At 43.3% G+C, this 125,771-nt stretch overlaps 1 protein-coding gene across 1 annotated transcript; it reads left to right on the forward strand.

The window, feature by feature from the left end:
• Positions 1 to 9,828: 9,828 nt before the first annotated feature.
• PNCK (pregnancy up-regulated nonubiquitous CaM kinase) lies at positions 9,829 to 105,566 on the forward strand. Its single transcript, XM_056540263.1, has 12 exons — positions 9,829 to 9,985; positions 28,888 to 28,990; positions 58,107 to 58,238; positions 78,692 to 78,766; positions 83,287 to 83,425; positions 87,557 to 87,680; positions 89,507 to 89,582; positions 90,763 to 90,875; positions 93,459 to 93,537; positions 101,221 to 101,308; positions 103,436 to 103,558; positions 104,380 to 105,566. The coding sequence occupies exons 2-11, from the start codon at positions 28,914 to 28,916 to the stop codon at positions 103,550 to 103,552; spliced, it is 1,020 nt and encodes a 339-aa protein (XP_056396238.1). The 5' UTR covers positions 9,829 to 9,985; positions 28,888 to 28,913; the 3' UTR covers positions 103,553 to 103,558; positions 104,380 to 105,566.
• Positions 105,567 to 125,771: the final 20,205 nt, after the last annotated feature.

Below are 125,771 nucleotides of genomic sequence, written 5' to 3' on the forward strand. Positions count from 1 at the left end.
ATTCCTTTATTACTAAAACACTATTTAAAATACATACATGACACAGAGGAACTTCTGACAAGGACGTCTCCTGGCAAAAGTGCATAGGAGTGCTATAATGGCAAAATGCCAAATACTAAATATATATACAGTATATGTGGTGGGTATATGCATACAAAATCAAAAGGAGAAAAAATTATATACAGTGATCCCTCAACTTACAATGGCCTCAACATACAAAAGTTTCAACATACAATTGTCTTTTCTGGACCATTGTAAGTTGAAACCAGACTCAACATACAATGTACAGACAGTCCAGATCTGTGAAATGTGTCAATGGCTGGAAGAACCGACCAATCAGAATGGGCATTTTACTGGTAAAACACCTGTATTACTGAAGCGTATGCACTGACTGATGTCTGGTAGCGCCCCCTACAGTACAGGGAGGTATTACATGTTCTGTACACTTTACCTGTACCAGGGTTACCTGCTCTTCTGGACACCAGTTAAGGGCGACTCCATATAACTTTTTTAGGACACTACGTGTACTGGACAGGACCCTGAAGAAGCTCCTGTCCTCTACATGGACCAGTGTTTCCCAAGCAGGGTGCCCCCAGCTGTTACAAAACTACAACTCCCAGCATGCCCGGACAGCCTTTGGCTGTCCGGGCATGCTGGGAGTTGTAGTTTTGCAACAGCTGGAGGCTCCCTGCTTGGAAAACACTGACATAGACAGTGATTTACAGCTCCCAGCAGATCTTTCTTACTTTTGTATATAAGGATTTGCTTTATCTATATTAGTGATCTACTTATTTTTCTTTTATTCTCACTTTTTCCTATTTTTGGATGACATTTTGGAGCTTTAGAACCAATTACCAGGTTTCTATAGAGTTCTGGTCTCAACATACAATGGTTTCAACATACACTGGTCGTCCCAGAACCAATTAATATTGTAACTATATTGTAACTATATCTATATATATATAGATATAGCAGCAATATGTAAAGGTGTGATACACATCCAGAAATATACACAAAGTACAAACATACAAAGGTGCACACTGGAGCAGTACCCACATGTAGCAGAGCAAGTAATAGCTTGGCCAGGGTGACGTCCACCCCTACGATCTTTTCGGACTACGTCCTTCTTCCGGGAGTAGCCATATCATAATGAGGGTGAGTATATATAATAGAGTTGGACCAATCGCAATGCGCATATAATATAATTATATATTAAAAGGCAGCTGTGTACCTGGTTGATCCTGCTGCGTCCTGCGCCCCGGCCCTGTCATCTCCCCTGGCCCGGCGGCGTGTGACGTCGGAGGCCACGTGACCACAGCTGTGCCGGAGCTATTACTTGCTCTGCTACATGTGGGTACTGCTCCAGTGTGCACCTTTGTATTTTTGTACTTTTTGTATATTTCTGGACTTGTATCACACCTTTACATATTGCTGCTGTATATACAGTACAGACCAAAACTTTGGACACACCTTCTCATTCAAAGAGTTTTCTTTATTTTCATGGTTGAACTTGATGGACGTATGTCTTTTTTCGACCGTACTAACTATGTAACTATGACTATGAAAATTGTAGATTCACACTGAAGGCATCAAAACTATGAATTAACACATGTGGAATTATAGACATAAAAAAGTGTGAAACAACTTAAAATATGTCATATTCTAGGTGGAAAGTGTCCCCAAGTGCAGTCACAAAAACCATCAAGAGCTACAAAGAAACTGGCTGACATGCGGACCACCCCAGGAAAGGAAGACCAAGAGTCACCTCTGCTGCGGAGGATAAGTTCATCCCAGTCACCAGCCTCAGAAATCGCAGGTTAACAGCAGCTCAGATTAGAGACCAGGTCAAGGCCAGACAGAGTTCTAGAGCAGACACATGTCTAGAACAACAGAGGAGACTGTGTGAGGCCTTCATGGTAGAATATCTGCTAGGAAACCACTGCTAAGGACAGGCAACAAGCAGAAGAGACTTGTTTGGGCTAAAGAACACAAGGAATGGACATTAGACCAGTGGAAATCTGTGTTTTGGTCTGATGAGTCCAAATTTGAGATCTTTGGTTCCAACCACCGAGTCTTTGTGCAACGTAGAAAAGGTGAACGGATGGACTCTACTTGCCTGGTTCCCACTGTGAAGCATGGAGGAGGAGGTGTGATGGTGTGGAGGAGGAGGTGTGATGGTGTGGAGGAGGAGGTGTGATGGTGTGGGGGGGCTTTGCTGGTGACACTGTTGGGGATTTATTCAAAATTGAAGGCATACTGAACCAGCATGGCTACCACAGCATCTTGCAGCGGCATGCTATTCCATCCGGTTTGTGTTTAGTTGGACCATCATTTATTTTTCAAAAGGACAATGACCCCAAACACACCTCCAGCACCTCCAGGTACTGCACCAGATGACCTGGCCTCCATAGTCACCAGACCTGAACCCAATAAAGGCAAAAGTGCCAACAAGTGCTAAGCATCTCTGGGAACTCCTTCAAGACTGTTGGAAGACCATTTCAGGTGACTACCTCTTGAAGCTCAACAAGAGAATGCCAAGAGTGTGCAAAGCAGTAATCAAAGCAAAAGGTGGCTACTCTGAAGAACCTAGAATATGACAGATTTTCAGTTGTTTCACACTTTTTTGTTATGTCTATAATTCCACATGTGTTAATTCATAGTTTTGATGTCTTCAGTGTGAATCTACAATTGTCATAGTCATGAAAATAAAGAAAACTCTTTGAATGAGAAGCTGTGTCCAAACTTTTGGTCTGTACTTTATATAATTTCTTCTCCTTTTGATTTTGTATGCATACACCCACCACATATACTGTATATATATATTTAGCATATGGTATTTTGCCATTTTAGCACTCCTATGCACTTTTACCAGGAGACTAGGGCTGGGCAGTATGACCAAACATGTGTATCGCGGTATTTTTGTAGCATGTCGGTTTCACGGTATATAACGGTATTCCCCCCCCCCCAAAAAAAAAAATTATTAGCCCAGTGCTGCACTGTCCCCATCAGGGTACTACTCACGTCACCCGCAAGCGATGCCCTCCTCGTCCTTCCTACGTCGGCCTTACGCTCTTCCTGGGGACGTGAACGTCGGACAGCCGTCAGCCTATCACCGGTCACAGCGATGTTCCGCCTTGGCCGGTGATAGGCTGAGCCCACTGTCATGTAAGAAGCCGGCTTCTTACATGACAGTGAGCTCAACCTATCACCGGCCGAGGCGGAACATCGCTGCGGCCGGTGATAGGCTGACGGCTGTCCGACGGTCCATTCCCTAGGAAGCAGGTCCGGACCGACGGAGAAGGTGCGTTAAAGTTTATTTTGTTTACCTTTTGCAGCCCGGGCACAGGGATACAGCTATAGAGTGTCAGCGCTGGCGGCCGCAACACACAGGAGGACGGGGAGGGCAGCACTTACCGGTGACATGAGTAGTACCCCGATGGGGACAGTGCAGCTGATAATTAATTGGGGGGGGATTAGAACAGCGCTCATGGGTCACATATGATTAGTTCCCCGATGTTTGGACAGGGCAGCGCTGGGCTGACAATTCATTAATTCCCGAGGGGGAGGGGCCAAACCGGTATTGCGGTATTGGGAAAAATTCATATTGTTCAGGACAAAAATTTCGGTATTCGGTGGGAACCGGTATACCGCCCAGTCCTACAGGAGACGTCCTTGTCAGAAGTCATTCCTCTGTGTCTTCTTCTTCTCTTTAGGTATTTTTTACCCCTATAAGTCTTTTAGATCTGGCTGCAATAGAGGGTCAGGTGGGGGGTCCTTGTCCCAGAGGTGGGATGGTGTGCCCCCCACCCCCCACTGTCACCGATAAATGCAACCAATAAAGTAATATGGTAACTAGGTCATAACGCTCCAGCAAACCCTCTCTTATCTGTCTTAAATCTGGAGCCATCGCTGTGAAGAGGAGGAATGTCAGACGAGAGGGGAAGGTTTCCATAAAGCATCATTTACCACTGGGGAATACAGAGGACAGAGGTGACGTCTAATCCCTGTATACAGTGTACATAGTATATGCCTGGGCCCACATGGATTCATAGATCTGGTCGCAGCATGACTTCAGTCTGCATGTTAATACCTTGCACCATTCCTCCCAGTGGCTAGAAACCTCCTTGGTTTTTTTTTTTTTTTTCCTCTGCAGAAAAACATTGCGTTTTTCATTAGTTTGTCCGACGTGACAAGAATTGTACAGGATTCGAGTGATTCAGAGTCTGACATTCTCCTAGGTTTCTAGTGAGGGAGCAGTGCCCCCTGCTGGTGGTCAGCAAAACATTGCTCTGGATAAGAGGGACTGAGCATTATCTGCGGCACCATGGGGTGATTTCTATCCTAGATTCATAAGCCGTGTCAGATTCTCCAGATTGTCAGCCATTATAATGTATTGGGGACTCAATTGGTCAGGTCTCCATCTCCGCCATGCACGAAACCCTGCTAAAAGGTGGGGTTATGCCATAAATCAGTGATCCCCAATTTGCGGCTTTACAGCTGTTGCAAAACTACAACTCTCATCATGCCCTGACAGCCTTCGGCTGTCAGGGCATGATGAGAGTTGTAGTTTTGCAACAGCTGAAGAGCCGCAGGTTGGGAAACGCTGCTATAGGTCCTATGACAAAGATGTACCATAGGAGATGTTGCATGCAGCTGCTATGGGGGCCTGGAAAGAGAGGGTCCAGTTCAGGGTCCAGGTTGCCCTACCTCCTTACTCTTCTATCTTGTCCTCTTATCCTGACCTCATAACCAAACCTCATATCCCGTCCTACTCTACCAACCTCATATCCCATGGTCATATCTGTCCTCATATCCCATCCTCACATCGCGTCCTGATATCCCAATCTCTTATCTCGTCCTTATATCCCAACCTCTCATCTCGACACTTATATCCCAACCTCTCATCTCAGACTTATATCCCAACCTCTCATCTCGGACTTATATCCCAACCTCTCATCTCGGACTTATATCCCTTCCTCATACAGTAGTCCCTCAAGTTGAATTGGTTCCAGGACGACCATTGTATGTTGAGACCATTGTATGTTGAGACCAGAACTCTATGGAAACCTGGTAATTGGTTCTGAAGCCACCAAAATGTCATCAAAAAATAGGAAAAAGTGAGGATTAAAGAAAAATAAGTAAATAAGTAGATAAGTCCTTACATATAAAAGTAATAAAGATCTGCTGGGAGCTGTAATCATCGTCTATGTAGAGGACAGGAGCTTCTTCAGGGTCCTGTACAGTACACAGTGTCCTAAAAAAGTAACATGGAGCCGCCCCCACCTGGTGTCCAAAGGAGCAGCTAACTCTGGCACAGGTAAAGAGTACAGAACATATAATACCTCCCTGTACTGTAGGGGGAGCTACCAGACAGACAGTCAGTGCATGCACTTCAGTAATACAAGTGTTTTACCAGTGAATGCCCATTCTGATTGGTCGGTTCTTCCGGCCATTGACACGTTTTAAAGATCTGGACTGTCTGTACCATTGTATGTCCAGTCTGGTTTCAAGTTATAATGGTCCAGAAAAGACCATTCTATGTTGAAACTATTGTAAGTTGAGGGATCATTGTATCCTGCACTTATATCCAAACCTCATATCCCGTCTTCATATCGCGTCCTCCTATCCCATCTTCATTTACTGTCCTTATATTCTGTCCCCGGCACTAACTATTCTCTGCACCTGCCTGTCCGACAGTCATCAGGATGTTTAAAAGTCCCGGGCAATCTCTGCAGCCCAAGAGTAACATGATCAGGAGAGTCCCACACAACCATAGACTTGCATGGGACCTCAAACAACCCCCCCCCCCTCCTCGCATAAAGAGGTGGGTTAGGGTTGATTCATATATATATATATATGTATATATATTTTTAGTTGACATATAGGTAGCGTGTTTACCAAGTTTCACCGTGATATCTCCAGCCATTTGGAAGTTATGTTGGAATATATATATATATATATATATATATATTTACACATATACATACTGTACATACACACATATATACCGTACATACACACATTTGGGGAGATTCATCAAAACCTATGCAGAGGAAAAGTGGTACAGTTGCCCATAGCAACCAATCAGATTGCTGCTTTAATTTTTTCAAAGGCTTTTTAAAATAAATAAATTAATTACTTAATTTAAAAAAGATTAACTAATCTATCAGCTAGGTTGCTATGGGCAACTGCACCACTTTTCCTCTACATAGGTTTTATATACAGATGTATTTGCCAGGTCCTGATCCCATTCACAGGCCAAAGGGTATCCTGTGAGTTCCCGGGATGCATGTAAATTGACCTTACATGTAATGTCTCTGCTGTTACATACACGTACATTGCATCCCTTGGCACTGGATCCCCCACACACTGGCGCTGTCAGGTCACCCACATTTCTCTCCGCCTGCTTTATGCTTCTAGAAGCCGGGCTGGTGACGTCAGGGCAGCTCCTGACCTGTTTTACTGTACCAGCCTCTCGCTGTAACATGCCAGCTTCATTCATCTTTCAAGGCACCAATTCATGTTTAATGCGCTCTACAGAAGAAAGATTGGGAGGATGAGAGCCAAGCCTGGCTCCGGTGATAACATCTTTGGCACCGGTAGCCCAATAGCAGAACATAAGTAGAACACGGCATTCATTAGATCTGCCATCTTTGGTCCTAAGAGTTCTTAATAAAAAGGCGTCATTCAAGGTGAGAAGTGAAGTCCTTATCCAGTAAATAATATCTAATGCCATAGTCAGTCCCTATATACCTACTGTAAGCCCATGCAGAGGCATACTGAGCCCATTTTATTTGTAAACTTTTTATTAGGATTTTCCAATTGATGTTTTGGTACTAAGGGGGTTGGGTTCCTTCTTGGCTTGTGGAGACTTGCAATGCCCCACTGGGAAAAAATTATGCTAAGTAGCTCTCCTTCTAAAAGTTTGCTTACTGGTGCCACCTATTGGAGGTATCCCTGCAAGTCAATGGCCAACACGTTTGGGAGCCTTAATACATGACAAGGGATTATAAGATATAGCGGCCAGTCAGACATTTTTCTAGAAGGAAGATAGGTAACTCTTCTTTTTGGACGAGATTCTGTGGGGGCTAAATAACCTCAGTCATGTTTCTTGCCAACTAAATGGGTCAGGCATTGACCTTCAGAGATGCTATCACCAGTAGGTGGCACCAGAGAGCTAGCGCTCTTCCAGTTAGTGTTTTGTACAATTTTGTACATGCCATTTAGAACAACAGCATTGAGGTTCTGAGATTGGTCCAGAATTGGTCGTCTGAACAAAGGTATTGGATAGAATTAGTTTGGCCCATATTTCTCAGTGCACTTAGTTCCGGGCACTTGTCCTGTCTGTGCACCCATCCTGAACCTTGGCACATGGACTTGCTGTTCACGAAGTTTTTAAAGAAAAAGAAAAAAATTGCCCCCTTGCCCCAACTGGTCGGTACTAGGATCTATACGTTACTGGTCTATTCTTATGGGTGACTTGTTTCCTGTTTGGCACAAGGAACCCAAGTCTGGCACTGGCACATGCCTACCATAGCAGTTGTGCATTGCTGTTGGCTGGGCATTACAAAGGTAGGCTTTAAAAATAGGTTTTACTTAGGGTTGAGTGGGTGCCATTACTATATGAGAAAATATTCAGGAGAACTGTATATTCAGGAAAATGTGGATTTAGGAGTCTAGTGGGCGGTCCTTCACCCAGTATAGGCTGCAAATCACTGAGTAGGATCACCCACTGGACTCCTAAGCTTAGAATTAACATGAATACATTTCTAGTTCTACTGAATCTTCCCCCATATATAGCAATCTGCTCATCTCCTCTAACTCTATAACAGGATCAGCGCCGTTTTGACAGAATTGTCAGGATCCTAACCACATGTGGCCACAGTGCACTTACAGGATGATGTCACCTTCCACACTACAAAAGTGATGGATCTGCTTATTCTCAATGTACTAGCAGCATTTTGGATTAGTAGACAGGCCTCAGTGCTTCGAGGGGTGTATTAGATATAATTTTTGTTATTAGCTTTTCATTTAACAGTGGACAGCATGGTGGCTCAGTGGTTCATTCTGTTGCTTTGCTGCGATGGGGTCCTATTCCTAGATTCAAATGTGGTGACCCAGTACAGAATATAGCCTTCTGCCCATCCTGTGTGGTAGATGTTGCCTTCAGTGTCCGTCTTGGACCCACATTACTCAGGACTCAATATAATGTAATGTTATGCTATGGTTTCTGTTATGGCATTTTCTATGTACCTGTTGCTTTTAGCCTGTTAAAACCTTTTGTTAGGGGAGTGTGCATGTGGTAAACCAGGTGACTTGTCAGCCAAATGGGGAGCCTCCAAATTTGCCCCTTATATAGTGTGGTCAGAGTTCAGTTCAGGGTGGAGAGAGCAGCTGAGGCACAGTCTTGGAGGAAGTCTGAAGAGAGAGTGTGAGGTGTTCTGAGGAAGCCTCATGTCTAATCCTGCAACCACGCATCTTCTAAGGTAAGTCCCCTATGCCCTGTGGATGTCAAAGCCTAGCGGTAAGCACTAAAGTCCCAGGGATCCAAGTCAGTCATCTAAATCAGTCATCCAAGTCATTCATACGAGTCAGTCATTCAAGTCAATAAAGTCAGCTTAGGTTGCCATACAGCAAGTCAGTCATATACAGCACAATTCAAGCTACTACAAGTCCCAGCAAAGCCATAAGCTTCCTAGGTTTACCCTGCACCTCCCTTTGTACCAATCTGATCTGTAACGGATTTTACCATCTATCCTGCCTCAGTAAAGCCAGTTATCTGAAACCTTGCGTCGAGTATTTATTGCCCCGTGCCTGGCCCAGGAGAAGGTGGCTCAACCTCGGACAGTGTTTAGGTTAACCGTGCCTTGGCGTCACGAAAAGCTTAAATTTGCACATTACCATCACCCGACACCACACAAATCCCACCAAGGACAATATATTCAATGACTTTGTATGTTCTTTCCGTGTTTGTGTAGGTTTATTCTGGTTTCCTCCCACACTCCAAAACATACTGGTAGGTGAATGTAGATTGTGAATCCCAATGGGGACAGAGGATGATTCTGTAATATGTGTGCGCTATATAAATGAAGAATTATTATTATTTACCACAGCTCATAAAGATATGGAAGCCGAGCTGTGACTGGTTGTTATAGGAAAACCGGACAGTTTTTGATGATAAATCTGGGTCATGGTGTTCTTCATGTATCATGATGACTGGGAGGTGACGACTGTTTTGCTTTTCATTGTTCCGTTTTTTTGACTTACTAAAAAAAATAATTCAGGACAAACCTCATTCAGAGTGAGCCGTATCTGTGATCATGACCCTGAGTACAATCCTTTTACTGACAGCTCTTGTCGCACGCCACCTCGGTGGGACATGGTGACTGTAATCGGACATACTTAATGTATCAGGACGTTCCGGGAAATCATTCCGGGATATGTTAGTATGTTGACATTGTGTTAAAGGAGACCTGCTTCATCTGCAGTGCCTTTATTGTGGCTCACACCCTTCCCACTAACTCCTCTCAAATAGGCAGATGTAGCAGAGCTTAGTCTGTCACTGCAGCAGAGCTAAAGTGGTCATTTGGTTTTCTGCGGGGCCATGAGCTCTAGTTCAGAATATCGTGTTTTATTCTGACATCCAGGTATTGCAGAGCGTCATAGGACGGGTATATGTATCCCATAAGCATTCCTGGGGTTGCTCTCCATAGCCAGGGAGCTGCAGAGACATTTTTCAGCAATGTCCTTATAAGGATGGACCCTTTAAGGGAGATGGATGATAAAGGGGTGGAGAGAAAGGATGATAGGGAGGGAGAGCAGAGAAGAGAGAGAGAGCGCTACAGTTTGCTGGCCTGGACTGTAGGGGATGAGAATGTTTTAAATAGCATGGAATATGTTCACACAGTCACACAGCTCTGCATCACTTGAGAAAGGCAGCGTTCCTCCCGGCAGACAAGGTTAATGCACTACTGATCACAGCCAGGTAAGTTCTTCTTCCCACATTGGCCGGGGAATTTAAAGTGCAGCACGATTGGATAGGAAACCCAATGGATTTTTTTTTCTTTTTACATTGAATGTTTCATCTATAGCCATGCTGTAGGTTCTACACACTTTATACAGCACTCTATATGTTCCACACATACCGCACACACTATAAATTCTGTACACTCTACACGTTCCGCATACTATATATGTTCCGTACTCTATATGTTCCACACATTCCATACACTCTATATGTTCCGCACACACTATACATTCTGCGCACTCTACACGTTCCGCATACTCTATATGTTCCGCACTCTATATGTTCCGCACACTCTACACATTCCACACACACACTATACATTCTGCACACTCTACACATTCCGCACACACACTATAAACTCTGCACACTCTACACGTTCCACGTACTCTATATGTTAGGCACACTCTATATGTTCTATCCATTCTATCTGTTCCAATTATTTTATATATTCTGGATCATCTATTGTTCCGCACGTGCTATATGTTCTGCACACTATACATTTCAGACACTCTATACATTCAACGCACTCTATACGTTTCGCACACTTTATACACTCTGCACACTCTATATGTTCTGCACACTCTATATGTTCCACACACTCTATATGTTCCACACATTCTATACATTCTGGACACTATCAATCCGCATACTCTATACATTCCGCACACTCTATTACATTCCACACACTCTATATGTTCTGCACACTCTATATGTTCTGCACACTCTATATGTTCTGCACACTCTATATGTTCCACACACTCTATATGTTCCACACATTCTATACATTCTGGACACTATCAATCCGCATACTCTATACATTCCGCACACTCTATTACATTCCACACACTCTATATGTTCTGCACACTCTATATGTTCTGCACACTCTATATGTTCTGCACACTCTATGCATTCTACGCTATACATTCTACACACTATACGTTCTGCACACTCTATACATTCTGCACACTATATGTTCTGCACACTCTATATGTTCTGCACACTCTATACATTCTACACTATACATTCTGCACACTATACGTTCTGCACACTCTATACATTCTGCACACTATATGTTCTGCACACTCTATATGTTCTGCACACTCTATACATTCTACGCTATACATTCTGCACACTATACGTTCTGCACACTATATGTTCTGCACACTCTATATGTTCTGCACACTCTATACATTCTACACTATACATTCTGCACACTATACGTTCTGCACACTCTATACTTTCCGTACACTCTATACATTCTGCACACTCTATATGTTCTGCACATTATATATATTCTTCCCACTCTATATGTTCCGCACACCTTATATGTTCCACACACTCTATACGTTCTGCCCATTCTGTACGTTCTGCACACTGTATACATTCCACACACTCAACCATAACAATGCAGGATGATAAGAATGGATTTAACTTGTTGCAGTTTGGTGACAAATGCTTCAGGGAAGTTGCATCGGGGTAAACGCTATATTCTAAGTCTTGGTCTGTGCTAGTACGTGTCTACGGGGACGGTCTGTGAAGTTGGTGCAGCGTTCTAAAGAGTTAACATTCGTCTACAACAGGCACAATGAAGGGTTAATCATGGATGCTAGAGATGACCAGAAATGTCCATTCTACAATAGGAAGCTTTATGTATCTTTGTGGTTTTCAAATTGTGGAGCTGCTGATGTTGCAAAACTACAACTCCCAGCATGCCCAGACAGCCATTGGCTTTCTGGGCATGCTGGGAGTTGTAGTTTTTGAAGTCCGCAGTTTGGAGCTTATGGAAGTATTTCATGCTTTTATAACCAATGCTTACTCAGAGGGGTCCATGATGATGAGATACGGGCAGGTTCCTTATTTTATTCCCAGGGATATTCCTTTCCGATAACTACACATTAGTGCCAGGAGTCTATAATAGGTTTTCCACTGAATCCTCAAGGTAAAAAATCAGTCCTCCCCAATGAACGACCGGACCAGCACATCTCCCGGGATCTGTGGACTAGATTACAGAGAGGGGATAGTTAACCCAGGAATCTACAGGGAATCCCTAAATGTCTTTAGGATTTTTACATTTTAGAAGGAGGTTATGTACGTATGTGTGTGTGTGTATATATATATGTATATGTATATATAGGATAATGAAGTAAACCACACCCTGAGCATAATGTAGCTCTAGTATAAGAAAAAAGTAATCCAAGACATTATTTTATTGTTATTGTATTTTTCTTTTTCTCCCAACTAGCCATCTATCTATCTCATATCTATCTATCTATCTATCTCATATCTATCTATCTATCTATCTATCTATCTATCTATCTCATATCTATCTTTCTATCTCATATCTATCTCATATCTATCTATCTATCTATCTCATATGTATCTATCTATCACATATGTATCTATCTTTCTATCTCATATCTATCTATCTATCTATCTATCTCATATCTCTGTCTATCTCATATCTCTCTATCTATCTCATATCTCTCTATCTATCTCATATCTATCTATCTGTCTCATATGTATCTATCTATCTCATATGTATCTATCTATCTCATATCTATCTATCTATCTCATATCTATCTTTCTCATATCTATCTCATATCTATCTATCTATCTCATATGTATCTATCTATCTCATATGTATCTATCTATCTATCTCATATCTATCTATCTATCTATCTATCTCATATCTATTTATCTATCTCATATCTCTCTATCTCATATCTCTCTATCTATCTCATATCTATCTATCTATCTATCTCATATCTATCTATCTCATATCTATCTATCTATCTCATATCTATTTATCTATCTCATATCTCTCTATCTATCTCATATCTATCTATCTCATATCTATCTATCTGTCTCATATGTATCTATCTATCTCATATGTATCTATCTATCTCATATGTATCTATCTATCTATCTCATATCTATCTATCCATCGCATATCTATTTATCTATCTCATATCTCTCTATCTATCTCATATCTATCTATCTCATATCTATCTATCTATCTCATATCTTTTTATCTATCTCATATCTCTCTATCTATCTCATATCTATCTATCTATCTATCTCATAGATATCTATCTCATATCTATCTATCTATCTATCTCATATCTATCTATCTATGTAATATCTATCTATCTCATATCTATCTTTCTTATATCTATCTATCTCATATCTATCTATCTATCTCATATCTATCCATCTATCTATCTCATATCTATCTCATATCTATCTATCTCATATCTTTCTATCTATCTCATATATATCTATCTATCTTTCTATCTATCTATCTCATATCTATCTATCTATCTATCTCATATCTATATTTCTATATATCTATCTCATATCTATCTATCTCATATCTATCTATCCATCTCATATCTATCTATCTCATATCTATCTGTCTATCTATCTATCTCATATCTATCTATCTATCTATCTATCTATCTCATATCTATCTATCTATCTCATATCTATCTGTCTATCTGTCTATCTATCTATCTATCTCATATCTATCTATCTCATATCTATCTATCTATCTATCTCATATCTATCTGTCTGTCTATCTATCTCATATCTATCTATCTGTCTCCTGTCTAGTTATCATTTCACTGTATATAAATAATACATTATCATCTTATAAATTCTGCTGAAGAATTTATTATGTGGCTTATCTTATTGCTGGAAGCCTAGATATTCGGCAGCAGCTACTGACATCATTGCTGTTTTTTTATCTTTGCTAATATTTGCCATATTTTCTAATATGTGTTTATTATAGTCAGTCTATTCTATCTATGCACAATTGTGCGGGCTGAATGTCCACAATGTGAACGAGCCCTTAGTGTCCAACAATCTCTGCTGGTTCATCTTTGCTGTATCTCTATAGCAGCCAGAGCTTAGTTTCTCTGATATAAAGCTCCAAATCCTCAATGCATCAAACAGTATACAGTAAGCTCATAAGCTCCCCCTAATGGTGGCAGCCGGCAGCAAGAATTTTATCGGAGTTTGAGCTTTGTATCAGAAAACTGCAGCTTCAAACTGCTACTATATATCTCCCATGATTTTCCCATCAGAGAAGATGTAGTCGATCACCCACAGATACATCTGCTGTAGGAACTCTTTCTCTGTTACAGAGCACAATGTCACGCTGTGTTTCGGGAATGGCGCACATTGTCTTACTTAGTCTCTGTTCATGCACAAAACAGAAAACATTGGCGCTGCCAGAAGCAAGCTGTCGGAGCGATGTTTCTGTTTATTTTTTAACCAGAGTGTTAGATACAGGTAGCCTGACAATTACAGTTACCATTTCCACATTGTGCATGCAGCTCTGGAGTCTATTAACACGCCGTGAATACACAGAGACGACACAGATCTGAAGATTTTAGATAAAGGAAGCCAGGAAGGCCAAACCGCTGACTTATTAATATTATATGGTCACTGTAATTTTCAATAAACTTTGTATAAATCAATAGTACAAGGGAATGTAAAATAAGTTTGTAGTATCTCTCCACCTATCAGGCTCCTTTTCGGCTCCCCTCCTTCAAAACTCATTATTCACTCTGGGAAACAGTCAGTTCTAGAGGGCAAGATGGACTAGAAGCTCAATGAGGGCCAAATTACAGTTGATAGATGTTTAGGCGGAAGAGTGAAAAGAGGGTAGAGAGGCTGGAGGTAGAGAGAGAGAGAATGCAGCTTACACTGCACATCACTGCTCTAAAATGTCTCACAAGCTGCAACTGCTCCCTATGGTGTTCTATAGAGATATAATAGAACAAGATCCCCTCTTCTGCGTGGGTGTACAGTCTGTGGGAGATGCCATTGTCGTCTACTATATAAAGGGCAACTGACACTTAAAAATGGATGCTGCAGAGGGGAAAACTGGTGAAAAATACCATATAAGTAATATAATGGCTAGAAATAGTGCTACTCCTCATGAAAAGGTATATATAACAGCTTATAACAAAAAGCATACCTGAAAGGACAGCTTCTTTTTGAGGGGTTATATGAGAGGTTTTCCCCCAAGAAATAGCACCACTCTTGTCCATGTGTGGTATTGCAGCCTAACCATGTTCACTTGAATAGGGCTGACTATAATATCATGGGCAGGCCAGGGTTAGTGCATTGGTATGCTAACTTTTGAGGTTCTCATGATATAGCTGTCACTATCTTTAGATCAACATTTATCAGTCTATAAATTTCTAACAATTTTCCACAAAATCAGGTTGTAAAATGTGCATGCTATCGTTGTGCGGACAGGGCTTAAAGGGGTACTCCGGCGCTAAGACATCTTATCCCCTATCCAAAGGATAGGGGATAAGATGCCTGATCGCGGGGGTCCCGCCGATGGGGACCCCCGTGATCTTCCACGCAGCACCTCATTAGAATCAGCCCCCGGAGCGTGCTCGCTCCGGGTCTGATTACTGGCGATCACGGGGACGGAGCATAGTGATGTCGTGGCTCCGCCCCATGTGACGTCACGCTCCGTCCCCACAATGTAAGCCTATGATGTCTTAGCACCGGAGTACCCCTTTAAATGTATGTAAATTTGGGTTCAAACCAGTACATATATATATATACATACATATATATACATATATATATATATACCCATATTCTGAAGCAGATAACCAGTCCTACGTCACCAAATCAACCTTGATATGTTCAGATTGGCCCAACAAAGCATTAGATGATCTGGTTGGCCAGGTTTAAAAAAAAAAAATGGGCAAAGCCATGGCAGAGCCCATAGGGCCCACCATATGGCGATCCCATCTGAACCTAAACAGGATATAGCTGGTGAACTTGTGGGGCCTGACTCCGTTATGGGGCCTTAAAGGAAGATGTCATGTGTAAAGCGTACCTGTTATATCGCAGAAAAAATAATAATTCTTAAATATGTTCCTCACTAGGTCATGCAGATTCTTTACATGTCTTTTTATGTGTCTAGCTTCTGTATTTGGATCACAAATCCCTCTGTTTTGCTGCTCACTTATTCTGACATCCATTGCTCAGAAAGGGGCGTGTCTGAGACAAGCACTGAGCCCACCCTCACTCACCATGCATTCACTTCCTCCCTGAGTCCGCTGTGCTGGGTCTCGTCGTCCAATCACTGCAGGTTGCTCTGTAACCCCCTCCTCTCTGTTTTCATGCTGCAGTCTGATAGGACAGGAGTGAGCACAGAGGAGAACTAGTCCCGCCCTCACTTCCTGAACTTTGTCCCTGCCTGTACTTCAGCTGAGACAAAGATGATGCTTCAGCCGGACAGGATTATGTTCTGGATGGTATGGGGACCCCTAGTGGTCTTTTTTTTTTTTTTATATAAGCATTGATTTCTATATAAAGCAGACAACATTTATTTAATGAAATATATTAGAAAGGTTAATGTTTTGCCAAGATGTACAACATATGAAAAGTTTTGGATACTGACAGTGCCCATTAAATATGACCAGCGGAGGAGTTGCAATTTAGGAATGGGCACGGGTTTTTTGGTAGAAAAGTAAGTTACCAAAGAGTCATATTTCCATTGTCCAACATCACTTTAGGAAATTCTGAGTAAAAAATAAGGGGGAACACGAATTGGGACCTCTATGCATTAGGCAAAAAGGAGAGTGGACCAAGGAGGTTGTTAGCTTTCCCCATAATGCTCTATTAGTAGAAATGTACTTGGTGCTCGCAGAGGATGTGACCATAGTGTCCCCCTCACCCTCTCAGACTTGTCACTACTTATTATGTAGCATTGTCATAGCGAGCTGTATTACCATTAATTACTCATTATTTTTGCCCACAGCTTACATAAGAAGAGACAAGCTTCCTGAATGATCGTGCGCAAATATCTCACATTAACCAGACTCTACGACAGTGTTTTCCAACCAGGGTGCCTCCAGCTGTTGCAAAACTACAACTCCCAGCATGCCCGGACAGCCGTTGGCTGTCCGGGCATGCTGGGAGTTGTAGTTTTGCCACAGCTGGAGGCACTCTGTTAGGGAAACATTGCTCTGCGTCCTATTTTTATAACATAGCCAAAATTCCATGAACATCTGCATGCATTGTAAAGAGCTTTTATTGTGTTGCACCATATCCATTACAATACAATACCTGCTTTAAAATCAATATCAAATTTACCTGCGACATCTGTCCATGTTGAGCTCTGTAGAACTGGACGGTTGGTTTACACGGGCATTGTCAGTTCTGAAAACATTTTATATGTTGTTACAAAAAAGACCTTTTGTAATATGGTTGTTTCATTTTTTTTAAATAAAGAAAACTGCTCCTGAAAATCCCACCACTAGGGGTCCCCATACCTACTGGGACACTTACCAGTCCTGCAGCAGTTTCAGGCTTGTCGATCAGTCATGGACAAAGCTGCATGAGCAGACACACCAATCACCTCCCACCACAAGGGAGGGACACGCCCCCTCCCACCACATACCAATCACCTCCCACCACAAGGGAGGGACATGCCCCTTCCACCACAAACCAATCACCTTTCACCACCACAAACGAGGGACACAACCCCCTCCTACCACACACCAATCACCTCCCACCACAAGGGAGGGACACACCCCCTCCTACCACACACCAATCACCTCCCACCACCACAAGGGAGGGACATGCCCCTTCCACCACACACCAATCACCTTTCACCACCACAAAGGAGGGACACACCCCCCTCCTACCACACACCAATCACCTCCCACCACCACAAGGGAGGGACACACCCTCTCCCACCACACACCAATCACCTCCCACCACCACAAGGGAGGGATACACCCCCTTCCACCACACAACAATCACCTCCCACTACCCCAAGGGAGGGTAATGCCCCCTTCCCCTGTGAGCCAATGAAAAGAGGTATTTTTATCATAAATATAGGGGATAGAGGCATAAAATTAGATGTACATGGTCAGGATTAGGGACAAAGTAACATAATAATTTCCTTTTTTTTTTTTGTGGGATCAGACAAGTAAGCTTTAAGGCTATGTTCACACTGTGGAAAACATGGGCGGACATTCGGCACATAGTGAACGCCGGCAAAACATGCCGGTGCTAGGAGCGCTCTGAAATGCGGCATCTCCATAGACGGCAATGCATGTCCGAACAGATTCGGCCCAAAGAATTGATATGTCAATTCTTTCGTCAGAGACCGTAATCAGAATTTAGAAACATAGAATGTGTCGGCAGATAAGAAGCATTTGGCCCATCTAGTCTGACCAATATTCTGAATTGAAAAGCCTTACTAAAATCTAGATATGCAATGTCTACTGCCCCTCCGCCATCTATTATTTTAGTCACCCAGTCAAAAAAAATCAATAAGATTTGTTTGACATGATCTCCCTGAAGTTAACCCATGTTGTTTTTCATCTTGCAATCCATGGGATTTTAGATGTTCCACAATCCTATCCTTTAGTAGAGTTTCCATTAATTTCCCCACTATTGATGTCAGACTTACTGGCCTATAGTTGCTTGATTTCTCCCTACTACCTTTCTTGTGAATGGGGACAACATTTGCTAATTTCCAATCTTCCGGGACGACTCCTGTTACCAGTGATTGGTTAAATAAATCTGTTAACGGTTTTTCTAGCTCACCACTAAGCTCTTTTAATAATTTTGGGTGTATCCCATCAGGCCCCTGTGACTTATTTGTCTTCACTTTAGACAGCAAACGTAGAACCTCTTCCTCTGTAAAGACACATGCATCAAACAATTAATTAGTCTTCCTCAGTAATTGAGGTCCTTTTTCTTCTGTAAAAACTGAACAGAAGTATTCATTAAGGCAGTCCGAAAGCCCCTTATTCTCTTCTACATACCTTCCTTCCTTCCTTTGTTTTTCATTTATTTATTCCTTAATTTCCTTTTTTCCTTCATATATCTGTAGGATGTCTTATCCCCTTTTTTCACAGACTGAGCTAGTTTTTCTTCTGCCTGCGCTTTAGAAGCTCTTATAACTTGCTTGGCCTCTTTTTGCCTAGTCTTGTAGATTTCCCTATCTTCATTGCTCTGTGTTGTTTCTGCGTCGGAAACATCTGCCGCAGAAATTCCGCCATTTACACGAAAACAATGGGACTCTGCTGCAACGGAATTTCCGAGTGGAATTCTTCTGCAGGATTGCAACAGGGAATTTTGTCATGTGACCATAGACGCAGGTCCCAACTCTCAGACCGGCACCGATCCTAAAAACAAGGGATGGGGAAAAAAAACAGCAATTCCACCACAGTTTCTGGCTTTTTACATTTTACACCATTTACACCATTTACTGTGTTTTAAGGATAACAGTATTGCCAAATATGTATAGTTTTTTTTAAATGTATTACTAGTTTTGCACAAATGATACATTTTGTAAACATGTTTTTTAAAGGGGTTTTTACCTTCTCGCTCTTAACGTCTTCCTCTGGCTACTGTGGCCTGTCTACAGAGGTGGTCGGGAAAACCGAAAGCAGCCTAAGCAAAGAAGTCACACAATCTGCGTAACTCCCATTGACTTTAATGGGGGTTGCGCAAACAGTGTAGCCCCAGGGGATACTCTGTTAATGTAACTTCGGGGGTTATGTAAATAGTGTGGCTCGTAGAGCTATGACGTTTGTGTAACTCCCATTAAAGTCAATTGGAATTATGCAAATTGATTTTGAGCCCATGATGTCAAGGTATAATGCTGTGTAATTTGCTTCTATTACTTCCATACGCTGCTTTGTCCTGTTTTTATGCAGAGGACCCACACCTAGAAGTGCTATAGTGGAAGTCTTTCTCTCTGACCTTTCCCAGCATTCCATGTGGCCAGAGACAATATGTCATAAGTCACATGGTCTTCAGGGATGTGTGACTTTGCTGTAGTAGGAGGAAGTATAGCAGGGTGGAAGGGTTTCACTGAAGTAATGCTATCCACCCACCCATCCACTGCAGCATAGCCATGACCTCCAAGGAGCAGGAATAGGATTGTAGTAGTGGACGGGTGTGGGATACCAGATGCTCTCGAGGAGTGGCGGGAGCTAAGTCCAGTTTCCCCCCCCCCCCCCCCTTAAATGACAGCATTCTGGGCAAGTTTAAAAAGTACCTGTCACCAAATAAACTTATCTAAACTCAAGCTATGTTCCCTAACTACTCCTAACACCACTCCCACCCTTAAAAATTTCAGAGCTTTAAAAAGCTGTGTATCTTACCTTAATTCTTGCTCACATAGTGCAAGTGGGCGTTTCCCAGCAGGCATGACATCACTTCCACCCTCACATGGTTGCAGTGCTGTGATGAATAGAAGACCTCAAGCTCTGTGCAGCTTTCAGTGAGGCTCTGTGCATCTTTCAATAAGGCTTTATGCATCTTTCAGTGAGGCTCTGTGCATCTTTCAGTGAGGCTTTATGCTTCTTTCAGTGAGGCTCTGTGCATCTTTCAGTGAGGCTTTATGCATCTTTCAGTGAGGCTTTATGCATCTTTCAGTGAGGCTCTGTGCATCTTTCAGTGAGGCTTTATGCATCTTTCAGTGAGGCTTTATGCATCTTTCAGTGAGGCTCTGTGCATCTTTCAGTGAGGCTTTATGCATCTTTCAGTGAGGCTCTGTGCAGCTGACAATCAAGCTGAGTGCAGAGAAGCACTTCCTGAGTATGGTCTCCTGCTAGGCCGAGAGGAGACCAAACTCACTGTATTCATTGTGGCAGGGAACAGAACAGAGCCACCAAGTGGTTGTTTTTTCGATTACATTTTAAACATATTTATATTGATAATTTTAAAAGCAAGTGAATAGGAAAGTGTCTGCTAATTACACAAGGAACACTATATTAAAAGTTTTGTTTGGTGACAGGTACTCTTTAAAAAAACAAACAAACTTTATTTTCTAGAGTACCCCTTTAACAGAGGTCTAGACAGACTTTGCTTTGTTTAGAACATTGTTCTCAATACACCCAACCTATTTTTCTCTCTTTATTTTTTTTAATATATTTTCTTCTCTAGCCTTTTAGTAGTCAGCATCTTCAGGATGCAGGTAGGAAAGTGCTTGGTTTAGAGTTTTTTATTCTTTCAATCCTGATCGGTGCCAGGCTGTAGGGTTCCAGGACTTCTGTACAATTCCCAGTTGCTGGGTGCCTTAAAAGATATGTGACGTGTAAGCCAAGGGTTCTACAATTTCCAGTGGGGTGCAGATCTTGTAGGACACGAAAACCACATGCAATGTGTAAGCTGTCATTTTGCTAGGCCAAGCCAAAAGCTTTTGACCTCATCTAGAGCATTAACGTTCCTTGTACATCTTCCCATCAAATATTATACTTGTCCTACCCCCTCCTGCATTCAGCTTAACCCTGACTAATGTCCAGAACAGCTTCCTCCTGCCGGCTAGGCCCAAACTCGGACCACCTTCCTGAAGGCTTCTTTAGTTTTCCTTTGAATGCATTTTTCACAGCCATACTGAAATTGGTGTATCTGGTTCTGGCAGACGGGATCATTCCTCCTGTGTTAGGCTTATTGCATCCATTATTGCTGTGAGGACGACTGGGCCGATCAGGGGGCTTGAACAAGGAGCCAATTACACCATGCCTTGGTGTCCACGTCCTTGGTGTCCACGCCCTTCTCAGGTGGGCTATATTACCTTACCAGGTCTGTTACTCTTTGTCTTTAGGTACATTCACATGTGCATATTTTCTGCGGCAGATTTGCTTCAGCAGATTTTGCTGCCCATTGAAATCAATGGGCATCAAAATCTGCAGCAGACATGCAGCAAAAATATGCATGTGTGAACATACCCTTAGTTAGAGTTCAATTTCTACCCTAGCTCCTGACTTGTGCTTAGTTTTAACCCCTAGAGGACGCAGGGCCTGGCTGCCCTGACTGTCTGGTACTTGGCACACCAAGACGTACAGGTAAGTCCTGAGTCCCGACCCGGCTATGAAACGAGCAGAGGAGCTTTGCTTGCTTTGTAAACTACAGGTTCCGGCTGCTATCAGCATTTGGGCACCTGCTGGTAATGGTGGACATCAGCGATCACGCTGATACCCTACATTAACCCCTCCAATGCCGTGATTAATACTGATCCTGGCATCTGAAGTATTGGGGGGGCTATCACATCCTAGAGGTTAAGTGGCCGGGATCAGTGTTATCTCCGATCCCGCCTGTGGCAGTAGGTTCCCATCTGGTTGACCTAATTTCAGTAGAGTTGAGCTACAATATCAGGCACAACCCAGGGATTATTTTGGTGTGTGAATGAGGTTGATATGTTTGTCTACTCATGTACAACTTCTTTTATAAAAAGATCAGTCCCTTGGATAATCCGATGGACGTGGAGATCATACAAAATGGAACCATTCTCCAGACATTGAACAGAACGACAAAACAATTAGGAAAATACATTGTTGTTTTTGTTTTGCTTTTTTAAATTTTCATGCGAGCTAAATCTGACAGTGCACATCTGGTAGCAGACGACAATGATAAATGACTGATCTATTTCATACTTTATTGTGGTACCCAAGGGGATGATGGGTGGCATGATGCAGGCTAGCTTGGAGTAGTAGTGCGATAGGAAAACAGATGGCAGTGTCATGTGGCAGGATGATGTAGCTAACCGTAGTCCCCTGTGAGCTCAGTAGTTCTTTTGCCAAATAAGTTTATGTTGCCATTGTGCGAAGTGCAGAAAAAATACCGCCCCGACATCTTGTCCCCTTTCCAAAGTTTAGGGGATAAGATGTCTAATCGAGGGGGACAGGTCCCGCTGCTGGGGACCCCCACGATCTTGGCTGCGGCACCCCAGATATCCAGTGCACGGAGCGAAATTCGCTACATGCCAGATGACTAGCGATGAGGGGCGGAGGCTCAGGACATCACGGCCATGCCCTGCTTGTGATGTCACACCCTCTCTCATAGACTTGTATTGAGGGGGCGTGGCCATGACGTCACGAACGGAGCATGGCTGTGACGTCACGAGCCTCTGGCACTGCACCCAACGCTCTAATCAAAAGCCGGGTGCATCAAGGAGATCGCGGGGGTCCCCAGCGGTGGGACCCCCGTGATCAGACATCTTACTCCCTATCCTTATAGAGATAGGGGATAAGATGTCTAGGGGCAGAGTACTCCTTTAAACACTTTGATTACATGAAAAACTACTCAAACACTTAACTGAATCTTCTGTGCAAAACCAAATACAATACAGTCTCTTTGGTACATAGTGGAATGTTACAGACTTTAGAGCAGGTGAATGAATATTTGGTCACTGTCCCTTTAAGATATGTTTTGCAGCAGATATACTAAATACAAAGTTTCTAGTGTGCTTTCCGCATGTGTAAATTAAATTACTAACATAAATGCAGTTGCAGAAAGGATACAGACAAGATACAGTCCGTTAAGCCTGTACTCTACTGTGGAAGGCATACACAGGTTGGTTTACTGTGGTACATATACTTGTACTTTTTACTCACTGATTTTTGAGGCACAATACAATTTTGGGGCGTATAGAGTAAAATTTTGGGACGTGTTGAGCACCAACTCTGACAGTGACACTATGACAGTAAGTCACTGTAGAGATTAGTGTAAGCAGAGGGACCCTTTTTCAGCTTATTCTCCTCTGACGATACTCCTTCTTAGAGCTGAAGGCTTGAGCACTTTGTATGGACTTTGTATGGACTGTTTTATATTTTATGCCAGTTAGTCCAATTAGGCCCAATCCTTAGTTGCAGTATGTATGGCATGGCTATTTACAGTTTATGACTATCTACAGGCCATGTATTATTCACTCATATAGTGAGTATATTACTCCACGTATATAGCAAAACACATGATGACCTGCTGGGGCTGTGAAATAATAAAAACACATCACACTCATCGTTCTGAGTCCAGTCCGCCCTAGTCCCTCTGTTTTGTTTGGTTCTTGATGTACTCTCTATGCTGTGTTGATGATGTTCTGTAGCTACCGCAGTCTCATTGTATCCCGAACATCATTAGCTGAGCCGTGAGACTGCATCATCAGGTTAAGTAAACATAGGCACTGGGGTGAGTATAGTGTATTTTATTATTTAATGAGTATCTCTTATGATCTTGGTAAATGTTATAATCCTCCCAGTTCACCGCCCCCATCATGGTAAACCACCCCCTGCCTTTATATTTATTGTTGTTTAGTTTTCTACCTTGATATTGCTCTGTATTTTCTGCTCAGCCTCAGTCAGATTCACAGACTGGGAAGGGGCGTTCCCCCAGCAGGCGTGACATCATCTGAAGCCATACAGGGGAGAACTTCCTCCCTCGCTCTGCTTACACACAGCCCAGAGCAGTTCAGTGTGAGATGAGCTATGATTGGATGAGGCTACACACCCCGCCCCCCCCCTTCAGCATTTCCTGCTTTTGGAATTCTGCCAGGCCAGCAGGAGTCCAAAGTCTGTGCAAAAGACGGGGGGAAATGTGCTCTGGACAAGTAGGGAGACACCTAGTGGCAGCTTTTCTAAACACAAATAAAACATAGAAAACTTCATTTTTTTTTAACAAAGTACATTAGAAAGATTTTTTTTTTTACCATAAGGAGAGCAATAGCAAAATTAGTTTTAATGAGAGTGCCCATTTAACAGCCCTAGCATGGTGAGCATAGTGTAATTTATCATTTTACAGCCCTAGCATGGGGAGCATAGTGTACTTAATTATTTCACAACCCAAGCAGAACCCCATATAATAGAGGAGAAAGGTGAACTGGACAAGATGTTCACTCCAATAAGTCCTGGCACCAGCTTACCCACCTTTTGTAGCCTCTACAATAGTTGTGTTTCATCCAGCTGTTCTTCCAGATATTCTCCCATAGTGCCCAAAGTTTGTGCCAGCTATCAGAGACTGGTATTTAGACCCTGCCGTGACCCCTCTTATGATGCAGGCAGAGGCCCCCGTTGTTAGCACTTTGTTAAAAAACATGAATTCCGGCGGCTGCCCAGTTCTAGTTGCTGGTACATAAGTCATGAGATAATCACATACATGGTGCGGCAAGTGATATTATCCTCTTGTTCCTGTCAAAATTGCGTTTTAACACTTTAAAATATTTATAAGTATCCAGGAATGCAAAATAAGAGATGTACTACCGTTACATAACAAGACTAAGTGCCCCAAACTAGTGGTTTGTCATTCTGATCCGAGGGATGCTTTTCTGTATGACTCCTCTTTAGTCAGCCATGCAGAAGTTCATTTGCCCCCAATTTGACAATTTGAATATTTAGAGATTTGTGGTAAAACGTTGGCATTAACACTAAAATGTGCGAAAAGCTAAATAACGAGAGGCCTCTCACCCCATCCTGTGCTTAGCTTTATTTTCTTTGTGCATAAAAAATGCCAGCAAGGCAGGACATCACACCCTGGCGTGATGTCCTGCCTTGCTGGCATTTTTTATGCACGCAGGATAAGATGTCTGGCTGCGGGGGTCCCGCCACTGCACGAAGAAAATTTGGGGTTTACCTACTGGTTCTGTGAGATTGAGCACCTACGCAAGCTTCCCTGTTTACTCCTCCTAGTTAGCACTCCTCCCCCTCCCAGCTCATCAGCCCTCTCCATGTGCCCACTAGCCCACTGATCCACCCATCCATGTGCCCACTAGCCCACTGATCCATGTGCCCACTAGCGCAGTGTTTCCCAACCAGGGTGCCTCCAGCTGTTGCAAAACTACAACTTCCAGCATGCCCGGACAGCCGAAGGCTGTCCGGGCATGCTGGGAGTTGTAGTTTTGCAACAGCTGGAGGCACCCTGGTTGGGAAACACTGCACTAGCGGTGTCACAAGAATGCCGCAGCACTACGCAAATAGCGTAGGGCTAACGTAGGCAGCGATAGGAGCCTAGCGTTAGCCCCACGCTATTTGCGTAGTACTGCGCATGCGCAGAATAAATTAACTTTGGGGGAGTAGCCGACTCCGGGCGGGGAGGCCGGGACAGCCCGCAGTGACTCATGGGAGCGATGAGTCACCGGGCGAAGATGGCGGCGGATCAAGAAGAAATACAGGTCGAGCGTCATCAAAAGACCCAGCTTCCGGCCGAAGAGAAAAGCGAGGAGAAGACCGGGAAGAAGACCATATGGAAAACGTGAGTATATTAGAATGTTATATAACTTTGCCTCATGCTCCAGTTCCCCCATAAAAGGTTAGCTCCGGAGTACTCCTTTAAAGGGGCACTCCGGCCCTAAGATATCTTATCCCATATCCAAAGGATAGGGGATAAGATGTCTGACTGCGGGGGTTCTGCCACTGCACGAAGAAAATTTGGGATTTACCTACTGGTTCTGTGAGATTGAGCACCTCCGCAAGCTTCCCCGTTTACTCCTCCTAGTTAGCACTCGGCCAGAGCGGCAATTCAGAGGTGGAACTATTGGTGGTTGTGTTGACTCCTGTATCTATCGGTGCCCCCCTGCATGATATGGATGAGCACTGCAATGGAAATGTATAGCAAGACATAGCTAGTTATTGTAGATGGCTGTAATATCTGCCTCGTGACATGGAAGAGCAGACTGACACTGACCAGAGGGGACTATCTGCCAAAAAATGCAGTCTGACATTTTTAATGCCTACATGCAAGGTGAATGTCAATGTATAGACTGGCTCCAGCAGTTCCGTATCACTAGTGCTAATACTTACAACCTTGGTCTGTACCATATTGGTGATTTCTCAATGTCATACAGGGCTTTCTCATTCTAAGGGTCAACCATTGAAGACTAAATGTTCGCCATATGACCATCTAAGATGACTAGCGTACGGGCACCATCTGTGGGTAGACATCTTGTGTCACATGTCTACTACATATTCCATGGAAGTTGGCACCAGTGGGATTTAGAAATACTGACAGATAAAGCGCATGTTTACCAAGCTATTAGTTTATCAACATATGGTGGGGTCAAGAGTTTCCAATACGAAGTGTCTCTGGGATATTCCATTTCTTTCCCAGCATTTAGAAGGAAACATTTCCTGTATTTGGCTTTTTATGATATCTCTCGTGTATTGTGGGGCTCCATATAAATGTTTCTGGTTTTCATATTATGAAAGAAGGCCGAAATGTTTTGACTTGCTGCCAATTTCCTCTGAAACGGCTGATACCAGAGTACAATAAGTCGGTTTAACAGCATAGTATAGTTAAAGGGGTTCTCCACCATAAGGTGATTTTAGTACGTACCTGGCAGACAGTAATGGACATGCTTAGGAAGGATCTGCGCTTGTCTTGGGACTAAATGGCTATGTTGTGAGATTACCATAACACTGTGCATAGCTTTTTGTGAACTTGTATTTCCTGTTTGACTTATGTTTTTTTGACTACAAACCCCACAATTCCATTTTCCTTCCTCCCACTCATCAGCCACCCCACACATTGAAACAAGAGACCTGTGGTTTTCAGTCAGGATGCCTGTTGCATTAGTTGCAGATTTATCCCTCCACCCATTGAAGCAGACAGGCTCCCTCTCATCAGCTGACTAGTGAGTCAGGTCTCGGCCGCATTGCAATCTGGGAAAAATCTGAGACAACAGTCATTTTGTATGCTGGTAAAAATAAATAGTGGGGTGAAAATCACATAAGAATTGTGAGAAAACCATCACACACAGGTTCAAACACTATATTATGAACTACACTAACTTCACAGCTCCTGTAGCATAGTCAAATAAAAAAATAAATCCTGGAATACCCCTTTAACTCTGATCCTGATAATGTTACCTTATGGCATCTAAAGCGTTTGACAGAGGCAGGGGGCCCTCTGTCTCTGGCCATCAGTACCCTATAACATGATTGTGAGGTGATAATAGCTTCCATGGCAGCTGGTGGCCTTACATAGGGCTTCCAGGTCTGCCATCCATAATCTGCCATTAGGCATGACCCAATACTGTAAGTTGCCTTTCAGTATAACCCTGACTGGCAGTAACATAGTTTGTAAGGCTAAATAAAGACATCCATCCTATTTTGCCTATTATCCTGTAGTGTTGATCCAGAAGAAGGCAGAAAAAAACATCAATGCGTCAACATGTGCTTTATGTATTCTCTCCATAAAGAATGCATGAAACGCGTGCCAAAACGCCTCTCCATGCACACACAGGGCCCTGTTCTGGAGATTGCGGGGGTCTCAGTGGTAGACCCTCCCCCAGATCAGATGCTTGTTCCCTATCCTGTAATTAAGGAATACATTTTGAATTACTGGAGTACCCCACCTTTATTTCCCAAAAAGGTTCATGGCAGTAGTAAGTTCAGTGTTCTTTTTCTTAGCCATTTACAGCTCAAAAGAATGATTTTTGAAATGTTTTTCCACACATTTTTTGGGCTGTTTCATCCTAAAAAATGGCTGATTTGCTTATTGAAAAACACCATGTACTGTTGAAAAAGGGTTTAAAAAAAAAATGTCTGCCAACCAGATGGCAGAAAACAACTAAAATTTTCAGCCATGTTTTTGGACTTAAAATGCAGATAAAAAGCCGAATAGGTATAGAGCCTTATACTCACCTGCCCCTACCGCCACATAGGTATAGAGCCTTATACTCTCCTGCCCCTACCGCCACATAGGTATAGAGCCTTATACTCACCTGCCCCTACCGCCACATAGGTATAGAGCCTTATACTCACCAGCCCCTACCGCCACATTCGAGTATTTAAGTGGAGAATTGGCCTAAATATTGTGAAAAGGGTATGAAACATGCGACAGACCCAAATGGCAAAACCCAGTACCAAAATTTGGGGTTCTTTTTTTAAATATTTTTAATGAATTCCCTTCTCTTCTATGTATTTAACAGATATTATAAGTTGACTGTAGCTCCTGAATTCTAGTCAATCTTCCTATCACCCTAGGGCCCATCTCATGTTCTAATACCGTAGAAGTAGGGATATTGCAGATGCAGGACAATAAAGGGTTACCTTCTGATCATCGGCTTCTTTGTCATTGTTCTTGCACAGGTCTCCAGTCACACTGAGTTACGGCCATGCCTCTTGGGAAAAATGGAAAAAAGAAAATTGAAGACATTAATTTGGTGTACAACATCAAGGAGAAGCTGGGAGCGTGAGTATCATTTAGTTATACAAAGCGGGTGAACTCCTTATTGCTTTCTCAGGAGTTCTGGTGTCAGAGTGTTTTCTTGATACTAAGATATATATATAGTATATATAGTTTAAAGGGGTTATCCAGGAAAAAACTTTATATATATATATATATATATATATATATATATATATATATATATATATATATATCAACTGGCTCCAGAAAGTTAAACAGATTTGTAAATTACTTCTATTAAAAAATCTTAATCCTTTCAGTACTTATGAGCTTCTGAAGTTAAGGTTGTTCTTTTCTAAGTCCTCTATGATGACACCTGTCTCGGGAAACACCCAGTTTAGAAGCGAATCCCCATAGCAAACCTCTTCTTAACTGGGCGTTTCCCGAGACAGGTGTCATCAGAGAGGACTTAGACAGAAAAGAACAACCTTAACTTCAGAAGCTCATAAGTACTGAAAGGATTAAGATTTTTTAATAGAAGTCATTTACAAATCTGTTTAACTTTCTGGAGCAAGTTGATGTATATAAAAAAGTTTTTTTTCCTGGAATACCCCTTTATGCTGGTGTAGATATCTGTACCCCCCTCAATGCAAGTCTATGAGAGGGGGCGTGACAGCCGTCACACCCCCTCCCATAGACTTGCATTGAGGGGGCGTGATCGTGACATCACAAGGTGTGTTGCCGATCCCCTTAGCGCATAAACTGCGTTTGGAACATTTAGTTCCGAACACTGGCCGGTGGAGTACCCCTTTAAATCACCCCTGGATGCCCCCTCTGTGTGAAGCCACACCCACTTCTAGTTCCCTCTCTGCCTTCTTCCCTGCCCCCTTGGCACGAATGGCATATATCCTCAAAAGTCACATATTTTTGTGCAGAATCTGCGACTTTTGAGGATATACACCACTGGTGCTGCTTAATAAATTTCCCCTAATTTCCTTAATTTGCTACTTCATTCATAATCCAGTTAGGAGGCTTAGCATATCTTGTGGACATGTCATTTTAGGTAAAAAAAATCCTTCGTAACTGAGTGGAACGCAACGTCAAAGAACCACTCACCTAAGAGAGTTGTGCTAAAACCGGCACAACTCGTACCGAAGGGTTCCCAATCGAAGGGTTCCCAATCGAACCACGGTAGGGCTGCAGCTCCTCCCCAAACACGCTCCTCATGTGAAGACATTACAATAGGCACCAATACTTTCTCCTCCTGCACTGAATGACTCCCAATGGATACATGGATAAAATAAAATAAAAATGTATTTATTTAAAAGCACAACGCGTTTCAAAGCTGGGTCAGCTGCTTCTTCTTCTGAAGTTTGAAACTGGTTGTGCTTTTAAAAAAAAATACATTTTATTTCAATTTTATCCATGTATCCATTGTAAGTCGTTCAGGGCAGCGCCCGATTTTACTGCGGAGGAAGTGTTGGGGGCTATTCTAACATCATTTTAGATGCAGAATGATAGGAGGTGGAGAGTACACAGGTGGTTCATTAAACTTCCTGTGTTAAAATTATAATTTTTTTCTGAGCCGATTGGACCCTGAAAAGGGTCAGATGATAATGGTTACTACCGGGTCATGACGGACCCCATTCACTTGCGTGGGGCCCATCAGTGACCCGATAATTTTACAGGATTTTAGCGGAGAAAAAAATAGTGCTTGCACAAATTTTTTCTCTGCTTAAAGGGGTACTCCACCCCTAGACATCTAATCCCCTATCCAAAGGATAGGGGATAAGATGTCTGATCACGGGGTTCCCACTGTTGGGTACCCCCGTGATCTCGGCTGCGGCACCCCAGACATCTGGTGCACGGAGCGAACGTTGCTCTGTGACGGATGACTGGCGATGCGGGGCGGAGGCTCGTGACGTCACAGCCATGCCCCATCAATGCAAGTCTATGGGAGGGGGCGTGACTGTGATGACACCAGCGGGGCGCGGCCGCTGCACCCGACGCTATAAACTAATGCCGGGTGCAACGGCAAGACCCCAGCCATCAGACATCCTTTGGATAGAGGATAAGATGTCTAGGGGCAGAGTACCCCTTTAACTCCCATCCTTCTGGCCGGATTGCCGACGGTAAGGTATTTTCGATGATCAGCCAACACATAGGGCCACTGCAGAGACACATGGGAAAGGGGAGGGATAAAAATTGTGTCCAATATTTTTTTGCTTGGTTTTGCAACAAAGTTTCGGTGCATGGGCTATTCTGTATAATCTATTTTAAAATTTGTGCTAGTTTTCATCCAACCTGTTATTTCGGGTTGAAAGCACGACTCCGAGGTAGTAGTTTTCTGGTATATATTTTTGGCACATTGCGTACCTTGTTTAACTTGGAGGATTGACAGGTTTAGCTACAGAGGCACCAAAAATGTATTTATAAGAAGCCTCATATAGGCGGGGGCAATCAAAAGCATCATATAGGTGGGGCCAACAGCCTGACTACTAGCCATTCTTCATGTGATCCCCTCCCCCATGGTGCCCACTGCAAGAGATCAGTCAATTGATTTCCATGTAGGAAAAATCAGTGTTTCCATGGTTACCACATGATTTATTTCCATGTTGTAAATACAGCATGGGCTCTCTTGTTCGCCCTTCATTGGCTGACATGGCACCCATTGGCTTATTTAAAGGGGTACTCCGCTGGAAAACATTTTTTTTTATTATTATTTTTTTTAAATCAACTGGTGCCAGAAAGTTAAACAGATTTGTAAATTACTTCTATTAAAATCTTAATCCTTCCAGTACTTTTCAGCTGCTGTACGATCCACAGGAAGTTCTTTTCTTCTTGAATTTCCTTTCTGTCTGACCACAGTACTCTCTGCTGACACCTCTGTCCATTTTAGGAACTGTCCAGAGCTAGAAAGGTTTTCTATGGGGATTTGCTCCTACTCTGGACAGTTCCTAAAATGGACAGGGGAGTCAGCAGAGAGCACCGTGGTCAGACAGAAAAGAAAAGAACTTCCTCTGGAGCATACATCATCTGATAAGTACTGGAAGGATTCAGATTTTTTTTTTTATAGAAGTAATTTACAAATCTGTTTAACTTTCTGGCACCAGTTGATTTAAAAATAAAAGTTTTCCAGCGGAGTACCCCTTTAAAGATGTCTTGTCAGTAACAGAACCCCTTTAAAGGTGGAAAACAATTCTTTTTAAATCAACTGTTGCCAGAAAGTTAAACAGATTTGTAAATGACTTCTATTTAAAAATCATGATCCTTCCAGTACTTATCAGCTGCTGTATACTTCAGAGGAAGTTGTATTTCTTTCTGGAGTTCTTTACAGTCTGACCAAAGTGCTCTCTGCTGACACCTCTGTCCATGTCAGGAACTGTCCAGAGAAGGACCAAATCCCCATAGCAAACCTATCCTGTCAGCAGAGAGCACTGTGATCACAACTACACAACTTCCTCTGCAGCATACAGCAGCTGATAAGTACTGGAAGGATTAAGATTTTTAAATAGAAGTAATTTACAAATCTGTTTAACTTTCTGGCACCAGTTGATTTAAAACATTTTTTTTCCCCACCTGAGTACCCCTTTATGACTTGGAAACACCAGCTATTAGGTTAATACAGAGAGCCAGGACACTGCTGGTAGTGCAAGAAGAGAAGAGAAAATCCAGAAAGTACGTACTAGAGGTCAGCTATTTTAAGCTGACCCATCCAACTACAAGGTCCAAATTATTTTTAGACAAAATTTTTATTTATCTAGGATACAGAAATAATAAACATTGTAGAATTGGCGTTGATGTAACCTTTAGCATAGAATTTTCTGACTATAATATAAATTATATCAGAATGTCAACATAACATCTAAATGAGGCCTAGAACAGTGGTCTCAAACTGTGGCCTTCCAGATGTTGCAAAACTTCAACTCCCAGCATGCCCGGACAGCCGTTGGCTGTCCGGGCATGCTGGGAGTTGAAGTTTTGCAGCATCTGGAGCAGAGTCGTAGCTTGTAGCTTCTGGGCCCCAATGCAAAATCTGCAACAGGGCCCCATATGCAAATTATAATACTGGTCTCTTATGGGTGCAGATGTGCTTTGGGGCCCCCATAGGCACCAGGGCCCCACGGTGCGACTGCTATCTCTTCTACCAGTATATCTATGCCCCTGATCTGGAGGGCCACAGTTTGACACCATTGACCTATAAGAAGCAGCCAAGGCTTCCTGGAGGTTATAATTCATATTTCTGCACAATTTAGACACAACATGGTTAAAGGAGTACTCCGCTGAAAAACAATTATTTTTTCATATCAACTGGCCCCAGAAAGTTTAACAGATTTGTAAATGACTTCTATTAAAAAAAATCTTAATCCGATCAGTACTTATCAGCTGCTAAAGTTGAGTTGTTCTTTTCTGTCTGACAACAGTGCTCTCTGCTGACACCTCTGTCTGTCTCAGGAACTGTCCAGAGCAGGAGAGGTTTGTTATGGGCATTGTTTTCCTACTCTGGACAGTTCCTGACACGGACAGAGGTGTCAGCAGAGAGCACTATTGTCAGACAGAAAAGAACAACTCAACTTCAGCAAATGATAAGTACTGGTAGGATTAAGATTTATTAATAGAAGCAATTTACGAATCTGTTTAACTTTCTGGAGCCGGTTGATACAAAGGATAGGGGTTAAAATGTCTGATCGTGACGGCCGTCACGTCCCCTCCCATGGACATGAATGGAGGGGGCGTGGCATGACGTCGCGTCTTCGGCCCCGGAAACCCAGCATTCTAAACATACTGTTTAGAATGCCAGCTGCAACATCTAAGACTGGGTTCACATCACGTTTTAGGCAATACGGGACCGCATACGGCAGGGGGGACCTAAAGCTGGGCGCTCCCGTATCCCTGCCGTATGTAATGTATTTCAATAAGTCGACCGGAGTGAATCGCTGTCTCCGGTCGGCTCATTTTTGCCCCGTATGTGGTTTTCCCACCGGACCTAAAACCGTGGTAGACCACGGTTTTAGGTCCGGTGGGAAAACCGCATACGGGGCAAAAATTAGCCGACCGGAGACAGCGATTCACTCTGGTCGGCTCATTGAAATACATTACATACGGCAGGGATACGGGAGCGCCCAGCTTTAGGTCCCCCCAGCCATATGCGGTCCCGTATTGCCTAAAACGTAATGTGAGCCCAGCCTAAGATGCAATTGTACCCAAAAAATTGTAATTCGGGGACAAAATATCTTAACCCTAGTTGCACAGTGGGCAATACTGATACCCTACCATGTATACTTCTACATCAAGGGGCAGTGACTATGCATCAGTGCAGGGACAAGGACAGCGTCCGCCATATTGTGGCCCCATTGGCTCTTGGTAAGGGATGTGATCAGTTTTAACTTTGCCCAAAAGCAACACATGGGGCGTACGTTCGGACGTCCTCCTCAATTTTTCCTGTTCTGATTAGGCTTATGAAATATTCATTTTTGAATAATTGGTTTTTACATTGATACAGTACAAATGAATGCGGAGTTAACTGGCAGCACTTTATATATTCATTGTGAATCTGAAGGTGCATGTGACTACAGAGGGTTCTACATTGGTGACACCACCGGATTATTTATCAAAATGTCACACAAAAACAAAACAACGCCATATTCTGTTCCCATTCCAGTAATTACATCAATTTATCATTTGTCAAAATGTCCAGTACATGGTCTGAGAAGCACTGAGAAATGTATATGGAAACACCATTAAAGCGTATTCATGAATATACTGTAAGCAGGGGTGTAGCTATAGAGGTAGCAGTCGCACCGTGGCCCTGGTGCCTAAGGGGGACCCCAAAGCACATCTGCCCCTTAAAGGGTACCTCTCATCAAATAAACTTTTGATATATTTTAGATTAATGAATGTTGAATAACTTTCCAATAGCATGTTAATGAAAAATATGCGATTGCATTCACCAGTACTTAGCATATGCTGTATGCTGTAGGGCAGTGTGTCCCAACCAGGGTGCCTCCAGCTGTTGCAAAACTACAACTTCCAGCATGCCCAGACAGCCAAAGGCTGTCTGGGCATGCTGGGAGTTGTAGTTTTGCAACAGCTGGAGGCACGCTGGTTGGGAAGCACTACCTGAGCGATGATCCTCCATAATAAAGGCTACTTCACCAAATCAAACAGATTCGTATTTGTATTACAGATTTTGCACTGGAGCAGAAAAAAAATTCCCATTTCCTGTTACCCTGGCAACATCGCAACGCTCACTTTTGTTGTTTAACCCTTTAAGCCCCCATAACATTGACATTGTCTTTCGACTCATAATCATCTGGTTGTAGAACGTGCAGCATCTCTTGTCCTGTCGAGGGAAACACAACAGATTAGAGGGTGTTTGCCCCCTGAAGACTAAATGGCGATGGTTGAAACCCGCTGTGAGGGACGGGAGCAGGGAAAAAGGACCCGCTCGCTCACTTCTCACAGCGCTGTCACCCGCGCTCTCCTGTTGTCCGTCACTTTATGTCTGCAGAGCCTTTGTCATGTCTCTTGTTATTCCAGTCTCTTTTTACTTGAACTCTCCGATTGCATTCACCAGTCACAGGGCAGACAGGCTGCAGCTGAAGGCGAGCTATTCCGAAACTCTATGTAGAATTATTAGAAGAGACAACCAGCAGCCCTTAGGAGCTTATAATGTACAGCTATGAATCCCAGTTCATTAGACCAGAAGAGACAGTCAACACTTATCCAGTAACTGTGAGTAGTTACTCTCATGTCGTGTGGCAGGCAGACATTCGGAGAAGAAAAGAAAGCATAGCTATGAAGGGTAGGTGGCGTTCTTCACAGCCCCATACAGGGAAACCCGTTGGGTTTGGGGGCCCATAACAGAACCTATTGTAGAAAAACATTCTCTATGCTTGTCAAACCAAGAGTGGGGTACACATATGTGGTGTCCCGATACCGTATTACATACCGTACCTAGTGTAGAGGTCCCCAAAGTCAGAGTAACTACGCTCAGGTAGGGTTCCTCAGGTGGGACAGCCCCTAGTCGCCTCTCCTTAAGTCTAATTCTATAATGTTAATACATGTATATATTTAATAAATAATGCATATCTAATAAAATGTAAAGTACTTACCTTGTTTAGCGTCGCAGGACCTTTGGTCATGTGACCATGTTAATATCCTCTATGGTATGTTGGAGGACCTTTGGAGGTCCTTGGCTCACGTGTTTCCCACAAGTCCTTGTAATGGTGATTGACACAAGTATTGGACCAATTAGCTCTAGTCCAGCCCCTGCCCATATAAGGGAGCTGTAGCCAATTATCGCTCTCTTGGGTTGCTGCTCTCGTGGATGCCGGACTTCAGGACGGATCTGCGCACTTTCAAAGACACGCTAGGCCTGAAAACCTGCCGGCCTCAGCTGAACTAAAACCGTGAGTTCTAAACTACCCCCGCTTAAGCTAGCGTGACTACTGGACCGCAGCTAAATCCCCTAAATCCAGTGGAACAGCGCCTAATACTTAAAGACTCTAAATTGCTAAAGTCCCAACCTTTGTCAATCTCCAAAGAAAGCAGTTATATGCATAGAGACTGTTCAGTTTATGAAGTTTGCAGAAAACCTTCAGTAAAAGTTATACCTGTTTCAGAAAACTCTCCGGTTGTGGACTTTCCATTATTATCTACCTCCCTATCGCTCTTGGGAAGGGTGGCGGTAGGACAAGCATTACTGAGGAGCCCTCACCCTGGCGTCACGAATAGCAAGGGTTAACAAGCACCCTTTAATCACCGCACAGCTACACTCCCCATACCCTACATCCCCCAGGCTATCACACATAAATATGACTGGCTTTAGACTGATCAATGCAATACACAGTGGGGGTTATTTACTAACGTGATCCCGACTGATTCTTGGGTTTTGTGCCCAAATTTGTTTTGGTTTTTTTGGGTCGCAAATTTATGCAACACAATTTGCAACCAAAAAAAACAAAACCCTCTGTTTTAAGAAGAAATAAGTAAAAAGGGGTGTGGCCACGTGAGAAAGGGGGGCGGTCCCAACAAAAGGGGTGTGGCCCCGACAGTTTTGAAAAATCCCATTATATTTAATAAGATTTCCACATAAAATGTGGTGGATTTGAACTGAGAAAAATCCCGACAGATCAGAACAGTTGTAAAAAAAAAAAAAAGCAAAACGTAGAGAAAAGTGCTAAATGTAGGGAAACCTTAGTAAATACCTTGGAAAAATATCTGTTGGGAATCAAACCCACAAAGAAAACTACACAACACTCTCAGTAAATAACCCCAGTATGTTCTATTGGGAAGCATAGTAATTTAATGGTTAGCACTGTTACCTTGCAGCGCTGGGGTCCTGGGTTCAAATTCCTCCAAGGACAATAGGGGGGGGTATTTATAATTTTTACCTGTTGTCAGTTTCTTTTTATCCGTTCTTTTTTTACTTTGGTTTTTACGGACGTGCACAAAGTTTATCATTTGGTGCATGTCCTTTAGTAACTTTGGCGCATACCATATTCTTCCTTTGGTATGTGTGTTTTCCATGTCATAATATTGTTGGCGATGATTTGCGCCAAACAAGTGCCTTATTGCACGATAAATGACTGACCACTGCAAAAATCATACACAGGACTGTAAAAATCCTAGCAAGTTTACAAAATGACAGTGGAGAGAATGTGCCAAAATAATGCGACAAACATACGCAATACAAGACACATAAATCCTTTGGTAAATACCCCCCTATATCTGCAAAGAGTTTGTATGTTCTCTCCATGTTTGCATGGGTTTCCTCCAGGTACGCCGGTTTCCTCCCAAACTTCAAAACATACTGATAGATTGTGAAATCCAATGGGGACAGGGGCCAATTCGAGTGTACAGCGCTGAGGAATCTGTGTGCGCTATATAAATAAACATAGAAATATAGAATGTGTCGGCAGATAAGAACCCATCTTGTCTGCCCAATAAGCTGAATCCTATCAATAGTCCCTGGCCCTATCTTATATGAAGGATAGACTTATACCTATCCCTATCTTATATGAAGGATAACCTTATACCTATCTCTATCTTATATGAAGGATAGCCTTATACCTATCTCTATCTTATATGAAGGATAGCCTTATGCCTATCTCTATCTTATATGAAGGATAGACTTATACCTATCTCTATCTTATATGAAGGATAGCCTTATGCCTATCTCTATCTTATATGAAGAATAGCCTTATACCTATCTCTATCTTATATACAGGATAGCCTTATATCTATCTCTATCTTATATGAAGGATAGTCTTATACCTATCTATATCTTATATGAAGGATAGCCTTATACCTATCTCTATCTTATATGAAGGATAGCCTTATATCTATCTCTATCTTATATGAAGGATAGTCTTATACCTATCTCTATCTTATATGAAGGATAGTCTTAAACCTATCTCTATCTTATATGAGGAATAGCCTTATACCTATCTCTATCTTATATGAAGGATAGCCTTATACCTATCTCTATATTATATGAAGAATAGCCTTATGCCTATCTCTATCTTATATGAAGGATAGCCTTATACCTATCTCTATCTTATATGAAGGATAGCCTTATACCTATCTCTATCTTATATGAAGGATAGCCTTATACCTATCTCTATCTTATATGAAGGATAGCCTTATACCTATCTCTATCTTATATGAAGGATAGCCTTATACCTATCCCTATCTTATATGAAGGATAGCCTTATACCTATCTCTATCTTATATGAAGGATAGTCTTATCCCTATCCCTATCTTATATGAAGGATAGCCTTATACCTATCTCTATCTTATATGAAGGATAGCCTTATGCCTATCCCTATCTTATATGAAGAATAGCCTTATGCCTATCTCTATCTTATATGAATGATAGCCTTATGCCTATCCCTATCTTATATGAAGGATAACCTTATACCTATCTCTATCTTATATGAAGGATAGCCTTATGCCTATCTCTATCTTATATGAAGGATAGCCTTATACCTATCTCTATCTTATATGAAGGATAGCCTTATGCCTATCTCTATCTTATATGAAGGATAGGCTTATGCCTATCTCTATCTTATATGAAGGATAGCCTTATGCCTATCCCTATCTTATATGAAGGACAGCCTTATACCTATCGCTATCTTATATGAAGGATAGCCTTATACCTATCTCTATCTTATATGAAGGATAGCCATATGCCTATCTCTATCTTATATAAAGAATAGCCTTATGCCTATCTCTATCTTATATGAAGGATAGCCTTATACCTATCTCTATCTTATATGAAGGATAGCCATATGCCTATCTCTATCTTATATGAAGAATAGCCTTATGCCTATCCCTATCTTATATGAAGGATAGCCTTATACCTATCTCTATCTTATATGAAGGATAGCCTAATACCTATCTCTATCTTATATGAAGGATAGCCTAATACCTATCTCTATCTTATATGAAGGATAGCCTTATGCCTATCCCTATCTTATATGAAGTATAGCCTTATGCCTATCCCATGCATGTTTAAACTCCTCACTGTATTTGCAGTAACCACTTCTGCAGGAAGGCTATTCCATGCATCCACTACTCTCTCCGTAAAGTAATACTTCCTGATATTACTGCAGAAACCTTTCCCCTCTAATTTAAAACTATGTCCTCTTGTGGTAGTTTTTCTTCTTTTAAACATGCTCTCCTCCTTTACTGTGTTGATTCCCTTTATGTATTTAACATTTCTATCATATCCCCTCTGTCTCTTCTTCTTCTTTACATGTTAAGGTCCTTTAATCTTTCCTGGTAAGTTTTATCCTGCAATCCATGTACTAGTTTAGTATCTTCTCTGAACTCTCTCCAGAGTATCTATATCCTTTTGGAGATACGGTCTCCAGTACTGTGCACAATACTCCAAGAGAGGTCTCACCAGTGTTCTGTACCAAACTGCTTATACCTCTTCCTATACATCCAAGCATTCTGCTAGCGTTTCCTGCTGCTCTATTACATTGTCTTCCTACCTTTAAGTCTTCTGAAATAATTACTCCTAAATCCCTCTCCTCCGATACTGAGGTCAGGACTGTGTCAAATATTCTATATTCTGCCCGAGGGTTTTTACGCCCCAGGTGCATTATCTTGCACTTATCCACATTAAATGTCAGTGTCCAGATTTCTGACCATTCTTCTAGTTTGCCTAAATCCTTTCCATTTGGCGGATCCCTCCAGGAACATCAACCCTGTTACATATTTTAGTGTCATCAGCAAAAAGACCAATACCGAACCACTGATAACAGGTCCCCACTGATAACAAGACCTTGCTCTGAATATTCTCCATTAACTACACCCCTCTGTTGTCTGTCACTGGACATGGAGTCCAAGCTTAATGACTGCAGTTTATTGATAATTAATCTATGTGGGACAGTGTCAAAAGTCTTACTAACATCTAGATATGCAATATCTACTGCCCCTCCGCCATCTATTATGTCAGTCACCCAATCAAAAAAATCAGATAAGATTTGTTTGACATGATCTCCTTGAAGTAAACCTATGTTGTTTTTCATCTTGCAATACATGGGATTTTAGATGTTCCACAATCCTATCCACTATTGATGTCAGACTTACTGGCCTATAGTTGCTTGATTCCTCCCTACTACCTTTCTTGTGAATGGACACGACATTCGCTAATTTCCATTCTTCCGAGACGACTCCTGTTACCAGTGATTGGTTAAATAAATCTGTTAATGGTTTTCCTAGCTCACCACTAAGCTCTTTTAATAATTTTGGGTGTATCCCATCAGGCTCCTGTGACTTATTTGTCTTCACTTTAGACAGCAAACGTAGAACCTCTTCCTCTGTAAAGACACATGCATTAAATGATTAATTAGTCTTCCTCCCTAATTGAGGTCCTTTTCCTTCTTTTTCATCTGTAAAAACTGAACAGAAGTATTCATTAAGACAGTCTTCTAGCCCTTTATTCTCTTCTACATACCTTCCTTCCTTTGTTTTTAATTTAGTTATTCCTTGTTTTAATTTCCTTTTTTCATTTATATATCTGAAGAATGTCTTATCCCCTTTTTTCACAGACTGAGCTAGTTTTTCTTCTGCCTACGCTTTAGAAGTTCTTATAACCCAAATACCCAAACTGACTCTATGTTGGCCTCACTAACTTGTTTTAGGTTAGATTTGATGCTATCTTTCACATACAGGGCCACTCCTCCTCCTTTCTTGCCTTCTCTGTCTCTTCTGTATAAAGAGTACTCTGGTATGGTTTTGTCCCAGTAATTACTTTCATTAAACCATGTCTCAGTAACAGCCACTAAATCTACATTCTCAGATGCCATTATTGACCCAAGTTCATTGATTTTATTTCCTAAACAGCGAGCATTTGTAGACAAGACTCTGAGCATGTCATTTCTTAACCCCTGTGCTACTGACATGCTCTGGCATTGTTTCGATGGGCATTTGGACTCATGGATTTTCACTCTTTTGCCCCCCCCCTCCTAGTTTAAATACTCCTATGCAAATTCTTGGAATTGTTCAGTGAGTTCATTCGTCCCTTTGAGAGAAAGATGCAAACCATCTTTTCTTTACAGTTACTTTCTATTCCAAGTAGAGCTATCATGAGCCAAATCCTTGCTCTTGACACCATTTACTAAGCCATAAGCTGAACTCCTTAATGCGCCTCTGCCTATCATTCTGAACGTTATGCACAGGCAGAACTTCAGAAAATAAAACAGTGGATGCAAAATCCTGTACATCATTACCAAGTGTCATAAAAGATTCCTTCACCTCTGAAACTTCATTGCAAGCCAGATCATGTGTCCATAGATGGACAGCATCCAAACCTCTGACAGCATCCAAACCTCCAAAGAGTGGAACATAAAATAAATGCATAACAATTCCTGCATTGAACCAAGTCTGCCATTTTAAAGAGGAGAACATTTACATCAAACAAATCTTACCATTTTTAGATTGTATCCACCTCCAGCCTACCTCTTGTATATCTTCTGCAATATCTCTCCAATGCACTTAGAAATAGCAGCACTTTGAGTATGCAACTAATGAATTAGGCCAGCTAATGAGTCTGTGCCTATATATATATACACACTCCCTCACAAGCTCCTCTCCCAACAACAAATGTAACACCTTAATGAGCTATGCTCATTAAGAATAATTATTATTGATACTTCTTATGGGGCCAACATTGTACCCAAATAATGTGGTCTGAATGAGTAATCGAACCATACACTGCCCAAATAACATCGACATTTGGTGTTTAAAAGGTGCTGCTTGGCAGGGGCCCAGTTGGCACTGATGATCAGTAAACTTAGTGGATCTAGAACATTAGCCTTTAATAGGTGTGGGCACCAAGTATGGGATCCAGGATCCGGCTAACTTTGACTGCCCGGTCCAATAACACCAGAGGCTTTCAGGAAGTGATACTAGCCATCAATAAAGGATCAACTTTTTTGTCCCAAGTCCAAATACACCTATTGCTGTCTCCAGTCCTATACTCCCTCGGGTGATGGATTCTTCTACTCAAGCGCTTATGTACTAAAGTGGGCACCCCTATGGCTCAAGGGAACTAAAGTCATACCACCTTCTCGCCTACGAAGGATGAAGATAGAAACAACATTTTCCCCCACATGATGGCTGCACACTCATTGTGCGATGTCAGAAACAGCGGAACAGTCAGGGAACATGTTGCTTGGTTTCTGGCCAAACATGGAATTTCCGAGTGACTGCTGTGTGTAAAATGAGGATGTGCATCGAGCCTTCTGCTTCAATGAAAAAGGTCCTATCATCAAGGATTTTCTCATCCAGAAGAAGGTGTTGATAATACAAACGAGCTCTGTTTTTCTTGTGGTACCTAAAAATAACTAGTTCACACAACAGCTTATACAAATGAGATTTAATGGGGAGCTTCACCAAACTCACAAAAATGCCATTAAATAGTCATAAAAGATAAGGAAACTCAACTGAGCTCCTTGCCAAGTCTTCATGCCCCTTCTCTGCCTGACAGTTCATCCAAAAGCTTAAAGGGGTACTCCGGTGGAAAACTTTTTTTTTTTTTTTTAAATCGACTGGTGCCAGAAAGTTAAACAGATTTGTAAATTACTTCTTCTGTTAAAAAATCTTAATCCTTACAGTACTTATTATCTGCTGAATACTACAGAGGAAATTATTTTCTTTTTGGAACACAGAGCTCACTGATGAATCACAACCACAGTGCTCTCTGCTGACATCTCTGTCCATTTTAGGAATTGTCCAGAGCAGCATATGTTTGCTATGGATATTTTCTTCTACTCTGGACAGTTCTTAAAATGGACAGAGATGTCAGCAGAGAGCACTGTGCTCGTGATGTCAGCAGAGAGCACTGTGTTCCAAAAAGAAAATAATTTCCTCTGTTGTATTCAGTAGCTAATAAGTACTGGAAGGATTAAGATTTTTTAGTAGAAGTATTTTACAAATCTGTTTAAATTTCTGGCACCATTTGATTTAAAAAATAAAAATAAAAAAAATTTCCACCGGAGTACTCCTTTAACACCTAAGACAGACTTGTTGCTAGGGACATGTGACCTGACAACCTAGTTACATTGACTATGACTATGTGAGATAGCAGGAAATCATTGGAAAACCAGATGGTTTTACAGATTGTCAAAGTGGCTCCTGAATAGTGGTCGGAACAGCAGAATTTTCTTCACAATATCAGCGTGCTTGGTGTAACAGGCATAATACTTGCTATGGGCTCCAGCATTAAAAGGGGGTCCACGTCTATGATAACAAAGGGCAGTAGGTGTTCACTGTGGATAATGGAGAATGGCAGAGGAGTTGAGAATATAATACAAGGAGGAGAGACAGTGGATTGGGGAAGGTAAAGAGACCAAGACAGAAGGAACTCATTTGGCAATGGTGGCCATGGAACCCTCAATAATTTGTTAAAGGGGTACTCTGCCGAAAAACATCTTATCCCCTATCCTTTGGAGATGTCTGATAATGGGGGTCCCGCCGCTGGGGACCCCTGCCATCTCCGGTGCAGCACGCTAGTCATCCATGCACGGAGCAGACTTGGCCACGCCCTTTCCATTCATGTCTATGGGAGGAGGCGGGATGGCTACTTTGTATAGACATGAATGGAGGGGGCGTGGCATCACAAACACGGAGGCTCCAAGCTGCCGTGTTCCGGACTCCGCTGCCGCCGGTCCAGAGATCGCGGGGGTCCCCAGTGGCAGGAGCCCCCCAATCAGACATCTGATTCCCCTATGCTTTGGATAGGGGATAAGATGTTTTTTTGTGGAGTACCCCTTTAAACTCTAGGAACTTGAAAAATATTACAAAAACACTTCTGCTGACCATCACCCTGGATCATGCTGCTGTGCAGGGACTTGGTTGTGGAGGCATGTGTATCAAAGGAGATGGGAAGTGCTTGTTTTTTTTTTATATATAACTGTTTATATATTTTGTAAATAATTTTACAATATTTTTTATGCCACCACTTTGGTTGAATAAATATTAAAAAAAGGACACATTTCCCAGCAGGGTTGTTTTCATTGCTGCTGCTTAGGACAGACACATATGGTGGATGTTGTATTGAGGCATCTATCCAACAGTACTATCTTTGGGGCTCACAAATGGAGACACACGGAGCAGAGCAGAGCCACCTTTTCGGACCCTGCTCTTCCCAGCTGCCTCTTCTCTCTTCAGATGTCTACCTCTTTCACCTGACACTCTGGAAGTTCACCAGGGGTCATGGTGTGGTGGCCCGGTACAGAAGTTGTGCCCCTGTACCCTTGCTGTCCTGTCAGGCAGCCTCCCTACAGTGCCCCCTGTACCTGTTCCCCTTATATATTCACTTGTATATATGTCATCCAGTGTATTATACCTGTAAAGTGTTATGTCTTTAAGAACAGTTGTCATGTGATTACCCATTATCATGTGATTGTAACCCAGTGAGGTATCAGTGACCATGTGACCTATGGGACCCCTCCTAGTCTCCCCCATATAAGCCCTGGGAGGAGCTAGCTCGCTTTCTTATGCTCTGAGGGGGAGATTTATCAAAACATGTGCAAAGGAAAAGTTGCCCAGTTGCCCATAGCAACCAATCAGATTGCTTCTTCTATTTTACCGACCTTGTTAAAAATGAAAGAAGCGATCTGATTGGTTGCTATCGGCAACTGGGCAACTTTTCTTCTGGACAGGTTTTGATAAATCTCCCCCTAAGTGTATCTGAAGTCCAGAGGAGGCATCAAGTCAACCACAAGTCTACAAGTCCACTCCCCCCAGGTCCCAGTCAAAGCCTGGTAAGCTACAAACGGGGTACAGTCAGTCTCAGTTAAGTCATCCAAAGTCAACCTGTCTTCAGTCAGCGTGGCCTGCATCAAAATTGTCCCAGTCCTCTACAAGTCCCACCTAAGATCTCTGAAGTCACTGGTCACCTCCGTGGGCCTGGCTAAGCTGTATAGACTGTTCCACCTGTCTAACTCAGTAAAGCTACCGTTGTTCCGTAACATGGCGTCAGAGTCATTATTGTCCCCATGCCTATCCCAGGATCCAGCGGGATACCTTTGGGTGGTATTGAGGATAAACGACGCCCTGGCGTCACGAACACAAGGGGTTAATGCCATCTGCCCCTAGGGTAATTCCATCTGCCCGGCATCACACCCTCTACCACACATGTCACCGTCATATGTACTTTCCTTGCTGGCCCGCAGTTGTATGTCTTTCTGTCTTTTAGTGGTTAGCACTCTCTCACCCACACAGGTCTTGAACACTACGGAAGGAACTTTGGCCTTTCACCTTTCACCTGCAGCTCTGAACACCACAGTCCCCTCTCAATTTTGTCTAGGTGGCTTTTTGATGACATCTTAGCACTTGGTCACAAGGCAATCCTTCCTCTATGGACTCTTGTCTTTTTTTTTTCAACCTTGACAACTACATTACTACACATATGATTACAATTAAAATGTACCTACAATTTTAACTTTTTGGAATTTTTTTTATTTTTATTTTTTTTTACTGAAATTCTATCACTATCTATTTTTTTTTTTTTAGCAAGACAACAAATACCTGTCTAAATCTTCCTAGCTCGAGCTCAGATGTTTTTTCTGTTTCGCCCGCTGTCTTAATTATCTGTTCAGCCCACGATGTGTCATGGGAGGCGAGGCGGGCCAGTCATCCATGCTTAGCTACTGTACAAGACATTTACTGTATGATGAGGCTGCTGTGATCACGGAAATCAGCAGGACTCTGAGTGGCGAGCGTCGCAGCTTTTCTTCCTCCAGCTGATTAATCCAATATCTTCTCCTCCTCTGCTTTATTTGCCTGCCATCGTGTCAGCGTGGTTGGGTGCCGTCGTCATTGCCCTCTTCCTCCCACGCAGTGCCATCGTCCGTGGGAGATGATGCCAGTCTTCTTCTGCTAACGAGGAGGACTGCTAGTTAGTGAGCCGGGGATATGTTGTGCATGGGCTCGGGAGCATAGCACAGTGAGTGGGTGGATGTCCCTTCAGAAGAGCACAAAGTCACACGCAAGAAGCGAAGAAACAGTGTGAGACAATTACTGGGGAACGGCATTGAATGGGGAACTAATATCCAGCGGCTGAATTCATTTTATTTGTTATCTTATACGGGGATTTGAGCACAATGTTGCTGAAGATATTTTGTAAAGCTTTGAAGAATGTTTAGAAGAGTTTTGTTAAGTGGCAAATACTTTTTATTAACAGTTTTGGATTAAAGGGGTATTCCAGGCAAAACCTTTATATATATATATATATATATATATATATATATATATATATATATATATATATCATTGAGCAGTTAGACAGAAAACTTCAGAAGCTAATAACTATTGGAAGGATTAAGATTTTTTAATAGAAGTAATTTACAAATCTGTTTAACTTTCTGGAGCCATTTGATATATATATATATATATATATATATATATATATATATATATATATATATCAACTGGCTCCGGAAAGTTAAACAGATTTGTAAATTACTTCTATTAAAAAATCTTAATCCTTCCAATAGTTATTAGCTTCTGAAGTTTTCTGCCTAACTGCTCAATGATGATGACTCACGTCCCGGGAGCTGTGCATGATGGGAGAATATCACCATAGGAACTGCACAGCTCCTGGGACGTGAGTCATCAGAAAGCAGTTAGACAGAAAACAGCAACTCAACTTCAGAAGCTAATAACTATTGGAAGGATTAAGATTTTTTTAATAGAAGTCATTTACAAATCTGTTTAACTTTCCGGAGCCAGTTGAGATATATATATATATATATATATATATATAAAAAGTTTTGGCCTGAAATACCCCTTTAATGGCTTCTTTATGCCACAAGGTTTTATCTCCAAATAAACCATCCAGGTATACAGTGGTCCTTCAAGTTACAACATTAATCGGTTCCAGGACGACCATTGTATGTTGAAACCATTGTAGGTTGAGACCAGAACTCTATGGAAACCTGGTAATTGGTTCTGAAGCCACCAAAATGTCATCCAAAAATAGGAAAAAGTGAGGATTAAAGAAAAATAAGTAGATAATTAATATAGATAAAGCAAATCCTTACATATAAAAGTAATAAAGATCTGCTGGGAGCTGTAAATCACTGTCTAGGTCAGTGTTTCCCAACCAGGGTGAATCCAGCTGTTGCAAAACTACATCTCCCAGCATGCCCGGACAGCCAACGGCTGTCCGGGCATGCTGGGAGTTGTAGTTTTGCAACAGCTGGAGGCACCCTGGTTAGGAAACAATGGTTTATGTAGAGGACAGGAACTTCTTCAGGGTCCTATACAGTACACACAGTGTCCCAAATGGAGCCGCCCATACTTGGTGTCCAAAGGAGCAGCTAACCCTGGTAAAGGTAAGGAGAAGTACAAAACTTGTAGTTCCTTCCTGTACTGTAGGGGGCGCTACCAGACACCAGTCAGTGTATGTACATCAGTAATAGAGGTGATTTACCAGTAAAATGCCCATTCTGATTGGTCAGTTCCTCCAGTTGTGACGCGTTTCACAGATCTGGACTGTCCGTAGCATTGTATGTTGAGTCTGGTTTCAAGTTACGACGGTCCAGAAAAGACCATTGTATGTTAAAACTATTGTATGTTGAGGCCATTGTAAGTTGAGGGATCACTGTATATTAAATTTCAGAGTACAAGATTGTGACCTGACCTAGATGACTTCTTTGCACTCATGCCACTGCACAATTTTATTTTCACTATGACTATGAAAACTAGGACTGGGCTTGCAGAGTAGGCATTGAGGTAGGGGGTGCAATTTTGGATTTTAAAAAATTGAGCTCCATTAAGCTTTGAGGACAATACACAGTGCCCCCTCAGTGTACAATATTGGTTACTGGGTGACCATTGTATGTTGAGACCATAACTCTATGGAAACCTGGTAATTGGTTCTAAAGTCCCAAAATATCATCCAAAAATAGAAAAAAGTGATGAATAAAGAAAAATAAGTAGAAACCTAATACAAATAAAGCAAATCCTTCCATATAAAAGTAAGAAAGATCTGCTGGGAGCTGTAATCACTGTCTATGTAGAGGACAGGAGCTTCTTCAGGGTCCTGTACAGTACACAGTGTCCTAAAAAAGTAACATGGAGCCGCCCTCACCTGGTGTCTAAAGGAGCAGCTAACCCTGGTACAGGTAATAAGTAATACAGAACATGTAGTAACTTCCTGTACTATAAGGGGCGCTACCAGACACCAGTCAGTGCATGCACTTCAGTAATACAGGTGTTTTACCAGTGAATGTCCATTCTGATTGGTCGAATCTTTCAGCCATTGGCATGTTTTGCAGATCTGGACTGTGCGTAACATTGTGTGTTCAGTATGGTTTCAAGTTCATGTTGAGGCCATTGTAAGTTGAGAGACCACTGTTATGAGAAAATCAAAGTACTCCCTGTGTTAAATTCTACGGTTCAATTTAGGACATACGGTACCTAGTCCTTAGAGGGTCTTAAAATTAGGTAACTACAATGTAAGATCAACAACATTACACAACATGAAAAAATTAAGTTCACCTCTCAAATCATTAGATTGTAAGACCACATTTAGCAGCAATAATTTGAAGTTTTCTGTAGGACCTCATCAGTCTCTCACCTTGTTCTAGAAGAATTTTGGCCCACTCTTCCTTACAACATTGCTTCAGTTCATTCAGGTTTGTGGGCGTTGGTTTCTAAACAGTTCTCTTAAAGGGGTACTTCGCCCCTAGACATCTTATCCCCTATCCAAAGGCACCCCAGACATTCAGTGCACGGAGTGAACTTTGCTCTGTGCCGGATGACTGGCGATGCGGGGCGGAGGCTCGTGACGTCACGGTCATGCCCCTTCAATGCAAGTCTATGGGAGGTGGCGCATCCGTGACGTCACAAGCCTCCGGCGCTGCACCCGATGCTCTAAACGATCACCAGGTGCAGCAGGGAGATCGCTTGGGACCCCCGCGATCAGACATCTTATCCCCTATACTTTGGATCTGGACTTTGCAACATCTTTATTCTTTCGCACACCTTCATTCTGTTGTAGATTTGTTATTTTGTGCTTGCGATCATTGTCCTGTTGCATGACCCAGTTTCGGCCAAACATTAGCTGTTGGATAGATGGCCTTACATTTGACTCTAGAATACTTTGGTATACAGAGTAGTCTATAGTTGACTCAATGACTGAAATCACCTCGTCATCACCTCCAATCCCATGCTTGATATGCTAAAATGTAGCACTATAAATTATGGCTAAATATCATTACTTGGGTCTTGTCTGTCCAAAGGACATTGTTTCAGAAGTCTTGTGGTTTGTTCAGATGCAACTTTTACAACTTTAGCCGTGCTGCCATGTTCTTTTTAAAAAGTCAAGGCTTTTTTTCTGGCATTACTTCCAAATAAGCTATACTTGTCCAGTCTTTTTCTAAATGGACTGTCATGTACTTGAACATTTAACATGTTAAAGGGGTACTCCGCCCCTAGACATCTTAACCCCTATCCAAAGGATAGGGGATAAGATGTCAGATCGCCGGGGTCCCGCTGCTGGGGACCCCCTGGATCTACCATGCAGCACCCACCTGTAACGGCTTCCGGAACCGCTGGAGGTCCTCAGGCTGAGTCCATCTCGACCACCGGGACGAAAGATCGTGACATCACGACTCCGCCCCCTTATGATGTCACATCCCGCCCCTCAATGCAAGTCTATGGGAGGGGGCGTGAAATCTGTCACGCCCCCTCCCATAGACTTGCATTGAGGGGCGGGGTGCGACGTCACACAGGGGCAGAGTTGTGACGTCCCGATCTTCCGTCCCGGTGGTCGAGATGGACTCAGCCTGAGGACCTCCAGCGGTTCCGGAAGCCGTTACAGGTGGGTGCTGCACGGTAGATCCAGGGGGTCCCCAGCAGCGGGACCCTGGCGATCTGACATCTTATCCCCTATCCTTTGGATAGGGGTTAAGATGTCTAGGGGCGGAGTACCCCTTTAAGGTCTGAAAAGCCTAAGATGTAGTTCTTAGTTGTTTGCAATTTCTTTCTTTGAGCATTCCATGGCCTGACCTTGGGAGGAATTTGCTAGGATGTCTTCTGGGAAGATTGTCATCTGTCATGAATGTTCTGCACTTCACTGTAGAATGATGGACTTTAAATTGTTTGAAAATGGCTTTATGACTCTTCCCATAATAGTGGGCAGCAACAATTGTTCCTCTAAGAGCATTGATCCTCCTTGGCATGGTGTTAAAACAAACCTGAATGCTACAGACCAGCAAACTGTCAAAACCTCTGCTTTTATAGAGGTGGTAATGTGAGTTAGAACTAGCACTTGGCTATTACTTTTCCTCTTAATTTCCATGAAAGAGATAAGTGTTTATTTAACTTTTTGCTTCTGCATTTTGTATTTTATTTTATTTTTTTTTATAAATAATGACACAGTGTAATTTGTCATATGTTGTTGTCCATCTGAGGTTGTATTTACCTAATTTAAAGACCTTCTAAGGACCAGTTTATTTATTATGCCATGTGTGGGAAATGAGCTCCGTAGAGCAATCCAAATAGCTGTCAGAGACAGGGACACAGAAGTGAAGTTTAAACAGAGCTTCTCCTGTTTTTAATTTTTAGCAGACAAAAATACAGCCTTCACACTCAGGCACAAAAAAAAAAACTAAATTCCTGCTTGTCCAAGCGCTAACTATACAATAATTTTATCGAACCAATACAGGTGGCTTACTACCAGTCACTCAACAAAACAATCATCAAATGAGTTACTCACACACCTCAAAAAGCTGTCTTCAGCACCTGTGCTGATTTTGGCCACAATAGAAACCTGGACTGGCCAGCAAGGGAATGAAAGACCACACTAAAAACCTGCCCTTCATGCCATAGAAAGCCAGGCCCAAAACCAGACATTTACCAAAGTGCACTTCCTGAAATTTGTTACAGGTTCACAGACACCTAGCAACCCCCAATTTCCATTCCTGTCACTTTCTCACACCTGACATGTAAAACTCTTCTTATAACTGTTGAGGAATGCAAATAGAGGGCATTCATGAAACCCCAAGTACGGGCACCCAGAAAGCATGTTATGAAGAGTTGTTACTATGAGTCAATGGCAGCATCTTCTTTAGATATGAAGCATAGGATTTTTGGTTCCAAGTTTACAATCATTGGTTACTCAGATTAGGCAGGAGACAGGAAGGGTCTTAAAACCTTCAATGGTCTGTAGTATGGAATGATTGTGTTCTATATAGTCTTATGAACTTTCCTTGCTTTACCCGTTAGTTTAAGCTGAGAGTTTACTTTCCTCTGCTGTACTTTGTAGGGATGCACCGAAAATTATCGGCCGAAAATGGTCCTTTTGGCCTTTTCAACTAAGGGGATTTCCTCCCGATAATTTTGGTGGGCGTGACCTAAAATAGGGGCGTGGCTTTCAACTTATACCCTCCCCGGTGTGAGGTGCAGAACACCCCCCTCTTCCCGACGCAGTGCAGTCCAGACCCTCTGTTACGGACCCACTGTCACTCCTCCCAGCAGTGCGGAGCACTGAGAGGAGGTGACTTAACCCTTACACGGCTGATCGCCATGTGTATACGGTGCAGCTGTTCGGAGGGCATATGAAGCGAGCTCAGGAACTGAGCTGATCGTGGCGTTGATCGTGGCGTGTAAAATGCCGAAAACAATCTGCGGTAGCTCAGTGGAGCTGATCAAGACACCCGCGGGGTCCCGATCAGCTGAGAGGACAGGCGGAGGTTCCCTACCTTCGTCCATCCTGTGTGATCGGCGCTCCAATAATGCAGGCTTTGGCAGTCTGTGGTAATGGAGAGCCAATAACACTGATCAGTGCTGTACTATAGGCTCCTATAGCATAGCATTGATCAGTGTCCGGAAGTAAAAGACTTACATCTGTGTGCCTCCAGCTTTCAGAAAACTACAACTGGAGGCACACTGCAACAAGTGGAGGCACTCTGTCGAAAACACTGCCCTATGGGGACAAAAAATGTGAAAATAAATTTGTACAAAATAAAGGCAATAAATGTAAAAAAAAAAAAAAAAAAAGCCCCTTCCCCTAACTAAAAGATTAAATCACCCCCCCCCCCCTTTTTCAAATAAAATAAAGTTAACAAAAAATAAACATATTTGGTAATGCCGTGTGCATAAAAGTCCGAAATATTAAAATATAATGTTAATGAAACTGCACGGTCAATGGCGTAAATGTAAAAAAATACCAACGGGCAGAATTGATAATTTTTGTTCACTTAATGTAGCAGAAAAAAAGGTAATCCAAAAGTCCCCATCAAAATAAAAATAGTACCGATAAAAAAGTACAGATCACAAAAAAATACGGCGCAAAAAATTTGCCCCTATACAACCCTATAGCCCCTAAAGGTGTGTACCCCTATAGTGTGTCCTGGAGTCAATGTAAGTGGCAGTGCTGTGGCTCCAAGCCTGGCCAGTACCTTCTATAGCCACCCCGTATGTGTTCCGGTGTCACCTTCAAGTACGGTACATCAGTAACTAAAAAATTCTGATAATGCAATTTTTCAAAAACTATATTGAAAAAAGTGGGTGGGGCAATGCATTTTCGGTTTCGGTTTTTGGCCAAGCACAGCCAAAATTTTCAGTTTCGGCCCCAAATTTCCCTTTCGGTACATCATTAGTTATTTGTTAAATGGGATCTGTCAGAATCAAAGACTTTTTGTATGTTATAAATCTTGGCAATACATTAATTAATCTTTCTAATATACTTCATAAATAATTTTTATCTCCTTAATATAAAAATCAGGGCTTATAATTAGAGATGAGCGAACTTACAGTAAATTCGATTCGTCACGAACTTCTCGGCTCGGCAGTTGATGATTTATCCTGCATAAATGAGTTCAGCTTTCAGGTGCTCCCGTGGGCTGGAAAAGGTGGATACAGTCCTAGGAGACTCTTTCCTAGGACTGTATCTACCTTTTCCAGCCCACCGGAGCACCTGAAAGCTGAACTAATTTATGCAGGAAAAGTCATCAACTGCCGAGCCGAGAAGTTCGTGACCAATCGAATTTACTGTAAGTTTGCTAATCTCTACTTATAATGGAGACCACTAGGGGTCCCCATACCATCCAGAACATAATCCTGTCCAGCTGCAGCATCAACTTTGTCCCAACTGAAGCACAGGCAGGGACAAAGTCCAGGAGATGATGGCACTCATCTGTGCTTAATCCTGTTCTGTCTATCAGACTGAAAACAGAGAGGGAGGTCATAGAGCAACCTGCAATGATTGGATAAAAAAAAACAGTACTGCACAGCAGACTCAGGGAGGAAGCAAACGTATTGTGAGTGAGGGCAGGCTCAGTGCTTGTCTTTACACGCCTCTTCCTGAGCAGTGGATGTCAAAGTGAGTGAGCAGCAGAGCAGTGTTCATAGTCATAGTGAAAATGGAGCCAAATACAGAGGCTAGACACATAAAAAAGACATGTAAAGAATCTGCATGACCGAGTGGGTAACATATATAAGCATTATTTTTTTCTGTGATATGATAGGTACGTTTTAAATATATGTGCAGGGGACAGACTAGTTGTGTTGTCTGTGACTTTTCATCATACAGGTGATAAAATGCCAGTTCCGGCTGGAAAGGCGTAGTGTGATTATCTGTCTACTTCTGTGGTGCTGATGAATAGAAGTGGGGGCAGGAGACTGTCCTGCTGTCTCACAGGAACCATTATACTCATAGCTCATCTATGGGTGATAATCACGGCACATAACTTTTAGACTGGGAAAATTGCCACCAAAGATGGATGAAATGTGTTCTGAAATTGCATCCGTTCATCCATCAGATCTCTCATTGAAATTATTAGAGTTCTAGTCATCCACCTCTCTTTAGATGGATCTAGATAAAATCATTCATTCCCATTTATTTATTTATTTATTAGGTAAAACATAGAAATGGAGTATCAACCTTAGGATTTCTCCTTTGGACCAGGATTTCTAGATTTTTTAGGATTCTTTACTATAAAGCTGTTAATAGATTATCTAATTTGAAGAGGCCTAGCTCCATGTTAGACCATATTTAAGGACTTACACCATTGGTAAAACATTGGTAGGACCAGGTCAAAGATGTCATAAGTGGCCACAGGTGAATGTCACAGGTGCCTTCCAAATTAGAAGTTACATATGACCCCCACCACCACCGCCATCGTATACTTTCTTCTTGCACTAGACTATTTTTTTTTTAATCCTTGCTATGTGGGGTTATAAAATCCTCTCCCTCCTCTTCTCTCCCCTGTCCGGGTAATTAGATGCTATTTTACATGTTAATCTGAAGAAGGGGTATGCTAACCCCGAAACGCGTTGTTGTATACTAATAAAGCTTGAATTTATATCCACCTCCATGACTTGGTTGTGAGATCTCCTTGGATCCCCGAGCGCCTGGCTAAAGGTCATTTTTTCAACTTCCAAGTTCACTAACAGGATCTCCCTTTGGATCCATCCTGAAGACCTGCGGACTTGCACGGATTCCTCTACTATTACCTCAGACTGAGGTTATATGCGTATATAATATACGCTCCAGGTGAGCGGCCATTCATCAGACCCCCTACTTGTCCCCACTTTATGTGGGTTTTTGATTCAATATTTAGGGTAATGAACAAGGCGCCTCCTTGGGCCTTCTCTTTTTTCTGGTGACCAAGGGACTGGTGACCAATAAGGCCCCGGAGCCTGGCGGCTTTTTGGGAGGCTTCTACAAACTCCTCAAGGGGGAACAACACTGTTGAGTCTTTACACTGCCTACCTGCAGGGGAGCCCTATCCCTGCTTCTATGAATACAGCTTATATTAAGCTTTTACCTAAACCTGGGAAGGAGTTGCTCACACCTGATGGCTACCATCCTATTTCTTTGATCAATGTTGATCTTAAGCTACTGTCTAAAATTTTAGCTGACCGCCTGGCGAGGTTTCTCCCTACGTTGATCTCTCCTTTGCATGTGTGCTTTGCTAAGGGACGCTCGGTGGGGGTGAATATCCGCAGGGTGATAACAGTCCTGGATGAAATACAGCTGAGACCATCCTTACATCCCAGTCCTGCAATTCTGTCCATCGGTGCCGAGAAGGCATTTGACAATGTCAAATGGTCCTGGCTGTGGATGGTGCTTCACACAATGGGGTTTTCTGGCCATTTTGTTAACTACCTGTATGCACTCTACATTTCCCCTATGGCTATGATATCTACCCCAGGTTTCCTTGCCTTGCCCTTCTCTACCCCAAAAGGGCACTCACCAGGGCTGCCCCTTATCGCCTCTAAGTTTTTAACTTAGCCATTGAACCCCTGTCAAGAGTCTTGTCTACTGCCCGGGTCTTTAAATGTGTATCGGTGGGCAGGAACTCTATTACGCATGCTCTGGTTGCGGATGAACTTTTGATTTTCCTTGCTAACCCGATTCGAGATCTTGGAGCGGTTTTCAATCTCTTGTCTGACTTTGGCCTAGAGTCAGGGTATAAGGTGAACGTCACAAAAAGTGTACTTTTAGACTTATCACCACGGGCAGGAAGGCTTGTAGAGTCTCATTTACCCTCACCAATCTCCCTCACTAGAACATCCATGAAATATTTAGGGATAGGGGTGGGTAGAACGGCCTCTTCCCTTTACTCCTTGAATTTTCCACCTTTGAAGGTGGTTGTCAAACTGAAAAGTTGGATCTCTCTCCCTCTTCCTCTATTGGCTCGCAGTCACCTGATAAAAATGATACCGGTATTGTAGAAACACGCTGATCTTGCTCTCCTTACTACTGCGTTCACCAGGTTCCTTTGGGCCAACAGAAGACCCAGTATTGCCCAAACTTATGTTGCCCAAAGGAAAAGGTGGCCTCAATTTTGCAGATGTGAGACATTACAATCTTGCCTGCCTATTTTGCCATTGCATTGACTGAGTGAGAGGAGGGGAAGAATACTCCAATATGGCTTTAGAATCTGACCTGATAAGCCCCTGGTCACTATCGGCTCTGCCGACACACTAAATTTGGTGAGGTCCCCCTACAGTTACGGGGTTCTTGCATAGTCCGTGACATGTTAGCGGCTTGGAAAATAGGCCGGGCATCCTTACAACTTCCATTCTCAATCAGTAAACACGTGCCCCTGAGTTATCCTTGGAAGAGAGAATGGTATGTTCCGAGCCTGGAGAGAGGCTGGCATATCTTCGGTCCATCACCTAGTTTGTCGGACAGAGCCACGTTATCTTACTTTTGAGGAAGTGTTTGTAGCTTACTCTTTAGGCCCGAAGCATTATCTTCTCTATTGTCAGGTTATGGCTTTCCTGAGATCCCGCCTTAGTGATCTTTCAAAAAAAAACATTCAACCACATCCTTTGACTGTTTTATCTCCTCTGACTCTGGACTTCATTCATTGTCCCGGCTCTTCAGATTCCTGCATAGACAGGGTGTTTCGGCTCTGCATTCTTCCTTATTTACTTACATGGAAGGGAAACAGGGGAGGGAGGATTTGACCATTCCGGTACTTGAGGGTTGGACCAAGGTTTGCAAAGCCGTTGTAAATGAACAACGGAGGGATACCCAATTTTGGATAATGCATCATGCTATTTATGGTTCATCCAGAATGCATAGAGGCATGACTGAACTGTGGGGCTCACAGAACGGACCGGCTCCATGGTCTGGTGATGTGCCCCTTGTCTACCAGGTTTTGGTCTGTCCTCTTTGCGCTCTTGGAAGCTCGACTGTGTGTCTCCTTACCTATAGACCCACTGCTTATCATACTCCATGTGGCTCCTGAAGGGGTTGCTCCATTTGATCATCCTGGTGGCTAAGCGGAGCTTATTGACACATTGGTTAATACCCAACATGCCGACAGTCTCGGAGGTTTTGCTCCATGTGAAAAAGTATTTATTTATGGATGTGACAGATCTCAGTCGGACCAAAGAAAAAACAGCGAAATCTTTCTTTAAGAAATGGAAGGTCTTTATAGTGACTTTCTTGACAGACAACGAAATCCTGTGGGTTATGAGACCCTTCCAGGATACTACCTGGTACTTGATAAGAGCGGTGGCAGGATCTTTAGGTAGACTACGGGTCACATAGTGAATATGGCCAACAAGATGTCTGAGGCTCCTAGGCTGCGCTTATACCTCTGTTCTGTAACTCCTTCTGCTCTAGCTTGTTATCACTGTTTTTACCCTGTGTATGTTGTTTGGGGGGGGGGGGGGGGGGAGAGGAGTTGGGTATGTCCCGGTATACAGGCTTGTTTTGTGATTTATATGAAAAACACAAATTTGTTTTAAAAAAAATGGGCAGGGACATATATTTTCTATCATCCATTTAGTAACTAATTTGGTGGGCAACTGTGTGCCTTTGTGGGTGAAAGAAACCATACATGGGTCCTCATGGGATGTTATTGGGCCCAATTATGCCATGTTAAATGAGGTTGGTTCAACTAATTTGTCTGGAACCCTGGCTGTAGTACCACCTGTACTACGCAGATGGCATCCTAAACCTCCAGGAATTGATTTGGTCCAACTGTGACCATGCCATCGAAATTGGTGATAGACCCAATACCCTTGGTCATCAGTAGTTATGATGTGCGGCACAGTGAATGGCAAAATTTATCACAAAAGAATAATAATCTATAAAAAAAATACAACTTTTTGTCTAAATGTTTTGTAGCACTGATGAACACCGAGATGAATACAACAACTCTAATCTTCTATCTCTTTTCTATAGGGGGGCATTCTCCGAGGTTGTTTTGGCTCAAGAAAAGGACACCGAGCGATTGGTGGCCTTGAAATGTATCCCAAAGAAGGCTCTCCGTGGGAAAGAAGCTGTGGTGGAAAATGAGATTGCAGTTCTCAAAAAGTAAGCAGATCACTCGAGATATGGAGTTCATGAGGGTTGGAAAAAATGGTTTGCTTTTTACTAAAACTGTGTCAGCCTGTGAGGTCTGCAGGTGTCAGCTTTTAAAGAATAGGCCCTAATGTGTATGTACTAATGTGTTTCTAACTGATTTTGTATGGGTTGTGCGTCAAAATTGTGGTGCACACTGTCTGCGCCGGAATTTGCAGAAAAAATGTACCGTATATACTCGAGTATAAGCCGAGTTTTTCAGCACAATTTTTCGTGCTGAAAACACCCCCCTCGGCTTATACTCGAGTGAACTCTCCGCCTGTCAATCCCTTCACAGTGGTCTTCAACCTGCGGACCTCCAGATGTTGCAAAACTACAACTCCCAGCATGCCCGGACAGCCATCGGCTGTCCGGGCATGCTGGGAGTTGTAGTTTTGAAACATCTGGAGGTCCACAGGTTGAAGACCACTGCGGCCTTCGTCATCCAGACCCCCTCCTTTAGTTTTCTACTCACCTCCCCTTGGTGGGAAGGAAGGGTGAGCTGGTCCGGGCCATCTATGCTGCAGTGACCGTCCGGTGGGGAGGGTTAGTCATTCCGGGCTGTCCATCTTCACCGGGAGGCCCTCTTCTCCACTCCGGGCCCGGCCCCGGACTAGTGACGTTGCCTTGACGACGACGCACAGGGACGTTAATGCGCAGGGACGAACGTCCCTGTGCGTCGTCCTCAAGGCAACGTCACTAGTCCGGGGCCTGGCCCGGAGCGGAGAAGAGGGCCTCCCGGTGAAGATGGACAGCCCGGAGAAGAGGGCCTCCCGGTGAAGATGGACAGCCCGGAACGACTAACCCTCCCCACCGGACGGTCCCTGCAGTATAGATGGCCCGTACCAGCTCACACTTCCTTCCCACCGAGGGGAGGTGAGTAGAAAACTAAAGGGGTATGCAGGTTGAAGCCCACTGGATTGACAGGCGGTGATGATGAAGGGGGGGGGGATGATGACAGGCGGTAATGATGAAGGGGGGGATGATGACAGGCGGTGATGATGAAGGGGGGGATGATGACAGGGTAATGATGAAGGGGGGGGGATGATGAAGGGGGGATGATGACAGGGTGATGATGACGGGGATGTTAATGACGGGAGTCTAGATTATGACATGGGGGGGATGATGTATTTCCCACCCTAGGCTTATAGTCGAGTCAATAACTTTTCCTGGGTTTTTGGGGTGACATTAGGGGCCTCGGCTTATATTCGGGTCGGCTTATACTCGAGTATATACGGTAAGTAAAACCCAACCTCTATACCACAATCTCAATAAATCGTGAAAAATGGGCGTGGTTATTGGGAAAGGGGGCATGGCTACATGAAATCTTCAAATCACAATCTATTTACTAAATAATTCACCTAAATAAGTGTACGAAAGCTATAAACTATTCTCATCACCTAGGTAGGGGTGAGAAAACAAGCCTTGATGTGGAGAAGCCTATCTAGATAGGTCTGGCATTTTGGCTGGATAAATAAGTGCAAAAAATAAAAAGATATATCTTTTTTTATATTATTAAGAAAATGTTATAATTTTAAAATGTAATAATTATATTAATGCAGAAATTATCTCTCCTCTTTATTATTTTTTTTCCCCATTCAATTTTTTTGGGGATCTTTTAGTTATATTGTATAGTTTTTAAAGTGAAATTGTATTGTATTGTATTGTAAAATAGAAGCTAGTATTGTATTATGCTGCTTTGTTTAGTTTTTTTTCATATTTTTTTTAAAGGATTATTCTGGTATATTAAAATGTATATCCCCTATCTTAGGGATAGGGATAAGTATCAGATCACAGGGGTCCGACCGCTGGGACCCCCGCGTTCTCTTAAACAGGGTTCCGGCAGTCTGCAGAAAGGGGGCATATTCGACCACTGCATGAATTGGCGGCTGTCATGCCCCATCAATACATCTCTAGATGAGAGCCGGAGCTTTGTATTTGGCAATCTCCGGCTCTGCTTTAGCGCTGCATTGAGGGGGCGTGTTGGCCAACGTTTTGCAGCTATTTGGATGGAGAGCAGGGGCCCTGCACAGTGAAACGCGGGGGTCCCAATAGTCGGAAACCCTGCAATCTGAAACTTATCCTCTATCCTTAGGTTTTTATATCCCAGAGTACTCCTTCCAATTATTAAAGGGGTACTCCGGAGGAAAACTTTTTTTTTTTTTTAAATCAACTGGTGCCAGAAAGTTAAACAGATTTGTAAATTACTTCTATTAAAAAATCTTAATCTTTCCAGTACTTATTAGCTACTGAAACTACAGAGGAAATTCTTTTCTTTTTGTAACACAGTGCTCTCTGCTGACATCTCTGTCCATTTTAAGAACTGTCCAGAGTAGGAGAAAATCCCCATAGCAAACATATGCTGCTCTGGACAGTTCCTAAAATGGACAGAGGTGTCAGCAGAGAGCAAAAAGTTGCTATGGGCAACTGCACCACTCTTCCTCTGCACAGGTTTTGATAAATCTCCCTCATAAACCTACAGAATAAAGATAATGGGGGAGATTTATCAAAACCTGTGCAAAGGAAAAGTTGCCCAGTTGCCCATAGCAACCAATCAGATCGCTTCTTTCATTTTGCAGAGGCCTTGTTAAAAATGAAAGCAGCTGCCTGATTGGTTGCTATGGGCAACTGGGCAACTTTTCCTCTGGGCAGGTTTTGATAAATCTCCCCCAATGTCACTGTATAACCAAAAACTATACTGCGTGGAACAGTGTTTTTCAACCAGGGTGCCTCCAGCTGTTACAAAACTACAACTCCCAGCATGGTTAAAAAAAACACTGGTGTAGAAACTGAAGCCTCTTAAATTTGAAAAATGACATCTTTTATTTATTTATTTATTTAATTTTTTTCGATTTTGCCCCACAAATAATAAAAAAAAATTTCACTGCACAATTTGTGGTTAAAACGAGTGATGTCATTACAATTGGTGACACATTATGGTATATGGCGAGGAGAAAATAGAGAAAAATTAAATAAAAAAAAACCTATGTTAAAGAAGGGGTTAAAGGGGTATTCCAGGCAAAAACTTTTTTTTTTTTATATATCAACTGGCTCCGGAAAGTTAAACAGATTTGTAAATGACTTCTATTAAAAAATCGTAATCCTTCCAATAGTTATTAGCTTCTGAAGTTGAGTTGCTGTTTTCTGTCTAACTGCTCTCTGATGACTCACGTCCCGGGAGCTGTGCAGCACCTATGGGGATATTTTCCCATCATGCACAGCTCCCGGGACGTGACATCATCATTGAACAGTTAGACAGAAAACTTCAGAAGCTAATAGCTATTGGAAGGATTAAGATTTATTAATAGAAGTCATTTACAAATCTGTTTAACTTTCAGGAGCCAGTTGATATATAAAACAAAGTTTTTGCCTGGAATACCCCTTTAAATAAAAAATAAATAATAAAATAAAAAACCTATGTTAAAGAAGGGGTTAAAGAAAGTGTTGTAGTAATCCATTCTTGAAGTATCTTTCCAAGGTCCCTGGTACTAATACGGGCCTAGATAGATATATATATATATTTTTTTTTTTTATTGGTGTGAGGTATACGCTGCTGTGTGTCTTTTTATAATCTATAATAAATCAGATGGCCAGGAAGACATGATGTGAAAGCTAATATAAAGCATTGTTATGGCTTCTTCTCTCCTAGATTAGGCACTCCGGCTCCCTGGGCTTGTCTTTTGCATGCGGGTAGATATAGTATAGAGCAGTGTTTCCCAACCAGGGTGCCTCCAGCTGTTGCAAAACTACAACTCCCAGCATGCCCGGACAGCCTTCGGCTGTCCGGGCATGCTGGGAGTTGTAGTTTTGCAACAGCTGGAGGCACCCTGGTTGGGAAACAGTGGTATAGAGCTGTACTGCGGGTATACAGACAATGTACAATGCTTGTAAATCTCCTCACGTTTTCCTGCATGCGTATATTGTCTGAGCCGAGGGATGTGGTGTCACCAGCTGCCTGAGTATGTGAGGTATGTACTACAAACATCCCACGCTCCTGCTATACCGCGCCGTAGGCTGCTTTTTTATGTCCCAGGCTAATTTTTTTTCCCTATTTTGCATCACAATTTCGGGATTCTCCCTTATGAAAGCTCAGTTGGCTCAGGATATAATCCTTTGTGGGTTCTATACATGTTGTTCTTGTAAAAGAAATACACACACTATATATATATATATATATATATATATATATACACATACATACAGTGGTCCCTCAAGTTACAATTAGAGATGAGCGAACTTACAGTAAATTCGATTCGTCACGAACTTCTCAGCTCGGCGGTTGCTGACTTTTCCTGCACAAATTAGTTCAGCTTTCCGGTGCTCCGGTGGGCTGGAAAAGGTGGATACAGTCCTAGGAAAGAGTCTCCTAGGACTGTATCCACCTTTTCCAGCCCGCGGGAGCACCGGAAAGCTGAACTAATTTATGCAGGAAAAGTTATCAACTGCCGAGCCGAGAAGTTTGTGACGAATCGAATTTACTGTAAGTTCGCTCATCTCTAGTTACAATATTAATTGGTTCCAGGACGACCATTATATGTTGAAATGTTGAGACCAGAACTCTATGGAAACCTGGTAATTGGGTCTGACGCCCTAAAATGTCATCCAAAAATAGGAAAAAGTGAGGATTAAACAAAAATAAGATTCTGCGGGCGGCTGGGGAAACTACTGTAGTGCTAGTAATACTACTCCCATCATGAAACAGAGTCTGTTCCATGTTGGGGGTAGTAGTACAGGGGATGAGGTATTGATTGCATCGGGTCTCAATTCTGAGACCCGCTGCGATCTTAAGTTATTAACCTGGAGAGCGGGCGGCTTGCCAGCAGCACCACTCTCCCAACGAAGTACATTTGATTTTAATAACTTGCAATTCAAATACCCCGCCGGGAGCCCTGACTGACCAACACCAAGTAGCCATTCAGGTCTCCCGGCGGGGTTTCTAAAAATTCTACACTGGGGATTGAGTATTTTTATAGAGATGGCCGGATGGGGATCGCGGTACAATGCCGCCTGCTTCTCTCCTACTACAGATCCCATCATGGACAGTGTCTGTTCCATGATGGGAGTGACATAATCTTTTTTCTTTCTTGCGCCGTGATGTCATAGTGTACATTACATCCTTTTTTTGTGTTAAAGTCTGTGCTGCGGTGTCATCATGTGCATTATCCCAGTAATTTCTATACCGAACCCTGTCTCCCCCAAAAAAAGATTTCTCCAGGATCTGGGGTATAAACCCCCTTATGTTTAAACTCCCCTTCATATATAGTATATGCCTTTAGATTGATTCCCCAAAAATGAAAACCACAGATCACGGTCTATTATTAGAATGTTAACCTTTTGCCTTCCCTACATGTTTTGTGGCAAAAGCCCCATCATCAGGGTATTTTGTAGGTCTCTAGTGGGTGTATATATATCATTGTCTAGAGCAGTGGTCTCCAACCTGTGGACATCCAGATGTTGCAAAACTACAACTCCCAGCTTGCCTGGACAGCTGTTGGCTGTCTGGGCATGCTGGGAGTTGTAGTTTTGCAACATCTGGAGGTCCGCAGGTTAGAGACCACTGGTCTAGAGTGATTAGCTCGGTGTCTTGTGGGAGGTGACTTGAGAGCTTATAAAAGACCAAACAGTTGAGCACGTGTATTACTTGCCTCTATACCCCATTTTGTGACTTAGCTGGTGCCACGAAACATGTAGGGGAAGCAAGGGTTAACAGTTTAAAGGGGTACTCCGGTGGGAACCTTTTTTTTTTTTTTTTTTTAAATCAACTGGTGCCAGAAAGTTAAAGATTTGTAAATTACTACTATTAAAAAATCGTAATCCTTCCAATAATTATCAGCTGCTGAAGTTGAGTTGTTCTTTTCTGTCTGGCAACAGTGCTCTCTGCTGACATCTCTGCTTGTCTCAGGAACTGCACAGAGCAGAAGAGGTTTGCTATGGGAATTTGCTTCTACTCTGGACAGCTCCCGAGACAAGTGTCATCAGAGAGCACTTAGACAGAAAAGAACAACTCAACTTCAGCAGCTCATAAGTACTGAAAGATTTTTTTTAATAGAAGTAATTTACAAATCTGTTTAACTTTCTGGAGCCAGTAGATATATTAAAAAAGTTTTTTCCTGGAATACCCCTTTAATGGTAATAAATAGGAAATCCCCTCCACAGTTTTTTAGACATCCTGTTCACATATAGGCTGGAATAGTGGTGACAGGTTATATTTAAAGGGATACTCCGGTGAAAACTTTTTTTCTTTTAAATCAACTGGTGCCAGAAAGTTAAACATATTTGTAAATTACTTCTATTAAAAAATCTTAATCCTTCCAGTACTTATTAGATGCTGAATGCAACAGAGGAAATTCCTTTCTTTTTGGAACACTGATGACATTACGAGCACAGTGCTCTCTGCTGACATCTCTGTCCATTTTAGCAACCATGCATAGCAGATGCATAGCAGATGTATGCTAAGGGCAGCATGGTGGCTCAGTGGTTAGCACTGCTGTCTTGCAGTGCTGGGGCCTTGGGTTCAAATCCCACTAAGGACAACAATTAATAAAGTTATTATTATAATAACATCATCAAAGAGCACTGGGCTCGTGATGTCATCAGAGAGAATTCCAAAAAGAAAAGAATTTCCTCTGTAGTATTCAGCAGCTAATAAGTACAGGAAGGATTAAGATTTTTTAATAGAAGTAATTTACAAATCTGTTTAACTTTCTGGCACCAGTTGATTTAAAAAAAAAAAAAAAATAATAAGGTTTTCACCGGAGTACCCCTTTAAGCAACCGAAAATGCAAAACCAAGGCTGCCAAACATTTGCCAAGATGAAATATAGGATTTTCTGTTCCTGCAGAAGGTTTCAGCATTCTTGTCACGCAATATAATATATGGGTCCTTGTGCAAGCATGAACAATAGCGCGCGAGGGCAGGGAAGAAATTATTTTACTCGGAGGAATAATCCTGAGCTTACTGTAACATTCTTAAGATGTATAAGAGAAGGTGGATATAAAGCAGCTTCTTCCTATGTAATTCTACTGCTCAGTGCATATTAAGGGAAATATCTAGATAAAATAGGATTTTTGCTAAGCTTTAAAGGGGTACTCCGGTGGAAAACTTTTTTTAAAATTTTTTTTAAAATCAACTGGTGCCAGAAAGTTAAACAGATTTGTAAATTACTTATATTGAAAAATCTTAATCCTCCCAGTACTTATTAGCTGCTGAATACTACAGAGGAAATTATTTTCTTTTTTGAACACAGAGCTCTCTGCTGACATCACGAGCACAGTGCTCTCTGCTGACACCTCTGTCCATTTTAGGAATCGTCCAGAGCAGCATATGTTTTCTATGGGTATTTTCTCCTACTCTGGGCAGTTCTTAAAATGGACAGAGGTGTCAGCAGAGACCACGGTGGTCATGATGTCAGCAGAGAGCTCTGTGTTCAAAAAAGAAAATAATTTCCTCTGTAGTATTCAGCAGCTAATAAATACTGGAAGGATTAAGATTTTTTTTTTTTTAAATAAAATTAGAAATAATATAATATAATATAATTTACAAATCTGTTTAACTTTTTGGCACCAGTTGATTAAAAAAAAAAGTTTTCCACCGGAATACCCCTTTAAGCTTGTGCGTGCATATAGGTTGCTAGAAAAAAGATCTAGGTAATTTATCGTTGCCAACAATGGCTGTCCAGATCTGCTTCATAAATGGCCATCAAGCTAATGCCCAACCTTCTGCATTATCCTTTGTCTACTGCCCATTAAAGGGGTACTCCACTGCCCCAGCGTCCGAAACGTTTAGTTCAGAATGCTGGGTGCGGGGGTTCAGAAGTCACACCCCCCTCAATGCAAGTCTATGGGAGGGGGCGTGACATCTGTCACGCCCCCTCCCATAGACTTGCATTGAGGGGGCGTGGTGTGACTTCACGACCCCTGCAGCCTGTACCCAGCATTCGGAACTAAATGTTCCGGACACTGGGGCAGTGGAGCACCCCTTTAAGGCCGGTTGGCAACTGCAGCATTGTCCATATCACAGAGGAAGCTATAAAAGTCACATGAGGGTGCCATATACTCAAATTATTTTTCATTTATGAAAAATATAAGAAGACACAGGGTGCGCGCCCCTGGGTGGAATCAGATATAGTGGGATGGTAAGGAACCCAATCAAAACGCACTCACCTGTGCGCGTTGTGCGAATAGAGGCACAACACTCAAAGCTCTTGACCAAGTTCCTTAGACGGCGGCTGCTGCGGCTCCCAGTGTCCAAGCGCAAAATATATATTCAGAGGTATTCAGGAAAGGGAGATATGTCGCGCTGCCACCAGACATGAACTTAAAGGGGTACTCCGGTGGAAAACATTTATTTTATTTTTTTTAAATCAACTGGTGCCAGCAAGTTAAACAGATTTGTAAATGACTTCTATTTAAAAATCTTTACCCTTCCAGTACTTTTTAGCGGCTGTATACTTTCATTTTTGAATTTCTTTTTTGTCTTGTCCACAGTGCTCTCTGCTGACACCTCTGTCCGTGTCAGGAACTGTCCAGAGTAGCATAGGTTTGCAATGGGGATTTTCTCCTCCTCTGGACAGTTCCTGATACGGGCATCAGGTGTCAGCAGAGAGCACTGTGGACAAGACAAAAAAGAAATTCAAAAAGAAAAGAATTTCCTCTGTAGCATACAGCCACTAAAAAGTACTGGAAGGGTAAAGATTTTTTAATAGAAGTCATTTACAAATCTGTTTAACTTTCCAGCACCAGTTGATTTAAAAAAGAATGCTTTCCACCGGAGTACCCCTTTAAGGGTAGGAGGATTTTATTAAACAATATGGATCCACGCAACGCGTTTCAAAGCCGCTCTTACTTTTTTCATCAGGTGCCTGATGAAAAAGCCGGAGCGGCTTTGAAACGCGTTGTGTAGATCCGTATTGTGTAATAAAATCATCCTACCTTTAAGTTAATGTCTGGTGGCAGCGCGACATATCCCCCTTTCCTGGATACCTCTGAATCTTAATTTTTGAAAAGGCCTGTGTGAATGAAAGAAGCGATCTGATTGGTTGCTATGGGCAACTCAGCAACTTTTCCTCTGGACAGGTTTTGATAAATCTCCCTGAGTGTTGGACGAACATATTACGGTAAGAGAAGGACCGACTCAACTAACAAATGAAGCGGCGGATTGCCGCTCCAAGACTGTTGAGACCCAATTAGCTCCTAGCAGGCTATAACTACCCCTCCCCCTTATTACAATAATTAATTAAATAATAACTGACACAACAACAATTCAACTTTTTATGGGTGGGGATAGGCCACAGCTTTATTTATAAAATTACTTATATAAATAACAATTTAACTGTAACAAAGACACCGATTGGCTTCTTGCCAACCCGAGAGGTGCTGCCACACTGTCCTGTGTGGAGGTCTACCCCGGGTTGACCCCGCTTTCACCGTCTTCTTACCGCCAAGCTGTGACTTACAATAAACAAAGATACAAAAAGGGAGGGAGGGAGGGCAAAACTCCGGGTCCTGGGCAGATTGAGGGGGAAGGGAGGCACCACAGCTATAAATACCCAGGGGAGGGCCCCTGAAAGCCCGGGAAACTATTAGACCCCTGATTGGTGCACTCCTTCCCCCCACCCATGGGACATACCACTATAGTTACCAACAAGTTTTTACAGACGGGGGAGGGGGCTAAAAACCTTGCCTGTATATTTCTTAACCCCTTAACTGCTCACCAGTCAGGGGGCAAGCTAGTTATGCACAGCTTGCCGCTCCAAGCAGGCACATCTAAAGTCACCCTGTAGGGGTCCTTCAGCGGCACATCTGCAAAGTAATATATGCTGTGGATCCGCTCGTGTGAAAGTACCCTTAGTTTGTAAGCTCTTTTTTATTTGGTGGTGATTAGCGCCCGTTTTGGGGGGTTGCGCCAATGTATGCGACTTTTTTTTAAAAGTTTTCATAAATCTCTGACCACTGCAAAAAAAATCAACCAAAAACACATCTACCACAGCAACAAACCCAAACACAGGTAAATGAAAAGTCGCAAAAAAACACACTGAGCCAAAATATTGCAACAAATTTACCCAAGAAAACCAGGGTAAAATGCTTCATAAATACCCTCATAGGGGGAGAAAACCAAAACCTGTGCAAAGGAAAAGTTGCTGAGTTGCCCATAGCAACCAATCAGATCTCTTCTTTCATTTTGTAGAGGCCCTGTTAAAAATGAAAGAAGCGATCTGATTGGTTGCTGTGGGCAATTGGGCAACTTTTCCTTTGCACAGGTTTTGATAAATCTCCCCCTATACAGTGCTTCGAATTGGTCGCCGCTGCTGTAACACAAGTGCCAACAGAGGTAGCAGCCCAGTAGTGTGGTAACCCCATTGCAGCTCTAGGCCACACTATCGCACAGGCACTACTGAGAAAAGGAGTGTCTTGTACTTAGCAGTTCACTGCCCATAGAGTAGTCCTAAGCAGGAGATCCCTATATGCCACAAGCAGGTAGGTGCACAGACATTTTTGGGGGGCAGGGGCTGAAATTAAAAAGGGCACTTGTTATAATTATAATGGATAGGGGATAAGATGTCCTGGGGCGGAGTACCCCTTTCAGCCGCCTTTCTAGTCAACCTGTGCACGTCCCTGGCCACAAGATATTGTGGTAACAGGGTTTGGTGAGGGCAGATGATGTTACCATAGGGGCAGATGGCATTAACCCCTTGTAGGTGACGCCAGGGCGTGGTTTATCCTCAATACCACTGAAGGTATACCGCTTGATCCTGGGCTAGGCACGGGGGCAATATTGACTCCAACGCCAAGATACGGATAACGGTAGCTTTACTGAGGGTAGACAGATGGTAAAGTCTATACAGTTCAGCCAGGGCCCAAGGAGGTGACCGGTGACGCAGAGACCTTAAGGACTTGCTGGGACTTGTAGTAGGACTGGACAATGTAATGCAGGCCACGCTGACTTGACAGATGACAGGGACTGACTTGACTTGACTTGACTGACAAAGCTATGACTGTAGATTATTGCAATTGACTGTGGCTGCAGACTGGACTTGAGGCCTCCAATGACTCTGGATACAAACACTAGGACTCGACTGCATTGGACCTCAGCAACAAGAAAGAGCAAAACTCAAAGAGAGCGAAGCTCCACCCAGGACTTATATGGGGGAGGGAGCCCATAGGTCACCCCTGGGATCACCTGGTCACTGGTACCTCCTGGGTAACAATCACATGGTACATTTCTTAAAGCAACAACACATTATATATTATAATACATAGCAAAACATATATACAGGGGGGAAACAAGTACAAGGGGCCCGGGGGACACTGAAGGGAGGCTGCAGGACAGGACAGCAAGGGTACGGGGAATCACCTCCCGTACTGGGCCACCACAATATTATAATAATGCTGTTCAGAAAGATGAAGGATGAAGACACGCACGGGAAGACTGCGGCATATCATACATCATTGTTGGGATCAGTACTAAGTAGACTGTGATGTATTCAGTGTACGGCAGAGGCAGGATGGTGGAATGATGCAGCCTGAGATGTTCATTTCTCTAGTGTTCGTTACAACATGAATTAACAGCTTGGGAAGCTAAAATAACCCAGACTGCGGGGGAGAATCAGGGGCATTATCTATACCAGTGTTTCTCAACCAGGGTGCCTCCAGCTGTTGCAAAACTACAACTTCCAGCATGCCTGGACAGCCGAAGGCTGTCCAGGCCTGCTGGGAGTTGTAGTTTTGCAACAGCTGGAGGCACCCTAGTTGGGAAACACTGATCTATACGGACGCCTTCCAATTTCTATTCTGCCATAGTTGAAAAAGACTGACTAATTCCGTCCTGGGCATGAGCGTTTAGTATCCCAGCGGGTCCGGATTAACCTGACAATCCTGAAATAAGACGTTGATCTCAATCAGTATTCCTTCCAACATGCAGTAATAACATGGTGTATGACCACATCACAGCAGGCGGGGGTTATCTGGCTGCTCAGAGAGCACTGTAGATAAGTGGCGGCTTAAAACATTTCATTATATTCTTTATGAATATGGAGCTTAATATTCCTGCTATGGCGGCATTATACTTTGCGCTGGATATTCAGCCCAGTTTATAGGCCTGGTTAATTGGAGTTCAGATTGGAAAGTGACATCTTATTAAATCCTAGCGGTGGCACAGGTTCACGCTTTAGAAGACCATCTGGAGGTTTTTTAAGTACGGTATATACCTCAGCACAATTGTTGGCTTTTTTTTAAATAATGGGTATAGTCTTTTGAGCTCAGCATGATTCCCTGTACATCTGGTCAGAAATAAAAGCCTTAATGGTACGCCATAAATAACCCACCAGTAGGCATTGTATTCCAGATGGATCTGACAACCTGACACAAATTGACAATAAGATTCTGGGTCTTTATGGGGTTGTCCAGCTTATAGACAGCAGCATACAAAGCAAAAAGGGGGGCCCCATAGAAAAGATCATACAGGATGCCTTTATTATAGTGCTGTGGTGTCGGGTGATGGTAATTGCAAATTAACCTTTTCGTGATGCCAGGGCACGGTTAGCCTATACACCGTCTGAGGTTGAGCCAGCTTCTCCTGGGCCAGGCACGGGGCAATGAATACTCCCGACGCAAGGTTACGGATAAACTGACTGTACTGAGGCAGGATAGATGGTAAAATTTGTTACAGCTTATAGTGGTACAAAGGGAGGTGCAGGGTAAACCTTGGAAGCTTATAGCTGATTGGGACTTTTAGCTGATTGTGCTGTATATGACTGACTTGCTGAATGGCAACCCACGCTGACTTTAGTGACTTGAATGACTGACTTGGATGACTGGTTTAGATGACTGACTTGAATCCCCTGGACTTTAGTGCTTATTGCTAGGCTTTGACGTTCACCTGGCGCAGGGGATTTGCCTTAGAAGATGCGTGGTTGCAGGATTAGACTTGAGGCCTCCTCAGAACACCTCACACTCTCTCTTCAGACTTTCTTCAAGACTGTACCTCAGTTAGTAACTGAACTGTCCTCTACTTCCTCCTAGTCTGACTCTCACCTCTGAACCCCCCCTATACTGTATATATATGGGGCAAATTTGGAGGATCCCAATTGGGCTGACAAGTCACCTGGTTTACCACATGCACACTCCCCTAACAACAGGTTTTAACAGGCTTAAAGCAACAGGTACATAGAAAATGCCATAACAGAAACCATAGCATAACATTACATTATATTGAGTCCTGAGTAATGTGGGTCCAAGACGGACACTGAAGGCAACATCTGCCACACAGGATGGGCAGAAGGCTATATTCTGTACTGGGTCACCACAGTGCCACTGCCAATATGTCACCCAGTACCTCAGAGCCTAGTGTCCCTTTTTCTGGATAGGGGAGTCCCCACAGGTTCTTACTTGCTAATAACAAGGACTGGGCCCCTTCTCTCAAAGGGCCCTATAATAAGCACAATCATATATATGCCCTTGCTAAAAGGACAGACAGGTTTTAAGCCTAAGGAGATGAACTTGTAGAACATCCTATTGGTAGTTATCCAGTAGTAAACATTCTCTTTAACCCCTTAATGTCTTGGGCTGAAATAGTATGATAAAGGAGCCTTTACAGGGCCTATTCCGTACTACTATGGGGCTCTGATCTTGATGGCTGTAATACATACAGGGATCTTTCTGCAACTGCTGGAATTGGAGATAACTCTGATCCCAGCAGTTTAAAGGGAACTTGTCCTGCTGAACATTAAAGGAGAACTGCATTGTACATTTTTTAAGTCCCCCTGTGCCAGGGCTGCAAAAACATAAAAAACAAACTTTAACTCACCTTCCTACGTTCCCCTGTTGTGGAGATATGTGCTGGCTTCTTAGGCTCGAAACGTCACAGTGCAGGCAGCATATTGCCAGCCGCAGTGATGTCCTGCCTCGGCCGGTGATAGGCTGAGTGCACTGTCATGTAAGGAGCCCGGGCAGCAGGGAGAAGGCAGGACCTGGGCTCCTTACATAACAGTGCGCTCAGCCTATCACCGGCCGAGGCAGGACATCGCTGCGGCCGGCAATATGCTGCCTGCACTGTGACGTTTCGAGCCTAAGAAGTCAAAAGCCAGCAGCACCGGAGGAACGGGATGCCAATATCTCAGCAACGAGGTAACATAGGAAGGTGGGTTAAAGTTTGTTTTTTATGTGTTTACAGCACGGGCACAGGGGTACTTAAAAAAATTATGCCGCGGTTCTCCTTTAAGTCTGAGCTGCCAGTAAAAGTTTCAGTATAACTTGTATTTTATTTATTTTACTCCCTGCTTATTCTGGGTTTAGGAGTCCAGTGGGCGGTCAGTGACTGACATTTATATCTGTAAGCACAGTCATGTAAGGAAGCCTGGCAATCATTAAGTGAGGCCGCCCACTGGACTCCTAAGCCCAAAGTTAGCAGAGATTTCAATGAAAAAAGGACAAGTTATACTGAATCTTTTTCCATAAAACTATATATATATATATATATATATATATATATATATATATATATCAATCTGCTTAGATTCTCTATAACATGATTCCTGCACATTGAACAGCTTAGATGGATCCCTTTAAATCCTTGGTCATGGCATCTACATGATTTGAGAGAGGGAGGGGGATAGAGGGAGCGGGCTTCCTCTGTTACTCATCGGCACCCTGTGAATGTGATCGTGGGGGGCAATGGTTGCCATGGTACCCAGGCATCTAGCAAAGGTCAGAGGATCCACCTAATAGATTGCCTGTTAACGTTACACTGACAGACAATAATGCTTTGGTATATTGAATATATGAAAGCTGGATATTGGCAATCATAAGATCGCATTGTGACGTTCCCTAGTGAGAATACAAAAATAATTAAAGTGAAATAAAATTTATTAAAAAAAATTAAAAAAAATGTAAAAATGTACAAAAACTATTGTTGCATTCATACTGCTGCAGTCAATCACTGGCTTTGTTGATATTCAACACAAGAGCACAGACAAGCAGAGCTGAGAGAGAGGACAGTGGTGCAGAAAGTGATGGGGGATTAGAACATTGTGTTATTTTAGCAAAATTTGTGAGTAACTTAGAAAAACCCTTTAAAGCATAACTATGATGATAGTCCGGCAGCAGGGTATCCTTTTAAATCTACCTACCCCTTTATAGACATGGATGAAGGGGGCGTGGTGTGACGTCACGTCTCCGGCCACCCAAACCCAGCGTTCTAAACATACTATTTAGAATGCCGAGTGCGGCACGGGTGCTGCACAGAGATGGCTGGGGGTCCCAGTGGCGGGACCCCTGCGAACAGACATCTTATCCCCTATACTTTGGATAGGGGATAAGATGTCTGTGGACAGAGTACCCCTTTAAGTCATTAGGATACAGATTTGACAAACGTCCCATACACTTGCATGGGATTTCTGGCAAATTTGTATCTGTATTTGCTGTTGGGTAGCCCGGTGTGTATGCTCATCTGAGAATATTCAGCGTATTTCTAGCTGCGCAGCGCTACGTGGGACCGTACCCTTTAGGCAGTTTTGTAAGGCTGGGTTCACATCACGTTTTTGCAATACAGTTCCTGTATCAGTTCCTGCAATACAGTTCCTGTATCAGGTTTTTGATTTTTCCTCAAAACCTGTGTACAAATTTTAATCCGTATACGGTTTAAAACCGTATACAGTTTGAAAAATTATGTCCGGTTGCATCCGCTTTTTCAGAAAAAAACTTGTACGTTTTTTATTTTCATTCCATTGTGAATAAAGTTTCACTTGTTTGATTGAAATTCCAAGAAAAAAAACTGTGCAAAGTCAAAAACCGTATGGTGAAAACCGGATGGAACCGTACGAAACATACGGTTCTGTATGGACTCCTGTGCTTAAAAAAAAACATATACATTTCAATACGGTTTTTCACCCGGACCAAAAACTGTGGTAGGCTACGGTTTTGGGTACGGGAAAAAAAAAAACGGACAAAACCGTACGGGATGCAAAACGGACACAACCTGATGCATCTTTTGTCATACGGTTTTCCAGTGGAGAGTCAATGCATACGGTTTTCAATACAGTTCCGTACGGTTTTCAAATTGAAAACGTATACGGGAACTGTATTGCAAAAATGTGGTGTGAACCCAGCCTAAGGCTGCATTCACATCTCGATTTTGCAATACGGTTCCTGTATCAGGTTTTTTTTGTAAAAAAAAATGTATGTCTCAAAACCGGACCGAATCGTATACAACCGTATATACCTCTGTACGGTTTTAAACCATATAAGGTTTTAAAACGGATGTCCGGTTGCATACGGTTCAATAAGTTTTTTGAAGAAAAAAAAAAACCAGATATGGTTTTATGTTTGTCCTTAATTAAATAAAGTTCTTCTTGTTCTATTTGTGTGAAGAACTTTCGGCGTGCACTGCACATGTGCAAACTGCAAAACCGTATTGTGCAAACAGGATGGAACCGTACGCACATACGGTTCTGTAAGGTTCCCATTGACCACCATTTTTTTTTAAACGTATAGGGGTTGTATCTGGTTTTTCACCCGGACATAAGACCGCAGTAGACTACGGTTTTGTGTATGGGAAAAAAACGGATGAAACCGTAAATGATGCAAATCGTACACAACCGGATGCTATGTTTGGCATATGGTTTTCAATGACATGTCTATACATGCGGTTTGCAATGCGGTTCTGTACGTTTTTTACACTGAAACCGGATACCGGAACCGTATTGCAAAAACGAGATGTGAATGCAGCCTATGCCAGGTCTGGGTCGGTAAAGATATGCAGTATTTTGGAGGGGTTGGCGACTTTTTATGCAACATTTGTACTTTGTACAAATCCGTTACCGCTGCAAGTTGAAAATATTATAGCTATAAAAAAAAGTTGTCTCAAGGCTCCTTCAATGTGCCCAAATTTTGTAACGTTCACTGCTGCAGTAAATTCTTTATCGCTTCTCCATTATCCCCATTAAAGATTTACAGAAAGCCTTCAAATCTCTCCCGATCTTCCTCGCTGTTCTCAGACATAGTCTCGTAAGCCGTTATCTGATCAAAAATGTATCTTTTTCGCCATTTCGAGAGCTTTTTCCTACCTATGGCCAAAAGCAGAACTTCTGCGGTTGTCATGGCAACCTCAGAACTCTCTGTAGCTCCTCTGGTCTCCCAGGAAATCTGAAATTACTCAAAGCAACTTTTATTTTTTTCCTCACCCACCTTATAATTATGTGCGTGAGATTACAGGGAGCGTGAGAATGAAGAGGACTCCGAATGTCATTTATCATGGAGCATTCAATAATATTATGGCCGAGAAAAGTAATTACACTGTATATAACTAGGGTCGCCACCTGGACGGTCTTTTACCGACACAGCCGGTATTTATCCAACCAATCCTCCAACTCCCAGAATGTTGCACCATATACTATACCAGTGTTTCCCATCCAGGGGTGCCTCCAGCTGTTGCAAAACTACAACTCCCAGCATGCCCGGACAGCCAACGAGAAAATGAAGTATTTCTCAGAGAAAAGGATTGCAGTAACACATGTTTTGCTATACACGTTTATTCCCTTTGTGTGTATTGGAACTAAACCAAAAAAAGGGTAGGAAAAAAAGCAAATTGGACATAATGTCACCAAACTCCAAAAATGGACTGGACAAAATTATTGGCACCTTTAACTTAATATTTGGTTGCACACCCTTTGGAAAAAATAACTGAAATCAGTAGCTTCCTATAACCATCAATAAGCTTCTTACACCTCTCAGCCGGAATGTTGGACCACTTTTCCTTTATAAACTGCTCCAGGTCTCTTATTGGAAGGCGCCTTTTCCCAACAGCAATTTTAAGATCTCTCCACAGGTGTTCAATGGGATTTAGATCTGGACTCATTGCTGCCACTTCAGAACTCTCCAGCGCTTTGTTGCCATCCATTTCTGGGGGCTTTTTGACGTATGTTTGGGGTCAATGTCCTGCTGGAAGACCCAAGATCTTGGATGTAAACCCAGCTTTCTGACACTGGGCTGTACACAGTGCGCCCCAAAATCCGTTGGTAATCCTCAGATTTCATGATGTCTTGTACACATTCAAGACACCCAGTGCCAGAGGCAGCAAAACAAGCCCAAAACATAATTGAACCTCCACCATATTTCACTGTAGGTACGGTGGGGGAGATTTATCAAAAGTTGCCCAGTTGCCCATAGCAACCAATCAGATCGCTTCTTTCCTTTTGCAGAGGCCTTGTTGAAAATGAAAGAAGCGAGCTGATTGGTTGCTATGGGCAACTGGGCAACTTTTCCTTTGCACAGGTTTTGATAAATCTCCCACTGTGTTCTTTTCTTTGTAGGCCTTATTCTGTTTTCGGTAAACAGTAGAATGATGTGCTTTACCAAAAAGCTCTATCTTGGTCTTATTTGTCCACAAGATGTTTTCAAGAAGGTCTCATCTGTCCACAAGAAGGATTTTGGCTTACTCAAGTTCATTTTGGGAAAATATAGTCTTGCTTTTCTATGTTTCTGTATCAGCAGTGGGGTCCTCCTGGGTCTCCTGCCATAGGGTTTCATTTCATTTAAATGTCGACAGATAGTTTGCGCTGACACTGATGCTCCCTGAGCCTGCAGGACAACTTGAATATCTTTGGAACTTGTTTGGGGCTGCTTATCCACCATCTGGACTATCCTGCGTTGACACCTTTCAACTATTTTTCTCTTCCATCCACACCCAGGGAGATTAGCTACAGAGCCATGGGTTGCAAACTTCTTGATAATATTGCGCACTGTGGACAAAGTAGTAAGTAGTATTCAGAAGCTAATAGGTACTGGAAGGATTAAGATTTTTTAATAGAAGTAATTTACAAATCTGTTTAACTTTCTGGCACCAGTTGAGTTAAAAAAAAAAAAAAAAAAAAAAAAACTGTTTTCCACCGGAGTACCCCTTTAAGCTGAAATCTTGATTCGGCCTAAAAACCTCCATGCCTCCCATGACCTAGCAGAGAGCAAACAAGCACCCAGAGCCAACCCTCTGACTATACAGGTTTGGTCCCAGCCCTCTGGACAGAGAAGGTTAGATTTGGGAGACTCCACATGAGATCACCTGTAACTGTATGTAATCGCTTATATGGTCTGGTTTAGAGCTGGTGTAAAGCTGCTATCTACCACTATATGGTTACTGTATGGGGGGAATATTTCCTCCTTGTATACTGGTATTATGGGTTATATTGGTCTCAGTATACAGGATTTGGTCAGTAACAGTATGATGGTAATATGTATGGTGATATTTCCTCCTTAAATCTTTGTGTTATTTGGTAACTATGGGGGAGATTCATGAGTTGCCCATATCAACCAATCGGATCGCTTCTTTCATTTTTGAAAAGGCAACTTTTCCGGACAGGATTTGATAAATCTCCCCCCCCCCTTTGTTTGTCTCTGCATAGAAGCTAGCTGAGGAGAGTCATATGACCAATGTCCCATGCATCCTTACATATATTGCTCCCCAGTGGTTGCAGTAAAGAGTGAAATGTTAACCCTTGCACATCCATAATACTTCAGTGTATGCAGTGATAGAAATGTGACGCAGAAAACAGCAGCTTGTTCATGTAAGGCTGCATTCACACCACGTTTTTGCAATACAGTTCCCGTATATGTTTTCAATGTGAAAACCGTACGGAACCGTATTGAAAACCGTATGCGTTGACTCTCCATTGAAAACCGTATGACAAAAGATGCATCAGGTTGTGTCCGTTTTGCATCCTGTACGGTTTTGTCAGTTTTTTTTCCCGTACCCTAAACCGTAGCCTACCACGTTTTTTGGTCCGGGTGAAAAAACTGTATTAAACCGTATACGTTTTTTTTTTTTTTTTTTAAACATGGGAGTCAATGGGAACCGTACATGTGCATACGGTTGCATCTGATTTTTACCATACGGTTTTTGACTTTGCACAGTTTTTTTTTTTCTTGGAATTTCAACCAAACAAGTGAAACTTTATTCAAAATGGAGTTAAAAACCTATACGTTTTTTTCTTACAAACAGATGCAACCGGACATCATTTTTCAAACCGTATACGTTTTTTTTTAACTGTATGCGGGTTGAAATTTGTACACACGTTTTGATACAGTTTAGTCCGGTTTTGAGGAATCCGTTTTTCATCAAAAACCTGATACGGGAACTGTATTGCAAAAACGTGGTGCGAATGCAGCCTTAAACTCACGATACTGAGAGATAAATATATTGACATTGAGGAACACGACCGGCTGGGAGACAGTACCAGGACACTGCTAATCCAGTTTTATTACTGTGATCCCCATAAACAGCTCTTGGGGTGCAAATAATTTATTTATGATCTAGAGCTGCGGAGTTAGCAAAGTAATATTCTTGCTGGAGAAATGAGGACCATGACAGTAAACCAACACCTCACCTTCTAACCTTCTCCGTCATAATCCTATCCATATTGTATTTTTGTATCTTTGCAGGATTAAGCATCAAAATATTGTGGCCCTCCAGGACATCCATGAGAGCCCCAGTCACCTGTACTTGGCCATGGAACTGTAAGTGATTGTCTCATCTAATGTTATATATGTCATAGTTCACTGTTTCCCAACCAGGGTGCCTCCAGCTGTTTCAAAACTACAACTCCCAGCATGCCTGGACAGCCGAAGGCTGTCCAGGCATGCTGGGAGTTGTAGTTTTGAAACAGCTGGAGGCACCCTGGTTGGGAAACAGTGTCATAGTTACTATAAATTGGGCCGACCATGATATACCCAGTCATGGCTGAAAAATTGCAGTTGTATCAGGTCCACATGGGGGGGAGATTTATCAAAATCTGTGTAGAGGCAAAGTTGCCCAGTTGCCCATAGCAACCAATCCGATCGCTTCTTTCATTTTGCAGAGGCCTTGTTAAGAATGTAAGAAGCGATCTGATTGGTTGCTACGGGCAACTGGGCAACTTTGCCTCTGCAAAGGGTTTTGATAAATCTCCCCCCCCCATAATGGTGCCTAGTGGAGTTACTATAAATGGCATGCAGTAGGCTGGGGACCTTGATATAGATGATGCATCTGTATATATGTTGCATAAGAAGGTGCTCAGTCAGTGCTGCCTTAAAGGGAAACTGTCATCAGCATTACCCGCACTAACCTATTGGTATAGGCTTGTAGTGCGGGTGACGCTGATGACAATGGTATATACCGTTTGAAGATCCATGGCTTCTTTCTTCCATTATTCTTCTTTTTCTTCCTATGCCGAGGTACTTCTGTGCCTCGGGGAGTGGTGACCCTGAGGTGCCGAAACTCACTGAGTGAACGCACTGCACCATACTCTTCACCTTTGGCACTCACCCTTGGTATCCCGGCCTTCTGGCTAGGATCAGGGCAGTTCTTTATAGATCCGGCCGGATGACCGGGCAGTATATATCTGAACTCGTCCACTTATTTATTATTTTTGTTTGTTACGGTGCCACTTTTATGTGTCTGTTTTTGTACACAGGATTTGTCAGGATGCGGTAGCCCTTCTGGGTGTCCCTCCTGGCGGTCTAGGGGAGGTGTGTGTGGCCATTAGGTTCCTCACCTCCCTGCAACCCCCGGGCATCTTGGCTTCGGTCAAGATGCCATCAGTATATGGCTCCTCGGCTGATACCTTGGATAACGCTTAGGTTGAAGCCAGGAGCTTTTTCGGCCCCTTAGTAGCTTTGGCGAAAAGGGGCATCGAACCTGGATCCTTGCAGGTGCCTTTTGGCCCGGAATTGAAGGGTAAGGTTTGTTGGGGGGGGGCCTCTCTCCTGTTGGGGAAGGGCTTAGCGATAGACCGCATCCTTTGTGCACATTTTTTTTTTTTGTGTGACACGTTTGCACTTTTTCTTGCACTTTAGGTGATAGAGAGCACTTGCCTCGGCCTCTTTTTCTTCCTATGCAAATGAGGTAGTTCGTAGCTTCCCAAGCCCCGAATGCACCGTGAGGTCGAGTCTGGGCCTTCATAATAAAGCCTTCCTCCCTTGTGATATCTCTTACGGGAGCAGAGAGATTTTACTTGATATCGCTTGTGGTCACCAATGCACATGCGCAATTGCTAAAAAAAAGGGAAGGAGCATGCGCAGCTGCAGCCACAGGCGATATGAGGGCTTTTACTATGAGGATCCAAAGGCCAAAGATGAAAAGAAGAATAAAGGAATCTTCAAACTCGAAATACTATTAGCGTCACCCGCATTAAAAGCCTATACCAATAGGTTAGGCGGGGGATGACAGATTCCCTTCATTATTGAAGGTTTGTTCTCTAATGGGAACAAGCGCTCCCTGGCCCCCTTCATCGCTTACTTGCAGCTGCCGGAGTCGATCGGGAAGCTGAAAACAGCTGGCTGTTATACACAATTAGTGTAACTCCCATTGACTCTAATGTGAATTGCATAAACAAAATAGCAGCACGAGCTACGCGGTGTCCATAACTCCCGGAGTGACATAAACGACGTTGCTTACGATGCTGCACTGTTTACACAACTTCGATTAAAGTCAATGACAGTTCTGCAAATTGAGGAACTTTTGCAAGGCCTGGGGGGATTTTGGCTTCCTGACCACCTCCGGCAGCTGCAACCAGGCTGGAGGAAGAGGAGGATTCTTCAATCTAAAAATAGATATACTTGTCTCAGAGGTGGAACTCACTTCTAGGAGACAGTTTTGGCTTAGTTTATGGATGTCAATGATGGAAATAACCCTTTAGGGTAGAGTCACACTTCGCACATCCGCTGCGTATTTGACACTGTGGATGCGCTAATGCCCATCCCTAGAATGTGCCTCGAGCTGTGCCCGTGTGTCCTGCTTAAAGCAGTTATCCGCCGCTACGAGCAAACATAGAGGGAGCTGCAAGTTGCGCATGCGCAGTGTATTCCAGACACGCGGCCTAGCTTTGGGAGCAGGGGGAGTGGCCCAATGTCTGGAGAGCTGCGCATCCACGCGCGACTTGCAGCTCCCTCAGGGTCTGTTTGTAGCGGCGGATAACTGCTGCTAGCAGGACGCACGGGCACAGCTCCAGGCACACTCTAGGGACCGGCAGTAGTGCATCCGCAGCGTCAAATACGCAGCGGATGCACTACATGTGACCTTACCCTTAGGATGTATTCACATGTACAGTATCCTGCACATATTATATTTGAAGCTGCAGATTTGATGTTCTGTTCAGTCATTTCGTTTAAACTGAACAGTGCAGCCTAAAATCTGTAGCTTCAAATCCTGCGCATCAAATCCGCGCAGGATACTGTACGTGTGAATACACCCTTAATCTTCCTTTAAAATTTATAAGGTTCTAATTTACAACATGCCCTGACAATGGTGGGAGTTGTAGTTTTGAAAAAACTGGAGAGCAACAGTAAGGCTATGTTCACACAGAGGAATATTTGTGTAAAGTCCGCCTGAAATAAAAATAGAGGGAACTTGCAGGCGCTTGGATCGCAGGGAAATTTTATCGTCTCCATAGACGGCAATGCGATTCTGCAATGCAAATTCTGCTGTTATCAATTCTTTTGGCAGAGGCTGGAATCGGGATTTGAGCGACAGATGTTTCCGCTGCGGAAATTGCACCGTACGTACGGTGCAGCAGATTCCCATTGAAAACAATGGGACTCTGCGGCAACGGATTCCACTTGGAAATTTTGTCGGGTGAACATGACTTTAAAGGGGTACTCTGCCCCTAAACATCTTATCCCCTATCCGAGGGAGAGTGTGATGTCATGAGGGGGCGTGGCTGTGACATCAGCAGCGGGACCCTGCGATCAGAAGGATAGGGGATAAGATGTCTATGCTATACTATACAGTCTAACATGCTGGGAGTTGTAGTTTTGCAACAGCTGGAGGCACCCATGGTTGGGAAACACTGACCTATACTATATACTACTTTACAGTCCAACATGCTGGGAGTTGTAGTTTTGCAACAGCTGGAGGCACCCCTGGTTGGGAAATACTGGTGTAGAGCCATATTCTACTTAAAGGGGTACTTCTCCTCTAGACATCTTATTCCCTATCCAAAGGAGCAGACATCTTATCCCCTATCCTTTGGATATGGGATAAGATGTCTAGGGGCAGAGTACCCCTTTAAGTAGAATATGGCTCTACACCAGTGTTTCCCAACCAGTGTGCCTCCAGCTGTTGCAAAACTACAACTCCCAGCATGTTGGACTGTATAGTAGTATAGGTAAGTGTTTCCCAACCAGGGGTGCCTCCAGCTGTTGCAAAACTACAACTCCCAGCATGTTGGACTGTATAGTAGTATATAGTATAGGTCAGTGTTTCCCAACCAGGAGTGCCTCCAGCTGTTGCAAAACTACAACTCCCAGCATGTTGGACTATATAGTAATATATAGTATAGGTCAGTGTTTACCAACCAGGGGTGCCTCCAGCTGTTGCAAAACTACAACTCCCAGCATGTTGGACTGTATAGAAGTATATGGTATAGGTCAGTGTTTCCCAACCAGGCGTGCCTCCAGCTGTTGCAAAACTACAACTCCCAGCATGTTGGACTGTATAGTAGTATATATTATAGGTCAGTGTTTCCCAACCAGGGGTGCCTCCATCTGTTGCAAACTACAACTCCCAGCATGCCCGGACAGCCAACGGCTGTCCGGGCATGCTGGGAGTTGTAGTTTTGCAACAGCTGGAGGCACTCTGGTTGGGAAAGACTGCTCTACCCTATAAGGACGCCAGTGACTGATAAATCCATTTATCTTGATATTTTGATGTTCAGATAGAGAATGAATCATAGGTCGGGGAAAACAACTTCCTAGAAAAAAAATCTTAAGCCGAAAAGTATTAGATGTCATCAGTTCAGCCGCATCTATAGGAAAAGGTTAATGGTGAAATGTGACTTATGGCTTGTAGGGACGGAGTGGATTAAGTGACCAGGGCAGGTTTCTTTATCCGCTGCCTATGGGTCTCTGGCAGAAGCCCATTTAATCTGCGCACAGCGGGTACACCGAGTGACTCACATGCCCAGGAATCCCTCTTCTGTAAACCCAGAGGCTTTGAGTGTCGGGTAATGCATACTGCTGTGCCGCACGCCTGAATCCTAACATCTCTGTACATCTCGCAGTGTCACCGGCGGTGAGCTCTTCGATCGTATCATTGAGCGGGGATATTACACAGAGAAGGACGCCAGTCAGCTAATCCGACAAGTCCTGGATGCCGTCCAATACTTACACAATATGGGAATTGTGCATCGTGACTTGAAGGTACTAAATCCTAATAGAATGCTTTATGTGCATCACATTAAAGAGGTACTCCGGTGGAAAACTGTTTTTTTTTTAAATCAACTGGTGCCAGAAAGTTAAACAGATTTGCTAATTACTTCTATTAAAAAATCTTAATCCTTCCAGTACTTATCAGCTGCTGAATACTACAGAGGAAATTATTTTCTTTTTGGAACACAGAGCTCTCTGCTGACATCACGAGCACAGTGCTCTCTGCTGACATCTCTGTCCATTTTAAGAACTGTCCAGAGTAGGAGAAAATCCCCATAGAAAACATATGCTGCTCTGGACAGTTCCTAAAATGGACAGAGACGTCAGCAGAGAGCACTGTGCTCATGATGTCAGCAGACAGCTCTGTGTTCCAAAAAGAAAAGAATTTCCTTTGTAATATTCAGTAGCTAATAAGTACTGGAAGGATTAAAATGGGGGGTTCATGTTCAGGTCAGTCAGGAGCTACAGCAGCATCTGTTTTAAAGGGGTACTCCCCTGGAACACATTTTTTTTTTTTTATCAACTGGTGCCAGAAAGTTAAACAGATTTGTAAATTAAAGAGTGTATGTGATATGTAATATTTATATTAACCAGTCCTCTAAATTACTATAGATAAAGAATAGATAGGAAATGAGAGATGAAATGTATATAACAATTTATTAATGAATAATATATGTTGTCACCTTCAGCAGGGTGAACGGCAGTATAATTTAATATGAAATGGGATATGATAAAAAATAAATAAAATATTAGCAATAAAAGCAATAAAGTAATAAAATTCTCAAAAGTATCACAAAAGTGTCAGTTTGTCCATTGCACTTGATCCCTTAATATTGTGGTTTGTCCATTCCAGATTTGTAAATTACTTCTATTTAAAAATCTTAATCCTTCCAGTACTTATCAGCCGCTGTATGTTCCAGAGGAAGTTCTTTTCTTTTTGAATTTCCTTTCTGTCTGACCACAGTGCTCTCTGCTGACACCTCTGTCCATATCAGGAACTGTCCGGAGCAGGAGAGGTTTGCTTGCTATGGGGACTTGCTCCTACTCTGGACAGTTCCTGACATGGACAGAGGTGTCAGCAGAGAGCACTGTTGTCAGACTGGAAAGAACTACACAACTTCCTCTGGAACATACAGCAGCTGATAAGTACTGGAAGGATTAAGATTTTTAAATAGAAGTCATTTACAAATCTGTTTAAGGCTGCATTCACATCTCGTTTTTACACTATGGGTGCCGGATTCGGCTGGGGGAGGGGCAAACCAGGCTCTGCCGTACTCCAGCCGGACCATTGTACTCCATTTACTTTAATGAGCCGACCTGAGTCAAACGGTGACTCCGGTCGGTTAATTTTTGACCCGTATCCAGTTTTGTGACCGGACCTAGAACCGTAATATACTACGGTTTTAGGTCCGGTCAGGAAACCGCATACGGGTCAAAAATTAGCCGACCGGAGTCACCGTTTGACTCCGGTCGGCTCATTAAAGTGAATGGAGTTCAGCGCTGGTCCGGCTGGGGTATGGGAGAGCCTGGTTTGCCCCTCCCCCCGCCGGATCCGGCACCCATAGTGTAAAAACGAGATGTTAATGCAGCCTAACTCTCTGGCACCAGTTGGTTTAAAAAAAAAAAAATTCCAGTGGAGTACCCCTTTAAGCATCTGTTAAAGAGAACCTGTCATTAAACCATATTTTCTAAACTAACTCAGATCATATTCCCTAACTACTCCTAACACCCCTCCTGCCTTTAAAAAAAAAATTCTGAGCTTTAAAAAGCTCAGTATCATACCTTTCCCCTTGTTCACATTGTGTGAGCTCCCGGCAGGAGAAAGTGGGCGATCCCCAGCAGGCACAACATCACTGAAGCCTGCGAGAGCTGTGCCTTCCCATGCCCCGCATGCACTTCCTGAAATTGGTCTCCTGCCAGGCCGGGAGGAGACCAAACTAACTGTTTGACCTGCGCAGGGAACAGAACAGAGCCACCTAGTGGCCATTTTTTCAATCACATTAAAAACATGCAAAGGTTGAGAATTTTAGCAACAAGGAAATAACAAAATGTCTTATAATTACATAAGAAACAAAATATTAAAAGTTTAGATTGGTGACAGGTACTCTTTAATGTATACATACAGTACAAGGCATTTTACATACAGTATGACAAGGTCAGCTGATCCTATACTAAACCCAATAATATATACTGAAACACTGCATGTATGTGGTGGTTATGGGGAGTTGTACGAGTGGATTGGTATGATGAGGGTATAGACACCTAAAATATACTACCTAAAAGTATAGACCACAATGCCACATACAATTTCAGAAATTCAGGCCTGGTGCAAGGATTTTTGCCATCCCAGGAAATAGCTAATTTGGTGACCCCTTGACCCCACCCATTAGCTCCGCACTTTCACACGCCTCACCTTACTATTAGAGTGACACACTGTAACAAACCTCATGTAATCACCTTACTACTGGGGTGACACACTGTAACAAACCTCATGTAATCACCTTACTACTGGGGTGACACACTGTAACAAACCTCCTCATGTAATCACCTTACTACTGGGGTGACACACTGTAACAAATCTCCTCCTCATGTAATCTCCTTACTACTGGGGTGACACACTGTAACAAACCTCCTCCTCATGTAATCTCCTTACTACTGGGGTGACACACTGTAACAAAGCTCCTCATGTAATCACCTTACTACTGGGGTGACACACTGTAACAAACCTCTTCATGTAATCCCCTTACTACTGGGGAGACACACTGTAACAAACCTCCTCCGTATGTAATCACCTAACTACTGGAGTGACACACTGTAACAAACTTCCTCATGTAATCACCTTACTACTAGAATGACACACTGTAACAAACCTCCTCCTTATGTAATCACCTAACTACTGGAGTGACACACTGTAACAAACCTCCTCATGTAATCTTCTTACTACTGGGGTGACACACTGTAACAAACCTCCTCATGTAATCACCTTACTACTGGGGTGACACACTGTAACAAACCTCTTCATGTAATCTCCTTACTACTGGGGAGACACACTGTAACAAACCTCCTCCTTATGTAATCACCTAACTACTGGAGTGACACACTGTAACAAACCTCCTCATGTAATCACCTTACTACTAGAATGACACACTGTAACAAACCCCCTCCTCATGTAATCCCCTTACTACTGGGGTGCCACACTGTAACAAACCTCCTCCCCATGTAATCTCCTTACTAACGAGGTGCAGACTTCTTCACACGCAACACAACAGTAGAGACTGTGCAGGAATCATGTGACCTCCACTTCAGTTCATCCCCTCCTCCTCCTCAGCATCACCAAAGGTCCTTCAATCACCATTTTTCCTATCCTGCATGGCTGAGCTCCGCCCCTACATGTAATTGGTCACTGAATGGTGACATCATCAAAGGTCCTTCAGCTTAGGACACAACTAACTTGGTAAAAAGAAAACTGGAACCACCTCTTCCCAGGATAGGGGGTGGAGTTGAGACAATGAATATTTGTCTAAAATGTGCAAGAGGTCTTGCTTAAAGGGGTAGTCCAGTGGTGAAAAACTTATCCCCTATCCTAAGGATAGAGGATAAGTTTGAGATCGCGGGGGGGGGGGGGGGGGGGGGGGGGGGTCCGACCGCTGGGGCCCTCTGTGATCTCTCTGTATGGGGGCCAGGCTCTCGGCCCAGATAGCGGGTGTCGACCTCCGCACGAAGCGGCGGCCGACACGCCCCCTCAATACATCTCTATGGCAGAGTCGGAGATTGCCGAAGGCAGCGCTTCGGCTCTGCCATAGAGTTGTATTGAGGGGGCGTGTCGGCCGCCGCTTCGTGCGGAGGTCGACACGCCCCCTTCCCGCGGGCTGTCAGGGCTCTGTACAGGAGATCGCAGGGGGCCCCAGCGGTCGGACCCCCCGCGATCTGCAACTTATCCCCTATCCTTAGGATAGGGGATATGTTTTTCACCACTGGGTCACCACACTGGACTACTCCTTTAAGAAAGTAGGGGATGAGGACCTGAAATAATTTTTTCTAGAAATCTCCTTTACTGAATGTGTTTCTAACATACTCCATTCTGAGCCATCAATTTGCAATTGTCCTTTTTTTTTCTTTTAGCCAGAAAATCTTCTCTATGCAACTCCTTTCGAGGACTCAAAGATCATGATCAGTGACTTTGGCCTCTCTAAGATTGAAGATGGTGGAATGATGGCCACGGCATGTGGGACGCCAGGTTATGTTGGTAAGGACTCCAATGGTCCAACGTTTTTCAAGATACCTTGGACAATGTAGTAGATCGTAGTCTTAAAGGGGTACTCCGGTGGAAAACTTTTTTTATTTTATTTAAATCAACTGATGCCAGAAAGTTAAACAGATTTGTAAATTACTTCTATTAAAAAATCTTAATCCACCCAGTACTTATTAGCTGCCAAATACTGCATAGGAAATTATTTTCTTTTTTGAACACAGAGCTCTCTGCTGACATAACAAGCACAGTGCTCTCTGATGTCAGCAGAGAGCACTGTGTTCCAAAAAGAAAAGAATTTCCTCTGTAGTATTCAGCAGCTAATAAGTACTTGAAGGATTAAGGTTTTTTTTAATAGAAGTAATTTACAAATCTGTTTAACTTTCTGGCACCAGTTGATTTAAAAAAAAAAAAAACATTTTCCACCGGAGTACCCTTTTTAAGGGGTTCTCCACTGGCCAGCATTTGGAAATAACGCTGTTTTCGCGCTGCGGGGGTCGACCACGCTCCTTGTGCCACTATGGCCACGCCCCCTCAATGCAAGTCTATGGGAGGGGGCGTACGCCCCCTCCCATAGACTTGCATTGAGGGGGCGTTGCCGTGGTGTCACAAGGGGTGTGATCGATCCTCGCAGCACGAAAACAGCGTTCGGAACAGAACGCTGGCCAGTAGAGTACCCTTTTAATAGTTTATATCTTATTACCGATTAACAATCAGAGCTTGGCAGTACTCAGCCGGCTGGTGAGGGTGTGGCTGTCAACCTTATTTCTGACAGTATCCAATGATAACCTGCAGTTCTGTGAATGCAAACAGGCAGCATGTATATATACTGTAAAATAGGGTTCAAAGGTCACATAGACTTCAAGGGGTATTCCAGGCCAAAACTTTTTTTTATATATCAACTGGCTGCGGAAAGTTAAACAGATTTGTAAATTACTTCTATTAAAAAATCTTAATCCTTCCAGTAGTTATTAGCTTCTGAAGTTGAGTTGCTGTTTTCTGTCTAACTGCTTTCTGATGACTCACGTCCCGGGAGCTGTGCAGCTCCTATGGGGATATTCTCCCATCATGCACAGCTCCCGGGACGTGACATCATCATTGTGCAGTTAGACAGAAAACTTCAGAAGCTAATAACTATTGGAAGGATTAAGATTTTTTAATAGAGGTAATTTACAAATCTGTTTAACTTTCCGGAGCCAGTTGATATATACAAAAAAGGTTTTGCCTGGAATACCCCTTTCAGTGTATGCAGCTTGTCCATAGACTGAGAAGAGAAAATCAATTAGATCCTTAAAGGGGTATTCCAGGCAAAAACTTTTTTTTATATATCAACTGGCTCCAGCAAGTTAAACAGATTTGTAAATTACTTCTATTAAAAAATCTTAATCCTTTCAATAATTATCAGCTGCTGAAGTTGAGTTGTTGTTTTCTGTCTGGCAACAGTGCTCTCTGCTGACATCTCTGCTTGTCTCGGGAACTGCACAGAATAGAATAGGTTTGCTATGGGGATTTGCTTCTAAACTGGGCGGCTCCCGAGACAGGTGTCATCAGAGAGCACTTAGATGGAAAAAAAAACTCAACTTCAGAAGCTCATAAGTACTGAAAGGATGAAGATTTTTTAATAGAAGTAATATACAAATCTGTTTAAATTTCTGGAGCCAGTTGAGATATATATATATATATATATATATATATATATATATATATACATATATATATATATACATATATATAGTTTTTTTTCCTGGATAACCCCTTTAATAACATCTACAACCCCTATAGACCCCATTTACTTACTCTCTTTTCTTCTCTTCCATTTGCAGCCCCTGAACTCCTGGAGCAGAAGCCATATGGAAAAGCTGTGGATGTTTGGGCCATGGGGGTCATCTCTTATATCCTGTAGGTATCTCTCATAGATTCTGACTTTCTGTGTCACATTTGAGCAAGATCTGCAAAAAGACTTAAAGGGGTACTCCGGTGGAAAACATTTTTTTTTTTCAAATCAACTGGTGCCAGAAAGTTAAACAGATTTGTAAATGACTTCTATTAAAAAATCTTTACCCTTCTAGTACTTATTAGCAACTGTATAATACAGAGGAAATTCTTTTCTTTTTGAATTTCTTTTCTGTCTTGTCCACAGTGCTCTCTGCTGACACCTGATGTCCGTATCAGGAACTGTCCAGAGCAGGAGAAAATCCCCATTGCAAACCTAGGCTGCTCTGGACAGTTCCTGACACGGACAGAGGTGTCAGCAGAGAGCACTGTGGACAAGACAAAAAAGAAATTCAAAAAGAAAATAATTTCCTCTGTAGCATACAGCTGCTAAAAGTACTGGAAGGGTAAAGATTTTTTAATAGAAGTCATTTACAAATGTGTTTAACTTTCTGGCACCAGTTGATTTAAAACAAAAATACCGTATATATAATTTCCACCGGAGTACCCCTTTAAGGAAGCACCATGCAAATAATGGGGTTGTGACCAATCCACCTTAGTGCTGAAATAAGTCTTGGCCACATCTATATGATCTCAGACAATCAGGCCAAGAGTTTCTTGCATACAGCACATGTAAGGGTTAAAATACAAATGTCATAGATGTTCTTTCTTAAAGAGGTCTGTGTGGCGTCTACTTCACTTACCAATTCCCAATGAATCATTTTCATACTTAGTTTTTCTAGCACAAAAAAAAATTATTATTATTATAATTTTTTGTTGCTTCCCTGTATCCCACGTGGTGCTGTTGGTAATTGTACTGCTCTGGGTGGGATCTGGACAAAATCAGTCTCCTTCTGCCTCTGGCAGTTGGCAATAGCCTCTTCTTACATCCTCTGCAGACAGTATTGTGGGATCCTGACTAATGAAGGGATATAATGTCACAAATCTGGTCTCCAAATTGTGGACCTCGAGATGTTGCAAAACTTCAACTCGCAGTATGCCCGGACAGCCAACGGCTGTCCGGGCATACTGCGAGTTGAAGTTTTGTAACATCTGGAGGTCCACAGTTTGGAGACCACTGTTTGTAAGGTATTGTGGAGGCGGTATTGATGTCCCAGATGTCTCTTCTTCTTTTTCCACTCTCCAGGCTTTGTGGATACCCACCCTTCTACGACGAAAACGACTCAGAACTGTTCAATCAGATCTTAAAGGCGGAGTACGAATTCGATTCCCCGTACTGGGATGACATTTCCGAATCAGGTACCGTACCCCTGCGTCCTGTCGTCTCCTTGCCTTTAACCCTTTACCGGCAATGTTGACACATTCTTGACTGTGGTGGAAGAACAGGAGAACTTTTCCTTTCATGTTCCTGCCACTTTCCGAGCCAAATGTTCTTAAAGGGGTACTCTGGTGGAAAACTTTTTTTTTTTTTTATTAATCAACTGGTGCCAGAAAGTTAAACAGATTTGTAAATTACTTCTGTTAAAAAATCTTAATCCTTCCAGTACTTATTAGCTGCTGAATATTACAGAGGAACCATTCTTTTCTTTTTGGAACACAGAGCTCTCTGCTGACATCACGAGCACAGTGCTCTCTGCTGACATCTCTGTCCATTTTAAGAACTTTCCAGAGTAGGAGAAAATCCCCATAGAAAACATATGCTGCTCTGGACAGTTCTTAAAATGGACAGAGATGTCAGCAGAGAGCACTGTGGTCATGATGTCAGCAGAGAGCTCTGTGTTCCGAAAAGAAAATAATTTCCTCAGTAGTATTCAGCAGCTAATAAGTACTGGAAGGATTAAGATTTTTTAATAGAAGTAATTTACAAATCTGTTTAACTTTCTGGCCCCAGTTGATTTAAAAAAAAAAAAATAAATAAAAAAGTTTTCCACCGAGTACCCCTTTAAACGCCCTCAATGTAAAAGCCTAACCTTTCTACATACAACAAGATGCAAGAAAATCTAAAGCAATAAAGGCAGAAAAAAAGAAAGGAAAAAGAAAGCTCTCGCCTGGAACAGAGGAAATAATGAGATCTCCTGGGGATTTAGGTGGCGACTCTCCTAGAGGTTCCTTCACAGGAGATATGCAGGGGACTGATCTCTTTCTAGTCACCCTGGCAGGAGAACACAGATTTTATCTATAGAAATTTCAGTGTGTGATATGAAGGAATCTTTCTTGATGCCTAAGGGTTTTTCTGTCTTTTTCCTATTTTCTAGGGATTGTACAGGATTCAGAAACTCATTTCATGACAGCACCGAGGTATGAGGGGTATTGCAGCTTATTTCCATTCAGCTCAGTGGAGTTGAGTTGCACTGCCAGACTCAACCCATGCACGGTGGTGGCGCTGTTGTTGGAAACGAAGGGAAACAGCTATGTTTTTCTGATTCTGTACAACCCTTTTCAAGGAAATCTGTCATCAGTGTCACCTGCACTGACCTGTCGATACAGTACTTACCTTGTCCCGTTCCATGCTGTCGGTCTCCGGCAATCCTCTTCGGTATCTTCAGCTCTTGGCCCCCTTCGGAGCCACTGGGGCTCCAGCTGTTGCAAAACTACAACTCCCAGCATCAGGGGCGGACAGAGACAGCAGAGGGCCCCTGTGCAAAGAATGTGCTCGGCCGCCCTCATACGTCAATTGTTCATGAACCTCTCCCACCATCATTAACCCCCTCACTCCCATTAACCCCCCCTTCTCCCATTAACCCCCCCCCCTTCTCCTTCTTCCATTCACCCCCCTTGCTTCCATTACCACCCCCCCACTTCCACTAACCCGCCCCCGTTTCCGTTGACCCCCCTGCTTCCGTTAACCCCTCCTGCTTCTTCTTCCATTCAGCCCTCCTGCCCCTGTTTACATTCACCCACCCCCCTGCTTCCATTAACCCCCCCCCCCCGCTTCCATTAACCCCCCCTGCTTCCATAGCCCCCCTGCTTCCGTTAACCCCCCCTGCTTCTTTTTCCATTCATCCCCTTCCCTTCTTCTTCTTCCATTCACCCCCCCCCCGCCACTGCTTCCATTCAAATTCCCCCTTCCCCCGCTTCTATTCAACCCCCTCCCCAATTCTGCCCCTGCCCGTTTGCATTAAATATCCCCACTCCCCACCTTCACCTGTGCGCTGTTCTGTACACGGGCTGCCAGGAAGCGTCCCATGTCATTGTTGCAGTGACGTGGGCGCTTCCCTGCCCGGACGCAGGATCCTCTCTGGCGGATCGTTCAGCGCACGATCCTTCCGCCAGGGGGGAATTTCAAATATTGATCTTAAGTGACCATTGCGCTATTATGTGCCGTGGCCGCCGCTGCTCACGTGTGAGGGGGGCCACCATCGTGTGAGGGGGCCCACAGCCCTTTCAAATGACGGCAGGCCCCCTTAAATGCTGGGCCCCTGTGCAGCTGAACCGGCTACACAGGCGATATGTCCGCCCCTGCCCAGCATGCCGGGACAGCCTTTGGCTGTCTGGGCATGCTGGGAGTTGTAGTTTTGCAACAGCTGGAGACCACTGGTTGGAAAAAAACTGCAATAGATAGTCAGTCGTTCCAGTTAAAATTGATGACTTTGACTGACTCTAATGTATTTTTGGGCCTTTAAGGTGGACAAGATTAGGACAAGATGAGTGTTTCCATTTACTGACAGCAATCAGAGATATTGAAAAGGTGGGAAACTGAGGAAAGAATTATGGTTGACAATTGCATAACTTTGTGTTATACAGAGTGTAGTGGTCCTGTCCATATGCAGTTTAAGGCCACGTGGTCCCACTTATGAACACCATACTGGCAAATGTGAGCGTCCATAAACCGTGGGGTCAGTATCATCAGTATGTGACAACTACTCCTAATATGTCTTCCAGCCAAAGATTTCATCCGACACCTGTTGGAGAGGGAGCCGGAGAAGCGGTTTACCTGTGAACAGGCGCTGCAGCATCCCTGGTAAGACGGCCATGCTGAGCCTTCATCTGCTAATATCCATGAATTTATCACGGCCGTCCTAGTTCCAGGCAGCCAGCCAAGACTTACTGAGAAGCTACAATATAAACTCCGAGAACAAACCTCTTATTACCATCCGCTATCCTCAAGCACGTACTACATTCCGGTGCCAAAAGGCAGGCGGTAGAGTGTGGAGAGAGTGCCGTAAAGTTTTATGATCACCGTGATTGCTTTTCCTGCTCCATCATATCTGACTGTAACACTGCATATTGCAGAGCAGCGGTGGGGAATCTCCAGCCTGGATGTGGCCCGCAACATCAGTTTTTTGTGGGCCACCAGTGGTGCAGCATTCCGATGGGGAAGATGGCCACAGAACATGTTAGGATGCCTGTCAGGTGTCCTAGTAAAAATACCGGCCTCTAGTGACAGTGCCTGTGGTTACTAGAGGTTGTCAGCATGTGTTCCTGTAGGAAGTGAATAATGAGTGACACTATCGTGCACGTCCCTAAGATGGAGATGCACACGGCTTATAGTAGCTGCGGAAAGAAGCAGGAAAAGACACTAGTGACTGAGGGGGAACTGAGATGAGTATGTGTTTCATTTTAATCTTTAGGAGGGGCCTAATTATGTACAGGCCAGGGGGCAGGCTAACTACAGGGGGCCTAAAACTACCTACAGGGGGAAGCTAACTACAGGGGGGGGGGCTTTGCTTTAAGCTACCTACAGGGGTTCCTAAAACTACCTACAGGGGCAAGTTAACTACAGGGCGTTCCTAAAATGACCTACAGGGACAAGCTAAAAACAGGGGTCCTCAAACTACATACAGGGGGCAAGCTAACTACAGGGGATCCTCAAACTACATACAGGGGCAAACTAACTACAGGGCGTTCCTAAATCTACCTACTGGGGGCAAGCTAAAAACAGGGAGTCCTAACACTACTTATAGGGGGCAAGCTCAGTACAGGGGATCCTCAAACTACATACAGGGGCAAGCCAACTGCAGGGGGTCCTCAAACTACATACAGGGACAAACTAACTACAGGGTATCCTCAAACTACATACAGGGGCAAGCCAACTACAGGGGGGGTCCTAAAACTACATATAGGGGGCAAGCTAACTACAGGGGGTCCTCAAACTACATACAGGGGCAAGCTAACTACAGGGGGTCCTAAAACTACATATAGGGGGCAAGCTAACTACAGGGGGTCCTAAAACTACATATAGGGGGCAAGCTAACTACAGGGGGCCCTTAAACAGAAAGTACTAAAACTACCTACAAGGGGACCTACAACTACCTACGGGGGCAAGCTAACTAGAGGGAGTCCTAAACTGACCTACAGAGGGTCCTAAATCTACCTACATGGGCCAAGCTAACTACTGGGGGTCCTTTAGGGATAAATATCAAAATAGCTTTAGGGATAAATATCAAAATGGCCCTTGACCGAAAAAAGGTTCCCCACCACTGCTGTAAAGCTTAGAAAACAGGCTCTGCTTTCCCCCCTTCCCCTAGAAACAGCGCCACTCTTCTCCACCGGATGCGTTTGGTATTGTAGCTCTGTACCATCGCAATAATTATCTCTGAGCTGTAATACCAGGTACAGACAATGGGCAATGGTCAGCATTTCTCTGGAGAAAAAGAAGATCCTGTTCCCTCGTACTGTAACTCCACCGAACAATCAGAAAAGTGACTGCAGCGAGGTTGGAAAAATTGCAGCACGTCAATCTATGTCACGGATATGCTGCAGATTTATTGTGGTTTTTCCTACTGACCTGAAAGGAAAGGTCAAAATCCTCAATAAATCTAAATGTAATTCTCTAATACAGTGGGGGTCATTTACTAATCTTTTCCCGACAGCTATTTGTCGTTTTTTTGCGATATTTAAAGCGCACGATGTCTGCACCATGGCGCAGACATCGTGCGCAATAGGCGACATACTTTCCCGAAATTTTCCCTTAGGAAACCGAAAAAGGGGCGTGTTCCCGACATTTTGGCCAAATCCTACCAATTTATAAAAAAAAAAAACAACTAAAACTAGTCGGGTTTTTACCATTATAAAACCCACAACTTGCAACCAGGTTTTTTTCTTCCCTTCTATCCCCTGCCATTGGTCAGTTTACTTACTGACCAATAGCAGTTGGAGGAGGGGGGGGGGGGGTAGTTACCATTCAAATCCCTGCTCTGCCAGCCCCTGGATGTTGGGACATAGCCGGGAGAAGATGGCGGCGGGGGTTACGGGTACCTGGCTGCGGCATCTGTGGGGACTTGCAGACGGAACCTGCGACGGCATCATCATGGCGGCGGGACCAGAAGTAAGCATCAGGCGGCGACAGCCGTGGAGGCAGCAGTGACGATCGCCTCCACCGCTGCCTCCAGACTACAGCTCCAAAGGCTGTCCGGGCATGCTGGGAGTTGTAGTTTTGCAACATCTGGAGGGCCACAATTTGGAGACCACTTTACAGTGGTCTCCAAACTGTGTCCTTTTAGATGTTGCAAAACTACAAATCTCAGCATGCCCACACAGTCCAGGCATGCTGGGAGTTGTAGTTTTGTACATCTGACCCTTCAGGTGTTGCAGAACTACAACTCCCAGCATGCCAGGACAGTCCCTGAGCTTGTTACTGGAATTTTTCCCGCTCGGGTTATTAATTTACATCTTGCGCCCGAAAAAACATTGTGCGCGCGAAAATAAGCATTGTGCGTAAAATGTGCGCCAATTTAGTAAATGTGAAGGGAAAGAGGAGTCGGGAAACAGCCGAAACCGACATAAAAAAAAAAAACGATACAATAGTAAATGACCCCCAGTGTTTCCAAACCAGGGTGCCCCCAGCTGTTGCAAAACTACAACTCCCAGCATGCCCACACAGTCCAGGCATGCTGGGAGTTGTAGTTCTGTACATCTGACCCTTCAGGTGTTGCAGAACTACAACTCCCAGCATGCCAGGTCAGTCCCTGAGCTTGTTACTGGAATTTTTCCCGCTCGGGTTATTAATTTACATCTTGCGCCCGAAAAAACATTGTGCGCGCGAAAATAAGCATTGCGCGTAAAATGTGCGCCAATTTAGTAAATGTGAAGGGAAAGAGGAGTCGGGAAACAGCCGAAACCGACATAAAAAAACAAAAAACGATACAATAGTAAATTACCCCCAGTGTTTCCAAACCAGGGTGCCCCCAGCTGTTGCAAAACTACAACTCCCAGCATGCCCGGACAGCCTTTGGCTGTCCGGGCATGCTGGGAGTTGTAGTTTTGCAACAGCTGGGGGCACTCTGGTTGGGAAACACTGCTCTAATAGATCACCAGGTTCTCCTGGTACAGCCCTGATAACCATTCTCTGTAAACAACCATCTTGTGTATAAGGACGAGAACGCGACATTTTATCGTATTTTTTCCCCCATTCCTGCTCATTATCTTCTGCGTTCCCCAATGTTTCTCCTCTCTTCTGTTTGTATTGAAACAGCATCAGAAAAAATACATCTCCATCCGTCACAATAAGCCAGCATCCTCCGACCCTGTGGTGTTTGGCACGACTCCCAGCGTGCTCCAACTGCATTCTGGGAGAGCTTCAAGAGTCGCTGTAATGGAAAGAGTTTTTATGTTTTATGTGATGAGTAAATAGAAGACATTTAATAGAGGAAACTCTACTTTCATATATCTTGGATCCACTAAGCCCTTCACTAGCTGAATGTTTCCCTCTACATACCCCAGCTAAGGAAACTTCTATCATTAGAAATATGATGTAATACAGACACGAAGGTCCCTCGGCTGGAGACGTGAGTCATACAAATCACATGATGAGAGTTTTCTCTATGGTTTTATACATCCTGCTGCCAAATTTGCACCAGTAAACCTAAAATACATGACGTCTTTATAAGAAGGTTTACCAGTAGGGAAATGCATGCAGCTGCGGTGCAGATCTATGTGTATCTATGGTTACAGACTACAAACAAACCTTATGTAGTCTGATCCTGCAGTATTACTCCAATCTCCATAAACTGCTTCCCGGACCCATCTCGACATGCAGATGGTATCTGCTTAGGCAATCACTGGCTGACGGGCATTGCCTTGCCTCAAGATGGGACCAGAATGGGGGTGAACATTAGGGATCCAGGCACCATCGTCATGGCAATGGAAGGGTAGGGTCTAAGGGGGAGATTTATCAAAACCTGTGCAAAGGAAAAGTTGCCCAGTTGCCCATAGCAACCAATCAGATCGCCACTTTCATTTTTAACAAGGCCTCTGCAAAATGAAAGAAGCGATCTGATTGGTTGCTATGGGCAACTTTTCCTTTGCACAGGTTTTGATAAATGTCCCTCTAAGGGTGGGTTCACACTACGTTTTCTCCCATACGGGAGCGCATACGGCAGGGGGGAGCTAAAACCTCGCGCTCCCGTATGTCACCGTATGCGCTCCCGTATGTCATTCATTTCAATGAGCCGGCCGGAGTGAAACGTTCGGTCCGGTCGGCTCATTTTTGCGCCGTATGCGCTTTTACAACCGGACCTAAAACTGTGGTCAACCATGGTTTTAGGTCCGGTTGTAAAAGCGCATACGGCGCAAAAATGAGCCGACCGGACCGAACGTTTCAATCCGGCCGGCTCATTGAAATGAATGACATACGGGAGCGCATACGGTGACATACGGGAGCGCGAGGTTTTAGCTCCCCCCTGCCGTATGCGCTCCCGTATGGGACAAAACGTAGTGTGGACCCAGCCTAAGTGAGTATTCCCAATTTGTTGGTGGCAGGACCCGGCACACCCAGCTTTCCTGTCTCCGTTCCCTCTGCTTCTAAATTCCCATGCACCTTGCACTCACATGGGCTAAGGGGTCCCTGAATATTCATAGGGTGGGCGGGCGGGCATACAGGAGCAGAGGGGATGGAGACAGGGAAGCTGGGTGTGTCTGTCCCGATTCCATTGGGCAAAGCTGGATATTTTCGGGCATATCACCGGCTATTACCTGCACTATTAAGTATGAGTGAACCCGCTGTCGGTTTCCCGTTAAGATAGTGTTAAAGGGGTACTCCGGTGGAAAACTTAGCTTCCACAGAAGATAACCTGCTGTCAGACACTTTTTATGCCTTTCCCCACTGTAAGAACATTGTAAAAATACGACTGATCATAGTGGTGTGTGTTTATGAGGGAGTTGGAAGGAAGAGCTGTCGGCTTAATGGGGTACTCCGGTGGAAAAGTTTTTATTTTTTTTTTTAAATCAACTGGTGCCAGATTTCTAAATTACTTCTATTAAAAAAAAATCTTAATCCTTCCAGTACTTATTAGCTTCTCAATACTACAGAGGAAATTCTTTTCTGTTTTGAACACAGTGCTCTCTGCTGACATCACGAGCACAGTGCTCTGTGCTGACATCTCTGTCCATTTTAGGAACTGTGCAGAGCAGCATATGTTTGGCTATGGGGATTTTCTCCTACTCTGGACAGTTCCTAAAATGGACAGAGATGTCAGCACAGAGCACTGTGGTCATGATCTCAGCAGAGAGCTCTGTGTTCCAAAAAGAAAAGCATTTCCTCTGTAGTATTCAGCAGCTAAAAAGTACTGGAAGGATTAAGATTTTTTAATAGAAGTAATTTACAAATCTGTTTAACTTTCTGGCACCAGTTGATTTAAAAAAAAAAAAAAAAAAAAAAATAAAGTTTTCCACCGGAGTACCCCTTTAAGCTGACAGCTATTCCTTCCAACTCCCTCATATACATCAACACACACTTCTATGACCAGTCATATTTTTACAATGTTCTTACAGTGGGGAAAGGCATAAAAAGTGACTGACAGCAGATTATCTTCTAGTATCGATCATTTAAAAATTAAATTAAATCTAATATATCACTCCCTGAAAAAACACCATTGGTGGATAGTCAGCACAGCATAGTACACAATAAATAATCAGCTGATTCCACAAAAATCTGATGGCTTGGCCCAAAATATTCTAATGTGACTATAAGATCTGACTACACACAGGGTTTTTGTGTAGTCTGTAACCATGGAGACACACAGGCCCAGATTTATCGATCAGCCCCAAACCCATACTGTCTGGTTTTGCCCATAACAACCAATCACAGCTTAGCTTTTATTTTACCAGCGCTTGTTAGGGTATGAAAGCTGAGCTGTGATTGGTTGTTATGGGCAAAACCAGACAGTATGGGTTTGGGGCTGATCGATAAATCTTAGCCATAATTCTGTAAAGGAGCTGTATACACAAAAAGTTTTTTTGTTTTTTTTTTGTTCCTCTTGAGCAAGACAAAATTGATTTGGAATAGTTTGCAATGCTTTGAAAATATACACATCATCTCTTCTCGGCCATCACTATATTGTCCAGTGTTCCTCCTACTGGAATCCGCTGGAGACCACTTTGTCATCATTCAGTATTATCCGCAGTAATATCTGAAAAGTCCTTCATGATAAAAGAATGTACTGAAGAACATATATATATATATATATATATATATATATATATATAGGAACATGCCAAGCCAAAAACCGTCTTATGTTTAGTGCAGTTTCTGAAGTGGTGGTGCATGACATTGCCCCTTCAGGCTCTACACCAGACATAATCCAGTATAGCAGTTTGTCTAACGTGTCTCTTCAAAGGGAACCACAAATCATCAGGGAGGTCCCCAGTGACTTCTCACCCGCTTCATTAACCTTGATAAATGTCTCCCTGATTAGGTAAAGGGAGGGATCTATCACTCAAGACTGGTGGGGCAGGCAGAAGCCATCAGGGCCTATCCTAGTGACTCGTGGTTCAGGTAGCATGAACGTGATGACAGGTCCCCTTTAAATGTAAACATCCACATTGGTCTGAAGGTTTTGTTTTAAATAAACCATAAAATGATCGTTAAATGGGCACTGTCAGATACAAAAACTTTTCATATGTTGTAAAGCATGTATAACCAATAGGTTTTGCAATTGCTTTCGTTAGAGAATAATCCAGTCAACCAACTGCCCTCCCCCCCCCTGCCTGCTTGGACACATACTAGTCCTGCTGTGTCCATGAGTCATCACCTATGTCATGGACACACTTTCTTGATTGACAGCTGTGAGCGCAGGGTTCATAGCTGGAGGAAAAATCCTCCCACTGTCAGCTTGTGTCCCGCTACTGTCAGTGAGGACAAGCTGGGAGTTGTAGTTTTGCTAATGCTAGGGGAGATGTGAGCAGACAGCATACTGAGGGAGGGGGCGGAGACCTGCACAGTGAGGCCACGCCCCCTCCCTTTGAGAGGAATTCAGACTAGTGAGCTAAACTAAAAGTGTAATAAAAAAATAAATAAACATAAAAATTAGATGTACATGGTCAGGATTAGGTACTGAGTGATATATATATATATATATATATATATATATAAATGTTTTTTGTGGGATCTGACGGGTACGCTTTAAGGATTCAGCAATAATAATGGTAAACACACCTTCAATCTGAAGCCAAACTTCTCAAGTCTTGGGGCATCAACACCAGACTTGGAAAGATGCCGGGGCCAACCGATGTTGGTAGGGGGCAAGGGCATTCTGAGTAAATGCACTCTATGCCTGTCAAGCTAAAGAGCGGAGTGAATATGGACACACTACGTCTTTGTTGCCCCGGGGCCCACATTTACCCAAAGCTGGCCTTTTCTTCTACTAAATAATGCAGGGGTTACTATATATGAGCAGATTACCGTAATCTCTTTTACATTCTGTAGGATCTCCGGAGATACCGCTCTAGAAAGAGACATTCATGGGTCAGTAAGTGAGCAGATCCAGAAAAATTTTGCCCGAAGTCAATGGAAGGTGAGTTGAATTTAGGCTGATGGCACCTTTTATTATTATTATTATTATTATTATTATTATTATTATTATATGGAAAATACATGTGTGATATTCCTTGAGGAATTTCTAAGATACTTTACCTCAAATTGTAAAGAAGTTCAATACTTTCTACATATTCTATATAGGTTATAAGCCAAAGAAAGGGACGAATCATAAACCACAATAATGGTGTCCAGTGTGTGCAACACATAATAGTAAAAAAAACTATCCAAACACACTAAACTCAAATGAATTGAATCAATTGAAAAACGTTATCGAAAATCATACATAAAAGAAAGTAAAAAAAAAAAGGGGGGGGGAGGGAAGGGAAAGACAGCAACAGTCAGACTAAACCTGATTGCACATGAGGAAATTATATGTATAAGGCAATGGTCCCATTAAAGGGGTACTCCCGTGGAAAACTTTTTTTTTTTTTTTTTAAATCAACTGATGCCAGAAAGTTAAACAGATTTATAAATCACTTCTATTAAAAAATCTTAATCCTTCCAGTACTTTTTAGGGGCTGTATACTAAAGAGAAAAAAAAGAAATGCATTTCCTCCGATGTCATGACTACAGTGCTCTCTGCTGACCTCTGCTGTCCATTTTAGGAACTGTACAGAGCAGCATATGTTTGCTATGGAGATTTTCTCCTGCTCTGGACAGTTCCTAAAATGGACAACAGAGGTCAGCAGAGAGAACTGTGGTCAAGACATCAGAGGAAATGCATTTCTTTTTTTTATTTTTTTTCTCTTTAGTATACAGCCCCTAAAAAGTACTGGAAGGATTAAGATTTTTTAATAGAAGTGATTTACAAATCTGTTTAACTTTCTGGCGACAGTTGATTTAATAAAAAAAAAAAAAAAGTTTTCCACGGAGTACCCCTTTAAAGTAAACACAGACTCAGTGTAGAATATGTATTGCATATATATGTTACACAGGTAAAAATAGAGATATAAATATGTGCTGAAAAAGATTTCTAGCAGAGATTACTCAATAAAACCTGTATAAAAGAATAAACACAATTCACATAGATAACTTTGCGCTAATAGGAAGAAAACACATGAGAGGGGACCTGTTCACTTAAAGGGGTACTCCGCTGCTCAGCGTTTGGAACAAACTGTTCCGAACGTTGGAGCCGACGCCGAGAGCTCGTGACGTGATAGCCCCGCCCCCTCATGACGTCACACCCCGCCCCCTCTATGCAAGTCTTATGGGAGGGGGTGTGACAGCTGTCACGCCCCCTCCCATAGACTTGCATTGAGAAATGCATGTATTATGTAGTAAGAGAAAATGAATAAAATATATTTTAAGAGGATGGGGGAGATTTATCAAAACCTGTCCAGAGGAAAAGTTGCCCAGTTGCCCATAGCAACCAATCAGATTGCTGCTTTCATTTTTGAAAAGGCCTCTGAAAAATGAAAGAAGCGATACTATCCAGCAGTGGTCTCAAATTGTGGCCCTCCAGATGTTGCAAAACTTCAACTCCCAGCATGCCCGGACAGCCGTTGGCTGTCCGGGGATGCTGGGAGTTGAAGTTTTGCAACATCTGGAGGGCCACAGTTTGAGACTACTGCTTTAGAGGGTTTAAAGGAGTACTCCGGCGAAAATTAACTTATCCCCTTTCCACAGGATAGGGGATAAGTAGCTGATCGCGGGGGGTTGGACCGCGAGGGCCCCCCACGATCTCCAAGACAGGACCCTGACTCTCTCTGGGAGCGGCTCAATTCATTTCTATAGGAGCGCCGATGCCCGAGAGCTGTACGCGAGTCATTTCGGTGTTCTCATAGAAATGAATGGAGCGTGTGCCGGCTGCAGCATGTGCTCCTCACTGAGTGTCAGGTCCTGTCCCGGTGATCGCAGGGGGTCCCGGCAGTCAGACCCCCCCCCCATGATCAGCTACTTATCCACTATCCTGTGGTTATAGTTATAAGTTAATGTTTGGCGGAGATCTCCTTTTAAGCAGATTTCCAAATATCATACCTTTTGGCATTTAGATGAAGTTAGGACAATGAGCCCAATGGAACGTAAAGCAATATGAACTCATGGATATGTCAAGTCAAGACCGTAAGGATGTAATAGTAAATGATGCCTTCATATATCCTTTCAGAGGGCCTTTAACGCAACGTCATTTCTGCGCCACATCACTAAGATGGGTCATAGTGCTGAGACAGAAACAGAAGAAACACAAGGAGAAGCTGTCCCGGATGAGAAGGATAAATGGTGATTGAAGGTGAGAAGGAAGCATGGGAACCATATGGGAAGTGGGGAGGGAGAACCTTAAATTTGTCCCTCAAAAGTCATTTCTTAGGTTTTGGGTAAAAACCTTGGTACATATCAAACATTATATAAGGTTACTGAAAAAACCTAACCTCAGCGCTGGTGTTGCAAAATATTGTAAATGCTAATTACATGATTTCGCTAACTTAAAGGAGTTATTCAGCCCAAAGTGGTAAAAATAAAAACTTAAATACAGTAAGTTATGTGTATATATATATATATATATATATATATATATATATAGCTCACCATGACTCCACTAGTCATCAAGCTGATTTGTTTCCAAATTGGACCCCCATAGCCCCCATAAACAGCTGAGTAAAGCCAGAAACTACACAACCCATGACTCCCTGCGCTTGTTTGCTGTGTGAGCTGCTCGGAGGGGCTGCCTTCAGAGAGTGAGCAGTACATATAGATGAGGGAGGTATGTGAGCCTCAGCCAATCAGAGACGATCATACAGGGCACACTGAAGCATGGCTCTCTGAACTGGGAAGAAGAGGTGTGACGTGTGGTCTACTGTAGACACTAGTCATCACGTGTGATAAGATCTACTGGACTTCCTGCCTGAAGGAAAAACTGAGAGAAACAGGGTATGTGCTCAGCAAAGATTACACTTCACATTGCAAAGTTGTATAACTTTAACTTGTTGAGCTATATATAGGTAATTTCATTTGGCTCGGGTTCTCCTTTTACCTTCATCACTTCAGAATTATGTAAAATAAATGATTTTCTTCTTCTGGAATATTGACATTCTTATTTTTCTCTCCTCACAGCTGGAAAGTAAAGACTTGACGTCTGGAGTACCCTCGTACCAGGGATCTCCATGTCAGGCACTACACCCTTGCATGAGCTTGTGGTGACACCTGTCTGCATGATGCCTTCAGCGGCCAATGGCTGTTCTTCCCTTAGCCCACCACGGCCCCCTTTAACTTCCTGCCCTACCAGCCGGCCCCAGGTTATTGAGAGGTTATTCAGATGGAGCACGAACACCACTTCAGTATTATTGATCCCATTGTCGCCTCATTTAGAAGGCCAGAAAGAGACAAAGAGGACTCACTTGCTGGTTATCCAGTACTCCATCGCAGTGAGCAATGCTGAAGATGACCATGAAACCAAGAACATTGCCCTGTGATATTTTTTATATATCCACATCTGAAGCCACTTTCTTATGTTACCAATATCAGGACCCTGGGCCTTCCATAATGATGACTTTATGGTCCTCATTGAAGGTTTCGGAAATCATATGCAGCATAATGTTAAAAGTAGCTAAAGCCATATGTACTACCCAATGACCTGACTTATCTAAGGTCACCACTTAGCCATTACATTACTCTTCATATGCTGTAGTCTACGCCAAGGTTTTACATCATTAAAAAATTTCTCCACAATAGTCTTTCAACATATTCTTCTAATAATTTAGATTCCCACATGACAATACTGAGGTACAAGAATATACGTCAAATCACAGGTGTGTCGATGTAAAGGGCAGTCCATAGTTGAGACATGAAAGAAGACTAAGGCTGAAAATTAAAACAAAAGATACCTTTAAGATGAAAGGATTGGGACCTGGGTGGCTGGGAAGATCATGAGCTGAATTTTCTTTGGGTTTGGATGTCTTGGCTGCTTAAATTCTAGTGGAAAAGTGTTGCCGTCATTGTAAAACCCTGTGGTCTTTGTGCCAAACCACAGACCCAGAGCTCCTCCATGCTTCCTTGTCAAGATGTGACATCTACGTTGAGGAGACCTTTCATGAAACACTTTGTGGACTCACCAACACTCATCCAAAACCCCTATCCCTCAGTGAAGATGTGCCAAAAATGTTGAAAGTGTGCTTAGGCTTCTGGTGTCATTATGAAACACATAGTTATCGGTGTATTAGGACTGTGGTTTAGTATCTGGAAGAGTGTACTCTTGTGATTTTACTGTAATATATTAAATACAAGTGCTGACCTGAAAATCCTGTTGCGAAACATCTCGAGTTTTTCTTAGTTTTTTTCCCATACAGCTAAAAGGATCCTACACCTAATCCTATATATAACTTCAAAGGTATAGTAGCACTATTGTTATAAAGTAGTCAGGGTCACTGGGCTGCGGTACCTGATTGTGTGGGTCTGGAGGTGCTGGTGTCAAGGATGGCTTCTGGTTAGGCTTTAATGTGTGCATGACTGTTGCTGTATACTGCTGAGTATCAGTAGGAGAGTAACGGAAAAAAGGCGACACTCACCATACAGGAAACTTCTTTATTCACACAACGGTGACATCAAGCGGGTAACAGGCGGGGGAGTGGGATGGAGGACGGGGTTGCCGGGACAAGTTGTTTTGTGCGGCCTGCGCACTTTCTCTAGCCGGATGTGACGTCTGTGAACGCTGTAACTCTATTCATAGAGGCGGCGTGACACTGTCGCTAGGCAACCTGATGCAAAACAAGGTCATGTGACAGTGGGGGAGTTGTGTGAATAAATTACAAACAAGGACAGACAATAATACAATACATAGGATAAAGCACGGATATACACATGATCTAAAGAAAGGACCTATATTCGTTGCGGTCATTAAGCCCGATGTTGCCTGTGGCATTTAGCCGTGCAATCCATCGGGCCTCTTTCTGAAGGAGGACCCTATGACGGTCACCTCCGTTATGAAATGGGGGAACCTTTTCAAGCCCTAAGAATTACAGATCGGTGGACAAACCACCATGTTTTTCTTTCATGTGGGCAAAAAACCTGGGAGCTAGAGTTACGGCGTTCACAGACGTCACATCTGGCTAGAGGAAGTGCGCAGGGTGCACGAAACAACTTGTCCCGGCAACCCCGTCCTCCAGTCCCCCCCCCCCCCCTGCCTGTCACCGTTGTGTGAATAAAGAAGTTTCCTGTATGGTGAGTGTCGCCTTTTTTCTGTTACTCTCCTACTGATGTTCTATTGTCTTCCGGGCAGAGCACCACCGACACAGGCTTGCACAGTCAGTATTCCGTTTTTCTGCTCCTCCACAACCCTCCCCAGGCTTAGTTCCGTTAGGGCCAGCTCCACTATCTTCTACATGTTTTGGTATACTGCTGAGTGTCATCAGAAGAAATATACACCAGACAAAAAGTTGGTATAAAACTCTTTCTCAGCAGGAAGCTCAGGAGCTGTCCCCAGGAGTTCTCAGAGTTCTGTTTATTACATGGAAGTACAGTTTTACAGTAGTTTTTACATTTGAAAAAAAGGGGAGGTTAGAGATCACGTCAAAATCATCATGTTATATTTTGATTGGTTATTTGAGTATTGCGTCTGTGTATATATTAGCATATTAAACATTCATTTCTTTCTTGGCCGTAGTTCACTTATGCTGCCCTTTCGCTCTTCTACCGGAAAATTCCAGATATATTTCTTCCCTTCTACACAGTCTATATCTCTTCAAATATTTTGTCTTACAAGTTTCATCCTCTTCTTATCTCGCTTCTTCTGTAATCAAAATCATAAAGGTCATCCTTATCACTGGGAACAAGAAAGAACTAAGTCACTAAATACAAATAGCACAGAAGAGACGCGGTTACCCGCACTCACCGCTAGGCGTCTGTTGTCTGACTCCGCTTCAACTGCTCACACGGACAACACCGGTTCCAGACCTGATGTAGAGCGCCCAGAGGCGACTGCCGGCAGTTTCGCGCTGCTTGCGCTTCTTCCGGCCTCAAGGCCGGAAGAAGCACACACAGCACGAAACCGCCGGCAGTCGCCTCTAAGCACCCTGCATCAGGTCTGGAACCGGTGATGTCCGTGTGAGCAGTTGAAGCGGAGTCAGACAACTGAAGCCTAGCGGTGAGTGCGGGTAACCGTGTCTCTTCTATGCTATTTATAATCCTATATATATATACTAAACAATATAAGATGGAGCTTCAAGGATGAAGTTATTGCCGTATAAGGATTCACTTCATGCCTGGAACTATATATCAATGTACATGGGATCTGCGTCTGGTATTACTTAGACATTACCATAGATAAGATCAGTGCGCTGTTCTTAGGATAAAATATAGGATAATGACGGGAAACAGATATCTCAGACAAGAAGTAGTAAAGTCCATAGGGTTTGCCAGAGCTAAAACTGTAGCAAATGTGCAACTACAGTATTTATGTGTTTAAGAGTGTATAGAGATTACAGCTCTATTTATTGTAATATTGTGTTAATATAAAGTTCAATGTACGGACAGTCTAAAGTATGTTCCTAAACAAATTTTATTATTTAACTTTAACCCTAAAGGTCCACATATGCATTAGACATGCGTCTACCCAACAGTCGACCATGTAATGTATGTGTGGGGAGGAGGGCTCCCGACTCTCCTCACATCAGATGATCTTCTGTCTGGGAAGAGAAGGATCGGCCATGTTTGTTTTTTAAACTAATTGATCCTTTTGTTCTCAGGAAGATAAGTTGTCACCAGAGTAGTCTGGCAGTAGCTTACCCCTCCTCTCTCCATTCAGAACATTTGAATGCCCACCTGTGTCGAGCATTCATGTGCATGAGGTGATTTGGAGAGATAGCTGTCGCTCGCTCATCTGCAGGATGGCAAAACCCAGCACTTCCGCCTTTCAGCTGTTCTGCAAAGCCGCAGTGACCAGATGTAAACACAGTACTCAAAGAACAAAAGCAGTTCCAGCTCACCGAAGCATGGCGGCCGGAGCACGGATTTAAATGCTGGACAGCATACCAGTGCAACAAAGAAAAAGAGGAATCCAGCTCTGGAGATGCAGTAAAATCGGGGCTTTATTACAAACCAGCACACATGAACAGGACGTAGATGACGCGTTTCAAGCGCAGGTGCACAACATCACCGAGATCGGAGAAGAGGCTATTTGTAGACAGAGAAACCATGTAGATCAGTGGTCTCAAACTAAGGCCCTCCCGATGTTGCAAAACTTCAACTCCCAGCATGGAGTGGAAGTTTCGCCACAGTTTGAGATCACTGATCTAGAGTCTGCACGGCACTTGCTGCTCAGCATTCTGCTGTAGTTCACATGTAAATGTGTTTGTCATTGAGTTTCTGCAGTACAGTATTCATTATTTGGAAACAACACATATGAAAAGGCAAACCTTAAAGGTGTACTCTGGGAGGAAAATTTTTTTTTTTTAATTAACTGGTGCCAGAAAGTTCTACAGATTTGTAAATGACTTCTATTTAAAAATCTTAATCCTTCCAGTACTTATCAGCTGCTGTATGCTCCAGAAGAAGTTGTGTAGTTCTTTCCAGTCCGACCACAGTGCTCTCTGCTGCCACCTTTGTCCATGTCAGGAACTCTTCAGAGTAGGAGCAAATCCCCATAGCAAACCTCTTCTGCTCTGGACAGTTCCTGACATGGACAGAGGTGGCAGTTGAGAGCACTGTGGTTACTGTGTATCTGCTTTTACTGTCAGGCATTAACCTGTACTCTGTACACTGTCCTGAGGGCTCTGTACACTGTCCTGAGGGCTCTGTACACTGTCCTGAGGGCTCTGTACACTGAGGACAAGCAGGGTTCTGTGCACTGAGGACAAGCAGGGCTCTGTACACTGAGGACAAGCAGGGCTCTGTACACTGAGGTCAAGCAGGGCTCTGTACACTGAGGACAAGCAGGGCTCTGTGCACTGAGGACAAGCAGGGCTCTGTACACTGAGGACAAGCAGGGCTCTGTACACTGAGGACAAGCAGGGCTCTGTACACTGAGGACAAGCAGGGCTCTGTGCACTGAGGACAAGCAGGGCTCTGTACACTGAGGACAAGCAATGCTCTGTACACTGAGGACAAGCAGGGCTCTGTACACTGAGGACAAGTGGGGCTCTGTACACTGAGGACAAGTGGGGCTCTGTACACTGAGGACAAGCGGGGCTCTGTGCATTGAGGACAAGCAGGGCTCTGTACACTGAGGACAAGCAGGGCGCTGTACACTGAGGACAAGTGGGGCTCTGTACACTGAGGAGACACACAGGCAATACCTGCAGGAACAGCATTTTTTTACCCAAAAATATACACATTTTTTATAATCAATGCATATTACAAATATACATATAATGGTATTATATACATTATATAAAAAGTTTTTGCTAATGACAGGTACACTAAATGTCTGATAGTAGGGTGCAATAAATGACATACTTCTAAAACACGGCACTAAGCTGTAATACCAGGCATAGCCACAACTATTTGTATGGCACTGAGTAAGTGTTGAGGGGGGGTGCAGTGATTGCTGGAGTCAGACCTAAGGATAGCCCATCAATATTAAAGCCCTGGAAACCCCTTTTAATACAATTTCTATGTTCCATACTAAGTGACCTAGTTAATTAGACTGTTCTGTATATAGGAACAGTATAGCTGTATACCCTGGATGTAAACTGAAGCTGTCCGGGGTAGGATATGACAGCCTAATATGTTGACATGGGCTGGCGGGGCTCCCCTATAGCTTGTACACTCAGCTCTTTACTGGGGCTTCTCTTGTGACCTGAATATAAACACTTAGAAGCTGAAGTGCCGACTGGGAAAGTCAGTCACAAGTTGTACAACCTCCGGTCTCTACTAAGCGCCAGTTGTCATAACAAGCGCAGGATTTACATGGCGTTCTGTCTCTCTGAGCGCATTATCTAGGACTGTATATGGCAACTATGAACCCACATCAGTCTCTCCCATTCTCGTAACCCCCCTCCTCCTCCTCTCTAGCTCTGGAACATATCACTGAGAGCTCCTACCCATTCCAGGCAGTGCGGCGTCTTCCGCCATCATCACATAGAGCCAACATTATAGGCACAAGATAATTATATTCTCATTCCTCTCCAGATGTGGAGGTTTTGCTAAAATGGTTATGGAGATATTGGAGGCTTTATCAGATAGGGGCATACCTAGAGCATTTGGCACCCGTGGCGGACCCTATGTTTGGCACCCCCCACCCGCACCTCCCCCTTAATAACACCCCTCCCCCCCTCTAATTACACCCGCTCCCTCCCCCCAATTACACCCCCTCTCCCCCCCCCCTTAGTTGCACCCCCTCCCTCCCCCAATTACACCCCCTCCCTTCCCCCTTAATTACACCCCCTCCCTTCCCCCTCTTAATCACACCCCTCCCTTTCCCCCCCTTAATTACACCCCCTCCTTCCCCTCCCCTTAGTTACACAACCCTCCCTCCCCCCTTAATTACACCCCCTCCCTCCCCCCCTTAAATCAACCCTCACTGACTGCACCCAGCGTTCGGAACAAAATGTTCCGGACGTTGGGGCAGTGGAGTACCCCTTTAATGTTAATGTTCTTTCTGCCTACAGCCACCATAAGGGGGCACTAAGGAGCTTATTGCATACTGTTTTATTATTAAATTGAATATGTGAATAGTATACAGAAAGCTTTCTCTAGTTTTAGGTGCAACAATCCCGGCTTTTATCATTTATAACATATCTACCTCTAATGGTGGGGTCAATTTTTTTAGAAAATGATTACATGGTGAGGGAGCGGAGATAATGATGGATCGTTCCGGCACTTTGGTGCCCCATTTTAAATACATGTAAATTTGAAAAATCGTGCAAAATAACTATGGAACCAGTGTATCCCACATGACCCCATCTAGGTAAAGGATAAGAATGTTATAAAGGGACTTATTCCATTCTTCCATACCAGTATAATTCTTCCATTCTTCCATACCAGTATAATTCTTCCATTCTTCCATACCAGTATAATTCTTACAAGAAGATTGTATACATAGTGAAAAAACTGATGGAAAAGCAGATAAGAACCTGTCAGCCCATCTAGTCTGCCATATATTTTGAATACTATGCATAGTCTCTGGCCCTATCTTATATGAAGGATATACCTCTCTCTCCTATATAAAGGATAGCCTTATGCCTATCCCTATCTTATATGAAGGATAGCCTTATGCCTATCTCTATCTTATATGAAGGATAGCCTTATGCCTATCCCTATCTTATATGAAGGATAGCCTTATACCTATCACTATCTTATATGAAGGATAGCCTTATGCCTATCTCTATCTTATATGAAGGATAACCTTATACCTATCCCTATCTTATATTAAGGATAGCCTTATGCCTATCTCTATCTTATATGAAGGATAGCCTTATCCCTATCTCTATCTTATATGAAGGATAACCTTATGCCTATCTCTATCTTATAAGAAGGATAGCCTTATGCCTATCTCTATCTTATATGAAGAATAGCCTTATGCCTATCTTTATCTTATATGAAGGATAGCCTTATACCTATCCCTATCTTATATGAAGGATAGCCTTATGCCTATCCCTATCTTATATGAAGGATAGCCTTATCCCTATCTCTATCTTATATGAAGGATAACCTTATACCTATCTCTATCTTATCTTATATGAAGGATAGCCTTATACCTATCCCTATCTTATATGAAGGATAGCCATATACCTATCTCCATCTTATATGAAGGATAGCCTTATACCTATCTCTATCTTATCTGAAGGATAGCCTTATACCTATCTCTATCTTATATGAAGGATAGCCTTATACCTATCCCTATCTTTTATGAAGGATAGCCTTATACCTATCTCTATCTTATATGAAGGATAGCCTTATACCTATTCCTATCTTATATGAAGGGTAGCCTTATACCTATCTCTAACTTATATGAAGGATAGCCTTATACCTATCTCTATCTTATATGAAGGATAGCCTTATACCTATCTCTATCTTATATGAAGGATAGCCTTATACCTATCTCTATCTTATATGAAGGATAGCCTTATACCTATCCCTATATTTTATGAAGGATAGCCTTATGCCTATCTCTATCTTACAGTCAGCAGTCAGACCCCTGCTACCTAAAATATTTTTATGCATAATACTTCTCATTTAAGGTCCTTTAACCTTTCCTGGTAGGTTTTATCCTACAATTCATGTACTGTAGGATCCTGCTAGTTGTCTTACCCAGAGTGCCAGGGCAGGGAGGCCAGAACCAGGCCCTGGATTTTAATATTGCCCAGGGTACAGAATGGGCATTCATTAAAATGGAAGTTTTATATATATATATATATATATATATATATATATATATATATAATTTTTTATATATTTTTTTTATTTATTTACGATGTAATTTGTCAATAAAAAACCATATGTACGGCTCCCTTCAGTGGTCAGGTACATGGTGGGTAAACCTGCCAATGGTTCGGAGCAGAATGTCCCTCTGGCATGGAGTACACTATGGGGAGACAACTGATCACATCTCTCCATAAATCACCATGCTGCCAACTACTAAGGTGGGCACCAGGATTCGAACTCAGGACGCCAGCACTTCCAGGAACAGACATACCCACTGAGCCACTCTCCCTCTGCGGTACTTCATACTGCATCCCTGGTATTTGTATGGACGGTTTTCTTCACTTCATTTAATAGGAATAGAGGCTCCAGGGAGAATGTAAAACAATTTTTACTTTAGAGCTGATATTTTACACAACTATGAATTTCATGTATTAACTTTGACGTTGCTTTGCAAGAATGGGGGCGTCTATAGTGTAGATTCTCTTTGCTATGTTGTAGCGCCATCTTGTGGTGTTTCAGTATCATAAACATTTTTAAGGCAAGAGTGTGCAAATTCACTTTCCAAAAAGACCCCCATCAAAGAGAATCAGGGTTCCTGCCCCCTTGTCAGCACAGAGCAGGGTTCTGGTTGTCAAAAGAGATTCTAATTTGCATAGATTTTGTTTTTCCCCATGGATCTTTGCACCGTTGTATCTCTTCATTCAGAATAAGTCCACCCTGTCAAATATTTGAATTTAAAACTATTAAAGGGGTACTCCGGTGGAAAACTTTTTTTTTTAAACAACTGGTGCCAAAAAGTTGAACAGATGTGTAATTTACTTCTATTAAAAAATCTTAATCCTTCCAGTACTTATTAGCTGCTGAATACTACAGAGGAAATTCTTTTCTTTTTGGAACACAGAGCTCTCTGCTGAATCACGAGCACAGTGCTCCCTGCTGACATCATGACCACAGTGCTCTCTGCTGACATCATGAGCACAGTGCTCTCTGCTGACATCTCTGTCCATTTTAAGAACAGTCCAGAGTAGGAGAAAATCCCCATAGCAAACATATGCTGCTCTGGACAGTTCCTAAAATGGACAGAGATGTCAGCAGAGAGCACTGTGCTCGTGATGTCAGCAGAGAGCTCTGTGTTCCAAAAAGAAAATCATTTCCTCTGTAGTATTCAGCAGCTTATAACTACTGGAAGGATTAAGATTTTTTAATAGAAGTAATTTGCAAATCTGAACAATGTAGAAAAACCGCACTCACCTGATCTTCGTGCATAGATAACTTTATTCGTATAAACGTAGAACACAGGGGACAGGCAGTCGGCAGGAACGCCAGGGAACACGAGGTGTAGTTACAACTGTTTCACGGGAACGCAGCCCGCTTCGTCAGACTCCGCCTTCTGGTGTCGTATCGCAGGTTAAATACGCACCTACAACTACGTCAGCAGGAGGGCGTTAACACACCGGTAAGGGACTTAAAATGTAGAAAATGTTTAAAATTCTTTGGGATAAAGAGAATTATGCCAAAAGAAGGAATTGACAGGAAAAAGTTACTGTTACGTGCAGAGGCGGAGCTTATCCTGCGACACAGACGCCCAGGGTAATCTCGGGCCTAACGATTAGCTAGATTTTAGCGTTTTCCTATAAGAAGCACTTGCCAGTCTAGAGGTATTATTGATCTTGCAAAGGGTTGTTGGTCTTAAAAGTTTTTATAACGTTTTCTACATTTTAAGTCACTTACATTTTAAGTCATTCAAAATTAAATGTTTCCCACCGGAGTACCCCTTTAAAGTATTTAAAAACCAGTTTTCTGTATTGCAAACCTATGTGCCTCCAGCTGTTGCAAAACTACAACTTCCAGCATGCCCGGACAGCCAAAGGCTGTCCGGGCATGCTGAAAGTTGTAGTTTTGCAACAGCTGGAGGCACACTGGTTGGGAAACCATCAGCCCTCAGTTTCTTTGGTAGATAAATTGGGCCCCTAAAGCTGCCCATACATACTGGATGATTTTGGAATCGGTGTATTGGGGCCTCCTGATGTCGGGCAGCTTGCCCGATTCCTTTTATTATGGGGAGATAAAATGTCAGTAGAGAACTCTCCCCTCTCCATTCAGGACACATGCACACTCAACTGAGCTGACTGTACATATGAATAAGGGATCAGGAGAGATGCTGGCGGCTGCGCCTATCTCGAATGTAAATTAGAAGGGTGAACCTTCAGGTCTTGTTCACTCAGTTCGGAAATTCCGTCGCTGCAAGTCCCATTATTTTCAATGGGATTCTGCTGCACTGTTCACACAGCATTCAGATTCTTTCTGTGGAATCTGCAAGGAAATGCATTGCGGACGGTTTATGAGACGGCGCATTTCCAAGTGGTCCTAGCGCCCGCTGGTTAGTCAATTGTTATTTATTTTTTAATTATTTTTTTGCATTTTAATATCAATATTTGAACCCCTTTTCGACCCATGGCAGTTCTAGTCCATCATGGTGCTTCTGAGGGTGTATGGGGCTGGATCACTACACAATCCTGCTCCATACTAGGTGACCTCCCCCCCCCCCCCCCCCCACCAAAGTTTTTATGATGGTGAAAGGCACCATCATAAATTTCACCTCCCAAATATTTAATTTTTTTTCGGTTTCGAGGTACTTATTATGGAAAAATGAAGGACGTCACTACAAAGTACAGTGAAAAATAAGCCCTCGTATGGGTGTGTAGATGAAAAGGGAAAAGATTTACGGTTATTAAAAGGCAAGGAGGAAAAAACAAAAGTGCCAAAGTGCAAAAATTATATAATTTGACAGTTTTTGAAGGGGGATAAAATAATTAAGAAATCTTGCAGTTTTCACTCTGGCCACTAGGGTTAAAAAGAAAATGTGACTTCCTGTTCTGTACAGATCATTTCCCAGTAATGCCTCTTTTTTTTCTCAGATGAACAGTGAAAGGTGACACCAGTATAGAGATAACACTGGATCCCCCACCATTCACAGCTATTCCTCCCAGTAGAATAACATTTAATAACACCCCTGAAGAAGTTGCCGAAGGGCAACGTAACGCGTGGGGTCTTTAGGGGGTCACCTGCCTGGTCACTCCTCCATCGACCGTCCTATGCTATTTTACCACATTTACGCTCCATGTGAATACAGGTTATATATGGGTTTTTGAAATATATTATACTATTATGTGGCAGTTTATATGAATATCATAGTGACGTTGGTTTACATATTGTAATAGGCAGGTGCCCTGGGTGGGGTTCCCCTTGTTGAGGGGGCTCCCCCTGTTTTGTGCGATTGGCTGTTTTTGGCCCTTATAAGTGTTTTTAATGATACTGTCTGTCTTTTGATACATGTACTAATAAAAGGATCTTTGATATATGCATATTATGGGTGTGCGCTGTTTTGTGTGTTTCTTTTTCTTTGGATATTGTGTAACATTTAAAGAGGTCACAGAGACCACTACCGCAGACCACCTGCTGTGGGAGATCGCGGGGGCCCCAGCAGCGGGACCCCCCGCAATCAGACATCTTATCCCCTATGCTTTGGATAGGGGATAAGATGTGGTGACCCAGTACAGAATCACGTGTTCTTCTATACTCCTGCCCATCCTGTGTGGCAAATGCTGCTTCAATGTCTGTCTGGGGGCCCACTCTCCTCAGGACTCTATGTCATAAACTGTTATGCAATGGTTAATGTATTTTCAATGCACTTTAAGAAATCTGTTGTCATGGATCTTGTTGTTAGGGGAGGAACCATGTGACTTATCTGCCTAATGGGACTTCTCAAAACCTGCTCCATATATAGTGTAACCAGAGTTCAGAGTTCAGTTCTGCAGTGTTAATGCTGAGGTACAGTTGGGAGAAGTGTGGAGTCTGTCTGTGAGGTGATTCTGAAGGACGCCTAAGGCCTAGTCCAGCAACCACGCATCTACTACTACCAGTTAACCCCTGCGCCTGGTTGAAAGTCAAAGCCATGCGGTAAGCACTAAATCTGGGATCATTTCAAGTCAAGTCCTAGTAACTAAAGTCTAGCGTGGGCTGCATACAAATCAAGTCAGTCGTATACAGCACAATCAACTATAAGTCCCAGCAAGCCGATAAGCTTCCCAAAGTTCACCCTGCATCTCCTTCATGCTAATCTGAGCTGTAATGGATTGTACCATCTTTCCAACCTCAGTAAAGCCAGCCAGTTATCCGTAACCTTGCTTCGGAGTGATTATTTGCCCCGTGCCTGGCACAGGAGAAGCTGGTCTACCTCGGGTGGTGTATAGGTCAACCACACCCTGGCGTCGCGAAAAGGTTCATTACATATTACCCTCACCTGACACCACAAAGATGTCTAGCAGTGGAGCACCCTATTAATTTAGCGTTGTCTATGGCCTATTTGGGTCCTGGTGTAAAGCCTATCACTAAATGCTGTTAAAAACATCTCAGGCAAGATGGCAGCCCCCTGTCAGATGTTTCAGTATCTGTAATATATCAGGAAAACATATTGGTGATAAAATCCCTTTAACATAATTCCTCTATCTACTCATCTATAGCTTTGAGCTCCTGTAAATTTCATCAGCAGTATGTGACCAATAGGTGGCAGTATCGCATTGTTATCAACTAAAGTCAGATTTTTCTTTTTTTTTTCTTCTTCTTCCTCTTTCCATTTCCACATATCATTTAATATGACAAAGGTGACCCCCATAAGTCGGCTGTGATTGTTCTACAGCTACGGGCAGCGTAGTAAGGTCATCACTCTCATACAGAGACGTAGCCTTCAGCACAGACACTACAGCGGGGGTCATGAGGTCAACTGAAATCTCACATAATTGTCGTATTAAGAAGGATTCCTGCAGACAAGACATTGCGCCGGGACATAGTGCAAACTGTTTGCTGTCGCGACTTTTGTGGCCCTTAGAACTCATATGATTCCCTACCAGACAGAGTTGTGGCTGAGCTTTCCATCTCCCGGGACAAGTATTCATAGTATAGTAATATAGTAAAGTCCCTATAAGACTATATGGCTGCATAAACAGAATAGCATAAAGGTTACATTATACAGAACTGCGATATGCAGTGACCCCCCGACCTACGATGGCCCCGACATATGATCATTTCAATATATGGTGGACTCTCAGAGACCATCGCATGTTGAAGGCAGCATCAACATACGATGCTTTAGTATGTCGGGGCCATCGCATAAACGACTATCCGGCAGCGCAGACTGCTTCAGCTGCCACCGGATAGCCGTTTACGGTGCCCCGTGTGCTCCGCTGACGATCACTTACCTGTCCTCGAGGCTCCGGCGCGTCCACTTCGGGATCCCCTGCATCGTTGGCGCTCTCCATCATCGTCATCACGTCGCTGCGCACGCCGTCCCGTCATCCAATAGGAGCGGCGTGCGTAGCGACGTGATGGCGGCGACGTAGAGCGAGGATGCTGGGGAAGCAGAGGCCTTGCCGGAGCGTCGGGGACACCTCGGGGATGCGGCGACAGCGATGGAAGGCGACATCCCGGGCAACGGTGACGGTCCGGAGCGGCGCGGACAGGTGAGTACAACTTCCTCTAACAGTGGTCTTCAACCTGCGGACCTCCAGATGTTGCAAAACTACAACTCCCAGCATGCCCGGACAGCCGTTGGCTGTCCAGGCATGCTGGGTGTTGTAGTTTTGCAACATCTGGAGGTCCGCAGGTTGTAGACCAGGTTGTAGTCCTATACTTTACATTGCACGGATCCCTCAACATACGATGGTTTCAACAAACGATGGTCCGTTTGGAACGGATTACCATCGTATGTTGAGGGACCACTGTAGTTGTTCAACATGTAAATGCATGCAGACAGCAAGTAAGGTGCTAGAATACTACTACTTCACCATACATTGGTCACAAGGCAGACGGAGACTGTAGCGACACCACTCTAACGCGGCGTTTTGGCAGAAAGCCTTTTACGAGGAGTGGTGTGTGTCCAGTGGGATGTACACACAAGTAAGCAGCAATATTACCCACTACATGACATAGAAATTGCTGGAAAATACTGTAAGTGCTAGTGTGGTACCACGGGTGGTGAAGGAAAATACCTTATCACTTCGTGACGCCAGGGCACTGTTAGCCTATACTTGATTCGAGGCAGGGAACACACCGCCGTCAGGTTATGGATGACTGTCTTTACTGAGCTGGAGTTCTGTTAAGGTCTTGTAGCTTTCTCCGCCAGGGCATGAACTTCCACTGTGCGGATGATCCTTGCAGAATGACCGGATAAAGTAGATTTGTTCCTGATATCTTTGACCACTTCTAATTCTGGTTTCCTCCAAACTGACCTCTATAGGAGACATCAACTTCTGCTGGAAGATATGTACAGTGGTCCCTCAACTTACAATGGTCTCAGGTTACAATATAATTGGAATACAGTGTTCTTTTCTGGACCATTATAACTTAAAATCATACACAACATACAATATACGGACAGTCCAGATCTGTGATACCTGTCAATGACTAGAAGAACCGACCAATCAGAATGGACATTCACTGGTAAACCGCCTGTATTACTGAAGCGCATGCACTGACTGGCTGTCTGGTAGCGCCCCCTACAGTACAGGGAGGTATTACATGTTCTGTACACTTTACCTGTACCAGGGTTAGCCACTCCTTTGGACACCAGGTGAGGGAGACTCATGTTACTTTTTTTAGTGTTATGCGCAAATATTCGCAATGCAAATTTTTATCGCGAATATTGAAACTTTGCGAATATAGCGCTATATATTCGCATTTATGAAAAAACTTTTTCGAAAAAACTTTTTTTCACAGTACACATCACAGTACACATCACAGTGATCATCCCTCCCTGCTTCCAGCTTGTGGTCAAGAAGGCTCCAATACTATTTACTGTTTGAAACTTGTGCGCGAATATTCGGGAATATTGATCCCTCCCTTCTTTTAGCTTGTGAACCAATGAGAATACCGCTGCGGAAGATCACACGATATTGCGCATGCCAATTTTATGGTGAATGGGCTTGCAAATTTTATGATGAATTTTTGCATTGAAAAAAAAAAGGCAGCGAATATTGCGAATATGTGATTTTCGCTAATATAGGACGAATATTCGCCCATATATTCGCGAAATATCTTGAATTTGAATATGGCCTATGCCGCTCATCACTATTCACAAGGCCGTTGTTCTATGATCCGTTCCTGGTCAATTCAGTCCCAGAAAGGGATCTTTGCACAACTGATACCTACTGGTGATGGCGGATCCCATTGACTTGAATGGGGTCCATTGGGGATCCGGTATTTTACCTTATTTTTTCCTGCGCTCAACTGGCTGATGGAGCTCCATATACTTGATCACAACAGCAATGTAAACAACTCTGTACAACTAAGGCTAAGTTCACACTGCCAATGTGCTCCGACCCATTCTAGGTCTGTTTGGCTCTTTTTTTTTTTTTTTTTGGCGCCAAATGGACCCAATGGATCCCATTGACTTCAATGGCGTCCATCGGGGAATTTCTATTTTACAGGAGTTGAGTGAAGAAAAAAAATAGGACTTGCAGTATATTTTTCTCCACTAAACTCCCGTCCTTCTGACGGACTGAGCGACGAAACTCCCTTTAGCGTAGCACAACGACCATGTGTACGAGCCCTTACAGGACCAATAGGATCTGCTGCTAATGTCTTGGTTGCGGATACCGCAGGACACCTTCAGAGGTCTTGAGGTCAAAGCTGTTTTTGGGACCGACATAATATTAGGCAGCCAGCGTATAGTCTAAAACTCCGGCGCTCAACTGCTGATGTAGCACTGCGCCTGTAGGGGGCGTTGTATGTTTACATATACACATCCCTGCAGATGGTTTATATACATAGATCTCTATGGGCAATTATTTATCAACAAATTCTCCGATGCCAACCCCTCCTCCTTCAGCTGCGGCCACTGAGATCAGTATGATCAGTATATACTACATATGATGCGGAGCTCTGATTAATGCAGACACATAAGGATTTTTGATCTAAATGGTTTTCCTTTGGGCACATAGACAAGGAGAAATCGTTGGGGCCTATCAGGGGGCCCGGATGCTAATCGAAGGTATTAGCGGTCATACTATTAATAGGGTATGCCAACCTGTGTGCCTCCAGCTGTTGCAAAACTACAACCCCAGCATGCCCGGACAGCCTTCGGCTGTCCGGGCATGCTGGGGGTTGTAGTTTTGCAACAGCTGGAGGCACACAGGTTTAAAAACACGAGGATGTCATGTATAAAAAAGGTATCTGATGTGTAGAGATGATCATCTAGAACATTTACCAGCCTCGTGCACTTTCGTCTCCCTGGGGTGTTGCTGGCTGGTGAGATCACCAGAACACACACAGGATGGGCTCATCTGTAACATGCATTTACAGTCATTCCCCGCACGCCCACTCACCCCCTCCTCGTTAATCCCCCCCCCCTGCGGGCACAGTCACTGCCGCTCCTGCTGTTAGGGGCTGGGTACTTGCTGGGAGCACTTAACAATATAACTTGAAGCCACGGTGTAATCCAGACCCCTCAACGATCATTAACCCTTTAAGTGCCGGAGAGGAATGCTCGGATTCACAAGGGCGATTGGGTTGCGCCGACATTTAGACGTAGCAGAGCTGCATCTGTCAGACGTAGCAACGCTGAATTGGTGACATGAATGAGGGTTGTATTTGCTAAATGGATTAGACCTGAGCCTGTCACATGGACTAGGGGTGAGATTGTCCCGGGTTGAGTTGATTGAGCGTAGCAGAATATATATATATACACTAGCTTTTGACCGCGGCTTCTCTCGCATTAAATTTGGGGTAATATAGATTTACTTTTTACGATCCTATAGTAATGAGGCCGCTCTGGGTAAAGTCTACGGGCATCCAAACAACCCGAAACATTACATCTGCTGTTTCATGGAATTGAAGATCGACATCCTTTGAGGACTTTTACCGAGTCTGCGCGCAGGAGAACCCGCCTTCTCGTGCTGCTTATATACTGCCAACAGTCCTCATATCCCATCCTCATATTCCGTCCTCCTATCCCGTTCTCCTATCTCGACCTCCTATCTCAACCTCCTACCCCGACCTCCTATCCCGACCTCCTATCCCATCCTCCTATCCGGATCTCCTATCCCGTCCTCCTATCCCGATCTCCTATCCCGTCCTCCTATCCCGATCTCCTATCCCGACCTCCTATCCTGACCTCCTATTCCGACCTCCTATCCCATCCTCCTATCCGGATCTCCTATCCCATCCTCCTATCCCGATCTCCTATCCCGTCCTCCTATCCCGATCTCCTATCCCGTCCTCCTATCCCGATCTCCTATCCCGACCTCCTATCCTGACCTCCTATCCCGTCCTCATATTCCGTCCTCCTATCCTGTCCTCCTATCTCGACCTCCTATCCCGACCTCCTATCCCGACCTCCTATCCCGTCCTCCTATCTCGACCTCCTATCCCGACCTCCTATCCCGACCTCCTATCCCGTCCTCATATCCCGTCCTCCTATCTTGATCTCCTATCTCGACCTCCTATCCCGACTTCCTATCCCGACCTCCTATACCGACCTCCTATCCCAACCTCCTATCCAGACCTCCTATCCCTTCCTCCTATCCCGACCTCCTATCCCGTCCTCCTATCCCGTCCTCCTATCCCGTCCTCCTATCTCGACCTCCTAACCCGACCTCCTATCCTGACCTCCTATCCCAACCTCTTTTCTTTTTGGAACACAGAGCTCTCTGCTGACATCTCTGTCCATTTTAAGAACTGTCCAGAGTAGAAGAAAATCCCCGTAGAAAACATATGCTGCGCTGGACAGTTCCTAAAATGGACAGAAATGTCAGCAGAGAGCACTGTGCTCATGATGTCAGCAGAGAGCTCTGTGTTCCGAAAATAAAATAATTTCCTCTGTAGTATTCAGCAGCTAATAAGTACTGGAAGGATTAAGATTTTTTTTTTTTTTTTATAAAAGTAATTTACAAATCTGTTTAACTTTCTGTCACCAGTTGATTTAAAAAAAATAAAAAATAAAAAAAAAAGTTTTCCCCTGGAGTACCCCTTGAATATCAGGCACTATCCTGGGTGTCTGCTTTCCCTTCCCACTGAATCTTGAATGGTACCGAGAGCTAAGATTAGAAATCTTGCAGACTAGTAATGTCAGTGAGACAATACTAGTTTCACCATGGTGCACCATGGCACTTTTTTTTTGGCTGCTAGAATATGGCAGGGGGCTCTACAAAGTGATCAGTTAGTGCCAAGCACTGCAGATGCCAACAGGCTAGTTCAGTTTTCCAAATCCCATGACCACAAAGCATGACCACAAATGTCGCCGTCATGTGAACAGGCGGTCATAGTCATATAACTAAAATTGTAGAGAGCTGTTGGCATCCTGCATGGCAGCGGCCACCTCCAGGAATGCCACCCACATACAGTGATCCCTCAACTTAAAATGGCCTCAACATACAATAGTTTCAACATACAATGGTTTTTTCTGGACCATTGAAACTTGAAACCAGACTCAACATACAATGTACAGACAGTCCTGATCTGTGATACCTGTCACAACAGAATGAACTGACCAATCAGAATGGGCATTTTACTGGTAAATCACCTGTATTACTGAAGTGTATGCACTGACTGGTGTCTGGTGGCGGCCCCACAGTACAGGGAGGTATTACATGTTCTGTACTACTCTTTACCTGTATTACTGAAGTGCATACAATGACTGGTGTCTGGTAGCGCCCCCTACAGTACAGGGAGGTATTACATGTTCTGCACTCTTTACCTGTATTACTGAAGTGTATGCACTGACTGGTGTCTGGTGGTGCCCCCTACAGTACAGGGAGGTATTACATGTTCTGCACTACTCTTTAGCTGTATTACTGAAGTGTATGCACTACAGTACAGGGAGGTATTACATGTTCTGTATACTTTTTACCTGCATTACTGAAGTGCATACACTGACTGGTGTCTGGTAGCGCCCCCTACAGTACAAGGAGGTATTACATGTTCTGTACTACTCTTTACCTGTATTACTGAAGTGCATGCACTGACTGGTGTCTGGTAGCGCCCCCTACAGTACATGGAGGAACTACAAGTTCTGTACTTCTCCTTACCTGTGCCAGGGTTAGCTGCTCCTTTGGACACCAAGTAAGGGCGGCTCCATTTAGGACACTGTGTGTACTGTATAGGACCCTGAAGAAGCTCCTGTCCTCTACATAAACCATTGTTTCCCAACCAGGGTGCCTCCAGCTGTTGCAAAACTACAACTACCAGCATGCCCGGACAGCCAGCGGCTGTCCGGGCATGCTGGGAGTTGTAGTTTTGTAACAGCTGGAGGCACCCTGGTTGGGAAACACTGACATAGACAGTGATTACAGCTCCCAGCAGATCTTTCTTACTTTTATATGTAAGGATTTGCTTTATCTATATTAGTTATTTACTTATTTTTCTTTAATCCTCATTTTTTCCCATTTTTGGATGACATTTTGGTGGCTTCAGAACCAATTACCAGGTTTCCATAGAGTTCTGGTCTCAACATACAATGGTTTCAACATACAATGGTCGTCCTGGAACCGATTAATATTGTAACTTGAGGGACCACTGTACTTTTGGTGCCTGTGTCCATCTTTCTTCATTCACTGAATGAGTTAATCGACTCCTTTGGCCGACAATGCTGGGAGTTGTAGTTTCACAACAGCTGGAGGCACCCCGGTTGGGAAACACTGTCTTACAGCGTAATGAATTGACAAACGATGTTCAGTTTAACTAAGTTACTGCAGGACCTACAGGCCAAACGTGCTTCATTATTTACCTCAGAAGATCATCTTGATCCAGTCGCAAACACAGCCCCAGAGTAAAATGAAAAGGCCCAGTAGGATAACGGAGGGGCCTCATGGGGTGGGCCCCCGGGTGGGCCCCCTTTCCCCTGCCCCCCCCCCCCCCTGTTTGTTTGTTCAATAGTTATAGGAATAAGTGTAGTGGATATAGGGTTAATTATATTTCTAACTTTATTTTGAGTTTTCTATAGGGCCGGTGTGTTGCTGGGCAGATCATTACTGTTAGCTGATTGGCCGCTGTGGCCATCGGCGGGAAGATTGGAATGTATATAAAGTTCTGTTGGACCGAGCTGGTGAGCAATCTGTGGAAATTCCTGAAGGAGCAGCTTCCCCGCCCTCCCTCCCCTGTCACGGTTTGTTATGAGGGTGTCACTTTGTGGACAGGTTGATTTAATGGGGGTGTCTGTCACCCAGAGTTTTCTGGGTGGACAGATGTTTGTGAGTACACACTGTGTTATATCTTTTATGATGGTTTTGGAGTTATTTAGATATTTACTATATATTTAAAATGGTTATTTATTATTAATTTATTTGATTATTTATTAATAAATTATACCCTCAATAAACGACCGTGGCCTTTTATTCCAATTAACTTGTAGTGTCTTTATTTATTGGGGACTTTGTTTGGGGGTTGGGGTATGGGGGGGTCCCTATCCCATGATAAATCCAGCTCTGCTACATCTGTCACGATTGCGATAACAGGCAGGGGCCCATTTAATACACTGTAGCTTTATCTCCCTCATTGGTATTCCGCTGACAGGCGCTCGCTTGCCAAGTTTGGGAAGATTAATGCTTTGATAAGGGCATGTTTGCCAGTTAGCAGATTGACTGGTGCCCAAAAGGAGATGACACAAATAAATGATCACATTTGGCTATGAATGTCGAAACGGGAAAGCAGAAGCCCTTTTAAAAGGGGTTTTTCCTTGCAAAATAAATGATGGCAGAGATGTGGAATCATCGTATTGTGATCCTGTTTTTTTTAAGAGTGAATTCACATGTGGCAGATTTGATGCATCATCTGGTGAATGGAACTGATTTTTTTCAGTTGCAAAAATTTCTGGCATACATGATCTCCCCCCATGTGTACCCATCGCACTTTCACCTCCCATTCCTGTCCCTGTTTTTTCACGTTCAGCTGGTAGCTGAGCCCTTTTTTTTAAATCTCATTCCTGCTCTGTGTATACCAATTGGGTGCAGGTGTAAGGTGAGGAAACAGGGCTCGGCTTCCACCCGACTGTCAATCAACCAGAGACAGGGATGGGAGAGGTAACTAGGAGGTGTTCTAGCCCTTAGCACTTCAGGGTTTGGAAACGCTTCTTACATACTTAGCACCAGAGAATAAAA

This window comes from Hyla sarda, chromosome 9 (genome assembly GCF_029499605.1).
Source record: "Hyla sarda isolate aHylSar1 chromosome 9, aHylSar1.hap1, whole genome shotgun sequence".
Lineage (NCBI taxonomy): Eukaryota > Metazoa > Chordata > Amphibia > Anura > Hylidae > Hyla > Hyla sarda.

Coding starts and splice junctions, on each gene's coding strand:
- PNCK (XM_056540263.1), top strand. CDS start 28,914: ATGCCTCTTGGGAAAAATGGAAAAAAGAAAATTGAAGACATTAATTTG. Junction 83,426..87,556: donor TTGTGCATCGTGACTTGAAG/GTACTAAATCCT, acceptor TTTTTCTTTTAG/CCAGAAAATCTTCTCTATGC. Junction 87,681..89,506: donor TGGGACGCCAGGTTATGTTG/GTAAGGACTCCA, acceptor TTCCATTTGCAG/CCCCTGAACTCCTGGAGCAG.